Here is a 125,671-nt window from a genome sequence, read left to right as displayed (position 1 = left end):
TCACCCTCCAAGTTTTGTCATGGCACAGACCGTGGAGATATGTTGGCACATGAGAATTATTAGAATATGGCATATATGAGTCAATTCCTGCATTCTATCCATGCTGGCTTTTGCGGGCTACCTGAGACATGAAACAGATAGGTGGGAGGGCATACAGGCGGTCGCCAATTATTTAATGTGCAATTTGCCTAAATATTATAAACTTGTGGGAAAATGTGGGTTTTAAGGTGTGATGTCATTACGTCCAGCTGCTTTTATTGACACAAGATAGTTAAATGGAAACGCACCATAGCAGGCAATTGTCAAATATCTTTTCTCTGCAAACTTTCTAAATGTCAACAAAAACAATCACTGGACAAGTTAATGGAAACATAGCTACTGAAAATAAAAGGCTTTTTATTTTATTTATTGAGTTGGAATTTCAGATTACTTCCTGAATTGACTGACTTCTATTCAAATTGACCCCAACCCTGCTGTAGTGCATCAAACTAATGAAAGATATGCAGTTAACAGTGGGTATCATAAGTATTCCCCTCCCGTTGAGTAAAAAAGAAAAAAGCATTATAAAGTGGGATTTATTTAATTGTTCATTTTTTTGTCATGCCGTCGAGGGTACGCCAAATAAAAATTTGATTTATTTTTATTTTTCAAACAGTCCATTTATATTTTCCAATACATTTGAGTGAGGTTATTTCCTCACCTGTGTTGCCTCGTTTCACTGCCAAAAATAAAACTAAACCATCTAGTGTTCAGCGAAATAACAACAAGGCACTAAAGTAATACTGGAACAACAACAAAAAACACTGCAAAATAATACACTTTTTGGCCTAAATACAAAGCCTTATGTTTGGGGCAAATCCAACACATCACTGAGTAACCGCCTCCTTATTTTCGAGCATGGTGGTGGCTGCATCATGGTATGGGTATGCTTGACATCGGAAAAGACTGGACAGTTTTTCCGGATAAAAAGAAACGGGATCGCTCTCATCATATGCAAAATCCTAGAGGAAACCCTACTTCAGTCTGCTTTACACCAAACACGAGGAGAGGAATTTACCTTTCAGCAGGACAATAACCTAAAACACTGGAGTTGCTTACCAAGAAGACAGTGAATGTTCCTGAGTGGCCAAGTTACAGTTTAGACATAAATCTGCTTGAAAATCTATGACAAAACTTGAAAATTGCTATCTAGCCAAGATCCCCAACACCTTGACCGATCTTGAAGAATTTTGAAAACAATAATGGGCAAATATTGCACAATCCAGATGTGCAAAGCTCTTAGAGACGTAGTCAAGGTGACTCACAGCTATAATCACTGCCAAAGGGGTTTCTGACATGTATTGATTCAAGAGAGGGGGGGGGGGGGGTGAATGCTTATCTTAACAAGGTATATAGTATTGTTTTATGTACATAATTCTTTCAAAGTTTTTTTAAAATTGTTTTTCCACTTCGACATTAAAGTATTTTGTGTTGATCATTGGCAACAAATGAAAATGTAATCCATTTTAATCACACTTTAGAACACAATAAAATGTGAAGAAGTGCAAGGTGGTGGATACTCATGATACCCACTGTACATGTCACGTGATTACACAACACATATCTAGGAAAATACAACATTTAATGCAATTTAGACCCTCAATCCCACTACAATGTTCAGTCACACAAATAGAAACAGACACACATGGGTAAACATACGTAGTAGCAGCAACGCGCATGCCCACACACACACACACACACAACATTACATTACCAGAGAGAGAAGGCCTGGCCCCGACTCTGATACAGTCCAGAGCCATCTGGGTAATCTCACATTCCCTCAGTGTCTCTTGTAGCAACAGCACATTAGATGCATACTCATCGGAAGAGTCCAACCTGTGGTACATAACATTATTCACTCAATAACAAGAGGGGTGATCATTTTGTTTGACCTGTATCAAAAGGAGACTTTGTAAAATAGGGTCTCTATGGTCTCTTCAGTGCTTCCATACAAAAGGCAGCTGGTTCGAAACTCACCTCAACCCTTAGCCCAATCCTGAACCTAACCAATCCCATACATTTTCTACATTTAACTCCTTACCCTAACCCTTAGCTTCATGCCCATATCCTGGTTCAACTCTAACCCTAGCCTCAAACCTAACCCAAACCCCTAGCTTCATGTCCATATCCTGGTTCAACTCTAACCCTAGCCTCAAACCTAACCCTAACCCCTAACCCTACCTTCATGTCTATATATTTGGTTAAACCCTAATCCTTGCCTCAACCCATTCCCTAATCAATTAGGATTCGAGGCAGAGATGCCCTCAGACCAAGATTCAATAAGTAAAATTCCACCTAAAGCTGAAGGATGGGACCCTCCAGTTACAGTGGGGCAAAAAAGTATTTAGTCAGCCACCAATTGTGCAAGTTCTCCCACTTAAAAAGATGAGAGAGTCCTGTAATTTTCATCATATCTCCACTTCAACTATGACAGACAAAATGAGAAAAGAAAATCCAGAAAATCACATTGTAGGATTTTTTATTAATTTATTTGCAAATTATGGTGGAAAATAAGTATTTGGTCACCTACAAACAAGCAAGATTTCTGTCTCTCACAGACCTGCAACTTCTTTAAGAGGCTCCTCTGTCCTCCACTCGTTACCTGTATTAATGGCACCTGTTTGAACTTGTTATCAGTATAAAAGACACCTGTCCACAACCTCAAACAGTCAAACTACAAACTCCACAATGGCCAAGACCAAAGAGCTGTCAAAGGACACCAGAAACAAAATTGTAGACCTGCACCAGGCTGGGAAGACTGAATCTGCAATAGGTAAGCAGCTTGGTTTGAAGAACTCAACTGTGGGAGCAATTATTAGGAAATGGAAGACATACAAGCCCACTGATAATCTCCCTCGATCTGGGGCTCCACGCAAAATCTCACCCCGTGGGTTCAAAATTAACACAAGAATGGTGAGCAAAAATCCCAGGACCACACGGGGGGACCTAGTGAATGACCTGCAGAGAGCTGGGACCAAAGTAACAAAGCCTACCATCAGTAACACACTACGCCGCAGGGACTCAAATCCTGCAGTGCCAGACGTGTCCCCCTGCTTAAGACAGTACATGTCCAGGCCCGTCTGAAGTTTGCTAGAGAGCATTTGGATGATCCAGAAGAAGATTGGGAGAATGTCATATGGTCAGATGAAACCAAAATATAACTTTTTGGTAAAAACTCAACTCGTCGTGTTTGGAGGACAAAGAATGCTGAGTTGCATCCATAGAACACCATACCTACTGTGAAGCATGGGGGTGGAAACATCATGCTTTGGGGCTGTTTTTATGCAAAAGGACCAGGGCGACTGATCCATGTAAAGGAAAGAATGAATGGGGCCATGTATCGTGAGATTTTGAGTGAAAACCTCCTTCCATCAGCAAGGACATTGAAGATGAAACGTGGCTGGGTCTTTCAGCATGACAATGATCCCCAACACACCACCCGGGCAACGAAGGAGCATTTCAAGGTCCTGGAGTGGCCTAGCCAGTCTCCAGATCTCAACCCCATAGAAAATCTTTGGAGGGAGTTGAAAGTCCGTGTTGCCCAGCAACAGCCCCAAAACATCACTGCTCTAGAGGAGATATGCATGGAGGAATGGGCCAAAATACCAGCAACAGTGTGTGAAAAGTTTGTGAAGACTTACAGAAAACATTTGACCTCCGTCATTGCCAACAAAGGGTATATAACAAACTATTGAGAAACTTTTGTTCTTGACCGAATACTTATTTTCCACCATAATTTGCAAATAAATTCATTAAAAATCCTCTACAATGTGATTTTCTGGATTTTTTTTCCTCATTTTGTCTGTCATAGTTGAAGTGTACCTATGATGAAAATTACAGGCCTCTCATCTTTTTAAGTGGGAGAACTTGCACAATTGGTGGCTGACTAAATACTTTTTTGCCCCACTGTATATGGCAGAAAAGGAAGCTACAGTAAGGGAAAGAAATTGGCTTTGTAGTTTGTATACTGACCATTCTGGGGCAGAGTTGACCTCGTCTTTGCTGTTGTCATCATCTGCGGTCATCTGTGACATATGGTCAAGTTTTTCTCTTGCTTGGGCCAAGGCCACATGGTTCTCCTCGAACATGTGGTCAACAAGGAGCCTCGCCTCAATCACTTCGCTACAGATATCATGGGCCTAAGACAAATTATTTCAATAATGTGGCTCTTTTACTGTTTGAACGGTGTGATTCACTGATCATTAGAGTCATAGCTGTGAAATAATAGAACAATTTCAGTTAGGCAGGGCCGGCCCTGGGCATAAGCACATTTTTTACTCAGTCAAGAGTGAGAATAGTAGAATACACAAAGTGCAATTTCGAAATGTGGTTGTGCATCAGCAGTTTTCCTATGTCAGCCACTGACAGTTACTCAATTAGTCCAGATTGGTAAATTAGTCTAGCCAGCTACAGTGCCTTGCGAAAGTATTCGGCCCCCTTGAACTTTGCGACCTTTTGACACATTTCAGGCTTTAAACTTCTTCACAACAGTATCTCGGACCTGCCTGGTGTGTTCCTTGTTCTTCATGATGCTCTCTGCGCTTTTAACGGACCTCTGAGACTATCACAGTGCAGGTGCATTTATATGGAGACTTGATTACACACAGGTGGATTGTATTTATCATCATTAGTCATTTAAGTCAACATTGGATCATTCAGAGATCCTCACTGAACTTCTGGAGAGAGTTTGCTGCACTGAAAGTAAAGGGGCTGAATAATTTTGCTCGCCCAATTTTTCAGTTTTTGATTTGTTAAAAAAGTTTGAAATATCCAATAAATGTCGTTCCACTTCATGATTGTGTCCCACTTGTTGTTGATTCTTCACAAAAAAATACAGTTTTATATCTTTATGTTTGAAGCCTGAAATGTGGCAAAAGGTCGCAAAGTTCAAGGGGGCCGAATACTTTCGCAAGGCACTGTATCTAAACTTGTATTAATCATGTCCAAATTACCGACCTGGTACGAAAATATTCTCTCTGCCCCATGGCAAAATGTGTAGAATTGCAGGAAATGTACGTTAAAACTTAAAAATGTTCTCTCTGACTCTAAAATGTTTTGCCCGCGAGGTGGGGGGGGTCAAAAGGCAAGGGCCGGCCCTGCTGGGAGGCATCGTTTAGGTGTCTCAGCATTTAGTTCCAATGTGTTTCAATTAGACACTTAAACACCTCACCTTCTCAACGACAATGCGGAGCAAGACAGCACAGGGGGGCTGTGCCATCGGGATAGGTGGGATGGGTGTCTGCTCTGCCTCCAGGAGCTCAGTAATCTCTCTCTCCCTTTTATACAGACTCTCCTTCAACTCCTCCAGGCGAGCTTGGGCCCCCTCCAGTGGCAGTTCTGTGCCACTGCACCCCTATGGACAGCAAAGCCCTGCTCAGTGCTCACTGTCACAACCCCACAACACTGACCAATGTTCATGGCTGAAAATGCCATTAATTACAGAACGGGGATCAGATTACTCTAACCCCCAATCTTTACCTTAGCAATTAGGTCAATGAAAGCAGTCTGACCCAGTCTCAGTGATTTGGGGCAAAAACACACCTACACCCACCTCAGTTTGCTGGACAGGACCGTTATCATTCTCTAATATGTCACCAGCATCAGTAGGAGGGGCTTCCTGTTGCCCCTTCTCCTGTGGGGATGCCCTGAGAATCTCCTGGACTTTCCCCACCTCCTGCCTGGCCATCTGCAGCTCCTGTAGTGCTATTCACCATTGTACACCATTTATAACAGTCAGAAACACACACATGTACACAAACATAAGCACACCAACTTACTGGATGCCTGGTGGCTGTGGAGGAGGTCTAGTCTGGTGGAGAAAAGCTCCATCATTTTATTCTGTTGGGAAGAAGAACCATGTTGAGGTTATCTAAGCAGAGACAAATATCATCAGTCTGAGCTTCACTATCATTTCGAGAGAGGAAAAATCCCTGCCCTGTCATGTTGTTTCATGTCACAAAAGTCATGTGTCTTCGCCATGCAACTCAATGTCAGTTCAGAAACAGTGTATTACTGTACAATTAAGTAGCATAGCCAATGCTGCTGTAGCAGAGCCTCTGTTGCCGCTGTGGCCATAAGAGGGTGACCATGGCTCACACTATGAGACTCACAAACAAAGCAGAGAATCAGAACCTCTTTTAGCCTCTGTATGGTCAGACCTTCTCTCTCTGCCACTGCAGGGCCTCCTCTCTACTCCTCCTCCTCTCCGCGATCTGCTCTCCCTGCAGCCTCTCATTCTGCCGGCTCACACTCTGAATGGAAGAGGACAAACATATGAGACAGAAATTGCGACCCCGATGGACATTGTGATTTGAACTTATGTCAAATGAATACATGGGATGCTTAGTGAGACAACTGAGATGAGGAAAACCTCTGAATTGAAAGTAGGGTAGACTATGATGTGTAAGTTCATGGTACTGCTCTAGGATCGCCTTTCTGTACTGTACGAGGATCATGTCATAACGTTTACAGTTTCTCCATATTTGATAAGGAAATGTATCTGACCCACTGTATGTATGAATTTGAACTCTTGCCCTCTTCGGGGCATCGGTACAGAGTACTTCTTGGGCACAAGGGTCATGTAACCCCAAGGCCAAAACTGGAGTGAATGCTACGTTGGGTTAACCTTTTGCTGCTCTCTTGATATATATTTTACTTGTATTATGCATAACAACTCTGCCTAGTTGCACTACCTTATCGTATTTGCAACATGAACAGGCTGTGCATTTAATTTTGGCTCTTCCCACATTTTGTATTCTGTACAGGCTTCCTTCTTTTCACTCTGTCAATTAGGTTAGTATTGTGGAGTAACTACAATGTTGTTGATCCATCGTCAGACACAGGACAATAACCTTAAACATAAGGCCAAATCTACAGTACACTGGAGTTGCTTACCAAGAAGACTGTGAATGTTCCTGGGTGGCCGAGTTACAGCTTTGACTTATATCGACTTGAAAATCTATGCCAAGACTTGAAAATGGTTGTCAAGCAAGCATCCAGAACTGGATTTTGCGACTGTACTTGAAGAAACCTTCAAAGTTCTTGACATTTTCCTTATTGACTGACCTTCACGTCTTCAAGAAATGATGGACTTTTGTTTCTCTTTGCTTATTTGAGCTGTTCTTGCCATAATATGGACCTTGTCTTTTACCAAGTAAGGCTATCCTCTGTATACCTCCCTACCTTGTCACAACATAACTGATTGGCTCAAACACATTAAGAAGAAAATAAATTCCACAAATTAACTTTTAAGAAGGCACACCTGTTTATTGAGATGCATTCCAGGTGACTACTTCATGAAGCTGGTTGAGAGAATGCCAAGAGAGTGCAAAGCTGTCATCAAGGCAATGGGTGGCTACTTTGAAGAATCTCAAATATAAATTATATTTTGATTTGTCCAACACTTTTTTGGTTACTACATGATTCCATGTGTGTTACTTCATAGTTTTGATGTCTTCGCTATTATTCTACAATCTAGAAAATTGTAAAAATAAAGAAAAACCCTTGAATGAGTAGGCGTTCTAAAACTTTTGACCTGTAGTGTAGTAGCCTAAACCTATCGCTGTTACATTGAACTGGGTGAATGGAATGTGAATGACAGTCATCCAATATTGTCACGCCCTGACCATAGAGAGCCTGTTATTCTCTATGCTGGTTAGGTCGGGGTGTGACTAGGGTGGGTCATCTAGGAAATTATATATCTGTGTTGGCCTGGTATGATTCCCAATCAGAGGCAGCTGTTTATCGTTGTCTCTGATTGGGGATCATAATTAGGCAGCCATTTCCCCTTTTGTGCTTTGTGGGATCATGATCGGATAGTTGCCTGTTAGCACTATTATTTAGCATCACGTTTCATTTGGTATTTTGTTGTTTTTGTTCAGTGTTCATTTAATAAAGGAAAATGTGCGCCTACCACGCTGCGCTTTGGTCCTCTCCTTATAACAATCGTGACAAATATGCTGTGATAGAAATAAGGCCATGATCATGAAGAAAAAAAAAATCCTCCCTCACCGACCGCCACTGAGTGTTACCCAAGTGGTAATATCACATTCACAAGTATGGTGAAATACCTTTCGTTCAAGCTCTAAACCCAACAATGCGGTAATCAATGTCAATGTAGTACTAAAAATAACATAAGGTAGAACAAAAACACAAGAGAAATAAAAATAAGAAATTAGAAGAACAAGAGAAGATAAGCTATATACAGGGTCAGTTCCAATACCATGTTAACAATGCGCAGGGATACTGTGATAGAGGTAGATACTGTATGTATAGGGGCATCAGGATATATCATAACCAGTAGCCGCAGCGTATATGAGGATTTGTATGTGAGTTTGTGTGTTTGTATGTAGAGTCAGTATAAATGTGTGCACATGTTATGTGTGTGAGCAAATTAAGTGAGTGTGTGTGTGTGTGTGTGTGTGTGTGTGTGTGTGTGTGTGTTGGCGTGTCGGTGAGTGTGTAGAGTCCTGGGAGTGTGCATAGAGACTACAAATAAGAAATTAGTACAGGAGGGGCTAAGAACACACCCCTGTGAGGCCCCCGTGTTGAGTGGCAGAGTGGCAGAGGTGATGTTGCCTACTCTCACCACCTGGGGTCGTGGATCGAGTTGGAGAGGGAAGTGTTCAGTCCCAGGGTCCAAAGCTTGGTGAAAAGCTTGGAGGGAACAATGGTGTTGAACGCTAAGCTGTAGTCAATGAACAGCATTCTCACATATATATTCTTCTTATTTAGGTGGGTGAGGCAAGAGTGGAGTGCAATTGAGATTACGTTGTCTATGGATCTGTTGGGGAGGTATGCAAATTGGAGTGGGTCTAATGTAGGGTGTCTGGGAAGATGGAGTTAACATGTGCCATAACCGGCCTTTCAAAGCACTTCATGACTTCAGATGCGAGTGCTCCAGGGTGGCATGAAGCCTTAGAGTTCTTTGGAACAGGAATGATGGTGGTCAGCTTAAGACGTGGGGATTACAGACTGGGACAAGGAGAGGTTGAAAATGACCATGAATTTGCCTGCCAGCTGTTCTGCGCATGGTCTGAGAACGAGCACTGGAACAACGTCTGGCCCCGCGGCCTTGAGAGTGTTGATCTGATTAAAGACCTTACTCGCGTCGGCACGAGATCACCCAGTCCTCTGGGTCAGTGGGGGTCCTCGCGGTGTTCGAAGTTTGCACATAATGATTTCAGTTGGTCTGGTAGAGAGGCATTGTTGGGCAGACCACGGCCGGGTCTTTCTTTGTAACGCGTAATGGACAATAGCCCCTGACACATGTGGCAGGCGTCAGAGCCTGTGTAATATGATTCCACCTAATTCCTATATTGTCCTTTTGCGGGACTTCTTGTACTTGTTCCTGTCTTCAGCCATAGCCTAAGGGTTACCTGCGATAGCACTGTGTGCGCCGATTCATTTCATAAGGAAGCCGGCGGAGGTGGTTAGCTGGTTGATGTTATTGGCGGAGTCTCGGAACATATTACAATCATCTAGCAAGGCAACAAGGAAAGCAGCCTCCGGGTGCAAGTGTTCCTGTTTGTTTATAGCCTCGTACAGTTTGTTAAGTGCCAGCTTCTTATTTTTCTTTTCCTGAGTTGTAATGTATACAGCAGTCACGATAACAGCTGACAACTTTCTCGGGGGGTAGAAGTGTCAGCATTTGACCATCAGGTATTCCAAGAAGGGCGAGACTTCCACTACGCTAGAGTCAACACACCATTTCTTGTTGATGAAGAGGCAAACCCAATTTCGATCTTAATGTATCATACGGTATGGTTTCATGTTTTGTATGTTTTTTTAAAATGTTTTTACTTATTATGTTACACTCAACAAGGCCTCTGGGGACAATAAAGGTCTACTGAAGTAAATATAATATAGCATAATGATAAAGTTGTCCCCCGATGAGGGGTGGTGATGGTTGGTCGGTAAGAGGGAACTCACTGTGATTCTCTCCTCCCATTGTGTGTTCTTCTTTTCTACCTTCTCTTGGTAAAGGTCTAAGATTCTCTTCAGTGCATTCAGCTTGTTCTGGTAGTGAGATCGGATCTTCTGTATTGTCCTCTCCTACTAGCACAGATAAGTGTTGAATTCAACTTGTAGTGACACCTGATCAATACACACACGCACGCATACACAGATCACCTGGTTCTCTCGTGATGCGATCTGAAAGTTTTCCTCTAGCTCTTGCACCATCTCCAGATGTCTACTTTTCATAGTCTGCATGTCCTCAGCTATCTGTTGCCACAAGAAATGATGCAATGGCGTCTTAATATTGACACAATAAATTCACAGTGACTGCTTAAAAAGATCATCAGTCAGTCAGCTGATAACATGCCATGACAGAGGTTAATGACTCATATACTATACACACACAGAATGCACAGCAGCGTGATAGCCTAACAATTAAATAGAGATAAAGACTGAAAAATCAAAGGCCTCTGGTCTTCTGATCCTGCACAGACACACACGCACAGGCATGCGCACACACACACACACAGACACACACAAAAAAGCCTATTCCAGGCAGAAGGAGCGGCAGACATGTGAGTAAAGAGGAAAACACAACATGATCTCTAACAATGAGCTCAGTGTGTGCTTCTTTTCACAACGATCAACATCGGGTTTGTCCCTTAGTCACACGTCTGACTATCTTAACCCATTCCTTCTCTGTACATTTCATATTGAGTACTATGTGACTTCACAGAAATTTTAAACATACAGTCACTTCAGAAAGCATTCATACCCCTTGACTTATTCCACGTTTTGCTGTCTTACAGACTGAATTCAAAATGGCTTAAATATAGTTTTTTCTCTCACCCATCTGCACACAATACCCCATAATGAAAAACATGTTTTTATACATTTTTGCAAATGTATTGAAAATTAAATACAGAAATATCTAATTTCCATAAGTATTCACACTCCTGAGTCAATACATGTTAGAATCACCTTTGGCAGTGATTACAGCTGTGAGTCTTTCTGGGTAAGTCTCTAAGAATTTTGCTCACACCGATTGTAGAATATTTGCACATTATTCTTTAAAAAATTATTCAGGCTCTGTCAGGTTGGTCGTTGATCCTTGCTAGCCAACCATTTTCAAGTCTTGCCATAGATTTTCAAGTAGATTTAAGTGAAAACTGTAACTAGGCCACTCAGGAACATTCAATGTCGTCTTGGTAAGCAAATCCAGTGTATATTTGGCCTTGTGTTTTAGGTTATTGTCCTGCTGAGTGTCTGTTGGAAAGAAGACTGAACCAGGTTTTCCTCCAGGATTTTCCTTTCTTTTTATTAAAAAAAACGATTTAATCCTTACCAATGACAAGCATACCCATAACATGATGCAGCCTCCATGCTTGAAAATATGAAGGATGGTACTCAGTACTCCTTGTTGCAAATATATATTTATTTATTTTCCATATTCTTTTTTCTGTGCAAGCTTCCAGCTTTTCACTCTGTCATTTATGTTAGTATTGTGGAGTAACTGCAATCTTCAGTTTTCTCTTATCACAGCCATTAAACTATGTAACTGTTTTAAAGTCACCATTGGCCTCATGGTGAAATCCCTGAGCAGTTTCCTTCCCCTCCGGTACCTAAGTTTGTAGTGACTGAGTGTATTGTTACACCATTCAAAATGTCATTAATAACTTCACCGTGCTCAACGGGATATTCCAATTTTGCTTCTTTTTTTACCCATCTACCAGTAGGTGCCCTTCTTTGCGAGTCATTGGAAAACCTCCCTGGTCTTTGTGGTTGAATCTGTGTTTGAAATTCACTGCTCTACCGAGGGATCTTGCAGATAATTGATTGTATGTGTGAGGTACATTGTTATTACAGATGAAGTAGTCCTTCAAAAATCATGTTAAACACTATTATTGCACATTTTTACTCCTGAACTTATTTAGGCTTGCCATAACTAGAGGCAGGGGTTGAATTCTTATTGACTCAAGAAATGTCATCTTTTAAGTTTTCATTAATTTGTAAAAACATAATTCCCCTTCGACATTATGGGGTATTGTGTGTAGGCCAGTGACCCAAATTCTTAACTGAATCCATTTAAATTCAGGCTGGAACACAACACAATGTGTAAAATACTTTCTAAAGACATGGTATACTATGCTAAAATACTCTTTGAAATTTGAATTTTTCCCAGATCTTGCATGACTTATGGATGTGTACCTGCGTAATGTAGAGTTCAGCTGACTCGTAGGGGATGTAGAGCTTGACGTCCATGGCCCCCTCTACTTTCAACTCCTGGTGCTTCCCTCTCTCATTTGAGGGCAGAGATTCAGAGATGCCTACGGGAGGTAAGGGATAACACACACAATCTAACAAAAATTCAAATTATTGGTAAATAATGTATTGTGACATTTTGGAGTCACTTTTATTGTAACTAAGAATAGAAGACGTTTCTAAACATTTCCACATGAATGTAGATGCTGCCATGATTACGGATAAACCTGAATGAATCGCGAATAATGATTCGTGAAAAAGTTACATACAAATATCATACCCCCAAGACATGCTAACCTCTCACCATTACATTGCTATTACAATAACAATATATATTTTTCTCACTCATCATTATTCACGATCCATTCAGGATTATCTGTAACCGTGGTAGCATCTACATTTATCTGGAAGTGTTTAGAAACATATTCTATTCTTATTTACAACAAAAGTGACTCCAAGTGACACAATCCATTATTTACCATTCATTTCTATGGGGCACAAAATAATTTGAAAAATAAACAAAAACAAACAGAAAATGCATCCAACAAATTCGTGGTGTCAGAAGCTTAATGTAATCATTGCGTGCTATGAATATGGGACCAAATACTTCACTTTCTACTCCTTTAATAAACATTCAAGTGAATTTGTCCCAATACTTTTGGTCCCTTAAAATGGAGGGACTATGTACAACAAGTGCTGACATTTTAAACTGTTCCCCTGATATGGATGAAAATACCCTCAAATTTAAGCTCGCAGTCTGCACTTAAACCTCATAGTCATTGTATCCTTTCAAACCCAAAGTGTTGGAGTACAGTGCCAAAACAACCATTTAATTAGATTTAGGTTCAAAGCTGGGTGGAAAAAAGTCAAATATTCACGGAATTCCTTTAAGTTGATGACTTTTTGCAAATCCAATCAGTTTCCCAAATTGATTCAACATCATCACATTGATTGTTTTGTTGAAATGATGTAGAAACAACGTTGATTTAACCAGTTTGTGCCCAGTGGGTACCCATTCTCTTCTGCTTCCTGACCCTAAGTTAAGCCTTTCCTAAGAATTCTATATAATGCCATAGTTTAATTTCCACCCACACGCTCCCTAATTATCGTTGCAGTGAATCGCCCAAACATACCAATCTCTCTCTTCTGTCCAATACCAACACGCTCCCTTTGCCACTCCCATATAGAGTGACTCCAATGGACATTTCCATTCAAGTCATATTCTGTGATGGGTGAACCTGCTGCCATATTGAGTGTACCCATGCAAGGAAGGAAAAGCAGGAAGATCAGCAGCAAATATTGTGCTTAACAATTAAACAACTTCTGTTTCAGTCATTTTATTTAGGCTGAGGCTTCGTGACCGAATCGGCGTCCGATGTTTTCGGCAATCTGATTTATTTACCAACCACCCTGCTTGAACTATCTGCCACCCAGACAAAAATCTGAATCTCCCATCCTTCTCTCCTGTCTGTATACAGCACCTTGCTCCACGGACCCGCCTCCAGGCTCTTTTCTGTGGTCAGCTCCGATCCAGCGTCGAAATGCAGCCCACCTCTTCAACCACAATGCTTTGTGTTCAACCACCACTTAAAAAGTCAAAAATGGTTGCGGTTCAGATTGAGGTCATGGCTGAAGGTTAGAGATATATGGCCAATATTTGTCTGTTGAGAACTGCAATTTTATCATGGTCGAACAAACATAGGGCCGAACTGATTTGTACTGTGCTGGCCTGGATATTTTTACGCACGCACACACACACACTACAGCATTGTTTTAAGTCAAGTTTATCTTTTATTAATTTAGTTTAAAACACGGTTTACACGTTTCTGATCAGACTGGTCTCATAGACTAGGTGTAACATATTAAATGTAAATCAGAGACACTCAAATTAGTATGATATGTTACGTTTGGTATTGTTGCATAAGATAGAAGGTTACTTAGGGCAAAAACTAAAGAAGGGTGGTTGGTCGGGGTGGATGTGTGGGCGTATAACACGGGGTGGATGGGTGGGCAGATAACGCAAACATCTAGCAGCCCAAAGGTTGTATGTTCTAATGTCATCGCAAACAACTTTAACATTTTAGCTAATTAGCAGCTTTGTAACTACTTACTACTTTTTAGCTACTATGCAACTACTTAACATGTTGGCTAACCCTTCCCCAAATACTAACCTTAACCCTTCTCCTAACCCTAACCCAAGCCTTAACCTTTTAACCTAACTCCTAACCTTAACCCTAACCTTAAAGTTAGCGTTAGCAACCTAGCCACCTAGCTAACATTAGCCACAACAAATTGGAATTTGTAATACAATTGCAAATTCGTAACATATTGTACAAATTGCAATTTGTAACATATTGTATGAAATGGATTATGGACATCCACAAATTAACACATAAGATACTTTAAAAATCATACTAAATGGAGTGTCTCGGATTTACGTACAGAATAATATGAAATGCTCTGAGACCACGTTGCTCTCATAATAATAGTTTAACACTTTGTATAGTTACACAGATGCACTTATGTTTTGTTATTATGATGATCTACAGAACACATATGTTTAAAGGTGTATTCTACAGAACATATATGTTTAACGGTGTATGTTTTCCACAATATATTTTCTATTTCTATGCAGTATTTATGTAAAGGTTAGTTCGTTATTATCATGATTTAGGAAACGATTTTAGCAACATGGCTAAAGAACCAGCAACACAGTTCATTGCTTGAGATGGTCGCCTTTGAATACTTTCTTCATTCTGTCTTTCATCCCCGCCCCTTCTCTCTTCCTGCCTCTTTTACTCCGAAGAAGAATGGTTATGACCTCATGTGGTAACTCTCTTCCCAGAAACACCTTTTTGTGGAGAGAAATTATGTTATGAATCAGGGTAAATAATTATTTATCTGAAAGGTTAAGAGTCAGTATACAAGCTTGCTGCATTCTATGATTAAACATAGTCCATTTGGCCTACACGTCTTAGGGCCTGTGTTTAGGTAGGATTCATGGTTATTGTTGGAGACTGTTGTTCAAGTTTAAAGTTATTTAGACTTTAGCGTTATAATGGATATTTACTCTCCTGACACAGTTATGGCTAAAGTTTTCCGGTTTATGGTGTCATGACAGGGTTTCTGCTTGTGCTGACCTGTGTCCAGCTCCTGGTCCAGGTGTGTGCTGTGTACTACCGGGCATGGCTGGTGGTGCTTGGCCTCCTCCCTCAGGTCAGGGACACTCCCAGGTAACTCCTCCAGAACTGACACTGCCGGGTTGTCCACCCGCGAGGACCTCACTGTCACCTCAGGATATGGCGACCGGGTGGTCGTCTCCCAAGCGCCTGAGCAAAATACAACACAGGATATACGTCACTCTGAGATTAGAGACTGGAAGAAGAAGATATGTGAGGACAGAGAGATGCCTAATGACTGGGATAAAGCAGACAGAGAAGGTAATTGATTTAAACAGGACATCTGGACAGAAGACGGTGGAGCTGGCAGCTAGAACACATCAGGCTGTCTGGCAGTGAGGACAGCCTACAGGTTTGCTAAACTAGAGAATAGGAATAGATGCACACGGGCTAACACACGCTTGCAAGCACACGCACATGCACGCACACACACTACACACAGGCTCTCAAGGGCTCTGGTCCAAACAGAGGAATGCCACTGACGGACAGATTCAATGTCAGTAAGACAAAGGAGTTGATTGTGGACTACAGGAAATGGATGAGGCTGTAGTGAAGCGGGTCGAGAGCTTCAAGTTCCTCTGTGTCCATATCACAAAGGATCATGGTCCAAACACACCAACACAGTCATGAAGAGGGCACGACAATGCCTCTTTCCCCTCAGGAGGCTGAAAAGATTTTGCATTGGCCCTCAGATCCTCACATTTTTTTATTGCAACAATAATAAAGAATATTACACATCAATACAAGGACATTCCTGTGAATACAATGAAACAAATGAAATAATAGAACCCCAGGCGATTCAGGACATGAATATGTGACAAGGCAATGAGACATTAACAGACATTCAGAGACATGACTTCTAAAAAAAAAAAATCTAACTTTTTAAGTTTCACAAGTTTGAGGGATTTATACAATTGTAACAGTTCAATGAAAAAAAACTACAAAATAAGGAATTTATCCACTCCATTTACATTTGTGAATATAATATTTGGCCAAGAGAATAATAATGTTAATGAAATAGTTATGATCGGAATTACAAGGATAAGCATAATGCCATTTAACATCATCAAAGGTAAACATAGGCAATTCTGGAGATTTTATACACAGCCATCCATGAATTTCAATCCATAGTTTACTAGAATGGCGGCATGAAAAAAAAATGCTCTATTGATTCTGAATCGGAGGAGAAAAAAATGCGAGGAATTTTGTCAAAATTGAATCTTTTGTGCAAGAAATCATTAACAGGGTAGATCAAATAACATATTTTAACATAAATAACACAAATTTACAAGACTTTGTCCTTCTACTAAAACTGTTATTTCTTATTCGTTTTTGAAGTTACAAGCCTGAAACCTTGAACATAGACTGCTGACACCCTGTGGAAGCCATAGGAATTGCATCCAGGGAGCTAATTTCCAAATGACTTTTCTCTACCCTAAGAAGTTTTAATAACTCTATTATTCCAAATCAATGTTTTGTTGGGGGAAAAATTGTGCTTGAATATTATTTTCCAGAAAAATAACATTAGCTGTTGAAACAATTTCACAGGTACCCAACACAGACCTAAACACACACACACACACATACACCTCATAAGCCCACATACAAATAACATGCACACAAAAAAATGTACTCTTAACTTTACCTTCAACTGCATTGTTGGAGGACCCGTAAGTAATTTTTTCAACGTCAATCTAGACCTTGTTGTCTACGAAGCATGTGACTAATACAATTTGATTTGATTGCTCTGCTGCCTGTAAATGGACCCAACCAAGCAGCTGAAATATTTAAACCTCTTCTGTCTTCACATGTCTACACCCAACACATTCCTCTGAGAAGAACCCGGGAGCTTCCCAGACACACACAAACCAGCACCTCACAGTCTGGGTCATACCTAGAATCCTTCCTCATGACCTCACTATCTCCAAAAAGAAACGGGAACAATAAAGTTATTCTATTCAATTAAGGTATTAACGTACCTCCTATGGGAGAAATGTTGTGAATATTCTATTACTTTGACATTGCACGCTGAAAGATTTATATAGGCATACATCTTTTTCTGTTGTTAATCTTAGCTGTGTGCTATGCCCTGAGAAAGCAGGAAACAACTGGTTTCTGTTGACTTCAAGTGGACCTTTCTGGGATACGGTTCTTGTTTTCTAAAGGTATGAGATGACTATGACACGCTTAGCGAAACTCCAACATAAGGGACCATATAAGGACATATGGCTCGTTGCCAGCTCTAGGTTATCTGGCAAAGACAGAGACTGAGGATGGCTATAAATGACAGTCTGAATGTGTTCGGGGGCTCTTAGCTGTGCAACCTTTTGGGTCTCCGCTAACCAGCTCAATTTTTGAAAATCTTACTCATAAAGAACTTTGTTGTTTGAGGAAACTTGCAGCCTCTCTTGCTTTCCCTTTAATGTGTAGAATTTACACGACACTCCTCACCAAGGATCCAATTAACTAGAAATCACAAGAAGGATCCTCACTATACTTATAACTAGTTAGAACCTCCTCTATATTTTTATTTTATTTTATTTCACATTTATTTGACCAGGTAGGCCAGTTGAGAACAAGTTCTCATTTACAACTGCGACCTGGCCAAGATAAAGCAAAGCAGCGCGACAAAAACAACAACACAGAGTTACAAATAAACAAACGTACAGTCAATAACACAATAGAAAAGAAAAATAGAAACATCTATGTACAGTGTGCAAAGGTAGAAGAGTAGGGAGGTACGGAATAAATAGGCCATAGAGGAGAAATAATTACAATTTAGCATTAATACTGGAGTGATGTATGTGCAGATGATGATGTGCAAGTAGAGTTACCAGGGTGACAGCATCTAGTTGTATGTGCGTGCTTGCATACGTTGTTCGTGCATGCGTGCGTGCACCAGTGTTTGGGAGTTGGTGCCGTACTCACGTTGTTTTGATGAAGGGGCAACAGAGCAGTGCCTCCCTACCGTCTTCCCCAGAAACGAAAGAGACAGGGACACATTCTCAGTTCCCGAGGAACTCACGTACATGATGTCTGAGATGAGTGTTTGTGTTTGTGCATGTATGACTGCTTGGACCCGGTCATAAAGCTGCAAAACAGGGATACATGTAGAGTGGTGACAAGAGTAGAGTAGTGACAAAACCACAGAACTCTTAAATAAAGACTTTCTCATTTGATGGCACATGAGACACTCATGCCTTCATAACCATTGCAGCTGTCCATGTGTGTGTGTGTGTGTGTGTGTGTGTGTGTGTGTATGTGTGTGTGTGTGTGTGTGTGTGTGTGTGTGTGTGTGTGTGTGTGTGTGTGTGTGTGTGTGTGTGTGCTTTGCAAAACAGGATTTCACACTAACTGTTTGTCTATGCAGAAAAAAACCCCGAAAATAGCATCTCATCTTTATCAAACAAAGAGCATTCTGGAAGATGCACGTCTGTCTCACCACCTATCCTAAGCTACTTTCCACAGAGGTTGGTCTAGACCTTGAACTGATTCACTTTGTAACACTATGAATTGAACATTTTCAAACATTATTATCAATAACCTACACACAGTAACCTTTTTGATCTGAACTTGCACTCTCACTCAACTACAGGATGAGATTCGTTCACACGTGTATCTTATCAATGACATGTGCCCCCCATCCCAAAAAAAGAACAATCAAATCAAATATTGGATTGATTATAAATGAGCACCTTTTTTCAGATCCGATCCCTGCTGTGGCAAAGCGATGTCGGAGACCTGCTGCTGTCCAGGTACGGATAGGGAATAGATGGATTGCTGCTTGCTTTTCAGGGTAACCAAACTCTCAACCCTCTTTAAATATTAAACTTCAGAGATGGGGTTTCGCCACTTGGGTATTAGTTTGCCCTGTTCGCTGTGGAGGAAGAGCTCCAAACACTCATCGGGTTTCCAGTGTGTGAGATAGAGATTGCAACTAGATGCTGTCTCTCTAGTCCATGAGACCCCATACATCACCACCATTGTCTAGATTGGATCAGGGCTTGTATTCACAAGTGCCTCAGAGTAGTGAGTTCTGATCTAGGATCAGGTCCCCCATGTCCATCTATTCTTATTCATTGTACTCTAAAAGGCTAAACTGATCCTAGAGCTTACTCAGTCTGAGATGCTTTATGAACACGGGCCAAGGTCTATGATCAGCATTGTCCAATATAACCCTTCTCTTCTCAGGTGGAAGTGAGGGTGTATTGTACAGTAGGTCACCCGTATTCAAGGGTGCATGAGAAAGGTAGTGGTGGGATAATTGGGGGACCTTACACAGAGTGATCGTAGTAACTGCTGTGCTGTATGTTCAGCTAGCCTGGATGCAATTTGGTTTCTGCTTTAGCCAGCTTTGTTGTTGTTGTTGTGGTGGTCGTCATGCCAAACAGAATATGTCCAGAGCAGAAACAAACAGAGTGAAACCAGACAAACAGGAAAGTTAGATGATCGGTAGTGAATCACTTTAAAGCCATCATCTGTAAGATTTCAGTAAATCAAGTGTACATGCTATACCTAGGGCCCAGAGTGTTTCTGGTCAGGTCACATGGTCAGGAAACATTTATGAAACCACCCATGCTCCAACTAATCTGAATTAGAAGGCACAAAGGGTAAGCTCGCACCAGCAAAGCATGTGTTATAACCCGTACATCCATCTTGAGGCCTTTTAATGAACATCCTGACTCAGCAGGAAACGACCAATAGCATGCTTCCGCTTCCACAACCCAGATTGCCCATAGGACATCCATAGCCTGGCATACAGACAGACCTGTCAGTAAGTCACTCACAGTTGACATTCCATGCATATGCCAGGGTCATGCAGGTAAGGGTGGCACAATACTCTCCAGGGGCCGGGCGAGTTACAGTTAAAGAGGTCACAACTGAGGGGCGTGGCGTTTGGCCATCATCAGCCTGGCTGCCTCTGCAATCTTAGTCTTATCCTCTTTGATATTTTAACTGCCAGTGAAAGTTATTTCACTTTATCTCTGATGCATTCTTGTTACTCAGTAGGCTGGAGTAGATCAGTGGGCGGTGTCTGAAGGTTGCCGGCTAGAGTCATGGATGATAGACAGCCAAACAGGGGATTTGATTAAGCTGCCCTGCGTTGCACTGGGCTATGGCCCGTCACGTGACCGGGTGAAGCCAGTGGGATGCGCACCCTGCTCAAATCGAACAGTAATCTGCACCAGGTGGTCATAGTGTGAACAATGATGCATCATACATGCATATGTTAGAATTTTTAAACTAGTTTTCATTGGGAAGACAGATAAAGCGTTTGTATCAAAATCAATCACTTTTGCATGTGAAAACAAAGAATCCTACTCTTTACTCCACGTGCTTAACCCACATCACCCACCAGAAAAATGACCGGGGTCACCTTAATAGCCGTTTGAATAGCAACATGTTCAATCTGCACATGCCGCACATGTACTGCTCTCCTTTTCTCCTGACTGCTTGTGCTGCCATAGAAATATAATTAATAGAACATGGATCCCCATTCAAGTCAAGTTGGGAGGACTGGCGGTGTAACGGTTTTCTTGATGCGAAGGAGAGTCGGACCAAAATGCGGCGTGTAGATTGCGATCCATGTTTATTAAACAAACGTAAAACACGAATCAAAATACAAACACTACAAAATAATAAACGTAATGAAAACCGAAACAGCCTAAACTGGTGCAAACTAACACTAAGGACAATCACCCACGACAAACTCAAAGAATATGGCTGCCTAAATATGGTTCCCAATCAGAGACAACGATAAACACCTGCCTCTGATTGAGAACCACTTCAGACAGCCATAGACTTAACTAGAACACCCCACTAGCTACAATCCCCATACATACACACCACATACAAAAACCCATGCCACACCCTGGCCTGACCAAATAAATAAAGATAAACACAAAATACTTTGACCAGGGTGTGACAGAACCCCCCCCCTAAGGTGCGGACTCCCGAACGCACCTCAAAACAATAGGGAGGGTCCGGGTGGGCGTCTGTCCATGGTGGCGGCTCCGGCGCGGGACGTGGACCCCACTCAATCAATGTCTTAGCCCCTTCTCCTCGCGTCCCTGGATAGTCCACCCTCGCCGCCGACCATGGCCTAGTAGTCCTCACCCAGAACCCCACTGGACTGAGGAGCAGATTGGGACTGAGGGGCAGCTCGGGACTGAGGCAGCTCGGGACTGAGGGGAAGCTCAGGAGTGAGAGGAAGCTCAGGAGTGAGAGGAAGCTCAGGAGTGAGAGGAAGCTCAGGCAGGTTGATGAATCTACCAGATCCTGGCTGGCTGGTGGTTTCGGCAGATCCTGGCTGACTGGCAGATCCTGGTCGACTGGCAGATCTGGAAGATCCTGGTCGACTGGCAGATCTGGAAGATCCTGGTCGACTGGCAGATCTGGAAGATCCTGGTCGACTGGCAGATCTGGAAGAGTCTGGTCGACTGGCAGATCTGGAAGAGTCTGGTCGACTGGCAGATCTGGAAGAGTCTGGTCGACTGGCAGATCTGGAAGAGTCTGGTCGACTGGCAGATCTGGAAGAGTCTGGTCGACTGGCAGATCTGGAAGAGTCTGGTCGACTGGCAGCTCTGGCTGCTCCATGCTGACTGGCTGCTCCATGCTGACTGACAGCTCTGGCTGCTCCATGCTGACTGGCAGCTCTGGCTGCTCCATGCTGACTGGATGCTCCATGCTGACTGGCAGCTCTGGCTGCTCCATGCTGACTGGCTGCTCCATGCTGACTGGCAGCTCTGGCTGCTCCATGCTGACTGGCTGCTCTGGCTGTTCCATGCTGACTGGCTGCTCCATGCTGACTGGCTGCTCCATGCTGACTGGCGGCCCTGGCTGCTCCATGCTGACTGGCGGCCCTGGCTGCTCCATGCTGACTGGCGGCCCTGGCTGCTCCATGCTAACTGGCGGCCCTGGCTGCTCCATGCAGACTGGCAGCTCTGGCGGCTCCTTGCAGACTGGCAGCTCTGGCGGCTCCTTGCAGACTGGCAGCTCTGGCGGCTCCTTGCAGACTGGCAGCTCTGGCGGCTCCTTGCAGACTGGCAGCTTTGGCGGCATCCTGCAGACAGGCAGCTCTGGCGGCTCCTTGCAGACTGGCAGCTCCTTGCAGACTGGCAGCTCCTTGCAGACTGGCAGCTCTATGCTAACTGGCAGCTCTATGCAGACTGGCAGCTCTATGCTAACTGGCAGCTCTATGCTAACTGGCAGCTCTATGCTAACTGGCAGCTCTATGCTAACTGGCAGCTCTATGCTAACTGGCAGTTCTGAACAGGCGGGAGACTCCGGCAGCGCTGTAGAGAAGGAAGGCTCTAACAGCGCTAAACAGGCGGGAGACTCCGACAGCGCTGGAGAGGAGGAGGGCTCCGACAGCGCTGGACAGGCGAGGCGCACTGTAGGCCTGATGCGTGGTGCTGGCACTGGTGGTACTGGGCCGAGGACACGCACAGGAAGCCTGGTGCGGGGAGCTGCTACCGGAGGGCTGGGGTGTGGAGGTGGCACAGGATGGGTTAGACCGTGAAGGCGTACTGGAGATCTTGAGAGCGGTGCTGGCACAGGACGTGCAAGGCTAGGGAGGTGCACAGGAGGCCTGGTACGTGAGACTGGCACCATCTTCACCAGCCGACTAACACGCACCTCAGGACGAGTATGGAGCGCTGACCCAGGTGCCATCAAATCCCCGACACGCTCCGTCGGGCGAATTCCATGTTTAAAACACCAACACAGCAACTCCCTCATTTCTCTCTCCTCCAATTTCCCCATTAACTCCTTCACAGTCTCTGTTTCGCTCACCTCCAATTTCCCCATTAACTCCTTCACAGTCTCTGTTTCGCTCACCTCCAACACCGGCTCTGGTCTCCTCCTTGGCTCCTCACGATAAACAGGGAGAGTTGGCTCAGGTCTGGCTCCTGACTCTGCCACACTCTCCCTGAGCCCCCCCCCAAGAAATTTTTGGGGCTGACTATGGGGCCTCCGTCCGCGCCGCCTTGCTTGCTTCGCAAACTCCATTCTCCTATATCCTTCCGCGCACTGCTCCATCGAATCCCAGGCGGGCTCCGGCACTCTCCCTGGGTCGACCGCCCACCTGTCTATCTCCTCCCAAGAAGTATAGTCCATACTGTACTCCACTTTGGGCTGTTCTTGCCTGTTGACACGCTGCTTGGTCCCTTTGTGGTGGGTGATTCTGTAACGGTTTTCTTGATGCGAAGGAGAGTCGGACCAAAATGCGGCGTGTAGATTGCGATCCATGTTTATTAAACAAACGTAAAACACGAATCAAAATACAAACACTACAAAATAATAAACGTAATGAAAACCGAAACAGCCTAAACTGGTGCAAACTAACACTAAGGACAATCACCCACGACAAACTCAAAGAATATGGCTGCCTAAATATGGTTCCCAATCAGAGACAACGATAAACACCTGCCTCTGATTGAGAACCACTTCAGACAGCCATAGACTTAACTAGAACACCCCACTAGCTACAATCCCCATACATACACACCACATACAAAAACCCATGCCACACCCTGGCCTGACCAAATAAATAAAGATAAACACAAAATACTTTGACCAGGGTGTGACAGGCGGCCATTGTGAGTGTACCCATAGGAGCAAAGCAGGAACTAAAATATGTGCTGTGATTTGTTGATTCAGCTCAAATGACATTACAAAAAATACATTCCATTGCATGAGCCCCGTAAGTTAACATCATTTGAATTCTCATTCTACATTACCATGGAAATGATTGCATCACAATACCAGTGGCGAGTTCAACAAGCTTCTTCTGTCTGCAGCGGACATGTTGCCAGAGTAACAATTTCAGCTGAACTATTTGAATGAACATTGGTGAATCATCAAACAGCTACTTTTGTAAGGATTACTGTGGCTTTTTAGCGACAATATTCAAACTGAAAATGACTTAGCAATTCCTACTAAATATAGTAGAAAGTCTACATGGCCACTTAATTATTTTTAGCAGCAGTTTAGACCCGAAACAGACACGTACGTTCACCCCACACTATCTTCTATCTGCGGCAAACATAAAACAAATGGAAAAATGTTAGCTAACATTAGCCAACGTTTGCTAACTATTGGCCATGTTGAACGTGTGGTGGAAATTCTACCATTAACTAATAATGAGGAGAGGCAAAATCAATAATAAATCAAAGTGTCATTTAAAAAAATATATATTATAAGAAGGAGGCGTGTCGCCCCACTCCCGCAGGTGAGATAGAGTGAGAGCCTCCTGTACAGAACGTACAAGAACATTTATATAGTCAAGCTACCCCATGCAAGCATCTGCAAAACACTTGACCCAATGTATGTGTCTGTGTGTGTGTGTGTGAGTCTGTCGCAACTGAGTGAGGACGACAGGGGCCTGAATGACAGGAACCAGACATACTTCCTCTAACCGTAGCTCCACAGTTCCCCCAAGTTGGGCAAGCAAACGCCTCTGACTGTCAGCCCATATGATGTATGGTCGTACTGGTCACATACACACATAAAAACATGAACCTTTCACCCAGAAAAGGCTCCAAAACAGAACAATAGCTCTATCTCTGGTGTGCAGAATATAACACTTTGCCCTGTCTAGGATCAAGAGGAACCAGTCAGTTTCTGTCATATTCTTGGCTGAGTGCCCAGACATCATGGGGTCATTCTACACACACAAAACAGGACAGGCCTCTTGTTAAGGCGCACAAACTTTTCTATATTATATGAGTTTGTTAAAGAAGATAACTCAAGCCCAATGCCCAGGTTTAAAGATGGCTATTTGGCCTCCCGGGCGGCGCAGTGGTCTAAGGCACTGCATCGTGCCACTCTGTGCCACCAGAGATTCTGGGTTTGATCCCAGGCTCTGTGGCAGCTGGCTGCACCCGGGAGGTCAATGGGGCAACGCACATTTGGCCCAGTGTCGTCCGGGTTAGGGAGGGTTTGGCCGGCAGGGATATCCTTGTCTCCTCACGCACTAGTGACTCCTGTGGCAGGCCAGGTGCAGTGCATGTTTCCTCTGACACATTGGTGCTGCTGGTTTCCGGGTTGGATGTGTGTTGTGTCAAGAAGCAGTGTGGTTGGGTTGTGTTTCTGGGGATGCATGGCTCTAGACCTTTGCGTCTCCTGAGTCCGTACGGGAGTTGCAGCGATGAGAGAAGACGGTAACTACTACCAATTGGATACCATAAAATTGGGGAGAAAAATATATCTATTTTAGTACAAAAGTAAGATTTAGCACAAGGTTTAGTACAAAAGTAATGTCCTCATAAAGACAACATGTTATTTTTACTTGTTATTTGTATTCGTTATTCACTATTTCATTTTTTTTTGTGTGTCTTAGCTTTAACTCTGCATTATTGGAAATAACCCGGAAGTAAGTTTTTCCCTGTTAATCTACACGTGCTGTCTACGAAGTTGTATTGGTCACTTACACATGTTTAGCAGATGTTAATGTGAGTGTAGGGAAATGCTTGTGCTTGTAGTTCCGACAATGCAGTAATATCTCACAAGTAATCTAACAAATTCACAACAACTACCTTATACACACAAATGTAAAGGGATGAATAAGAATATGTACATATAAATATATAGATGAGCGATGGCCATGCGGCATAGGTAAGATGCAGTAGATGGTACAGTATAACAGTATAAACATATGAGATGAGTAATGTAGGATATGTAAACATGATTAAAATGGGGATATTTAAAGTGACTAGTGATACCTTTATTCAGTCCATCTATTGAAGTGGCCAGAGATTTGAGTCTGTATGTTGGCAGCAGCATCTCTATGTTAGTGATGGCATTTAACAGTCTGATGGCCTTGAGAAATAATCTGTTTTTCAGTCTCTCAGTCCCAGCTTTGATGCACCTGTACTGACCTCACCTTCTGGATGATAGCGGGGTGAACAGGCAGTGGTTGTTTTTCTTGATGATAGGTAGCCTAGTGGTTAGAGCATTGGAATAGTAACTGAAAGGTTGCAAGATTGAATCCCTGAGCTGACAAGGCAACAATCTGTTGTTCAGCACCTGAACAAGGCGGTTAACCCACTAGTTCCTAGGCTTTTTTTGTTTTATTTCACCTTTATTTAACCAGGTAGGCTAGTTGAGAACAAGTTCTCATTCACAACTGCGACCTGGCCAAGATAAAGCAAAGCAGTGCGATACAAACAACAACACAGAATTACACATGGAATAAACAAGCGTACAGTCAATAACACAATAGGAAAAAAATAAAGTCGATATACAGTGTGTGCAAATGGCGTGAGGAGGTAAGGCAATAAATAGGCCATAGTAGCAAAGTAAAACTGGAGTGATAGATGAATAGATGGTGATGTGTAGGTAGAAATACTGGTGTGCAAAAGAGCAAAAAAGTAAATAAAAACAATATGGGGATGAGGTAGGTAGATTGGGTGTGCTATTTACAGATGTGCTATGTACAGCTGCAGCGATCGGTTAGCTGCTCAGATAGCTGATGTTTAAAGTTAGTGAGGGAAATATGAGTCTCCAGCTTCAGTGATTTTTGCAATTCGTTCCAGTCACTGGCAGCGGAGAACTGGAAGGAAAGGCGGCCAAAGGAGGTGTTGGCTTTGGGGATGACCAGTTAGATATTCCTGCTGGAGCGCATGCTTGGGGCATTAAGCAAATTGGAATGGGTCTAGGGTATCAGGTATCAGGTAGGGTGGAGGTGATTTGCTCCTTGACTAGTCTCTCAAAGCACTTCATGATGATAGAAGTGAATGCAATGGGGCGATAGTCATTTAGTTCAGTTACCTTAGGAACAGAAACAATGGTGGCCATCTTGAAGCATGTGGGGACAACAGACTTGCTAATAAACTCGCTCACCGAGTCAGCGTATACATCAATGTTGTTGTCTGAGGCTATCCGGAACATATCCCAGTCCATGTGATTGAAACAATCCTGAAGCGTGGAATCCGATTGGTCGACCAGTGTTGGACAAATCTTAGCATGGGCGTTTCCTGTTTTACTTTCTGTCTATAGGCTGGGAGCAACAAAATGGAGTCATGGTCAGATTTGCCGAAGGCAGGGCGGGGGAGGGCTTTGTATGCATCGCGGAAGTTAGAGTAGCAATGATCCAGAAGGCTAGCAGCCTTCGATATACTGATAGAATTTAGGAAGGCTCGTTCTCAGATTAGCTCTGTTAAAATCCCTGCCTACAATAAATGCAGCCTCAGGATGTATGGTTTCCAGTTTACATAGAGTCCAGTGAAACGCTTTCAGGGCTGACGAGGTATTGGGGGGATATACACGGCTGTGACTATAATCGAAGAGAATTCTCTTTCGGAAGATATTGCGGTCGGCATCTAGGTCAGGTGAACAAAACGACTTAAGTTCCTGTATGTTGTTGTGATTACACCATGAGTCGTTAATCATAAGGCATACACCCCCGCCCTTCTTCTTACAAGAGAGATGTTTGTTTCTGTTGGCGCGATGCATGAAGAAACCGGGTGGCTGTACCGACTTTGACAACGTATCCCAAGTGAGCCATGTTACCATGAAACAGAGAATGTTGCAATCTCTGATGTCTCTCTGGAAGGCAACTCAAGCTCTGATTTCGTCCACCTTGTTATCTAGAGATCGGACATTGGAGAGTAATATGCTATATGTGGATGGTGTGCTCGCCTTCTGAGTCTGACCAGTAGGCCGCTCTGTCTGTCTCTCCTGTGGCGACTGTGTTGTTTTGGGTCGGCCTCTGGGATAAGATCCCATGTCCAGGGTGGAGGTCCGAACAAAGGATCCGCTTAGGGAAAGACGTATTCCTGGTCGTAATGTTGGTAAGTTGTCATCGCTTTTATATCCAATAGTTCTTCCCGGCTGTATGTAATAACACTTGAGATATCCTGTGCTAACAATACATAAAATAATACATTAAAAAAACAAATAACTGCACATTTCCTAAGGACCTGAAGCGATCAGACCATCTCTGTCAGCGCCATCTTGTGAACATCAGTCAGGGTCCAACCTTGAATCCTCCCTCATGACCTCACTATCTCCAAAAAGAAATTCCCTTGCGTGGAAAAAGAAAGTTATTCTAGTCTATTACGATATTAACGTACCTCCTATGGGAGAAATGTTGTGCATACTCAATTACTTTGACATTGCATGCTTAAAGATTTATATGAGAATAAATCTGATTCTGTTGTTAATCTTAGCTGTGAGATAGCAGAGAACGACTGGTTTCTGCAGACTTGTCTGACCCGTTTCAAGTGTTCCTATCTGGGATACGGTTCCTGTTTTCTCAAGGTATGAGATGACTATGACATGCTTAGCGAAACTCTAACATAAGTGACCATATAAGGACATATTTATCTTTGCCAGCTGTAGGTTATCTGGCAAAGACAGACACTGAGGATGGCTATAAATGACAGAGTCTGAATGTGTTCGTTCGGGGGCTCTTAGCTGTGCAACATTTTGGGTCTCCGCTAACCAGCTCCATTTTCGCAAATCTTACTAATAAAGAACTTTGTTGTTTGAGGAAACTTGCAGTCTCTCTTGCTTTCCCTTTAATGTGTGGAATTTCCACAACACTCCTCACCAAGGATCCAAACAACTACAAATTACAAGAAGGACCATCACTATACTTATGACTAGTTACTGTAGAACCCCCTTTATATGTGGGTGCTTGCATGCGTTGTTCGGTTGGGCGTGGTGGCCCTGCACTAAGCTACTGCAGTTACAAAAGTGAGAATGCAGTAATAACAAAATGTTAATTGAGTTTTTGCTTATGGGCATGGGGAGGTGTGCCCCATATTCTGTCCAATTACATTTTTTGAAAATATCTCTTTCCTTTAAAGGGGCAGTCTAAAAAGATTTGAATCTGTGATTCAAACAACAATAAAACTGGCACCCTGCCACTTCTTTGGGAAACAGCTGAAGGATGGGGATTGAATAAATGTATCCACTTTCAAATTCATAGACAGAGCTATGAATGCAAGACCTGACCATCCATGAAATGAAAATGATAGTTTAACCACGTTCTAAAGCTTTACAGGGTTTGTTGAAAGGCAAGACAGTTGAACTAAGCTCATGAAGTATTTCTAGGTTATATTCTTCAAGTAACAATGGCTACATTTCTGAAAGAGAGTGACCTGGCTCTACCTATTTTACTGGTTTTATGACCAACTGACATCCCCCCCCCCCCCCCCCCCCCCCGGTTAGAGGGGAATAAAGCAGCCCAAGAGTTAACACACAGGAACTTTATTTAAACGTCTGAAGTAGACCTGGCACCACCTGAAAATAGCTATGCAGCGACACTCCCCATCCAACCTGACAGAGCTTGAGGGGATCTGCAGAGAAAAATGGGAGAAAATCCCCAAATACAGGTGTGCCAAGCTTGTAGTGTCATACCAAAGAAGACTCGAGGCTGTAATCGCTGCCAAAGGTGCTTCAACAAAGTACTGAATACTAATTCATGTAAATGTGATATTTCTTCTTTTTTTATACATTTACTAAAATGTCTAAAAACCTGTTTTTGCTTTGTCACTATAGTGTTTTGTTAGTAGAATTATTTGGGGGAAAAACAATTTAATCCATGTTAGAATAAGGCTGTAAGGTAACAAAATGTTGAAAAAGTGAAAGGGTCGGAATACTTTTCAAAACCTTTTTTCAGTGTTACTGCAGTGACAGTGCAGTATAACTGCAGCTCAACTGCAGTACGCTGCAGTTAACCTGCAATTCATGTTTCCAACATTTCACAGTCGATTGCAGTTACTGCACTTTACTGCAGTTTCAACACTGCTTTTTGTAAGGGATTGGCTTTTATAGCATTGCATTGCAGAGGCAGTTGCAGTGCGTTCTGTGTGCTGCATACGGGGTAGGCTGTGCCTGTAGGCTAGTCTACATGATGAGACTATTATTGATAAGAGCGAGAATATTTGTATTTGTCAAATGGCAGTCAAGCATCGATCATCATGTCACCAGAATAAGACCCTTGATATTTATTAGAAACGAGCATCAAGATCACCATACACTTTCACCACCCTGGGTGCCAATCAAATGGTAGCATAGAGCAAGTGTGGGATGCACGGTTTCTAGGTGGGATTTATTGTGTAGCTATATAATACATGAGCGCAACTTCACAATGCCCCTGCAAACTCAGTCTGAAGAAGTTTCCCAGTCCCTTCATTGAACCTACTCCTGGAAGTTGAGCACCGGCGAACCTAGGTAATTTCTCTATTTTTCGGGAGTTTGAACCTTGTTAAACTGGGAAACTAAACTTCCCACTGTATGAATAGCCTACATTCTAAATACAGCCCAGTTACCAAGGAACTTTAGCATATGTGTGTGTGACTGGGCGTAGTAGTGACATTTCATTATTATTTTGATGAATTATTTTATGTAGCTGATCCTGTCATGCCTTGAGAACCATTGTGAACTAATTGAGCAAAAGTGATGAAAAGGTTCAAGTTAAATAAATAAATAAATAATCTGTGCAGCATCATAAACAGGAATTATATCCCCTTGTTCTAGACATGTTTAATTTTACTCTATGTAATGATGATTATCCTGTGTAAGTGGCAGTCATAGGAAAATAACAAAATGTTTGAACCACATTGAATGAGGTTGTGTTGGGGGTGAGTCTACTAAAATGTAATTTGACCAAATATGGTGCCCTGGTCTTGTACTGTAGCATATTCTGGAAACAAAGAAAGAGCCTTTCATCCCTCCATTTAACACTCAGAAATGCAAAAGGCCTTGGTGTTCAATACAAAGGATGTTATTAATACTGTGGTTATTATTGAATCCCCCTTGTCCTTTCTCTTCAGACCCGTGCCACCATGTCCTTCATCGCAGACTTCTTCAAGCAGATCTTCTATCTGGGCCAGCCCGATGACTCGGTAGGGTTCTGTTCCACTTTCTAGAGGGAACGCCTCAAATCTGCTCTTTTTTCCCTTCTTGTGGTATTTCATGGGCTCCCGAGTAGTGCAGAGGTCTAAGGCACTGCATCTCAGTGCTAGAGGCGTCACTACAGACACCCTTGTTAGAATCCAGGCTGTATCAGAAATGGCCGTGATTGGGAGTCCCATAGGGCAGGGCACAATTGGCCCAGCGACGTCCGGGTTTGTCTGGTGTAGGCCGTCATCGTAAATAAGAATTTGTTCTTAACTGACTTGCCTAGTTAAATAAAGGTTAAATACAAAATGTAAAAAAAACATTTAAATGTATGTAAAAACTTACCAGGCGGTGTTTGTACATTCGTAGCCGGATAGACAGGACGGGGAGGGAGGACAGAGAAAAGTGATGGCTGTTGAGGATAAAGAAAGAGTCTGAGATACAAAATAATGGTAGTCTTGTGACTCATAAAAGGAATTCAGGAGTAGGTTATCATATTCTTTGTATGTGCTGTTCCTTCCTTTGCTTCTATACTGTTGTTCTGGATTTTGTGAAGGTATTCATTAATTAACTGCATGGCAGCTAAGTGTTCTCTCTCTCTCTCTGTCTCTTCCTCAGACCTTACCCAGTCAGGGGACTGTGACTCCTGACCCAGATTTCAATGTCGATAGGGATGTACTCATCTTGGATAAGGCCATCAAGGCCAAGGGTGAGATTGACATACACACACACACGCATGTACTCAACAAAGTGCATGTGTGTGATACATAGCTACGGGTGAAAGTAGACAGGAGGTCCCCGTACCAGGAAACTTTTTTTCTTAAATTGAAAGTATTTTAAAGTATTCATTCTATGGAGTCTCACTGGAGTATAATATAACATGTACAAAAATGTTTAATTCGATTCTTTAATTTTCATGTTAGAGAGGAGCAGTATGCCCTGTCGCAAACATCCACCCATAATTCATCACTGTTAGTCAGACAAAGGTCCTTTCCCAGATTATTTTCAAAGGATTAAAGGAGGAGCCCACATTCTCAGATAAGAGCCTATAGATATGGGAGATTTAGCCTTTGATGGACTGTGCTGTTGCAAGAAGGATCTCAACTTCATTGAGCTGAGCTATAAACCTCCCCTTGGAAGTGAATGAGGAAATGACGTGTCTAATTTCAATATGCAATTGATCTTGTCACATTGAATTCACTGCAGAGCCTCTTGAAAGGATTTCAGTATAGTTGTGTTCTGATGAAACAGGTTTGAAAAGGACCTGATTCCTACATGAAAGATGACATCACTCAGGGCTTTTGGCAAGTCTGGGTTGCGTACTACAGTGGCTTGCGAAAGTATTCCCCCCACTTGGCATTTTTGCTATTTTGTTGCCTTACAACCTGGAATTAAAATTGATTTTGGGGGGGTTTGTGTCATTTGATTTACACAACATGCCTACCACTTTGAGGATGCAAAATATTTTTTATTGTGAAACTAACAAGAAATAAGACAACAAAAAAAAACTATTCACCCCCCAAAGTCAATCATTTGTAGAGACACCTTTTGCAGCAATTACAGCTGCAAGTCTCTTGGGGTATGTCTCTATAAGCTTGGCACTTCTAGCCACTGGGATTTAGGCCCATTCTTCAAGGCAAAACTGCTCCACCTCCTTCATTTTGGATGGGTTCCGCTGGTGTACAGCAATCTTTAAGTCATACCACAGATTCTCAATTGGATTGAGGTCTGGGCTTTGACTAGGCCATTCCAAGACATTTAAATGTTTCCCCTTAAACCACTCAAGTGTTGCTTTAGCAGTATGCTTTGTGTCATTGTCATGCGGGAAGGTGAACCTCCGCCCCAGTCTCAAATCTCATGAAGACTGAAACAGGTTTCCCTCAAGAATTTCCTTGTATTTAGCACCATCCATCATTCCTTCAATTCTTCAATTGAGCATGTGTGTAGTGTTGGACATTATACCAACACTTCAGGACTTTTTCGATCCTAGTTTGGTACTAGAATGTTTGTTTCAGTACTGTCAAATGTGTCTCACGTTATATACGGATTGTCCATCTTGTAATTTGTCTGAAACTTCTCAAGGGGGCAGTAGCTAACCAGGCTACTTGCGCATGCAGCTGACACAGTGTGAGCCACTTTTGAGAAGAAAACAAGGGGGAAAGAGAAAATGCTGACAGCATGGCTACTTATAACAGAAACATCATACCTCCACGCCTGCAGTTTGTTGACAAAATTGTCTGCAGAAGCAAACTATTGTAAGACGTTGCTTATAAAGCAGATGAGGGCCAGCCTACTGAAACAACTAAGAAAAACTATATTAAACATGACTTTTACATTGTAACGTTAGTCTACTAGCAACTAAATTGGAATAATTTGAGTAACAATAACATGAACATATATTCAGCATGGCATTCATGTGAGCATTGTAATATATGATTACAACCCAAAAGTAATGTGAAATGCACTCATAACTTGACAGCAAGATATTTAGACTACTACAGCCAGCAGCCCTGGGTGGAGCATTGCACCATGGGAAGTGAAATGCACTCTGGGAATCGTAGTTTGCTGTGTAAAATTCATTATATTTCTGTGGTGTGTGATAGACTATTGCAATATAGAAGCTTTTCGAAATGAGCTTCAGTGTTTTTATGTCTATTTTTAAACTAAACTATTAGTTTAATACATTAATTGATTATGCTGTAATGAATCATACGCCTCACGAATGTCATTTGACCCAATATTATGGGCCTAGATGAGCAAATTAACACTGTGTATCAAAAAGAAAGACCATTGTAGATATTCTTCTGTTATTTACTTTAATAAGACATTGCCTACAGAATATATTCTATCTGTTATTTTAGTTTTACCATGTATTATTCAACGTTGCATACATTTTCAAACTTTATTCCCCCTTTCTGGTCTTCTGTGGGAATAGAACACACATCCCTGGCGTAGCGACTGCTATGCTCTTCCAACTGAGCCACGCGGTTATCTGTGGTATTGAGTATCGTTTTGGTATTGAGTATCATTTCGGTATCAAGGATCATGATACTAAACCTGGTATTGGTAAAAAAAAACACGTGTGAAGATGTCCGTTTTTTCATTGTTTGTTGCTGGTGAGTAGTCAGGGTTGCCTCACCGTAAGGCCGGGGTCACACGTATTAATAAAAAAACAGATGAGGGCTCATGGATTAGGCAACATACGCAACAGTGTTTCTTATTGAACAAGTCCCTCCATCTTGTGATGTAGGTGTGGATGAGAACACCATCAATGATGTGCTGGTGAGGAGGTGCAACGCCCAGAGACAGTAGATCAAAGCTACCTATGAGAGGGCTAAAGGCAAGGTAAGATGTGACACATGCACACTTAACAACACACTAGTTGTGTTTGGTTTAGCATGTGCGGCTGGCGGCGGGTGGGTGGAGTTTGCACTTTAGGGCCAATGGAATGATGCCAAACGTGCAAACACACACACACTTGTGTATGACTGTGGAAGAGTGTGTCACCCCTCTCTCTGCAGCCTCTGGAGACTGCCCTGAAGTCAGCCCTAAAGGGAGACCTGGAGGATGTGGTTCTGGCTCTGCTCAAGACGCCAGCCCAATATGACGCCCAACAGCTCAAACAGGCCATGAATGTAAACATGCACGCACCTAGTCACTCACTATAACTCAGAATAGAGGCAAAAGGTGGGACTTTTACAACTGGTGGGACTGTTTTAATATGTGAGGAGACGGTGCTGACGAGTATCTACTGTACTTTAGATTTCATGATGTGCAGTGTGTGTGAGGTGTCTGGTATAGCGGTAGACCTGAAAATGAGCTATTATTGAATAAGTGTAGGTAGTCCCTCCATGTTTTGTGTTTGGGGCATAATTAACACTGCCCTGCACTTCCTGTTTGTGTTATCCGATCCTGGACTTTTCTTAGCTTTACGACTGATGTGACCTGACCCTTTTGTCCTTGTTGACTGTTCACACCCCTCCCCTCTCGACTTCTCTCTCAGGGATTGGACACAGATGAGGATACTCTGGTTGAGATTCTGGCCTCCAGGACCAATAAGGAGATCAGAGAGATAAAGAAAGTCTATAAGGGAGGTGTGTCAGCAATATGTAAATGTGTCTATGTAAATGTCCTGTATGTGATATTTACAACGCACCAATAATCATGGCATTTTCTTTGCTAGAAAACAAAAAGGAGCTAGAGGATGACATCAAATCTGACACAAGCGCAGACTTCAGGAATGCTCTGCTCTCGCTCTGCAAGGTGTGTTTATTTACAGTTTGTTTAAACATGTTTAAAGATACATAGTTTGGCACAATTAACATCACTCCCCCTCTCTCTCACTCGCATACTGTAGGCTACTAGGAATGAGGATACCATGGTGAACCAGGAACTTGCTGACAGTGATGCCAGGGTATGGAGGAGAGGAAAAGAGTGAATGTGTGTCAGAATCAAGGTTGGGCACCGCAAAGAGTCGATGTGTAATGCGAACCCTGTGTGTGTGATGCCCGTGCCTACTGTATCTGTCTATAGGCCCTGTATGAGGCTGGAGAGAAGAGGAAGGGAACAGACTGCTCTGTCTTCATTGACATTCTGACCTCCAGAAGTGCTCCTCAGCTCCGCCAAAGTGAATATACACACAAACTGCACATGTATACACATTTGGTAAAGAAGACATTGCCCAATAAGCTTACACTATTTATTGTCTCACCACCTGTTCATTATGTCGTAACCCTATAGTGTGATTTGTTTTTGTCATCAGTTAGACCAGGGGTGTCAAACATGCGGCCCACAAGCACATTCAATCCGGCCTGCGGGTGCTTTGGTGGTGGGGGCGTTATTTTATATATTTAGTCAACATTTTAAATGACTAAAACCAAATCCAAACTGTGTACCAATGATAGTGGACCTACATTCATAGTCCCTTCACTCTGTCCAGCTTACTAACAGTCATTGAAACAAAAGCATAACAGTCAGGGAGCATCAAAAATTCTAAACGTGATAGATAGGAACATATTTTGGGGGACTGCGAGGACATATATTCAATTTGAAGACCGCACATTTTGATGAAGTCGGGCGAAGCAACATTTGTCCAGAATTTATTTTAGACACTTCATACATTTTTTCACTGCAAATACCTGAGTGTGGACCTTCATTTTTAATCATAGAATGTTACTTTTAGTCAACGCACCACAAATACTAATAGAATCTAGATGTGTGTGTGGAGGCTTTTTCCTTTTTCATACACTGCATGTGCAAACACACATGGTTGATACTGTATAATCATTTTGAGTACATAATCCTTTCCCCCTCTCTTTCTCTCAGTGTTTGAGAGGTACTCCAAGTACAGTAAGGTGGATGTGGCAAAGGCTATTGACCTGGAACTGAAGGGAGACATTGAGAACTGTCTGACTGCCGTAGGTGAGAGAGCACAGCCAGGTCCAAGCCTAGTAACGTTGCACAGATGTTCCAATGTCCTCAAATAATCTGTGCATCACCCTCAATCCATGTCTTCTGCTGCCTCACACCCTTCACTAGTCCTTAGTCCTGTAACATTACACCAGGGCTCCATTTTCTTCATTCAGATGAGGCCACACTGAGCAAAATAACACTAGTCTCTCGAGACTAAAACAATCAGCACTTTTTTTTATAAATAGATGTGATGGCACATTACCCAAGGCATATTCATATTATCCAATTATTGATTGCAAATGCCTGTTTATCATTTCATGGCTGTTTTGTTTTGTGTGAGGACAATGTCTGATTTAAGAAAATACCATAGTACCAGCTGGCAAGTGTCTTATCTGACATTTTCAACCTCTCCCTGACCCAGTCTGTAATTACCTGCATGTTTCAAGCAGACCAACATAGTCCCTCTGCCCAAGAACGCCAAGGTAACCTGTCTAAACGGCATCTGTAGCCATGAAATGCTTTGCAAGGCTGGTCATGGCTCACATCACCACCATCCCAGACACCCCAGACCCACTCCAATCCTCATACCACCCCAACAGATCCACAGATGACTCAATCTCTACTGCTCTCCACACTGCCCTCTCCCATCTGGACAAGAGGAATACCTATGTAAGAATGCTGTTCAGCAGCTATAGCTCAGCATTCAACACCAAGCTCATCACTAAGCTCAGTACCCTGGATCCTGAACTTCCGGACTGGCCACCTCCAGGTGGAGAGAGTAGGCAGCAACACACCCTCATCGTGGGGGCATGCATAGTTCCCTCATGTACTCCCTGTTCACCCACGACTACATGACCGCACACGACTCCAACACCATCATTAACTTTGCAGACTTTACGACGTTGGTAGGACCGATAACCTACATGAAGAAACAGCCTATAGGGAGGAGGTCAGGGACCTGGCAGTATGGTGCCAGAACAACAACCTCTCCCTTACCATCAGCAAGACAAAGGAACTGACCGTGGACTACAGGAAACAGGAGGACGGAGCACGCCCCCCATCTAAATCAACAGGGCTGTAGTGGGGCAGGTTGAGAGCTTAAATTCCTCAGTGTCCACATCACTAAGGAATTCAAATGGTCCACACAGATGAACACAATCGTGAAGAAGGCACGACAACACCTCTTCTCCCTCACGAGGCTGAAAAGATTTGGCATGGGCCCTCAGATCCTCAAGAAGTTCTAAAGCTGCACCATATCTTGACTGGCTGCATCACCACTTGGTGTGGCAACTGCTTGGCATCCAACCGCAAGGCGCTACAAAGAGTAGTGCGTACGTCCCAGTACATCACTGGGGCCCGAGGTCCCTGCCATCCAGGACCTCTTTACAAAGAGTTGTCAGAGGAAGGCCCCACAAATTGTCAAAGACTTCAGACACCCAAGTCATAGACTGTTCTCTCTGCTTTCACATGGAAAGCGATACTAATGCGCCAAGTCTGGAACCAACAGGTAAATAGTTAACCAAATAGCTACCCGGACTATCTGCATTGACTCTTTTTGCACTAACTCTTTTGACTCATCACCTACACTGCTACTGTTTATTACCTATCCTGTTGCCTATATGTACATATTTACCTCGACTACCTAGTACCCCTGCACATCGACTTGGTATTGGTACCCCGTGTATATACCCAAGTTATTGTTACTCATTATGTATTTATTCCTGTTTTTTTTAAATTAAATTTCTCTCTCTGCGTTATTGGGAAGGGCAGTTAGTAAGCATTTCACCATTAGTCTACACCTGTTGTTTACAAAGCATGTGACAAATAACATTTGTCTCGAGACAGCTTTGGAGAATGCCCCTTCTTGTCGATGCTGTCACCTGACTGTTTTTCTTTTCTGTCTTTCAGTGAAGTGTGCTGGAAGCAAGCCGGTTTTCTTTGCTGAGAAGCTAAACTTGGCAATGAAGGTGTGTTAACTGTTAAACATTGTTACATGTTATGTACCAGATGAGGTTGCCCTGGGTCCTGATCATTAGGGTACACAACAAAGATATTTAAAAAAAGAAAATGTGCATTTCTTATTGGACAAATCCTGGTAGTTCTTCCCTGTTTCAGTCCATTTTCTACTTAATAAATACGACCCTGTTATAAGATGTGACAATCTACACAAGAACACTGGTTATGCACATACTGTACAAGACAGCACAAACAGATCTGGATTCAGGCTAAGGAGCTTCCACTATCCGGTTATACATCTTCAGTTTGTGTCTGTGCCATACCCCAGGGTAAAGGAACCAGGACCAATATTCTGACCCGGGTCATGGTGAGCAGGTCTGAAGTTGACCTGGCCCGGATTAAACAGGAGTACAAGAAGACGTTTGGGAAAACCCTCTCCCAGGAAATTCTGGTGAGCAAACATCTCCACTTTCTTTAGTGGCAATAAAAGACAAGTTACTCTTTTCCCAGATTAAGCCTAGTCCTGGACTAAAAATCGAATTAAACAGATCCTCCATTGAGAATGTTTTATATCCAGGACTAGACTTAATCTGGTCTGGGGAACTGACACCACCCCCTCCGAGTTAAGTAATGCATCACATGGTATAAGGCATTCTGATTACTAGGTCCAATCGGCATCTGGACAAAAGACAAACCATTTGGGAAATATGGCATCTGAAAATAATTGAACTAAAATTTTATAATGGTGTGACATGTCTAAACATGATTGACCTTTACATTTTGCAGAGTAACTCTGTGCTCTGTCTATTACCTCCTTAGGATGACACCAAGGGAGACTATGAGAAGATCCTACTGGCCCTGTGTGGAAGTGACAACTAACTTTCTCTCAGATCTCACCTGGAACCAATTACCACAGTGCATGAGTGCCAATGGAGAATAATGTACATAAATGTTCCCCTCCCAAATGCAAAATATTATGGTTCATGATAACTGTGAAATAGCAGTCATGATGTATTTTCTCTACCTGCTAGCAGCAATGAGCACAGTAAACATGGTAAGCAGCATTGACAAATATTTAGCCAAGCTTCAGCAGACTTGAGGATCTATAGTGGAATATACCAGACACCATTTGAGTGGCAAGAATATGATGTAGCCTGGATAACTGGTCCTTTGTGCAAATAAAGCTTTTTATGTTGCTTCAAATTGCCTTTATTGATCTGTATGTATATTTTTTATTCTATCCTACATTGCACGTTTGCCTATAGCCCATGAGGTCTAATTTGAGAATGACCCGCCAACAATGAACCTCTTAAGAACTGTCATGAAATATATTCACAACAGATTCAGTTGTAATACACAGACAGACATGGCATGTGTAATTAATACAAATATAGGATCTCGCCCTCAATTTTAAATGGACTTCATTGTAGACGGGATTTGGAAGGATGGTCATGTGAGACTTCAGCTATGTTACATATAAGGCAGAGGAGGCTGGTGGGAGGAGCTATTGGAGGATGGGCTCATTGTTAAGGCTGTAATAGAATAAAGGAAATGGTATCAAACGCATCAAACATATGGAAACCACGTTTGACTTCGTTCCATTAATCCCATTCCATCCATCATAATGCGCCTGTCCAGGGTAGCCTAGTGGTTAGAGCATTAGACTAGTAACCGAAAGGTTGCAAGTTCAAATCCCCGAGCTAACAAGGTACAAATCTGTCCTTCTGCCCCTGAACAGGCAGTTAACCCACTGTTCCTAGGCTGTCATTGAAAATAAGAATTTGTTCTTAACTGACTTGCCTAGTAAAATAAAGGTAAAAAAAATAATAATAATTCCAAGCTACTCAATACTGCCCCCTAGTCACAAAGAAGTTAAGCATATCATTCCCTTATCAATAGGACACGTCACTGCACTCTACACTCCTCTGTAAACTGGTCATCTCTGTATAGCTGTCACAAGACCCACTGGTTGATGCTTATTTACAAAACCCTCTTAGGCCTCACTCCCCTCTATCTGAGATATATACTGCAGCCCTCATCCTCCACATACAACACCCGTTCTGACAGTCACATTCTGTTAAAGGTCCCCAAAGCACACACATACCTGGGTCGCTCGTCTCTGCAGCTAGTGACTGTAACGAGCTGCAACAAACACTCAAACTGGACAGTTGTATCTCCATCTCTTCATTCAAAGACTCAATCATGGACACTCTAACTGACAGTTTTGGCTGCTTCGCATGATGTATTGTTGTCTCTACCTTCTTGCCCTTTGTGCTGTTGTCTGTGCCCAATAATGTTTGTGCCATGTTTTGTGCTGCTACAATGTTGTGCTGCTACCATGTTGTGTTGCTATCTTGTTGTTGTCATGTTGTGTTGCTACCATGCTGTGTTGTCATGTGTGGCTGCCATGCTATGTTGTTGTCTTAGGGCTCTCTTTATGTAGTGTTGTGGTATATCTCTTGTCGTGATGTGTGTTTTTTCCTCCCCGCAGAAGGCCTTTTGCCTTTTGGTAGGTTGTCATTGTAAATAAAAATGTGTTCTTAGCTGACTTGCCTAGTTAAATAAAGGTTAATAATTATATAAAAAATGTAATATATTCATTCTATTTCTATGTGTGCTACTGCTGCATTTTGAGGGACGTTGCCTAGGGAACCATAGACTCTACAGTATGAAGATAGGTTCAGAAGATTGCTTCTCCAATAGAAATCCCTAATCACACTTATAGGCGATGTCATGGCGATGTTGGCTAGCTCAGGGGTTCCCTAACTTTTTCACTCACCCTTCCAGCGTGGCACATCTATTTCAATGGGCACAAGCACTGTAACACCAACTGTTCACACCCCTCTTGTTGGCGGAGAGAAAATGTTGTAGGTTTAAAGCTTATTTCATGCAATTCTCCACATTTTGTCATGGGATGCAGAGAACATTTTGCCGTTTTTGAGCTAATTTTATTGCAATTCTATACATTTTGCCATGTCTAATGTATATTCATGTGATATTTGAGCGACTCAAACATTGCAACAAAATATATGGGATAAAAATTCTTAGCTGGCATGGGCTAGTTAATCTGGACATTTCTGACAAGTTATAAATAGCTCTAAGGTTCGCAATGACTGACATGACAAGAGGAAAACTGATCATGCACTACCTCATTTCAAAATTGCACCCTGTGCATTCTACTGTTGACTGTTGCAGCTTTCAAGAGTAAGTTGAAAGCTGGACTGAGTTCCCCTTAGACCCCACAGTTTGGGAACCAATGGCTAGCTAAGCTCCTGTAGCAACACATTATCGGATCTAACGGTCATCTCGTGGCGAACTGTGCTTATGCAGGCCTTCAAATCAAAGGCAGTCCTTTGATATGAAGTTGTTTTTGACGAAAATGAAAACGTGACTGTTTATCACTTTCACAAGATGTGAGTAATAACATGTTCAGCCTCTTAAGACATTGACTAGATTTTGAGGAAATTAACAACTAAGGAAGAATCTTTCACTTCTCTCATTGACTTCTCAAACTGTTTAGTCTGTTTCGCAAGCGTTCCCGGAAGTCTTGCGATGTTGCGCCTTTGGGTTTAAAAACTGTGATTTGGGTTTAAAAACTGTGGTTTCATCACGTTGTTATTAAGAGTCCATGTTACAGCTGAAAAGGACTCAACCACATGATTGCCCTACCATCCCATAAAGTCAGCTGTTCATTCCACAAAATATTTTTGCTAAAAATATAAACAGTTATGGTTATTTTCATCCATAAGTCTGTTACACAGTTATACGTAATTGTGACAGCCCTAATAAACGAATGCAATCCCCTCATTCATCATGCGCGGGAATGTGAGGTGTTTTCAATTATGGTCCGCCAAGAGCAGTGTAAAGGGAGGTTCTATCTCACTGATCTATAAAGCAAACAAATGGGGGGGGGGGACACGGTGGCCCTGCACTAGGCTACTGCAGTTACAAAAGTGTTACAAAAAAAGTACAAAAGGCCAGCATCCCGGAGTCACCTCACTGTTGACATTGAGACTGGTGTTTTGCGTGTACTATTTAATGGAGTTGCCAGTTGAGGACTTGTGAGGCGTCTGTTTCTCAAACTAGACACGCTAATGTACTTGTCCTCTTGCTCAGTTGTGCACCAGGGCCTCCCTCTCACTGACAAGTTTCAGAAGAAAGTGCTTTGTTTCTGGCCATTTTGAGCCTGTAATCGAACCTACAAATGCTGATTCTCCAGATACTCAACTAGTCTAAAGGCAGCCAGTTTTATTGCTTATTAAACAAGTTTTCAGCTGTGCTAACATAATTGCAAAAGGGTTTTCTAATGATCAATTAGCCTTTTAAAATGATAAACTTAGATTAGCCATTGGAACACTGGAGGGATGGTTGCTGATAATGGGCCTCTAGATATTCCATAAATAAAATCTGCCGTTTCCAGCTACGATAGTAATTCACAACATTAACAATGTCTACACTGTATTTCTGATCAAATTGATGTTATTTTAATGGCCAAAAAAAAGCTTTTTTTTCTCCAAAAAAAACAAGGACATTTAAGTGACCCCAAACATTTGAACAGTAGTGTATAGACACACCCCTCAAGTATGGAAACACTTCTGAAAGAAGTAAAATGCTCTACGCATTTGACTGGTTTGTGCCCAATTGTTACCGCCCCCAGTTAGAGGGGAATAAAGCAGCCTTAGTGTTGCAAAGGAACTTTATTTAAACATTCAAGGAAGATGAGTATGGGAATGTACACTGAACAAAAATATAAAACGCAACATAAGGTGTAACGTAGACGCAGGAAGCAGGTGCAGTTAGTGAGTTTAGTATCAATTAACCTGGAATGATGCAAAACAAGAGAAGCATCACACAGAAACAAACACTACCTGAAAACTAGTAACAAAAGAGTGCTATTAGAAGGGTAAATAAGCAGGGAGCAATGAGGTCCAGTTATGACTGATGAGATGCAGGTGTGCGTGAAGATGGGTTGCCACCCGTTAGCATGCACAATTTTTGCAGGGCTTCCTCGATGTCGAGGAGAGGTGGAGTGTTGTGCGGGACATAGTCAGCCAGGAGACCAGGAACCACTGGCCTTAAGAGGGAAACGTGAAAAGAGGGTGAACTCTGGTAGTTGGAGGGGAGTTGTAATCTGTATGTTCAGTTGTTAATTCTGGGCATACTCCGCCCAAGGAAGGAATCGGGCCTGTCATGACAAATAGTGTCCTCTGCGTCACAATGGGATTCTATAAACTATTAGCGTCCGTTGCTGTATCAACGGTGTGATGACCTAATGATTAGAGTTTGAGATTACCGCCTAAATGACATTCTTTTCATCGTCGCTATGCAAACAAGGCAGAGTTCCGACCACAATTTCGCCGTTTGAACAAGTTGCTTAACTAATCAAATGAAAACATTAATTCAAACTACTTTTGGGTACCTTGTTAACATTACAACATGAAATCCATGTCTTAAACATCGTTACTGGCAGACAAAGTGTAATCTGCTTGACACATTAAAGTTACTTACTTTACGAAGTAAGTAAGTCTCCACTCCATTCATATGCAAATTCGTTTTTTTATCTGGGTCTCACAATATGATAAAGCAAGAAAACTTGACAGATAATGACAACAGGATCTGATGTCCTCCATTACCAACTACATAACATCAGGTGTATCCAGGTCTGGGTGTTAGGCAGAACCCCTAGCTCCTGGAGAACAGGAGCAGAATTTAGAGGGAACAGGTAGGAGACCGAGACAAACACACAGGTTACACTTTACTGTGAGAAAATATGATTAGTGCAGTGTTAGAAATGGGAGATATGTACTTTAACACTTTTGGAAGGTATAGCTTACCTCAAGCTGGTCCCCCTCCGACTCAGAGCACAAAGAATCAGAGTGATCTGAACTCACTGGTTCCGGTGGATGGGACACCTCCCCTCTGTCTGTCTAGCGAAGACACCTAGTTAAGGTCATTTGGAGTTACCATAATTGCTTACACCTATCCATTTGATTAATCAGGTTTACCTTATAGCTAGACACCTCAATATGACAGACATATAACTACATCAGTAGAGGCTGCTGAGGGGGAGGACGGCTTATAATAATGATTCGAATGGAGTCAATTGAATGATATCAACCACATGGAAACCACGTGTTGGATACCATTCCTTTCAAGCCATTCCAGACATTATTATGAGCCATCCTCCCCTCAGCAGCTTCCACTGAACAATAGGTATAGCTAGCAAGATGGAAAATGGTTGTACATAGCTACATACGTCCAGTTATCTAATAAAAACTTAACGTTATCCTGAATGGTTGTCGAGATCAGTGGTTTCTTCATAGTACTTCGCCTGTTTGGAAAGATAAAAGAAAAATCTGAGGGATGCCATTGAAGTGCAAGCTACAATAACAGTAGTTAGCTAGAGTTAGATAAATAAAACAGCCACTGTAAATGGCTAGGCAGGCTGAGGTAAATAAGTACAGTAGCTAGTAACGTCAATCTAAAAACAGATTAAATTATTATATAAAGACATGGTGTAAAGACATGTATATAAAGACACAAAGTGTGTTCTCTTTCCAGTCCTCTGAAGCAGCAGGTAGTCAGGTTGTCACCATCAAAAACACAATCCATGGAGAGCAATTCTGAGGAAATAATTTTGCGTGGACTGCGCGAGTGTTTATGCAGTGAAATAGAACTGCCTGCAATCTCCTTCCTTCACAAGCGCTATGAAGTAAAATAGAGCCAAGCAACCAGCATAGCAATGGACGCTTTGGTTCATTTTGTAATCCGGTCAGAATGTTCTCGCAACAGCCCTAGCAACAGAAGCTAGAACTCGTCGAATCCCATTGTGGCGCAGAGGGGACACTATTTGGCATGACAGGCCCACTCCACCTGCCGGTCCTCAGGAACCTCCCAAGCTCCAGGTTCTCTCTCCACCTGCCTGTTCGACTGAGGCCAGTACCTGGAGGTGAGGCTGACTGTGACCCCCAGCTTCTCCATGAAGGCTTTCCATACCCGTGATGTGAATTGTGGGCCTCCAGAAGGCCATAGTGCCAGAAGACCTGCTGGAACAGTGCCTCAGTGACCTGGAGAGCGGTAGGGAGCCCAGACAGGGATGAAACGGCATGATTTAGAGAATCTGTCCACTATTAGCAAAATTATGGTAAAACCATCAAAAGAGGGGAGATCAGTACCAAAGTCAATGGACTGACGAGACCACGGACGCTGAGGCACAGGAAGGAGTTGTACTGTTGGAGCGTTGCGGGGGGATTTGGATTGTCAATTCAGGTTCAGATTGTGCTCAGTGGGGTACGTCCTGCGCCAAAGTGGGCCACTAATATTTATCAGAAAGGGATTGATAGTGTGGGTGATAGAGTGTCCAGTGGCGAGGGATGTGTGTGCCCAGGCCAACAGCCGAACGCTCAGCCCTGTGGGAACATAGCTGCGCTCTGGAGGGCAGGAGTGGGTTTCACTCCAGAGCCTGGCAGATGTCCACATCTACATCCCAACACACAGGGCCAAAAATATGGCAGGACCAATTGATTGGCTGGTGGACACTCACAGGGCTCTCAACCGGCATGGAACCACAGGATACGGAAAAGCAGGTCCTCCGACATCCTGATCACCAAGCGGTAATTTTCCTACTTGACCATGTGATGTTGGAGCCACAGGAGATCAAGGATTACCTTGTGTACAGGTGCGGAGGGAAGGCTTTCCTGGTGCATAGGTCCCACCGTGAGGGTGCTGTGATGTGTATCACTGAGCTGAATCCCAAAGGTTCTGTGTCCAGAGCTTGGATAGGAAAAGGAGAGGAGAACGGGTATGAGGTTAAGTTCAGGGAGGAGGCGAGGACCTGGTCGATGAAGTTCCACTAGAGCTAGATACAACACTTGAACAACAGCCAGCGAAATAGGAACCGTAAAGGGTTTGGCAGAAAACAATGAAAATGGAATACTCATGCCAACCCTGGGATATGGAAGGTCACGTGGCCGCCCCTCTGCACTAGTGGAACATACCGGTGGATGCCCTAACCATGGAGGTTAGGGCGTACCGGACACCACTGACACCGGTAACCCTCCTGGCCGCAATAGGGACAGAGCCCCAGCTGTCTCTGGCGATGCCACGGAGAGGTGTTGCCCCTACCTCCATGGGGTTCAGGTTCAGAATGGTCAACAAGGAGGGAGAGAGGCAATGGGGGTACAGACGCTCCCAAAGGTTATCCAGACGGATGACCATTGGATTGAGTGAGTCGAAGGTTAAAGTGTCATCTCAGCATGCCAACTGCAGCTTGACCTCTTCGCGCAACCCTCTTCTGAATAGGGTGCAGAGCGCCCGGTTCATTCCATCCGCTGGATGCTGCTACTGTCTGAAAGGTGAGTGCTTATGCCACCGTGGTCTGGCCTTCCTGCCGTAGTTGGAGTAGGCGCTCACCCCCCTCTGGTCGATGGTCGAAGACCCCGCTGAACCCCTCATAGGAACCAAGATCCGCCAGACAACCGTAGCCCACTCCAACGCTCACCTGGTCTGCAGGGAAATAACCGTGGCAACCTTAGACCTCTCAGTGGTCTGGGCTCTCATCTGATGAGTGAAAGAGGGAGCACTGGAGTAGGAAGCCACATGATTTGGATGGAGACCCGTCATTTGTCTGGGAGGGACAAATGGGCATCGTTGACATGGGCGGACTATTGGACAGGCTGGGGTGCTGGCTCGACCCGTGGTGGAGAATCCTCCAGTGGTTGGAGGTGACACCCCTCTGGAAATGTCGAAGAACCCAGAGGACCTCTTCCATAGCCATCCCCAGTTGTGCCAGCTGGTCGTGGTGTTGGAGAAGTAAGTGTCTCTATTTGCTGACCATCTGGGAGATGTCCTGCGTAACTTGACTGCTGATTCCATTTGGTGAGGTAGTATTTTGTAACGTAGACACAGGTAATCAGGATGCAGTTAGTGAGTTCAATAACATGGACCAAAACAAGAGCAGCACCTGGCATGAAAACACAAGCAATACTACCTGAAAACTAATGATAAAGAGTGATATAAGAAGGGTAAGTAATCAGGGAGTAATGAGGTCCAGGTGTGAGTGATGATGAGACGCAGGTATGCGTAATGGTGGTTGCCAGGTGTGTGTAAATATGGGTTGCCAGGACCAGTGGTTAGTTGACCGGCGACGTCGAATGTCGGAGGGGAGGAGTGGGACTAGACATGACAGTTGGTCCCATGTTTCATGAGCTGAAGTAAAAGATCCCAGAAATGTTCTATATGCACAAAAAGCTTATTTCTCTCAAATGTTGGGCACAAATTTGTTTACATCTTTGTTAGTGAGCATTTCTCCTTTGTCAAGAAATCCATCCACTTGACAGGTGTGTCACATCAATTAGCTGATTAAACAGCATTATCATTACACAGGTACACCTTGTGCTGAGGACAATAAAAGGCAACTCTAAAATGTGCAGTTTTGTCACACAACACAATGCCACAGATGTCTCAAGATTTGAGGGAGCGTGCAATTGACATGCTGACTGAAGGAATGTCCACCAGAGCTGTTACCATAGAATTGAATGTTCAATTCTCTACCATAAGCCACCTCCAATGTCATTCTAGAGAATTTGGCAGTATGTCCAACTGGCCTCACAACCGCAGACCACGTGTAACCATGTAGCCCAGGACCCCCACTTCTTCTACCTGCACATATTGCAATACAGCTATACACCAAGGCAGCATAAAACATTAGTAACAAATAACTGTTAAGAACAATCTACACTTCACACAACTCACTTTGGGCATGCACACCATCCTAGAAGTCCAGCGATATGAGTGGGTTCAGTTGTTGATGGGCAGAGACAAAGATGTTGCTCTCTACCACTGCTTGAGGGAGACTGCAAGTATTGTGTGACCTGTATGGTCAAGATGATGAGCAGATGTCCGGCCCCCTAACAACCTTCCTAGCAACCTATCCGGAAACAGCTCCCACAGGTCAGGGGGAGTTTGTGCTAACCTGCTGTTTTTGACTCTCTCTCTCTCTCTCTCTCTCTCTCTCTCTCTCTCTCTCTCTCTCTCTCTCTCTCTCTCTCTCTCTACGGCAGCTGCTGTTTCGACCTCTGAAAGCTGCAATATGTAACTTTTTGGGCGATCTGACCAAATTCACATAGAAATGTGTGTTATAGATATGTCATTTTCATTGAAAGCAAGTCTAAGAAGCAGTAGATATGTTCAACTGTATGTGCGTAATTTCTATGCTTCCCATTCTTATGTTTCGTTTTTTGCGTCTTTTACTTTCAGTTTTGTACACCAGCTTTAAATAGCTGAAAATACAATATTTTTGGTTATTGAAAATATATTTCACAGTAGTTTGGATGGGACAATGATTACTAACACTATATATTGCTTGTTTTGTCAAATAAACGGAAAGTAGACAAACTATGTTAGCAACCAGGAAATGGTGTAGTGATTTCTGCATATTGCACCTTTAAGGGAACCCCTTTGGGCTAAATTACACTCCCAGAGGCAAAACTTTCATAGCCTAACGCCTCGATCACACCAACATTGGTTTCGCAGATAGAACAATGAGACAGTTATTTCACCGGATGTATAAATTTGAAGCATCCATTTTGCGTTTCCACTCACTACCAAATATACCAAATATGGTAGTGAGAGGAAGCCTACTGGCCAGCTGTGGGAGTGGATTTGGGCAGACATTCGGCAGATTTTCTCACTGATGACACATTTGATCTCAATACAGTTATCAACAAACTGGACTACGTTTTGTAGACTTTACCCTTTGCAAAATATTTTAAAAAGCACGTTGTTTAGAAGGAGTACAAAGGCGAATGGAGTTATTGCACACGTGCACTTCACAGAGGTGGCGTTCCCTGACGGAAATATGCGGATGCATGCTAGAACGCGTCAATTGGATCTTGCTAGTTCGTGCTTGGCTATGCCCACTTCCTTGCTTGTTCTGCCCACTATGACTCATTTATTCCCATTGGAAACGACAGGTTGTGGTCTATCTTGGTTTAGTTATAAAACATCTTTGTAGTTATTTCATTTTGGTACACCTGGGACCAGATTCACAACACCTTCTTAAGAAGAAATGTCTTCTTAACTGCCATTTTTCCTAAAGAAGAAAGTTAAGCAAATGTCTTATGTTTCTTCTTAAGCAAAACATTAAGAAGAAATTAGATTCTTGAAAATAAAGTTATTGGAAATGTTCTTAATTCCAAGACAGCTAAACCGTTGTCTTAAACTCAGGTCAGTGAGAGAAAAAGCAATTGAAAGCAATTGCTAGATAGCTAGCAAAAACGGTTGCCTGGCAACACACATCTTAATAATATTTGTAATAAGATTTTTGAGAAGAAAATCATTCAATCTTGAGATATTGTTGAGTAATTTGACTTACGAAGCATTTTATGAACTTCTTTATTTGTTTCTTAAGAAGCTTCTTACATTTTTGCGTAAGAAGTGTTTTGTGAATCTGGACCCCGAAGTACATACATTTCCAATAGAACGCTGGGTTTGCCTTGCTGCATTGCGTTGCAGAGGCAGTTGCAGTGCGTCCTGTGTAGTGCATATGGGGTAGGCTGTGTCGGTAGACTAGTCTAGATGATGAGATTATTATTGTTAAGAGCGATAATACTTGTATTTCTCAAACAGCAGTCAAGCATCATGTCACCAGAATAAGACCCTTGATGTTTATTAGAAAGGCGCATCAAGATCACTCTGCACTTTCACCAGGAGGTTGGTGGCACCTTAATTGGGGAGTACGGGCTCATGGTAACGGCTTGAGCGGAATAAGTGGAATGGTATCACATACATCAAACACATTATTTCCACGTGTTGGATGCCATTCAATTTGCTGCATTCAAGCCATTATTATCCTCCCACCAGCAGTCTCCAATGTTCATCATAACTTGTTTCATTTGTAGCCTAATAAACTTAATGGTTTCTCGAGTCCTCGTGGAAGGACCACACACCATATCATCTCGTGACTCCAAGTTTATTTTGATATTATTTATAGTTGCGCATCAAGTCCTTTCCACCGACATTTCTCGCATAATTCATTTTACTGATACAAACAGATCCCACCATGTTGAACAAACAAATGATTTGTCGGCATTTAACATTTTACCTTAACTCCCTGTTTCCATCAGAGCTGTTTTGATTTACTCACATACAAAACTGGAATGGAAACGTGGTTTAAGAAATCTATTTTTACCTCTCAATTTGTAGTGTATATATTAAATATGTAATTTGTTAACATCAACTCAAGAGGGCAATTGAACATTCCACATCTGTTTTCATTTAACCAAATTGTGTCAGGATTTTCAATTTTCCTTACTGGACTTCATGGAAACTTTTCCGTAGTACCAGTCATGGTAGTGAAGCGCGATTGTGGGATGCACATTGCTAGGTGGGGTTTATCGTGTGGCTGTATAAATACATGAGCGCAACTTCACAACGCCTCTGCAAGCTCAGTCTGAGAAAGTTTTCCAGTCCCTATCTTTATCCTATTTTTGATTCGATAAACCTACTCCAGGAAATTGAACACCGCGACATCGAGCCCAGGTAACAGTAATTTGTTTGAACCGTGTTAAACTGGGAAACTAACTTCCCCGCTAGCCTACATTCTAAATACGGCTACGTTGTCAAGGAACTTTACTGTACTTAGCCTACATCCTTGTTTGTTTGTCGTTTAGGTAGGCGTGTGTGCGTGGCTGGCGTAGTAGTGACTTTTTCATAATTATTCTTAAAGAATACTTTTATATAGGGGATCCTGTTGTGTCTTGAAAACCATTGAACTAATTGAGTAAAATTGACGAAACGGTTAACGTTTTGGGCGAGTTCTACATGATTCTAATTCTAGGCGTGGTCATCACACCACTTTTGCCATACCATTGTGAAATAGATGGGGGCAATTTGTTCTGCGGTGACAAATGCATAATTTGTGCATAAACACGAATTATATCCACATGTTATAGGCATGTTTAATTTTACTCTATGTAATGATGATTATCCTATGTAAGTGGCAGTCATAGCCAAATATTTATTTTTGTACCAGATTCAATGAGGCATAAAGTGTACAAGGTTGTTGGATGAGTCCACTGAAATGTACTTTGACCACTTTGGTCTTGTACTGTAGCATATTCTGGAAACAAAGAAAGAGCCTTTCATCCCTCCATTTAACACTCATAAATTCAAAAGGCCTTGGTGTTCAATACAAAGGATGTTATTAATACTGTGGTTATTATTGAATCCCCCTTGTCCTTTCTCTTCAGACCCGTACCACCATGTCCTTCATCGCAGCCTTCTTGCAGCAGACTGTCTATCTGGGCCTGCCCGATGACTCGGTAAGGTTCTGCTCCGCTTTCTAGAGGGAACTCCCAAATTTGCTTCCCCCCCTCTTGTGGTATGCATGTGTGGAAAGTTACCAGGCAGTGTTTGTACGTTTGTAGCTGGATAGAAAGGAGGGGGACCGGGGAGGTAGGACAGAGAAGTGAGACCAAAAGGGATGGCTGTTAAAGATAAAGAAAGGGGGTCAGAGTCTGAGATACAAAATAATGGGAGGAGCATACTTGTGACTCATAAAAGGAATTTAGGAGCCCTTCCCTTCAGAAACTGTTGAAACCGGGGGAAAACTGCACAATTCCTGCGCTTTCCCCTGTTAGTAACATATTCTTTGTATGATTGTTAACATACTCTGTGGTATGGGCTGTTCATTTCTTTGCTTCTATATCATTGTTCTGTATTTTGTGACGATATACATTAATTCACTGCATGGAAACTAAGTGTTCTCTCTCGAATCTCTCTCAGACCTTACCCAATCAGGGCACTGTGACTCCTGACCCGCATTTCAGTGTGGATGGGGATGTAGGCATCTTGGATAAGGCCATCAAGGCCAAAGGTGAGATTGACATACTCTATATGTCTGTGTGTTACATATCTACTTTCACCCCTAGCTAGGTCCCCGTACCACAAAATGTCTCTCCATGCACTTTTTGTTTTCAGTTTAAAGTTTTATTACCTTTTGTTTCTCAGTCAACAAACAAAACAATTCGCATGTGGCAGACATAAATAATATAATTAAACAACACATTTCCAGCAGCACTATCATTAATTGTTAGATATTTCCAGCTTTGGCTGAGACGAGCACAGAATTTGTTTAACAGCACCTTACACATTGATATATATCAATCACACACATTTCCTTAATCACCCCATTTACTCTGTCAAGTTGGAAATACTTGACTCGTGTTAGGACACTAAGTGTATGTCTCGTGTACCTACTTCACAGGAGAGCCATTTGAATGTTAATTTTTTTTTTTTTTAATAAAGTTGTTTTTTGGTAGAAATGCCTTCTGGAACGTGAACTTTCGTGTGCCTTAACAAATGTGTATACCCTCTGTAAATAAGAACTTACAGTAGTGACATACATTTTCAAACCCACAACCCTGGCGTTGCAAGCGCCATGCTCTACCAACTGAGCCATACGAGTATCGTTTCTGTATTGAATATCGTGATACTAACCCTGGTAGCAAAGTACAAAATTGAGTATCATGACAACACTAGTGTGAGCATGTCCGGGTCAGTGTTCATTGTTTCTTGCTGGTGAGTAGTCAGGGTTGCTTCACCATTTGGCCAGGGCCATTCAGAGATTTTGTATTAGTAAAAAAAAAGGGCTCATGGATTAGGCAACAGCCTTTCTTATTGAACAAGGTCCTCCATCTTGTGATGTAGGTGTGGATGAGAACACCATCATTGATGTGCTGGTGAGGAGGAGCAACGCCCAGAGACAGCAGATCAAAGCTACCTATGAGAAGGCTAGCGGCAAGGTAAGCTGTGACACACTTACCAGCACAGTATGGTTTAGGATATGCAGCGGGTGGGTGGAGTTTGCACTTTAGAACCGATGGAATGATACAAATTGTGCAAACTCCAGCCTAACACACACACTTGTGTATGACTGTGGAAGAGTGTCACCCCTCTCTCTGCAGCCTCTGGAGACTGCCCTGAAGTCGGCCCTAAAGGGAGACCTGGAGGATGTGGTTCTGGCTCTGCTCAAGACCCCAGCCCAATATGACGCCCAACAGCTCAAACTGGCCATGAAGGTAAACGTGCACGCAGCTAGTCACTCACTAACTCTGAATATACTACTACTTAGATTACAAACAACTGTGCAGATTCCCTCTTGTTTGGGTAAGCCTAGAGACGGTAACAGAATACAAATATTTAAAGGGTGATCAGTGGTGGGGAAAAGTACCCAATTTTCAACTTGAGTAACCGTAAAGATACCTCAATAGAAAAGGACTCAAGTAAGACACCCAGTGAAATTCTACTTGAGTGAAAGTATTTGGTTTAAAATATATTTGAGTATCGAAAGTATAAATAATTTTATTAATCAAACCAGATGGCACTTTTTATTATTTTTTATTACAGATAGCCAGGGGCACACCAACATTCAGACATAATTTACAAACGAAGCCTGTGTTTAGTGAGTCCGCCAGATCAAAGGCAGTAGGGATGACCAGGGTCAAGTGTTCTGTTGATAAGTGCGTGAATTGGACCATTTTCCTGCCCTGCTAAGCATTCAAAATGTAACGAGTACTTTTGGGTTTTCAGGGAAAATGTATGGATTAAAAAATACATATTTTTCTTTAGGAATTTAGGGAAGTAATAGTACAAGTTGTCAAATATAAATACCCCAAAAAACGACTTCAGTAAAAGTACTTCAAAGTAATACTTAACTACTTTACACCACTGAGTAATGAATCAGTTCTGAAGGAGATGCGATGTCGTCATTCAGTATTCTTGGTCTGCTGCTTAGTCACACCCACCCACTTCCTCACATTCAGCCCAGAGTGACTCATTCTGATGTATTATTACACTGTTGTGAGAGGCAAAAAGATGGGACTTTTACAACTGGTGGGACTGTTTTAATATGTGAGGAGACGGTGCTGACGAGTATCTACTGTACTTTAGATTTCATGATGTGCAGTGTGTGTGACGTGTCTGGTATAGCGGTAGACCTGAAAATGAGCTATTATTGAGCAAGTGCAGGTAGTCCCTCCATGTTTTGTTGTGTTTGGGGCATAATTGACACTGCCCTGCACTTTCTGTTTGTGTTATCCGATCCTGGACTTTTCTTAGCTTTACGACTGATGTGACCTGACCCTTTTGTCCTTGTTGACTGTTTACACCCCTCGACTTCTCTCTCAGGGATTGGGCACAGATGAGGATACTCTGGTTGAGATTCTGGCCTCCAGGACCAATAAGGAGATCCGAGAGATAAAGAAAGTCTATAAGGGAGGTGTGTCCGCAATATGTAAATATGTCTATGTAAATGTCCTGTATGTGATATTTACAATTAACCAATCATGGCATTTTCATTGCTAGAATACAAAAAGGAGCTAGAGGATGACATCAAATCTGACACAGGCGCAGACTTCAGGAATGCTCTGCTCTCGCTCTGCAAGGTGTGTTTTATTCTTTGTGTTTATAGTTTGTTTAAAGCTAAATAGTTTGGCACAATTAACATCACTCACCCTCTCTCACTCGCTTACTGTAGGCTACTAGGAATGAGGACACCATGGTGAACCAGGAACTTGCTGACAGTGATGCCAGGGTATGGAAGAGAGTGAATGTGTGTCAGAATCAAGGTTGGGCACCGCAAAGAGTCAATGTGTAATGCGAACCCTGTGTGTGTGTGTGTGTGATGCCCGTGCCTACTGTATCTGTCTATAGGCCCTGTATGAGGCTGGAGAGAAGAGGAAGGGAACAGACTGCTCTGTCTTCATTGACATTCTGACCACCAGAAGTGCTCCTCAGCTCCGCCAAGGTGAATATACACACAAACTGCACATGTATACACATTTGGTAAAGGAGACATTGCCCAATAAGCTTACACTATTTATTGTCTCACCACCTGTTCATTATGTCGTAGCCCTATAGTGTGATTTTGTTTCTGTCATCAGTTAGACCAGGGGTGTCAAACGTGTGGCCCACGAGCACATTCAATCCGGCCTGCGGGTGCTTTGGTGGGGGGTTATTTTATATATTCAGTCAACATTTTAAATGACAAACGAAATCAAAACTGTACCAATGATAATGGACCTACATTCATAGTAAGCTGGCCAGATTGACGGGACTAACAGTCATTGAAACGAAAGCTTAACAGTCCCGTCAATCTGGCCAGCTTACTATGAATGTAGGTCCATTATCATTGGTACAGTTTTGATTTCGTTTGTCATTTAAAATGTTGACTGAATATATAAAATAACCCCCCACCAAAGCACCCGCAGGCCGGATTGAATGTGCTCGTGGGCCACTTAAAATGTACTATACATCTTCGCAGTAAAAATAAGGTCCTATGTCACTTCCAATGCATTGGAAGTGACATAGGACCTTATTTTTACTGCGAAGATGTATAGTACATTTTAAGTGTGGCCTTCCGATCCTCAGTGAAGACCGAATGCAGCCCGCGAAATTAGTCTGACACCCTTCCGTTGAAGTCAGTCGACACATTTGTCCAGAATTTTTTTATTTCACTGCAAATACCTGAGTGTGGACTTAAATGTATCATTGAATGTTCATTTTGGTCAACACACCACAAATACTAATAGAATCTAGATGTGTTTTTTTTTCCTTTTTCATACACTACATGTACAAACACACATGGTTGATACTGTATAATAATTTTAAGTACATAATCCTTTCCCACTCTCTCTTTCTCTCAGCGTTTGAGAGGTACTCCAAGTACAGTAAGGTGGATGTGGCAAAGGCTATTGACCTGGAACTGAAGGGAGACATTGAGAACTGTCTGACTGCCGTAGGTGAGCGAACACAGCCAGGTCCAAGCCTAGTAATATTCCAATGCACAGATTATTTGAGGACATCACCCTCAATCCATGTCTTCTTCTGCATCACACCCTTCACTAGTCCTGTAACATTACATCATGGGCTCCATTTTCTTCATTCAAATAAGGCCACACTGAGCAAAATAAGTATTGGTGGTGGCATATTCATATTATCCAATTACTGTTTGCAAATGCCTGTCATTTCATGCGTCTTCTGTTTTGTGAGGACAGTGGAGCTCTATGTCTGACTTAAGAAAAGACCATAGGAACAGCTGGAAAGTATCTTAGCTGACATTTTCAACCTCTCCCTGACCCAGTCTATAATGCCTACATGTTTCAAGCAGACCAACATAGTCACTGTGCCCAAGAATGCCAAGGTAACCTGTCTAAATGGCATCTGTAGCCATGAAATGCTTTGCAAGGCTGGTCATGGCTCACATCACCACCATCCCAGACACCCCGGACCCACTCCAATTTGCATACCACCCCAAAGGATCCACAGATGATGCAGTCTTTTTTGCACTTAACACTGCCCTTTCCCACCTGGACAAAAGGAACACCTATGAGAATGCTATTCATTGACTACAGCTCAGTGTTCAACACCATAGTGCCCTCAACGGTCATCACTAATCTCAGGACCTTGGGACTAAACACCTCCCTCTGCAACTGGGTCCTGGACTTCCCGGAAGCGCAGCCTCCAGGTGGTGAGGGTAGACGATACATCCGCCACACTGACCCTCAACACGGGGGCCCCTCAGGGATGCGTGCTTAGTTCCCTCCTGTACTCCCTGTTCACCCACGACTAGGTGGCCGCTCACGACTCCAACACCATCGTTGACTTTGCTGACAACCCAACTGTGGTAGGCCTGATCACCTACGATGATGAGACAGCCTATAGGGAGGATAGAGGCTTGGCAGTGTGATGCCAGGACAACCTCTCCTCAACGTCAGCAAGGCAAAGGAACGGATTGTGGACTACAGGAAACAGAGGGCGGAGCACGCCTCCAGCTATATCAACGCGGCTGTAGTTGAGCGGATTGAGAGCTTCAAGTTGCTATGTCCACGTCGCTAAGGAATTGTCATTGTCCACACACACCAACAGTTGTTAAAAGGCACAACAACGCTTCTTCCCCCTTAGGAGGCTGAAAATATTTGGCATGGGCCCTCAGATCCTCAAAGTTCTACAGCTGTACCATCGAATGTCTTGACTGGCTGCATCACGACTTGGTATGGCAACTGCTTGGCATCTGACCGCAAGGCGCCACAGAGTAGTGTGTGCGGCCCAGTACATCACTGAGGCAGAGGTCCCTGCCATCCAGGACCTCTATGCCAGGCTGTGTCAGAGGAAGGCTCTACAAATTGTTAAAGACATCAGACACCCAAGTCATAGACTGTTCTCTCTGCTACCACACGGAAAGCGTTACTGATGCACAAAGTCTGGAACCAACAGGATCCTCTGCAGCTTCTACCCCTAAGCCATAAGACTGCTAAATAGTTAGTCCGGGGTAGCTATTTGGTTAACTGCATTGACCCTTTTTGCACAAACTCTTCTGACTCCTCACATAGACATTAGAGGCATATCTATCCTGTTGCCGAGTCACTTTACCCATACTTGTATGTACATATCTACCTCAATTACCTCATACCACTGCACATCGCCGCAGTCCTTGTACCCTGTGTATATAGCCAAGTTATTGTTACTCATTGTTTATTTATTCCTTGTCTATTTTTCGCTGCATCGTTGGGAAGGGCCTGTAAGTAAGCATTTCACTATGTCTACACCTGTTTACAAAGCATGTGTAATTAACATTTGATTGAATCCCCTCTACCTATCCCTCTTGTCCAGTCAGGGCCTTAGCCTTTTGGGGGCCTTAAGCAAGTCCCTACCTTGAGACAGTTTTGGAGAATGCCCCTTGTCGATGCTGTCACTTAACTGTTTTTCCTTTGTCTTTCAGTGAAGTGTGCTGGAAGCAAGCCTGCTTTCTTTGCTGAGAAGCTCAACTTGGCAATGAAGGTGTGTTAACTGTTAAACATTGTTAGGTTTTATGTACCAAATGAGAGGTTGCTCTGGGTCCTGATCATTATGGTGCGTAACAGAAATGCATATTAAAAACAAATTAGCATTTATTGTTGGAAAAATCCTGGTAGTTTCTCCCTGTAGTACATTTTTCTACTTAAGGAATACAACCTTGTTTTAAGATGTGACATTCTACACAAGAACACTGGTTATGCACATACTGTACAAGACAGCACAAACAGATCTGGATTCAGGCTAAGGAGTTTCCACTATCCGGTTATACATCTTCAGTTTGTGTGTCTGTGCCATACCCCAGGGTAAAGGAACCAGGACCAATATTCTGACCCGGGTCATGGTGAGCAGGTCTGAAGTCGACCTGGCCCGGATTAAACAGGAGTACAAGAAGACGTTTGGGAAAACCCTCTCCCAGGAAATTCTGGTGAGCAAACCTCTCCACTGCCTTTAGTGGCAATAAAAGACAAGGGACTGTTTTCCCAGATTAAGCCTAGTACTGGACTAAAAATCGAATTAAACAGATCCTCCATTGAGAATGTTTTATATCCAGGACTAGACTTAATCGGGGTCTGGGGAACTGACACCACCCCCTCCGAGTTAAGTAATGCATCACATTGTATAAGGCATTCTGATTACTAGGTCCAATCGGCATCTGGACAAAAGACAAACCATTTGGGAAATATGGCATCTGAAAATAATTTAACTAAAATGTTATAATGGTGTGACATGTCTAAACATGATTGACCTTTACATTTTGCAGAGTAACTGTGCTCTGTCTATTACCTCCTTAGGATGACACCAAGGGAGACTATGAGAAGATCCTACTGGCCCTGTGTGGAAGTGACAACTAACTTTCTCTCAGATCTCACCTGGAGCCAATTACCACAGTGCATGAGTGCCAATGGAGAATAATGTACATGAATAAATGGTCCCCCCCCCCCCCCCCCATGCAAAATATTATGGTTCATGACAACTGTCTGAAATAGAAGTCATGATGCATTTTTCTCTACCTGCTAACAGCAATGAGCACAGTAAACATGGTAAGCAGCATTGACAAATATTTAGCCAAGCTTCAGCAGACTTGAGGATCTATAGTGCAATATACCAGACACCATTTGTGTGGCAAGAATATGCAGTGGCGTTGTGCCCTGGATAACTGGTCCTTTGTGCAAATAAAGTGTTTTGTTGCTCCAAATTGTCTGACTTGGTCTGTGTGTATTTAAGTCTCTGCAACATTGCATGTTTATTATTTTCAAAAATGCAACATATAGCTTAAGGTTTTAATTTGAGAATCAACAACTTAAGACCATGCCGTGAGCTCAATTCACAACATTGTAAAACACAGGCAGACATGGTATGTGTGATTAATACAAATGACGGATCTTGCTCTCGATTTGTAAATGGCTTTAATTGTATTAAATCTACAGTAGCTAAACTGGCTTTAGAAGGATGGTCACATGATGTTAGTGCATATAAAGCAGAAGAGGCTGGTGTGTGTGTGTGTGTGTGGGGGGGGGGGGGGGGGAGTTTTTGGAGGATGGGCTCATTGTAATAGAATAAAGGAAACGTTATCAAGCATACGGACACCACATGTTTGACACCGTTCCACTTATTTAGTCCATTAAAATAAGACCATCCTATAACAGCTTCCTCTATAGTAAGGCCATTTTTTTTGAAGAAGACCGGAAGAGGAACAAACAGACTTCTAAATCTTATGTAAGGCGGGCCTAATTTCAATAAAACTTGACTGTCGTGCTCACCTCGATCATAATGAAGTTCTTTGAAGGCTGGTCATGGCCCACATTAAGGCCAGCAGGCCAGGCACACTGGACCCACTCCAACTGATTCATGGAAGATACCATTTACATTGATTTTCACACAGCCGTAACACATCTGGACAAGAGGAACAGCTACGTGTGTATGCTGTTCAGTAACTACAGTTCAGCATTCAGCATTGTTCCTTTCAAGCTTGACACCTAGCTCTGGATCTGAACACCACCCTTTGCAACTGGATCCTGGAGTTCCTGACGGTAACAACACATCCTCCACATCAACCGGACTGCAGTAGAGCAAGTTAGTTTTTCACTGCTGCTACTCACCGTTTATCTATACATAGTCACTTTACCCCTACCTACATGTACAAATTACCTTGACTAATCTGTATCCCGTACATTGACTCGGTACTGGTACTCCCTGTAAATAGCCTCGTTATTTTATTGAGTTACTTCAAATATTTATGTTATATACTTTTTAAAAAAAACGTTTTAAAATATTTTCCTGGAATGACTTCGACAGCAACAATGAATATATTTAGTTATCAAGAGATTTCTCACAATAGCACATTGGTAGTAGTCAGTGACATATCAAAGCTAAGTAGGACTGGGCTTGATTAAAACCCTGGATGGGAGACCATGATTTTTTGAAATCCAATTTATTTTCCACATAGATTTCACATCACAATACGTTGACAAATGAAATTGAAAAAACATTGATTCAAACAGTTTGTGTCCAATGGGAAGAACCATTTGCACAGCTTTCTACTACAGAGTTTGAAGGACAGGAAAGAGCGTGGAGATGTGGAAATGGACAGCTAGGAAGAAGGAAAGGAGCTGAGTGTAGAGGGAAGCTGTGTGGTGAGGAAGATAGGCGTTAAGTACAAAAATAAAAAGAATAACGTACTCCAGTAGCTCAGAAATGTACCCTGATGAGACTGAGGATGAATTACAGTACCTGTGGTGGCAGGTGCAGTGAAGACTGTCGAGTTTGAGCCTCGTCCAGTGGGAGTGAGATTTTTGGAGAGAATGGACCCTTACCTTCTGGCTAATCCAAATGTGGTGTCAGGTTGAGTGGAGAAGAGGTTGGGGACTGTTGAATCGGTAAAAGTCACTCGAAGTGGACTTGTGCTGATTTTTTTGGTGTGTCTTCTGTCCAGAGGGACAGGGCGCTCTGTACCACACGCCTTGGGACAAGACATGTGACTTGCTTTGCTCTCCGGAGCAGGGCGCCATTGAAAGGAGTGATAACTGGGGTGGAACTAAGTGTTAAGAAGGATTATCTGAAATTGAAGATTCCCAGTGTCTGTGACACCCATGGTTTGGTGCCACACAGACCTGATGGAGAGCCTGCTGAAATAGAGAAGACACTGGGCTCGTTTGAGTGGTAAGGCGAATGCAACCGACTGTAGACAAAAGTTGAGGATCGAAGTCGGGGGAGGTGCATCTGCGAAAACCTATGTGGTTCTCCAACAGCAAGGCTCAGTGCAACATGCCAGTGTTGCCATTGTTTATAAAAGTTGTTCTTTATAATGTTGAAATAAAAATGTCTCCAACCTCGATATCAAAAACGGAAAATCTATCAATCAAATTGATTTATAAAGCCCTTTTTACATCAGCAGATGTCACAAAGTGCTTACACAGAAACAAAGCCTGAAACACCAAACAGCAAGCAATGCAGATGTAGAAGTGCGTAGGCTAGGAAAAACTCCCTAGAAAGGCAGGAACCTAGGAAGAAACATAGAGGGGAACCAGGCTCTGAGGGGTGGCCAAAATAAGTGTGTACATTTTACAATCATTTGGTGAGAGAGCCTCAAATATCACTTCATTTTTACATATCCACTGTATAGGCCTACGTGAATTACGGCAAAGTTGGTTCCTGTTTGGCACAAAAACACCCTAATGATTGGTTGACAATAAAGCCTCCCACAATGCAGGCAGGCGATGGCTGCAGGATGAAATTGTTGAAGAGGAACTGCTGAAACTTGCAATCGACTGCAGTCAAACTTCATTAACTTTGATCACATGATTTTTATAAAGTAATTTAGGAGCAAGTCTGACAATTTTTATCACCATGATGCAACACACTTTGAAAGGTGGTGACCAATGATGGTCACTGACTTGACAAAAGTGATCAGCTCGAACACGCCCACTATGTCCTGCTGAGTTTTGATGCAGAGTCTGAGAGCTTTTGTCCCGAACTCATTACAGTGTTTTAGGTGCCAAGCTTATGGTCATGTTGCAGCAGTGTGTAGGAAGGAGATTCCTAAATGTGAGAAGTGTGCAGGAGGGCATGAGACAAAGGAATGTGCAGTATCCCTGGAAAAAGCTGTGTTTGTTAACAGTAAGGGTACCCATAGTGTTGGAGATCAGAAGTGTCTGGTGAGAGAATGGCAGGTTGAGGTTGACAGGATCAGAGTAGTACAGAAGGTGTCCTATGCTGAGGCAGTGAAGAGGCTGCCGGCCTGGTGTAGGATAAAATACGGCCAAGTAGTGGTTTTAATGGATGTAGGGCTAGTTGGTAGGGCAATTTTTCTCCTCTTTTCTTTTCCCTCTGTGTCACAAAATGTAATGAATTCACACTACAGAACAGTAGGTAGACACAGCCCACACAATAAGTGGCGGCATGCACCTCTAACGAATGTTTGCGGACCACCGTAATAATATATAAGAAGAAGCGTTGTGGCCGAATCGCAACTGTGGTGGTGCTTGGGAAAGATGGCGGAAGTGGATGATGAGTTCAAATCCAGCAGCGCTTCGAAAAAAGTTGGTGAAGACGAATGTTCAGAATGGGCAACAGCAGTATTGAAAACTGGAACAAAAAGGAATTAGTCTAAAATTGGAGTGGAGGAGACGTGTATGAATGATAATGAATCACTTCTTATTGGGATGCATATGTGGGAGACCTGTTTATGTGTCGAAAATGGTGAAGTATGCGATGGGAAAAGTAGAGTCTGTCAGAGTGACCAGGTGACCAGTTATTTTGATTAATTGTATTTCTGAAGAACAGAGGAAGATTTCAGTGAACCTAAAAAGAATCTGGACAACATAAGTCTTGTGTTTTGAACTTTGGAGTAGAGCACCCGTCAAAGGAGTTCTCTCAGGGGTGACGATGGAACCCCTGAATATAATTCCTGGTGTGGTTGGTACCCCGCTGGGTGAATGGGGAAAAATAAGAAAGTCTGTCGGGCCCTGTTGTTTTTTGGTAAAAAGCAAATACCAACGCATGTGAAGCTTGGTTATGTAATATATGCTGTAAGAGCTTCTGTCGAAACCATTGCAGTGTAAGAATTTAAAAGAATTTGGCCATGTTTCAAGTGTGTACAGATGGACAGAGTATATTGAAGAACGGTGTGTAGAAGGACGACAGTGTTGCATTTGTGGTGCCGATCATAGATCCCGAGTTCCTTGAGTGCCCTGTAAGGGTGAAGGAGATTCAGGTGGCAAAAGTTAGAGCGGTCAATCGAATCTCCTATGCGGAGGCGATTCAAATAATTGAGAAAACTAGTGAAGTTGTGGTAGTGGACGTGTAACAGTATAACTTTAGACCGTCCCCTCGCCCATACCCGGGCGCGAACCAGGGACCCTCTGCACATATCAACAACAGTCACCCACGAAGCATCGTTACCCATCGCTAAATAAGGTCTCAGAGCAAGTGACGTCACCGATTGAAACGCTATTTAGCGCGCACCGCTAACTAAGCTAGCCGTTTCACATCCGTTACAGACTGTAGTAAATGTTTGCTCCCAGTCAAAAGATATCCTGTGGATTTGTGGCGTTCATTGGCACAGGTCTCAAATAAATCTAAGACTATTGACATTATTGTGGCTGCGGCAGAAAAGTGTTTGTGACTTAAGGATTTTACATGTGAATACTTACAAGGGGTACTGCCGCCGGAAAACCCGCCCTCCCAGGTTCCCCTTGAGCATGTGTAGGGATCAGATCTGTTTTATTATAGTTTGTTTTTAACAGAAAAGTTGTTTGATTTAGTTTATTTATTTCGTTTTTGGTAGCTTGGTCGTTTTTTCTATATATATTTTGTTAAATTTTGGGGAATCCTGTTTCCATCCCACACAGTAGGTGGCGGGAATGCACACTAAATTGTGCAATCGTCAATATTCCAAAGAAGAAGAAGAATCTGTGAAAAAAACATTAATTTCGCTCCCAGATTTGTATACTGCAGCTACTGCTTTTTGAGCTCAATACAATGATTATCTGGAGATAAGTAAAGTTATTAAAAAAACATTCTCTGAAGATGGTTATTCCTCACTGCAGGGGCAATAGATAGTGAGAAGAGAGTATTAATGTAAAAGATCTAGTGGACATAGTGGTAGGCAACTTTTAGGTTTTACGGTAGAAATGTTATATTTTGCATAGTTTTTAAGCACTTACTAGCCGTTTGGGAGTCAAATGAACGGCTATTTTAGGTCAACAGAGCCAAACGCCCCGGAAGTAGTTTTTCAAGGGCAGGGCGGAAGCTGATCGGCTTCGTCTAACAGATTCACCTATTCCAGTATGTAACAACACAACGTTGAAAACAGATTGCAGTGAGACAAACGTTTTATAATATTTGAAAAATTACCACCGAAATTGCTAGCTATTGGCACGCGCTGATACTTGTTCTGAATTGGATTTGGTATCACAGCGTTAGCTTGATTATTGGCCATGCATGCGTATTGTTTGTAAGTGGTATGTCTAGCCTATTTACCGAGACATTGTTAGATTAGCTTGCTACTACCTTTAGCTCGCTACTATCTAAAGGTCAAGTTTGGGGCGTAATATTGTATCTAGACATTATCCCATTATGTCATACATTTAATTCAAAAGGAAAATGAACTAGTTAAAGTTCATTCCTGCTGGTGAAAAAGCAAACGTTCGACAGCTGTCTGATGCATCAGTCTGCAATAATCAATAATGTGTTTATTTCACTTGCATAATAAAACCCCAAACGATGTTTCTTGCTAGTTCAATTCCGTTTTCTCATGTATTCTTTTAAGGATAGTGACCGGTAGAGAAGGAGATACAGAGAGTAGGGAACGAGGTGGGATTTGTAACCCCATTTCCAGGTGGCATGTGTGATCTGGAGTCAGCAGTTCTACCACTACACCAGACTTCGGCACCCATTGGCTTATGTTTGAACTTTTTGTCAGTGAAATGATCCCCTCTCTCTCTTCCCCATCTCTCCTAGCCTGATCGACCCATTCGATCAGCTCCTGCCGGACCATCATCATGACTTGAAGAACTGTCCCGTTCCCATTGAATCATGAATGACAAGCTGGTTTTCCTGGGCCTCCTGTACTTTGTCCAGGGAATCCCCTATGGGCTCCAGTCCTCGCTGCTCCCCGTCTACCTCCGCGGGGCGGGCCATTCCCTCACACGCATCGGCCTGACCAAAATCCTCTACTTCCCCTGGGTGCTCAAAGTCCTCTGGGCGCCTCTGGTGGACCGTGTGGGCACCAAGCGGCTCTGGCTTGTGGCTACTGTCTCTGGCCTGGCGTTCACCTGCCTCTCCAGCGCCACCCTGTCCCCAGAGGCCCACATCTGGGGCGTGGCGGGGACACTACTGGCCATGAATGCCCTGGCGTCGGTTCAGGACATTGCGGTGGACGGGGCCGCTGTGGGACTGCTGAAGAGCCGTAGCGAGCTGGGCCTGGGCAACACGGCCCAGGTGGTGGGCTACAAGGCCGGCTCTGTGTTTGCCGGGGGCGGGCTCCTGGCTGTGATCGACGTGGTCGGGTGGGGCCCTATGTTCATGCTGTTGGCCTTTGTGTACTTCGGTGTGGCGCTGTTTGTGTGGGGGGCCCCCGTGCTGGATGATGAGCTGTTGAGGGGCCAGGCAGAGGGGAGGAGGGGTGTCCAGTCGGACGCTGTGCATCCCTGGAGGGTGTGGCGGAAGTTGCTGTCAGTACCTGGGACGCCCTGGACCATAATCTATGTTCTCACATACAAACTGGGTAAGTCTGCTAGTCTGTCTGACAATCATGCACACTTGCCTATTGTACCAACTGGAGAAGTAGCTAAAAGTCCTAACACTAAACCTCAACTCTCAGCCTACAGACTAAACCTAATCCACTGTGAGGCTACTACATACATAAGAAACCCACTATGTCATAAATGACTAGACCGTATGCCAAAACATGTTTTCTCGTAGTAGTCCAAGAGATCTAGGCTACCATCTCATTTATGTGCGGTGCCCGAGTTGAAAAGCACAGAGATAAATCTACATTGAACAAAAATATAAACGCATCATGCAAAAATGTTTGATTTTACTGAGTTACAGTTCATATAAGGAAATCAGTCAATTTAAATAAATTCATTAGGCCCTGATCTTTGGATTTCACATGACTGGGAATAAAGATGCCTAAAAAGGCAGGGGCGTGGATGAGAGAACCAGTCAGTATCTGGTGTGGCCACCATTTGCCTCATGCAGCGCAACACATCTCCTTCGCATGGAGTTGATCAGGCTGTTGATTGTGGCCTGTAGAATGTTGTCCCGCTCCTCTTCAATGGCTGTGTGAATTTGCTGGATGTTGGCAGGGACTGGAACACTCTCTTTTACATGTCGATCCAGAGCATCCCGAACATGATCAATTGGTGACACGTCTGGTGAGTATGCAGGCCATGAAAGAACTGGGACATGTTCAGTTCCCAGGAATTGTGTACAGATCTGTGGAACATGGGACCATGCATTATCATGTTGAAACATGAGGTGATGACGGTGGATGAATGGCACGACAATGAGCCTCAGGATCAGGTCACGGTATCTCTGTGCATTAAAATTGCCATCGATAAAATGCAAATGTATTCGTTGTCCGTAACTTAAGCCTGCCCATACCATCACCCCACCACTACCATGGGGCACTCTGTTCACCACGTTGATATCTGCACACCGCTCGCCCACACGCCATCTGCCCGGTACAGTTGAAACCGGGATTCATCCGTGAAGAGCACTCTTCTCCAGGGTGCCAGTGGCCATCGAAAGTGAGCATTTGCCCACTGAAGTCTGGTACGACGCTGAACTTCAGTCAGGTCAAGACCCTGGTGAGGACGATGAGCATGCATATGAGCTGCCCTGAGACGGTTTCTGACAGTTTGTGCAGAAATTCTTCAGTTGTGCAAACCCCCAGTTTCATCAGCTGTCCGGGTGGCTGGTCTCAGACGATCCCGCAGATGAAGAAGCCGGATGTGGAGGTCCTAGGCTGGTATGGTTACACGTGGTCTGCAGTTGTGAGGCCGGTTGGGCGTCCTGCCAAATTCTCTAAAACAATGTTGGAGGCGGCTTATGGTAGAGAAGTGAACATTCAATTCTCTGGCAACAGCTCTAGTGAACATTCCCGCAGTCAGCATGCCAATTGCACAATCCCTCAACTTGAGTCATCTGTGACATTGTGTTGTGTGACAACATTTCAGTGGCTTTTTATTTTCCCCAGCGCAAGGTGCACCTGTGTAATGATCATGCTGCTTAATCAGGGATGCTCACTTCTTGATATGCTCACTAACAAGGATGTAAACAAATTTGTGCACAGCATTTGAGAGAAACTTTTTGTGCATATGGAACATTTCTGTAATCTTTTATTTCAGCTCATGAAACATGGGACCAACACTTTATATGTTGTATTTATTGTTTTACTATATCTATGTTGAATAGTCCTGTCACGTCATAATCTATCTCCACTTTAAAAAGCTTTACCGACAATAGTATAGCCAAAGTTTCATACCATTTAAGGATGACATTTTTCATTTAAATGACTTAACACATTCTCAACTCATTCTCTAGGTAAGTGGGGATTGGAGTGTATTGATCGGGCAGTATCTGTTTGAGTTCTATGAGAGAACATGACAACTTTCCGGGTTGTATTCATTAGTGCACTATGTCGCAAAGCCTTTTGCAACTGAAAACAGAACAAGCATTTCTTATTGGACAAGCTCTGATAAGCCCTTCCTGTGGAGTATTTACTAAGGCAGGCAATATAACACATTTTTAGACGGTTTGCAATGGTGAACACAATTATGCGTTTTACATTGGTCCAATCCAAGTAATCCCCTCGCTGTTTCAGTCAGTTTTCTACAGTTTGGTGCCTAAATGAACACTACGCAAGTCCCATAGCCGCTTTTGTGAGGTAAGGAAGACTTGAGAGAGGCCTTTTCTCCATTCAGTTGTGGTCTCATTTCTTACCACCAGATGTCTCTGTTTCCATATCATAGACTAGAGAGCCCTGCTCATCTTGTTGATGAATGAAGGGAATGGGGTTATAACCAGGGATTTGGTAGTGAGTCCAGAACCTACTAAAAAGTCCCGTTCTTAGAAAATATGACACTTTGAGCTGTGTGAATAGCATTTATGTACAAATCAACATTAGACCTAGTGAGACGTTAGGAATGTTGTCCTTTTTAAACCAGTTGTTTTGTAGTTCATATTTGCAAGATACAAATATTTATGGTAAACAGAGTTTGGTGTTTGGTAACAGAAGGAGATTATGTAAGGATTAGGCCTGGAGTGTCTTTGTGTCTGTGGCTCATTTTTTTTTTTTCACGGAAAATGAAATGGAAGACGCAGCATCACACTGGTGTTTGTGTGGGTGGTGGGAAAACATGCTATTTTACATTTGCTTGTGTGTGTGTGTGTGTGTGTGTGTGTGTGTGTGTGTGTGTGTGTGTGTGTGTGTTTGAGCGAGCGAGCGAGAGAGAGAGTGTGGTAGGGTTGGCATGGTAATCAGATGTGCCCAGGCAGACCCTAGACAGGACCCCTCCATGACACTAATCCATATGAGGGTTCACCAGCATCAGTTCCATATCATCGTTATCACCACTGTCAACTTCTCCATCGCAATCATCGCCATTATCGTTAACGTCATCATTAGGCCCAGGATGATACCATCATCACAATACTCATTAGTATCGTGTCAAGGAAAGAAAACACGAAGCGTATTTAACTTCTTTAGGAGAACAGCTCTAATGTTGGAAACAAACATGTTGTCATCCAGAGTCACATGTATTTATTTTACAAGCTGTAGCACATATTTTAAATCCCGCAGGTTCAAAGAATTTGGTCTGCTTCGTATTTTACATTTTACATTTACATTTTTTGCCATGGAAAAAATATTGTGATATTGGTATTGTCACAGCCCTAGTAATCATCATATTAGTTTAGTTGTTCGCTCTTCTATTCAGACTGAAAGGTCAGACTGTTTTGTGTTTGTGTGCGACTTTCGAGTGAGACTCGACAATGCGTGTGAACGTGAGATGGTATTATGTATGTGCAAGGGTGTGTTCGTGTGTCTAACTACATGCCCCCCCCCCCAACACACACACACCTCTCAGACCCCTCTCTCCCACACACTCTTAATGAACACAGTGAGTTTTCTGTGGATGGATGTTGTAGTGTGGAGGCAGGACTGGTGCTGGGATGGCATGAGGAGATGTGAGTGATGGTGAGAGACAGTGTGTTTTTTCATTTTCTTTATTTAACCAGGAATGGCTCATTGGGATTTAAAATCTCTTTTTCAAGAGCGTCCTGGGCAAGATAGGCAGCACCAAGTCATTACAAAAATTACAGACAAACAACATGAAAAGCTTCAAGTAATCTAGTAAAAACCATAGAATTCACAAGAGTATAACAAAATCAAAAACAGCAAATTAAAAACATTGATAGGTCAGGGAATCAGTCTTTTGCGTGTGTCTGTGAGAAGACAGCATGGGCGATTCCTCTGGGAAGTGACCGGGTGGATGGGATGGGGGGGTGGGATTAGATGAGACTGCCCCCATCCCGTCCTCTCCCCGCCATACACAGCCGTAGGTTGGATTAGGAGGATCGCCTGTGTGACACAGGAGAGATGATGGCAGAGCGTGATGAGGGGGCGAGAGGAGGGTTTTAGGTTGGTAAGTGGGGGGGAGAGAGTAGTGCAGGGTGTGGGGTTTAATTTCCAGAGAGAAAGAGGACTGCAGGGAGGCTGGAGGGGGCGATGAATTAATGAAGAACCACCACATGGTGCCCAGAGAGATACATAGAAAGGGGTGGATAAAGGCAAAGAGGCCTAAAGAGAGAGGACAGTATTAGGATGGTATAACATTACTTTTCCAATACTGTGGGTGGGGTTCCCCAAGAGGTTTTATTTGTAAAGCAATCCCACCAGTGGCCATGTTTGGTTGTCCATAACACTGCTCCCCTGGATTGCCTTCTCAGTGTTCGCTTGCTTTGTCAACCCATCTTGTTGACAATACCAGTCAAAAGTTTGGACACACTTACTCATTCAAGGGTTTTTCTTTATTGTTACTATTTTCAACATTGTAGAATAATAGTGAATACATAAAAACTATGAAATAACACATATGGAATCATGTAGTAACCAATTGTGGAGGCCAGGTCATCTGATGCAGCACTCCATCAATCTCCTTCTTGGTCAAATAGCCCTTACACAGCCTGAAGGTGTGTTGGGTCATTGTCCTGTTGAAAAACAAATGATAGTCCCACTACGAGCAAACCAGATGGGATGGCTTATCGCTGCAGAATGCTGTGGTAGCCATGCTGGTTAAATATTGCTTGAATTCTAAATAAATCACAGACAGTGTCACGAGCAAAGCACCCCCACACCACCTCCTCCATGCTTCACTGTGTGAACCACACGTGGAGATAATCTGTTCACCTACTTTGCGTCTCACAAAGACACGGCGGTTGGAACCAAAAATCACAAATTTGGTCTCATCAGATCAAGGACAGATTTCCACCGATCTAATGTCCATTGCTCGTGTTTCTTTGCCCAAGCAAGTCTCTTCTTATTGGTGTCCTTTAGTAGTGGTTTCTTTGCAGGAATTAGACCGTGAAGGCCTGATTCACACATTCTCCTCTGAACAGTTGATGTTGAGATGTGTTTGTTACTTGAACTCTGTGAAGCATTTATTTGGGCTGCAATTTCTTAGGTGCATTTAACTCTAATGAACTTATCCTCTGCAGCAGAGGTAACTCTGGGTCTTCCTTTCCTGTGGCGGTCCTCATGAGAGCCAGTTTCATAATAGCGCTTGATGGTTTTTGCGACTGCACCTGAAGAAAGTTCTTGAGATTTTCCACATTGACTGACCTTCATGTTTTAAAGTAATGATGGACTGTCATTTCCCTTTGCTTATTTTAGCTGTTCTTGCCATAATATGGACTTTTACCAAAGAAGGCTAACTTCTGTATACCACTCCTACCTTGTCACAACACAACTGATTGGCTCAAACGCATTAAGAAGGACAGAAATTCCACAAATTAACTTTTAACAAGGCACACCTGTTAATTGAAATGCATTCTAGGTGACGACCTCATGAAGCTGGTTGAGAGAATGCCAAGAGTGTGCAAAGCTCTCATCAAGGCAAAGGGTGGCTACTTTGAAGAATCTCAAATATAAAAAATATTTTGATTTGTTTAACACTTTTTTTTGGTTACTACATCAAATCAAATTTATTTATATAGCCCTTCTTACATCAGCTGCTATCTCAAAGTGCTGTACAGAAACCCAGCCTAAAACCCCATATAGCAAGCAATGCAGGTGTAGAAGCACTGTGTATAGGAAAAACTCCCTAGAAAGGCCAAAATCTAGGAAGGAACCGAGAGAGGAACCAGGCTATGAGGGGTGGCCAGTCCTCTTCTGGCTGTGCCGGGTGGAGATTGTAAGAGGGGGGGCGCCAACCCAGACAGGAAGATCACGTCAGTGACTCAACCCACTCAAGTGATGCACCCCTCCTAGGGACGGCATGGAAGAGCACCAGTAAGCCAGTGACTCAGCCCCTGTAATCGTGTTAGAGGCAGAGAATCCCAGTGGAAAGAGGGGAACTGGCCAGGCAGAGACAGCAAGGGCAGTTTGTTGCTTCAGAGCCTTCACACTCCTGGGCCAGACTACACTCAATCATATGACCCACTGAAGAGATGAGTCTTCAGTAAAGACTTAAAGGTTGAGACCGAGTCTGCGTCTCTCACATGGGTAGGCAGACCATTCCATAAAAATGGAGCTCTAGGAGAAAGCCCTGCCTCCAGCTGTTTGCTTAGAAATTCTAGGTACATAGATTCCATGTGTGTTTATTTCATAGTTTTGATGTGTTCATTATTATTCTACAATGTAGAAAATAGTCAAATTAAAATAAAAAAAACTTGACTGGTACTGTACATCATTGGTCAGTACATTAGTAGGGCTGCCAAACAAAAACCATTGATTTCAAAGTTTAACAAACCATACAACTCTATGCACAAAGATTATGTTGAACAATTTACACACATTTCACAAAAACACATTTACTGTAAGAACTTTCCAGATGCAATGTTTGATTACAGAATTACGGTAATGTCTCCCTACGTTTATGCGACCACGTTTCCAGAAAACTGTTATCCATCTGCTCTGAATTAAGATTTTAAAAAATGCCTGTAGGAAGAATGGGGTGTAAGCTATGACACTTCGAATTTGATCGTTTTTTGTTTTGGTTATTGAACTACAGTAGGTGAAGTGGATTTACATCCGGTAACAGAATTACATCATGGGTCTCTGATCTGTACTTTATAGAAATGCATAATTATGAATATCATTCTCTTCATGGTGATGTATCCTGAATAGGTACACAAAGGTAGAAATCGGCAATATCCTTATTTTGCATATTTGACTGTTATTATACTCACTGGCTTTTGGTTGGTCCGGACCAGATCAAATCTGAAACAATCATAGACGTACGTCTGTGTTTCACAAGTTTGGACATCACAGTGGAGTTCAGTACAGTAGAATCAAGTAGATGTGTACTTTACAGTACAATACAGTACATTATACTACGGGATGGGTACGGTTAGTCGAATATCAAACAGGCGTTTGTGTTCCAATACTTACGAGTTTAAATTAAAACATCCATGTGACATTGTTACACACAAAGATATACCATGACATTTCAAATGATTTGATTTAATAAAAAAACTTTTCAGTGTAGTTTTTATGACGTGCACAGTGCGCCCCATTAAAAAAAATTATATACATATTTTTTTATTTAAAAAAATCAGTAGCCGACGAGTAGATGTGTGTAGCTTGTTGCTTATGTTGGCCAATCAAAGGGACAAATGGGCTCAATGTGTAGGAAGTGGAGTGAGAGTTCACTAATGCAATGCAAGATGGAATAAAATGACTATTTTATATGAAGGGGGTTTGAGAGAAAGCGCAGCATGTGGCCTCAATTAGCTTCTCTAGGCTACTCCAGTCAAGACGGGCACTGGGATGATAAACAACATTGTGGCTGCTAAAAGTTAGCTCGTCTCGGCTGTAGCCAAGTTACCTTGGCGTCTCTCCCCGTCTGCTCACTCCCATCTCTCACACACTGCAGCTGCAGCAATAGAGCTCCAGCCTCTAGCCCTCGCGCAGCAGTGCTTAGGGTAGGTAATAGGTTAAAAACATACGTTTCAAACTACATGCGTTTCGGATATCCAACAAAAATTCATGATACTATTCGAATAGTGAAATTATTTCAAACTCCCTTCCCTACATTATGTTGTATACTCAATGCCTTACTGTACAGTGATCTCTACTGTACAGTACTGTACTTTTATTTACTGTGCTCTACTGCAGGGGTCCCTCCCCCGCAGTACTGTACTGTTCTCGACTGTGCTCTGCTTAAGTGATAATGCCCGAGAAGCTGGTGTTTGGAGGATATATTGGCAATGGTGTTGTCTCGGGTCGGCAAACCTTGCCAATATCTCCTCCAAACAATGGATTGGAGGCTATTATCACTTTTATACAACGGGTTACCAACATGTTCAAATAATGATTTGACATTTTAATTAACGTTTATTTGATAGTATGAATACATATATTTCATCCTTCCACAAGGTATAGTCCCGACACATCTAGGGTTGCTTCCTAAGCCTACTGGTCGTTTGTCCGTTTGCCACAGACGCGACCCTGTCGTTTTCTTTTTGTTCTGTATCTATGGACAGTCGTTTGTTCTAAATGTTCCATTGCCACACTGGCTGGCAATGTTCTTATCCCTTGGTTGCTATCTAGTCAACTACGGCTAACTTACAGTCACGTCAAACAGTGCAGACAGAATGACAACAGTAGCTGCATGTTTAAGCTGTTCTAGTGACATTTATTTGGATACATCCATTATAATGAGCTAGTTAGGCACGATTTCTTCTGGCATAGAAAATGTGCTCACTCGTCAGGACACTTTTGTTAAGAGGAGCTTGCTAACAACACAACGAACACAATCACATCAAACGGAAGCTAGAAAGACCGCAAACTAGCTGCGCTGATTCATGATTTCGACTGGCTGAGAAAAGCTGCCTGCCTGCCTGTCTCGTCCCGACTCCCGAAACGTTCATTACTATGGGACACCTGGAGATCCATCTAGAATTTTGAAACCATGTTGCAAACGTCGGACAGACCGACAGCAACGTTTATACAAATCTCCACTGTTGAAAACCAAATGTTAGTCTAAAAGAAATGAGATCATGTCTAGATGCTTTTTATAGTGGAGACCAATTTTATAAAGTGCCTGGCTGGCCTGATGAGACAATGGATTGCGCAGTCAGATGAAACCGAGTAAATAGGCTTTTTAATGTCATCGATTTAGCTGGTATTAACTTGTGGAATATACACCGGCTGGAATGCGGTTTTTACCCATCGGCATTCAGGATTAGAACCACCCGTTGTATAATACTGTACATTACTGTGCTGTCCAAACTTGTGAAACCATAGACGTCTATGATTGGTTCAGATTTGGTCCCCCAGGGTGGACTGACCAAATGTCAACTACTTTTCAACGTCCATGGCCGTCCGTGTCAGTCGCTACTCAGTGGGTGAGGATGCTTGTTACAAGAAATGGAAAGAGGATGGGTGGTAGGTGTCATGGTATCAGTAAGAGCCGGGAGAGGTGACATGCTTTGACCACCAGATGACAAAAAGCGAAAAGAAACCGGTAATGAGCTGAACATAGCAGTATGCCAGTGGAAGGGAGGACTGTAGCAGGTGACCCAACTGTGGTTTGTGACTACTCTGTCCCATTGTAGCCAATTCAATTGCAGTAATTCCGTTACTGGTTTGTTTTTTATTAAGAATTATTACTTTTGAATCACTTCATAAACAAACTTGTTATCAGTAAAAACACAACTCATTGGTAGGTTTACCTTTTTACTTCTGTGAACTTTCATTATGCTTCCTCCTCATGAGGGAGAGAAATAGGAAAAACGTCTTTTAAACAGAATTACAAGGCACATGGCAATGTTAACTAAACTTACCAAAAGCAAATAATTTCTACAAAACTAAATCTAAGTGTTGATATTAGTTGGCAGGGGTTCTAAACATTATTATGTATTTATAATACCCTTTATGACTTTTTCTGGTAGATGTTGTCCAAGACCCCTTTTCCATCTGTTTGACCATAAATCAAAGCCGTTGCTTATTCCTAATTTTGGGGAATGAAAATGGTTGAAAAATGTATATACTATATGCCTTCGTTTCTCAAAAATATAGTCTCTTAGCTTTCATTTGATACCCAATTTGACATTGGAGTAGGGTTCTATTGCATCGACAGGCATGACTCAGACCCGTACTCTACACAGACCTGTGCGCCATAACCAATCAGAGCTCAAGTAAGCCTATATGCAAATAGCCATTGCCATATATACAGTGCATTTGGAAAGTATTCAGACCCCTTCCCTTTTTCCACATTTTGTTGCGTGCAGCCTTATTCTAAAATTGATGTTTTTTATATTTGACAAAGCGAAAACAGGTTTTTAGACATTTTTGCAAATGTATTAAAAACCAATACCTTATTTGCATAAGTATTCAGACCCTTTGCTGTGAGACTCGAAATTTAGTGCATCCTGTTTCCTTTGATCATCCTTGAGATGTTTCTACAACTTGATTGGAGTTCACCTGTGGTAAATTCAATTGATTGGACATGATTTGGAAGGGCACACACCTGTCTATATAAAGTCCCACAGTTGACAATGCATGTCAGAGTAAAAACCAAGCCATGGGGATCGACGGAATTGTTCATGGAGCTCCGAGACAGGATTGGGTCGAGGCAAAGATCTGGGGAATTATACCAAAATATTTCTGCAGTATTGAAGGTCCCCAAGAACACAGTGCCCTCCTCATTCTTAAAGGGAAGAAGTTTGGAACCACCAAGACTATTCCTAGAGCTGGCCACCCGGCCAAACTGAGGAATCAGGGGAGAAGGGCCTGGTCAGGGAGGTGACAACCTGTTGGTCACTTTGACAGAGCTCCAGAGTTCCTCTGTGGAGATGGGAGAACCTTCCAGAAGGACAACCATTTCTGCAGCACTCCACCAATCAGGCCTTTAATTGTAGAGTGGCCCGACGGAAGCCACTCCTCAGTAAAATACACATGACAGCCCACTTGGAGTTTGCCAAACTCCACCTAAAGTACTCCGACCATGAGAAAAATATTTTCTGGTCAGGATTGAACTCTTTGGCCTGAATGCCAAGCGTCACATCTGGAGGAAACCTGACACCATGTCTACGGTGAAGCATGGTGGTGGCAGCATCATGCTGTGGGGATGTTTTTCAGTGGCAGGGACTGGGAGACTAGTCAGGATTGAGGGAAAGATGAATGGAGCAAAGTACAGAGAGATCTTTGATGAAAACCTGCTCCAGAGCGCTCAGGACCTCACACTGGGGCGAAGGTTCAACTTTCAACAGGACAACGACCATAAGCACACAGCCAAAACAACGCAGGAGTGACTTCGGGACAAGTTTCTGAATGTCCTTGAGTGGCCCAGCCAGAGCCCGGACTTGAATCCAATCTGAAAATAGCTGTGCAGCAACAATCCCCATCCAACCTGACAGCGCTTGAGAGGATCTGCAGAGAAGAATGGGAGAAACTCCCCAAATACAGGTGTGCCAGGCTTGTAGCGTCATACCCAAGAAGACCTGAAGCTTTAATCACTGCCAAATGTGCTTCAATAAAGTACTGAGTCAAGGGTCTGAATACTTATGTAAATGTGATAATTAAAAAATTGTATTTAATACATTTTCAAAAATGCTAAAAACCTGTTTTTTCTTTGTCATTATGGGGTATTGTGTGTAGATTGATGAGGGGGGGCGGGAAACAATGTAATCAATTTTAGAATAAGGCTGTAACATAACAAAATATGGGAAAAGTGAAAAGTCTGAATACATTCCGAATGCACTATAAACAGTGGGGCAAAAAAGTATTTAGTCAGCCACCGATTGTGCAAGTTTTCCCACTTAAAAAGATGAGAGGCCTGTAATTCTCATCATAGGTACACTTCAACTATGACAGACAAAATGAGAAAAAAAATCCAGAAAATCACATTGTAGGATTTTTAATGAATTTATTTGCAAATTATGGTGGAAAATAAGTATTTGGTCACCTACAAGCAAGATTTCTGGCTCTCACAGACCTGTAACTTCTTCTTTAAGAGGCTCCTCTGTCCTCCACTCGTTACCTGTATTAATGGCACCTGTTTGAACTTGTTATCAGTACAAAAGACACCTGTCCACAACCTGTCACACTACAAACTCCACTATGGCCAAGACCAAAGAGCTGTCAAAGGACACCAGAAACAAAATTGTAGACCTGCACCAGGCTGGGAAGACTGAATCTGCAGTCTGAAGTTTGCTAGAGAGCATTTGGATGATCCAGAAGAAGATTGGGAGAATGTCATATGGTCAGATGAAACCAAAATATAACTTTTTGGTAAAAACTCAACTCGTCGTGTTTGGAGGACAAAGAATGCTGAGTTGCATCCAAAGAACACCATACCTACTGTGAAGCATGGGGGTGGAAACATCATGCTTTGGGGCTGTTTTTCTGCAAAGGGACCAGGACGACTGATCCGTGTAAAGGAAAAAATGAATGGGGCTATGTATCGTGAGATTTTGAGTGAAAACCTCCTTCCATCAGCAAGGACATTTAACATGAAACGTGGCTGGGTCATTCAGCATGACAATGATCCCAAACACACCACACGGGCAACGAAGGAGTGGCTTCCTAAGAAGCATTTCAAGGTCCTGGAGTGGCCTAGTCAGTCTCCAGATCTCAACCCCATAGAAAATCTTTGGAGAAAGTTGAAAGTCCGTGTTGCCCAGCAACAGCCCCAAAACATCACTGCTCTAGAGGAGATCTGCATGGAGGAATGGGCCAAAATACCAGCAACCTTGTGAAGACTTACAGAAAACGTTTGACCTCTGTCATTGCCAACAAAGGGTATATAACAAAGTATTGAGAAACTTTTGTTATTGACCAAATACTTATTTTCCACCATAATTTGCAAATAAATTCATAAAAAATCCTACAATGTGATTTTCTGGATTTTTTTTCCTCATTTTGTCTGTCATAGTTGAAGTGTACATATGATGAAAATTACAGGCCTCTCTCATCTTTTTAAGTGGAGAACTTGCACAATTGGTGGCTGACTAAATACTTTTTTGCCCCACTGTATCTGTGCCATTCACTTTGAACTGGACTGTGTTTAGGCTACAGTATGAGGGGTTGAGAGTAGATGTGCTTGTTTTTTTTGTTTTTTTACCTTATATTTAACTAGGCAAGTCAGTTAAGAACAAATTCTTATTTTCAATGAAGGCCTAGGAACAGTGCCTTGTTCAGGGACAGAATTACAGATTTGTACCTTGTCAGCTCATGGATTCAATCTTGCAATCTTTCGGTTACAAGTCCAACGCTCTAACCACTAGGCTAACTGAGATCAAAGTGAGAGATGCATGTAGGCACGTGCACATTTATTCATATTCTTTGCTAGTTCGTGAGTTATTAGCTCACTTATAGCCAATTTCTAGTCAATAACGAGGGAGTGGTTGCTTCTAACAAGAGCACAAAATTTGTGCATTTCTAGTCGTTGTTGAAAAGCAAGTCGGAAATAGATTTTTTTGGTTTCTTAAAGGGGCAATGTTGTATTTTGAGACATCTTGAAAAAGCTAAGTAGCCAATAGGCAGAGCGTTGCGTCATTTGTCTGATTCTCTGTAATAATGGTATGGGAATAATAATGCATTTTACTTTGTAAAGTGGTGTCTTGCACCAAACACATTTCCAGTCACCTTGTCTGAAACACAAGTGGATAAACAGGTTATTTAAAAATATATATATATATTTTACCTTTATTTAACCAGGCTAGTTATAGGCTAGTTGAGAACAAGTTCTCATTTACAACTGCGACCTGGCAATTGTCAAGCCCTAAGTAGATTGTAGGCCTACATTGAACAACACATTGGCTGCTACTGTAGGCTGAATGATAGAACAGCTATTTCCAGGTTAAAATGTTATAGGATGCATTTTCTCCATTGTTTTTGATGGTTGACCTCTCTGGTCGGCCTACATTATGATAAAATAGCCTACTTGGCCACTGTTAAAATGTATAACTTAAAGTGGGTACAGCCTCTGTGTTCACAGTAAATGCCCACCGGAAGTGGCACAACATTTTCATGAAGTTCAAGTTTGCTTTCAGCAGACCTGAAATTTGCCCCCGTGCTGAAGAAAATGAGAGGGAACATTTGGTTATAGTTCATGTGGTTATGGGAGTAAAATGTAGTTGGTAACATAACAGCAATGTTGCAAAGTGACCCATCTGGGGTTTGGGGTTCAATTTGCCTTGCTTTTACCCTTGGTCAATAGCCACACACACAGTATTTTTCCCATGCTTCACCCTAGTCCTTTAGGGGGTCAACAAACTCTGTGACACCCTGCACACCTGTAGGGATAGCTGTTAGTGTGTCCGTAGGGCTGGTCATGTGAGTGTGTGGGGTCTCTATTCCCTATGGATGGTTTATGTACTGTAGATTTAGTGTTTTACTGGTTCTCTCTGTATCGTGTCCCCAGGGTGGGTTGTGGCTTGTTGTTTTCTCCCAAGTGTCTGTGATCCCCTCTGATCCTGGCCTCTTCTGTCTGAGCTTCATGTGACCACTCTGTGATCCTTCTGTGTCCTCATTGACCCTTCAACCCCCCCTCCCCTCTCATGCTGATCCCCCTCCTCTTCTCTCAATTCAATTCAAGGGGCTTTATTGGCATGGGAAACGTGTTAACATTGGCAAAGCAAGTGAGGAAGATAATATACAAAAGTGAAATAAACAATAAAAATGAACAGTAAACATTACACATACAGAAGTTTCAAAACAATAAATACATTACAAATGTCATATATATATATATATATATATAATGTGTGTTGTAACAATGTACAAATGGTTCAAGTAAACAAGGGAAAATAAATAAACATAAATATGGGTTGTATTTACAATGGTGTTTGTTCTTTACTGGTTGCTCTTTTCTTGTGACAACAGGTCACAAATCTTGCTGCTGTGATGGCACACTGGAATTTCACCCAGTAGATATGGGAGTTTATCAAAATTGGATTTGTTTTCGAATTCTTTGTGGATCTGTGTAATCTGAGGGAAATATGTTTCTCTAATATGGTTATACATTGGGCAGGAGGTTAGGTGCAGCTCAGTTTCCTCTCCTCTCTCTCTCTCTCGCTCGCTCGTACACACACAAACACCTCTCATTTTCCATCAGCAACCTGTCAGCCCTCCTCTGCCCGCCCCCCTGCACCAAATTCCTCACCCTCTCTCGCTTGAATCTCTCGCTCTTTGTCTCCCTTTCCTTTCTCAAACCATGTCTGTTTCTCTCCCTTACCCCTTCTCTCTGTTTGTCCATGTTTCTCCCTTACCCCCTTTCTCCCTTACCCCCTTTCTCCCTTTCTCCCTTACCCCCTTTCTCCCTTACCCCCTTTCTCTCTCTCTCCCTTACCCCCTTTCTCTCTCTCTCCCTCTCTCCCTTACCCCCTTTCTCCCTTACCCCCTCTCTCTCTCTCTCTCTCTCTCTCTCTCTCTCTCTCTCTCTCTCTCTCTCTCTCTCTCTCTCTCTCTCTCTCTCTCTCTCTCTCTCTCTTCCCCCCCCCCCCCTTACCCCTTCTCTCTGTTTGTCCATCTTTCTCCCTTACCCCCTTACCCCTTCTCTCTGTTTTTCCATGTTTCTTCCTTACCCCCTTTCTCACTCTATCTCTCTTCCCCCCCCCCCCCCCTTACCCCTTCTCTCTGTTTGTCCATCTTTCTCCCTTACCCCCTTACCCCTTCTCTCTGTTTTTCCATGTTTCTTCCTTACCCCCTTTCTCTCTCTCTCTCTCTCTCTCTGTCTATCTGTTTCTCCCCCTCTCAACTAGTTTCTTCTTTGTGGATGCCTAACGAAATATCCTCTGAAAATGACAATTGTTGCTTTGAGAGTATTTATATAAATGAATAATCAGCCTTGTTGTGTTTGTCTGCATGGATTTTCAGCACTGAACACTGTGAAGACCGAACCACCGGTAAAGAATCAAGACATGGGTGTAGGAAGTATGAACTGCAACAGTAGTCTGTGGTTTATTAGACATTATAAAGGCTTATAATGTGTTTTAAACCATTATACCTGCAGGCTCTTTAAGGGCAATCTGCAGTTCCATTAACAGTAAAGCGTTCACCCTGTTTTGTTAAATAGCTGAGCGATGGGGTTCGGAGAAATGTAGTCACTCTCAAATGTATAGAATTACAAGGACTGACCATCCATGAGCTCCACATTTATAATTATAACCATATTTTTGAGGCTAAACAGTGTTGAAGACCTACATTGCCTACAAACAAAGAAGTCAATCAAGCTTATATTTTGGGATCTGATGGGGTACGACAATTGAACTAAGCCCATGAGTTATCAGTTATATTCTTCAGGAGTCAATGGGTGTATATCAATCATTTACAAGTCAAAAAATGGATGAGGAAATCAGACTGCCCATTTATGTAAAGCCGTAATAACAAATGGTCAAACTACCTACACCGTTGGATGTTAAAATGTTTCCCAGGTTTAAACTAATGATGGTGAGTAGTAGAGTAGATGAATAGCTGTTGATGTTAGACCTGCCTCGTAGAGACAGACACAGGAGATGTAGATGAATAGCTGTTGATGTTAGACCTGCCTCGTAGAGACAGACACAGGAGATGTAGATGAATAGCTGTTGTTGTTAGACCTGCCTCGTAGAGACAGACACAGGAGATGTAGATGAATAGCTGTTGTTGTTAGACCTGCCTCGTAGAGACAGACACAGGAGATGTAGATGAATAGCTGTTGATGTTAGATCTGCCTCGTAGAGACAGACACAGGAGATGTAGATGAATAGCTGTTGATGTTAGACCTGCCTCGTAGAGACAGACACAGGAGATGTAGATGAATAGCTGTTGTTGTTAGACCTGCCTCGTAGAGACAGACACAGGAGATGTAGATGAATAGCTGTTGATGTTAGATCTGCCTCGTAGAGACAGACACAGGAGATGTAGATGAATAGCTGTTGTTGTTAGACCTGCCTCGTAGAGACAGACACAGGAGATGTAGATGAATAGCTGTTGATGTTAGATCTGCCTCGTAGAGACAGACATGGGAGATGTAGATGAATAGCTGTTGATGTTAGAGCTGCCTCGTAGAGACAGACATAGGAGATGTAGATTTTTTAAAATTGTATTTATTTATTTCACCTTTATTTAACCAGGTAGGCTAGTTGAGAACAAGTTCTCATTTACTGCGACCTGGCCAAGATAAAACATAGCAGTGTGAACAGACAACAACACAGTTACACATGGACTAAACAATAAACAAGTCAATAACACAGTAGAAAAAGAAAAAAGAGTCTATATACATTGTGTGCAAAAGGCATGAGGAGGTAGGCGAATAATTACAATTTAGCAAATTAACACTGGAGTGATAAATGATCAGATGGTCATGTGCAGGTAGAGATATTGGTGTGCAAAAGAGCAGAAAAGCAAATAAATAAAAACAGTATGGGGATGAGGTAGGTAAATTGGGTGGGCTATTTACCGATGGACTATGTACAGCTGCAGCGATCGGTTAGCTGCTCAGATAGCAGATGTTTAAAGTTGGCGAGGGAGATAAAAGTCTCCAACTTCAGCGATTTTTGCAATTCGTTCCAGTCACAGGCAGCAGAGAACTGGCAGGAAAGGCGGCCAAATGAGGTGTTGACTTTAGGGATGGTCAGTGAGATACACTTGCTGGAGCGTGTGCTACGGGTGGGTGTTGCCATCGTGACCAGTGAACTGAGATAAGGCGGAGCTTTACCTAGCATGGACTTGTAGATGACCTGTAGCCAGTGGGTCTGGCGACGAATATGTAGCGAGGACCAGCCGACTAGAGCATACAGGTCATCAGTGGTGGGTGGCATAAGGTGCTTTAGTAACAAAACGGATGGCACTGTGATAAACTGCATCCAGTTTGCTGAGTAGAGTATTGGAAGCTATTTTGTAGATGACATCGCCGAAGTCGAGGATCGGTAGGATAGTCAGTTTTACTAGGGTAAGTTTGGCGGCATTAGTGAAGGAGGCTTTGTTGCGTAATAGAAAGCCGACTCTAGATTTGATTTTAGATTGGAGATGTTTGATATGAGTCTGGAAGAAGAGTTTACAGTCTAGCCAGACACCTAGGTACTTATAGATGTCCACATATTCTAGGTCGGCACCATCCAGGGTGGTGATGCTAGTCGGGCGTGCGGGTGCAGGCAGCGAACGGTTGAAAAGCATGCATTTGGTTTTACTTGCGTTTAAGAGCAGTTGGAGGCCAAGGAAGGAGTGTTGTATGGCATTGAAGCTTGTTTGGTGGTTAGATAGCACAGTGTCCAAGGAAGGGCCAGAAGTATACAGAATGGTGTCGTCTGCGTAAAGTTGGAGGTGAATAGCTGTTGTTGTTAGAGCTGCATCGTAGAGACACACACAGGAGATGTAGATGAATAGCTGTTGATGTTAGACCTGCATCGTAGAGACACACACAGGAGATGTAGATGAATAGCTGTTGATGTTAGATCTGCCTCGTAGAGACACACAGGAGATGTAGATGAATAGCTGTTGTTGTTAGACCTGCCTCGTAGAGACAGACACAGGAGATGTAGATGAATAGCTGTTGATGTTAGATCTGCCTCGTAGAGACACACAGGAGATGTAGATGAATAGCTGTTGTTGTTAGACCTGCCTCGTAGAGACAGACACAGGAGATGTAGATGAATAGCTGTTGATGTTAGACCTGCCTCGTAGAGACAGACACAGGAGATGTAGATGAATAGCTGTTGTTGTTAGACCTGCCTCGTAGAGACAGACACAGGAGATGTAGATGAATAGCTGTTGATGTTAGATCTGCCTCGTAGAGACAGACACAGGAGATGTAGATGAATAGCTGTTGATGTTAGACCTGCCTCGTAGAGACAGACACAGGAGATGTAGATGAATAGCTGTTGATGTTAGATCTGCCTCGTAGAGACAGACACAGGAGATGTAGATGAATAGCTGTTGTTGTTAGACCTGCCTCGTAGAGACAGACACAGGAGATGTAGATGAATAGCTGTTGATGTTAGATCTGCCTCGTAGAGACAGACATAGGAGATGTAGATGAATAGCTGTTGATGTTAGATCTGCCTCGTAGAGACAGACACAGGAGATGTAGATGAATAGCTGTTGATGTTAGACCTGCCTCGTAGAGACAGACACAGGAGATGTAGATGAATAGCTGTTGTTGTTAGATCTGCCTCGTAGAGACAGACACAGGAGATGTAGATGAATAGCTGTTGATGTTAGACCTGCCTCGTAGAGACAGACACAGGAGATGTAGATGAACAGCTGTTGATGTTAGATCTGCCTCGTAGAGACAGACACAGGAGATGTAGATGAATAGCTGTTGATGTTAGACCTGCCTCGTAGAGACAGACACAGGAGATGTAGATGAATAGCTGTTGATGTTAGATCTGCCTCGTAGAGACAGACATAGGAGATGTAGATGAATAGCTGTTGATGTTAGATCTGCCTCGTAGAGACACACAGGAGATGTACAGTGCCTTGCGAAAGTATTCGGCCCCCTTGAACTTTGCGACCTTTTGCCACATTTCAGGCTTCAAACATAAAGATATTAAACTGTATTTTTTTGTGAAGAACCAACAACAAGTGGGACACAATCATGAAGTGGAACGACATTTATTGGATATTTCAAACTTTTTTAACAAATCAAAAACTGAAAAATTTTGCGTGCAAAATTATTCAGCCCCCTTAAGTTAATACTTTGTAGCGCCACCTTTTGCTGCGATTACAGCTGTAAGTCGCTTGGGGTATGTCTCTATCAGTTTTGCACATCGAGAGACTGAAATTTTTTCCCATTCCTCCTTGCAAAACAGCTCGAGCTCAGTGAGGTTGGATGGAGAGCATTTGTGAACAGCAGTTTTCAGTTCTTTCCACAGATTCTCGATTGGATTCAGGTCAGAACTTTGACTTGGCCATTCTAACACCTGGATATGTTTATTTTTGAACCATTCCATTGTAGATTTTGCTTTATGTTTTGGATCATTGTCTTGTTGGAAGACAAATCTCCGTCCCAGTCTCAGGTCTTTTGCAGACTCCATCAGGTTTTCTTCCAGAATGGTCCTGTATTTGGCTCCATCCATCTTCCCATCAATTTTAACCATCTTCCCTGTCCCTGCTGAAGAAAAGCAGGCCCAAACCATGATGCTGCCACCACCATGTTTGACAGTGGGGATGGTGTGTTCAGCTGTGTTGCTTATACGCCAAACATAACGTTTTGCATTGTTGTCAAAAAGTTCAATTTTGGTTTCATCTGACCAGAGCACCTTCTTCCTCATGTTTGGTGTGTCTCCCAGGTGGCTTGTGGCAAACTACTACACTTTTTATGGATATCTTTAAGAAATGGCTTTCTTCTTGCCACTCTTCCATAAAGGCCAGATTTGTGCAATATACGACTGATTGTTGTCCTATGGACAGAGTCTCCCACCTCAGCTGTAGATCTCTGCAGTTCATCCAGAGTGATCATGGGCCTCTTGGCTGCATCTCTGATCAGTCTTCTCCTTGTATGAGCTGAAAGTTTAGAGGGACGGCCAGGTCTTGGTAGATTTGCAGTGGTCTGATACTCCTTCCATTTCAATATTATCGCTTGCACAGTGCTCCTTGGGATGTTTAAAGCTTGGGAAATCTTTTTGTATCCAAATCCGGCTTTAAACTTCTTCACAACAATATCTCGGACCTGCCTGGTGTGTTCCTTGTTCTTTATGATGCTCTCTGCGCTTTTAACGGACCTCTGAGACTATCACAGTGCAGGTGCATTTATACGGAGACTTGATTACACACAGGTGGATTGTATTTATCATCATTAGTCATTTAGGTCAACATTGGATCATTCAGAGATCCTCACTGAACTTCTGGAGAGAGTTTGCTGCACTGAAAGTAAAGGGGCTGAATAATTTTGCACGCCCAATTTTTCAGTTTTTGATTTGTTAAAAAAGTTTGAAATATCCAATAAATGTCGTTCCACTTCATGATTGTGTCCCACTTGTTGTTGATTCTTCACAAAAAAATACAGTTTAATATCTTTATGTTTAAAGCCTGAAATGTGGCAAAAGGTTGCAAAGTTCAAGGGGGCCGAATACTTTCGCAAGGCACTGTAGATGAATAGCTGTTGATCTTAGATCTGCCTCGTAGAGACACACAGGAGATGTAGATGAATAGCTGTTGATGTTAGACCTGCCTCGTAGAGACACACAGGAGATGTAGATGAATAGCTGTTGATGTTAGACCTGCCTCGTAGAGACAGACACAGGAGATGTAGATGAATAGCTGTTGATGTTAGATCTGCCTCGTAGAGACACAAAGGAGATGTAGATGAATAGCTGTTGATCTTAGATCTGCCTCGTAGAGACACACAGGAGATGTAGATGAATAGCTGTTGAACTTAGATCTGCCTCGTAGAGACAGACACAGGAGATGTAGATGCTGAATGTGATGAATATGTCATCATCGCAACCTCTGTTTATCCCACTCATTCTCCTGACACACATTTAGCTGGGCTGTCACACAGCATTGTCAGAACGTTTACGCGTGCGTCGTCGCAGCGTTCCCGCGCGCCGGGAGGTTTTCAGCAGCTTCTCTGAGCTCTTTGATTTCCTTCTCCATGTCATGTGAAGGGCTTTCTCTCTCTCTCTCTCCGTCTATTTTTGTTTTTCTCCTGGCCAAGTTGTGGCTGTGTGTGTCGTCTCTTTGACAGTAGTCTCTGAGCTGTCACTCAGCGCTCAGTCTTCCTGTCTCTGTGAAGTCACTCTCCATTAATAATGGCGGTGTTGCTGAATATTTTACGCTGTCGCTCGGCAGTACATTATCCCGTCTTTGACGCCACACAGCGACAGAAAGACAATTGTCTGCCTGGCAAAACTTTTATTTCAACCGAGAGCCCTTGTGACTGAGACTTGTGTTGTGTGAGGAAGTTTTGCGTTTTTCTGTCCCCCCCCCCCCCTTTAGAAAAATGGCAGAGGATATTATTTTTCCTGTTAAACATCTATTATTGACACTATCTAGGAATAGTGTGTGCTGTTTCATTTAGAAAAGACATTAGCACTACTATAACTATATGACTATGTCCAGTCAGTCTATTATGCAGGTTAACTACTTTGTGCACTGTCACCGTGTTCAAGAACATTGGAGTTGTCTTACGTTCACATGGAAGGAATACACCATTGTCTTCCTCTTATCGTTTGAATAGCTCTGTCACAGGATGGTGGATTGTAGATGTTTGTGTGTGTTTTTTTCCCCCTACAATGGCTAATCCATTGTAGTTGACACAGGACTGTGTTGTAGATAGAATTACAGATGAACTGATTTGCGACAAGCCTCTCGCTTGTCTAACCTTAACTCTAACGGGTGTCCCCTCTCTCTCTTTCTCTCCACCCATAGGTGAGCAGGGAGCGGTGACCATGTTCCCTCTTTTCCTGTTAGACAATCACATGACAGCACGCGAGCTGGGGTTCTGGAACGGCGTGATCGCCATGGGCTTCTCCATCTGTGGCTCCTCCCTCGGCGGCCTGCTGCTCTCCCAGTTCAGGTAGTGTTCAGGGGCAACACGCCCCTGGTAGCATTTCCAGTTCAGGTAGCGTTCAGAGGCAACACTCTGATTTCAGCTTTACCTAACTCACATGCTTCCATGACTTGTTTTGTAACTGATTTGAAATACTCACCAGCTGCTTTCAAATCATCTGTCTGTTATCTACAGTGCCTATTTCAGCTTCACATGTCTCAGAAGCATCCCTTTCTGTGGCACAGATATCACATCACCTCCACTTCACACACTGGGGTGTATATGTGTGTATGCGTGCGTGCATTTGCGTATGTGTGTTTTAATGGAAGTGAACACAGCCCTCAGAGCTGTGTAGCCCCTCTCTCTCGCTCTCTTTCTCTCTCTGTCTCTGTGTGTGGCCCCCCCAGTGTGAGATGTGTGGTATGATAGTAGCATGGGGAGATGCTGTGTAGCCTCCAATATTTCTTAGAGAGGTAAGGAGACCCCAACAGAAACACTTGGCCCTGTAACTTCTACATCTGATAATGCAAAACCATCCACCAATAATCAACAACTTCTGTTTAGGTCAATAGAAATTGTATTTTTTTTATTTTTTATTTAAAGAGATCATAGATCAAAAACTCATAGATTTTTTTTTTTATATACTCTGCAAAATGTCACTCAGTGTAAGTTGAACTCTCTTTGACCTCATCTTTTTTTCTCCCAATAGCCTGAAGTTCAGTCACAAGTTTGGACACACCTACTCATTCAAGGATTTATTATTTATTTATTTATTTTATTTTATCTACATTGTAGAATAATAGTGAAGACATCAAAACTATGAAATAAATCAAGATATATTTGAGATTCTTCAAAGTAGCAACCATTTGCCTTGAGTTAACTGCACCTCAGAAATTGCAGCCCAAATAAATGCTTCACAGAGTTCAAGCAACAGACACATCTCAACATGAACTATTCAGAGAAGACTGCACATACCGCAGGACCTAAGGTTCTGATTCCACACAAGCAGATCTGACTAGACTACAAAGCTTTCCAGGATTCTGATCAAATTCCTGCAAAGAAACTACTAAAGGACACCAATAATAAGAAGAGACTTGCTTAGGCCAAGAAACACAAGCAAATGGACATTAGACCGGTGGAAATCTGTCCTTTGTTCTGATGAGTCCAAATTTAAGATTTTTGGTTACAGATGTGTGGTTCCCACTGTGAAGTGATTTATTTAGTGATTTATTTAAATCAGTGATTTATTTAGTATTCAAGGCACACTTAACCAGCATGGCTACCACATTATTCTGCAGCGATACACCACCCCATCTGGTTTGCTCTTAGTGGGACTATCATTTGTTTTTCAAGAGGACGATGACTCAACACACCTCCAGGCTGTGTAAGGGCTATTTGACCAAGAAAGAGAGTGATGGAGTGCTGCATCAGATGACCTTGCCTCCACAATCACCCGACCTCAACCCAATTGAGATGGTTTGGGATGAGTTGGATCGCGGAGTGAAGGAAAAGCAGCCAACAAGTGCTCAGCATATGTGGGAACTCAAGACTATTGGAGAAGCATTCCAGGTGAAGCTGGTTGAGAGAATGCCAAGAGTTTGCAAAGCTGTCATCAAGGCAAAAAATCTCAAAAATAAGATATATTTTAAAGATACATATTTTTTGGTTACTACATTATTCCATATGTGTTATTTCATCGTTGTGATGTCTTCACTATCATTCTACATATGGGAAGGCTTTCTACTAGATGTTGGAACATTGCTGCTGGGACTTGTTTCCATTCAGCCGCAACAGCATTAGTGAGGTCGGGCACTGATGTTGCGAGCTTAGGCTTGGGTTGCAGTCGGTGTTCCAATTCATCTCAAAGGTGTCCGATGGGGTTGAGGTCAGGGCTCTGTGCAGGCCAGAGTTCTTCCACACTGATCTCAACAAACTATTTCTATACAGACCTCACTTTGTGCACGGGGGCATTGTCATGCTGAAACAAGAAAGGGATTTCCCAAAACTGTTGCCACAAAGTTGGAAGCACAGAATTGTCAAGAATGTCATTGTATGCTGTAGTTTTTAAGATTTTCCTTCATTGGAACTAAAGGGCCTCCCCTGAACTATGAAAAACAGACCCAGACCAATATTCCTCCTCCACCAAACTTTACAGTTGGCACTATGCATTGGGGCAGGTAGTGTTCTCCTGGCTTCTGCCAAACCTAGATTCGTCCGTGGACTGCCAGATGGTGAAGCGTGATTCATCACTCCAGTGAACATGTTTCCACTGCTCCAAAGTCCAATGGCGGTAAGCTTTACACCACTCCAGCCGAAAATTGGCATTGTTGCATGGTGATCTTAGGCTTTTGTGCGGCTGCTTTGCCATGGAAACCAATTTCATGAAGCTCAGTTTGGAACTCGGGAGTGAGTGTTTGCAACCCAGGACTGACCATTTTTTACGCTCTTCAGTACTCTGTGGTCTTGTTCTGTAAGCTTGTGTGGCCTATCACTTCGCAACTGAGCTGTTAATGCTCCTAGACATTTCCACTTCACAATAACAGCACTTACAGTTGACCGGGGCATCTCTAGCAGGGCAGAAATAGCCAAATCCACTCATTTGAAGGGTTGTCCACATACTTTTGGCCATGTGGTGTGCGTTTTGAAATAAAGCACCTGCACATCAAAGCCGGGCTGAAGTCATTAAGCAGTTATCACTGTACACACAATATCACTACCGTGCCTCAGCTGTAGCGCTTTGAGTACTCCTTTCAATTGCTACTTAACCTTACAGTTTCAGCAATTACCATTACAGCGCATACAGTACCCTAACTCATCCTGCATTGCATAAGACCATACATCTGCCCATAGCTTCACTTTATAGCTTCCGCGCTCGGCACATGAGATGTAATGCAATCTATAAATAACATTGCGTATGTATTTTCCCACACAAGGCTTTAGCGTGGATCACACAGCACCATGTCCATCTATAGCACTCACAAAGCTAGATGGGTTAATGATAATTATCAACTGGGTGGTTTAAGCCCTGAATTTTGATTGGCTGAAGGCCATGGTGTTTCAGATCGTATACCACGGGTATGACAAAACATTTCCTTTAATTACGTTATTAGTGTCCGCGTCGTGCCTAAGAACAGCCCTTGGCCGTGGTATATTGGCCCTATACCACACCTCCTCTGGCCTTATTGCTTAATACTACCATTAGCGTCGATCTGAAATATGCCCTATATGAAGAGAATACCAATACATTGTCTTTGTATTAAGACGTCTGCACAGCTTGCTCTGAGGTTTTTTACCTTTACTACCTGTAAAATAAGTCCAAATACTTTTTGTTTGAAATCTCTTTCACCAAAGTTCTCTCATATTTTTTAGGGTACTTCTTTCTTTTCTGTCTGTCTTTCTCCCTCTGTCTTTCTTTCTTGTAAAGGACTCCGGTAGAATTGTCACATTTTCACACACGGAGGTGCGTTCACCTGACACTGTACACTCAGTCCAGATTCCCACAGAGTGATTCCCATCCCTCTCCCCCAATGTCCCAACACGCATACACACACACACACACACACACACACACACACACACACATTACACACACACACCCATTACACAAAGCCTATCCACCAGGCCGTTTCAATGCTCTAAAAGCTCATTTGGACGCTTATCCTGGGCCCCATCAGAAACGCTTGAGTGGCCAGAGACTGACCCCCTTACACAGATCGCCATCGGCAACCTGAGAGCCTATATGGTATCGGGGCCTAGCCAGTGTGAGGTGTCAGTGGCGAGGCAGGTTCTCCTCTCTCGCCCCATCACTACGGCAACTCCCCAGAGAGCCAGATTTCAAAGAGTGTCATTGAGAAGGGAGGGAATAATGAACGAAGGGAAAGAATGTCTTTAGCATGTGAATGATAGCAGATTGTTTTTCAGGTTGGAAGGACCCTGTAGGTCCTGTAGGCTTACAGACTGAGAATGGACAGAAGGAGACAGATTCTATTTGATATACCATTTTGGGATAGTTTGTAGGTCTGTCCCCTTTTTGCTTTCTTTTTTAACATTTTGTTGCATTACGAAGTGGTATAGAAATGTATTTAATTATGCCTTTTTTCCCCCGTTGATCTACACAAAATACTCCATGATGTCAAAGTGAAAAGAAAATTCTACAAACGTTTACAAATTTAATAAAAATGAAATAACTGTAATATAGTATAATTATTCACACCCTTTGTTTAGGCAAGCCTAAACTAGTTTCAGGAGTAACATTTTGCCTAACTAATCACATAATATACATGGACTCACTTTGTGTGAAATAACAGGGATTGGCATGATTTTTAATGACTACCCCTTCCTCTGTCCCCCATACATACAGCACAGATTCAACAAAAAAAAAACAGGGAGCATATCGGAAGCCTCATGAAGAAGGATAGTGATTGGTAGATGCTAGACAAAAATAAACCAAGATGGCGCTAAGCACAGGCAAGATCCTCAAGGAAAACCTACTTTTAATCAGATATTGGTAGAGGAATACACCTTTCAGCAGGACAATAACCTATAACACAACGAATGTTCCTGAGTGGCCAAGTTACAGTTTTGACGTAAATCTGCTTGACGATCCATGGCTTGACGTGAAAGGGACTTTCTAGCCGTGACACCAACACCTTGACAGAGCTTGAAGAGTTTTGTAAATAATAATAGTCTAATATTGCACAGTCCAGGTGTGGACAGCTCTTAGAGGCTTACTCAAGAAGACTCACAGCTGCCAAAGGTGATTCTAACTTGTATTGACGCAGGAGTGTGAATACTTATCTAATCAAACTATATTAGTGTTTCATTTTACAAATTTTTACGACATGTTAGTTACAAAGTATTTTTGTAGAAAAATACCATTTAAATCCATTTTAATCCCACTTTGTAACACAATCAAATGTGAAGAAATCCAAGGGGGGTGAATTCTTATGAAACCGACTGTATGCTCACATTAGCCTGAGTTCAAACTAAGCTGTGGTAAGGTCAATGTCAGATGGGTTGTATAGATTTCAGATATCAGACAGTGACACGGGCCAGGTTCGTCTGATTGACAGGGACCTTTTTGGAGAATGATTGCCACTGTGGTAATCCCTAGGTGACACACACACACAACGCACACTGCTCTAAGAGGGCGAGTGTCCTGATGGTCATTAATTCACTTCCACGCTGGGGAGGTCCTTAGGTTATTGATTACCACATGAGCCATGCCCACCGGGAGACAAAGCTCTTAGACTATCAGGGAATCGATTAGCGTCTGGCGACACGTCGTGTGTGTGCATGCGCTCACTCGTGTGAGCTACTGTAGAGGGGAAATATTGTGTTTGTTAGCATGCACATACTTCACAGTATTCTTTATCAGTGTGTGTGTGTGTGTGTGTGTGTGTGTGTGTGTGTGTGTGTGTGTGTGTGTGTGTCAAATTTGCATTTGTCTCCTCTTAGCACAATTTTTTCTATCTAGAACCTAAAAGGGTTCTCCAGCTGTCCCCATAGGAGAGCCCTTGTTGGTTCCAAGTAGAACCGTTTTGGGTTCCATGTACAACCCTTTCCACACACAGAGCCAAAATTTTTTGTTTTTTTACCAGGAAACAAAAAGGTTTCCTCTTTGGGGACATCCAAATAACCCTTTTGGAACCTTTTTATTTCTAAGAGTGTGACTCGTTGTTTGTCTTGTGTGTCTCCACAGTATTGGCTCTCTGATGAGGCGGGTGTTTGTAATGCGGACGGTCAGCATGGTGTTCCAGAGCTCCCTCCTGACTGTGCTGGAACCCTCCCCACTCATGAAAGGTGAGAGAAGACCCGGCCGCACTCTTGACTAGGCAGCATTGGCATCAGTTCACCCACTTAACCATGGACATACAAGTACATCATTGACTCTAACCAGCCTGTCCTTAGCCACTGATCTTGACTTACGCGCGTCCCTAGTCCCCCTCTAGCCACATCTATTTGTCCATCTGTAGCTCGATATCTTTTTTTCCTTTTACGATGTGGGAGCAGGTGACTGTGGGACTGATGAATGAAGGCAGGCACCTCTGTAACCTCACTGACTCATACAGGTAGCTATGAATATTAGACCCACAGAATATACATATTAGATATTAGACCCACAGGCTCCCAGATCGATCCGCTTTTGTTCATGAAAGCTGCATGGGATGGACTTTACCGGATACCCATACATGCGTCCACAACTGCGGCACTCTAACCCACTGGGGTATACAGAACTGGGGACTGCGTCCAAGATGTCCGACCGTTGTTTTCAAGGTAATCTACTCACGTTCGCATATGTCGATTCATGGATGTTCAGGTTGCATCCTCTAACCCCACATGCTATAACCCCCTGTCCCCATGGCAAAACAAATAACACGTTGTGTCATGTGTGACCATCCACATTTAGGTCTATACATAAAATTTGATACTCCATTTTTTTTATATATTATTTTTTATTTAACCTTTATTTAAGTAGGCAAGTCAGTTAAGAACAAAGTCTTATTTACAATGCCGGACTATCTCTGTTGTTCAGGGGCAGAACAACAGAGTTTTACCTTGTCCGCTCGGGGATTCAATCCAGCAACCTTTCGGTTACTGGCCCAACGCTCTAACCACTAGGCTACCTGCCGTCCCAAATTCCATTCAGTTTGTTGCGTAAGCCATGCGTGCTCCCCAGCCAAGCAGAAATGGGTTCAAATAATTATTGTTGTCAAAAAAGAATGAAATGGATTCACTGCTAGGATACACTAGAATATCTTTGTAGATCTACAAATCTCAGACCCCCCCCCCCTCTCTGCTCTCTCCGTTTTAATCTCATGCAAATGAAGGAAAGCTGAACGAAGAACAGAAGCTGTCTGTGTGACCTGTTTGAACCTTTGTTGAGCTGTTCACTCTGGAAACCTCGAAGTGGAGGCCTCCCTCTTGTGATGTCAAAGATCCAAAAATGTGACAATGTTTTGCCGCAAAATTCTTAATATTACATGAGTGCCCCCTTCTCTCACTCTGATGAGCTGAGTTAGTGTCTCGCTCTCTGAATCTTATGAAATGGAGAAGTCTTATTCAGCAAAACTCGACATCTCTGGTGAATAATTCACCGTCAGTGGGAGCTGAGAGATGCTCTGTGTTGCCTGTGTTCTGCTCTCTTCTCCTGAGAGGGAACGACTTGATTGGGGGAACGCGAGGAGACGCCCCCCCCCCCCCCCCCACACTTCTACCTTTGTTCAGCAACAAATCAGTCTCCTCTGATGCACGTTGTGCCACAGAGCTCTCCTCACACCATCCATCCAGTAGGAATTTCTGAGCGAAAAGGGAGATTTAAATGGCGCTAACGTAGAACCGGATGTGCCGTAATGTCTCGCAGCATTGTGCTGTGTTCACATTGAGACGTGTCAAGTTTCTCAGGCTGTGTTTGTGCCCCTCAGTTATGGCTGTGTTGAGTTTGAGCGTTCAGCACTTCCTGGGCGGCCTCATCACCACGCTCACCTTCACGACCATGATGCACTGCACACAGAGAGCGGAGGAGAGTGTACAGGTAAGAGCCACTCTCTACACACCTGTCAATACAGTACCTACAGTGCCTTCAGACAGTATTCATCATACCCCTTGACTTATTCCACAGTTTGTTGTTAGATTGAATTCAAAATGGATAGGTAAACAAATATATATAATCTATTCTATCTACACACAATACTCCATGACAAAGTGTAAACAAGTTTTTATTCGTTTTTTTGCAAATTTATTGCAAATTTCTCTTAAGAGATTTTCTAACCTGGATTGTACAATACAGTAATTTCACATCAAGTTGGTTGTTGATCACTGCTAGACAGCCATTTTCAAATCTTGCCATAGATTTTCAAGACAATTTTTAGTCAAAACTGTAACTAGGCCACTCCGGAACATTCAATGTCATCTTGGTAAGCAACTCCAGTGTTGGCCTTGTGTTTTAGGTTATTGTCCTGTTGAAAGGTAATTTTGTCTTCCAGTGTCTGTTGGAAAGCCAACTGAGGATAGGATTTTTGCCTGTGCTTGGCTGTTTCCTTTTATCCTAAACTCCTGTCCTTGCCGATGACAAGCATACCCATTACATGATGCAGCCCCCACCATGCTTGGAAATATGAAGAGTGGTACTCAGTGATTAGTTATGTTGGATTTGCCCCAAACATAAGACTTTGTATTCAGGACATAAAATTCATTTTTTGCCACATTTTCTGCAGTTTTACTTTAGTGCCTTATTGCAAACGGGATGCATGTTTTGGAATATATTTATTCTGTACAGGCTTCCTTCTTTTCACACTGTTATTTAGGTTAGTATTGTGGAGTAACAACAACTGTTGTTGATCCAGCCTCAGTTTTCTCCTATCACATACATTAAACTCTGCAATTGTATTAAAGTTACCATTGGCCTCATGATGAAATCCCGGAGCGGTTTCCTTCCTCTCTGGCAACTGAGTTAGGAAGGACGCCTGCATCTTTGTAGAGACTGGGTGTATTGAGACACCATCCAAAGTGTAATAACTTCACCATGCTCAAAGGGATATTCAATGTCTGCTTTTTATTTTTACCCATCTACCAATAGGTGCCTTTCTTTGTGAGGCATTGGAAATCTTCCTGGTCTTTGTGGTTGAATCGGTGTTTGAAATTCAATGCTCGACTGAGGGACATTGCAGACGCAGTGCATTCGGAATGTATTCAGACCCCTTGACTTCCACATTTTGTTACGTTAGACTTTTTCTAAAATGGAATACAGAAAAAAAAATCCTCATCAATCTACACACAATACCCCATAATAACAAAGCGAAAACAGGTTTTTAGAGATGTTAGCAAATGTATTAAAAACAGATACCTTATTTTAAAAAGTATTCAGACCCTTTGCTTTGAGACATTGAACATCGTTGATGTTTCTACAACTGGATTGGAGTCTACCTGTGGTCAATTCAATTGATTGGACATGATTTCGAAAGACATCTACCTGTCTATGTAAGGCCCCACAGTGGGCAGTGCATGTCAGAGCGAAAACCAAGCCGTGAGGTCGAAGGATTTCTCTGAGACAGGATTGTATCTTGGCACAGATCTAGGGCAGGGTACAAAAAATGTCTGCAGCATTGAAGGTCCCCAAGAGCACCGTGGCTTCCATAATCCTTAAATGGAAGAAGTTTGGAACCACCAAGACATTTCCTAGAGCTGGCTGCCCAGCCAAACTGAGCAATCGTGGCAGAAGGGCCTTGGTCAGGGAGGTGACCAGGAACCTTCCAGAAGGACAACCATCTCTGCAGCAGGTCACCAATCAGGCCTTTATGGTATGGTGGCCAGACGGAAGCCACTCCTCAATAAAAGGCACATGACAACCCGCTTGGAGTTTGCCAAAGAGCACCTAAAGGATTCTCAGACCATGAGAAACAACCAATACCGTCCTTACAGTGAAGCATGGACTGGGAGACTGGTCAGGATCAAGGGAAAGATGAACAGAGCAAAGTACAGAGATCCTTGATGAAAACCTGCTCCAGAGCGCTCAGGATCTCATACTGGGGCGAAGGTTAACCTTCCAACAGGACAACGACCCTAAGCACCGAACCAAGACAATGCAGGAGTGGCTTTGGGACATGTCTCTGAATATCCTTGAGTGGCCCAGCCAAAGCCTGGACTTGAACGCGATCAAACATCTCTGGAGAGACTTAAAATAGCTGTGCAGCGACGCTCCCCATCCAACCTGACAGAGCTTGAAAGGATCTGCAGAGAAGAATGGGAGAAACTCCCCAAATACACATGTGCCACGTTTGTAGCGTCATACCCAAGAAGACTCAAGGCACTAATCACTGCCAAAGATGCTTCAACAAAGTACTGAGTAAAGGGTCTGAATATTTATGTAAATGTAATATTTGTTGTACATTTACAAATATTTCTTAACCAGTTTTTGCTTTGTCATTATGGAGTATTGTGTGTAGATTCATAAGGGTGAATTTAAAAATAATCCATTTTAGAATAAGGCTGTAACGTAACAAAATGTGGAAAAAGTCAACAGGTCTGAATGCTTTCCCGAATGCACTGTAATTTTCTCCTGAATGTATTTAGGATTGCCATAACAAAGGGTTTGAATACTTCTTGACTCAAGACATTTCAGCTTTTTTTTTTTTATATATATATTTGTAAGAAATGCCTAAACACTTTGACATTGTCCGGTTTTGTGTGTAGACCAGTGGCACAAAATCTCAATTGAATCCGAACCAAAACATTGTCTAGATTGAAAGTTGCTTAAAATGTAGTAGGGACGTCAAAGGTTCTGGCTGCTGCACAGATCCTATGGATGCTCTAGTCTAGAGCGCCTGGTTTAGTTGTGAGTATTTTTTTTTCTCTCAATTGTTAAACTAGTGAGAAATATTTGATCAGTGAACAAATGTGAATTTGCTTCATTTACGATCTTAAATTAAGACATTGAAATATTTTGCCATGTCTAATTAATGTAAATGACGCTGCTTTCCATGTGGACAGTATGTGTTACTACATTACACAAGCTGACGTCTTAACCACATCCTTTTTACCTCAGATTGGTAATGCTATTATAAAAGTTTATAGTCAGCACGATGACACAAGTTCAGTAGCTTTAAACAAAACCAATATCTTTGGTTTTGTAATGCTGATTTCTGTCATATTAGCTGGGGGTCGCAGGACTTTCACAAATGGTACGTGTAATTTGGGACAATCTCTCTATAAAAGTCGCTGACCACACACCAATAAGCGGACTTGACAGTTAAACTCTCACTTAAATAGGAGCCAACCGTTGACACTGGTGATATCCTATGGCGGGTCCTGATTTGTTGAAGTTAACTAAGAAAAAGAGATTTGTTTCCCTTTCCTTGATGGCAGCTTCACGGAATCATCGTTTATCGCTTATTAATTTGGACACATTAAAACTGTTTTTACATTATCAATATGTCTTATCAACAGGAAGCAGCAACGTCATCATTTTCAACTGAAGTTTTAGGAATATAAATTGAACTTTCAACAGCAATTTCCAATGGTATTGTAGTTAAAGGTCAAAACTGCTGAATGAGTCCAACATTTTATTTTTTTAATGATATACACTATACATATTTTATACACTATACATACACTATAAGGTATTTTTTAAATATATTTTTGTACTTTTATTTAACTAGGCAAGTCAGTTAAATAACAAATTCTTATTTTCAATGACGGCCTAGGAACAGTGGGTTAACTGCCTGTTCAGGGGCAGAACGACCTTGTCAGCTCAGGGGTTTGAACTTGCAACCTTCCGGTTACTAGTCCAACGCTCTAACCACTAGGCTACCCTGCCGCCCCATGTGGACATCCCTTCAAATTAGTGGATTCAGCTATTTCAGCCACACCCGTTGCTGACAGGTATATAAAATTGAACACACAGCCATGCAAATCTCCATAGACAAACATTGGCATTAGAATGGCCTTACTGAAGAGCTCAGTGACTTTCAATGTGGCACCGTAATAGGATGCTACCTTTCCAACAGGTCAGTTTGTCAAATTTCTGCCCTGCTAGAGCTGCCCCGGTCAAATGTAAGTGCTGTTATTGTGAAGTGGAAACATCTAGGAGCAACAACCGTACAGCTGCGAAGTGATATGCCACACAAGCTCACAGAACGGGACCACCGAGTACTGAAGCACGTGTAACAATCGTCTGTCCTCGGTTGCAACACTCACTACAGAGTTCCAAACTGTCTCGAGAAGCAACGTCAGCACAAGAACTGTTCGGCGGGAGCTTCATGAAATGGGTTTCCATGGCCGAGCAGCCGCACACAAGCCTAAGATCACCATGCGCAATGCAGAGCGACGCTGGAGTGGTGTAAAGCTCGCCGCCATTGGACTCTGTAGCAGTGGAAATGTGTTCTCTTGAGTGATGAATCACGCTTCACCATCTGGCAGTCTGACGGACTAATCTGGGTTCTGGTGGATGCCACAGAACAAGATCTGCCCCAATGCGTAGTGCCAACTGTAAAGTTTGGTGGAGGAGGAATAATGCTCTGAGACTGCTTTTCATGGTTCTGGCTAGGCCCCTTAGTTCCAGTGAAGGAAAATCTTAACGCTACAGCATACAATGACATTCTCGAAGATTCTGTGCTTCCAACTTTGTGGCAACCGTTTGGGGAAGGACCTTTCTTGTTTCAGCATGACAATACTCCCATGTGCAAGGTTCATACAGAAATGGTTGGTCGAGATCGGTGTGAAAGAACTTGACTGGCCTGCACAGAGCCCTGACCTCCACCCCATCAAACACCTTTCGGATGAATTGGAACGCAGACTGCGAACCAAGCATAATGTTCTTGTGGCTATATAGAAGCAAGTCCCCGCAGCAGTTTTCCAACATCTAGTGGAAAGCCTTCCCAGACGAGTGGAGGCTGTTATAGCAACAAAGGGGGGACCAACTCCATATTAATGCCAATGATTTTGGAATGAGATGTTCGACAAGCAAGTGTCTACAAGTTTTTGGTCATATAGTGTACCAGAAATAACCAAAACAGGTTTGCTCTGCCTATTTTTAGTTGCCTTGCTTGGTAGATTGACATTTTTAAACTCAAGTTTTTTTGGAGGGGGGGTGAAAAGATGGAGCAGGTACAGTGCCTTGCGAAAGTATTCGGCCCCCTTGAACTTTGCGACCTTTTGCCACATTTCAGGCTTCAAACATAAAGATATAAAACTGTATTTTTTTTGTGAAGAATCAACAACAAGTGGGACACAATCATGAAGTGGAACGACATTTATTGGATATTTCAAACTTTTTTAACAAATCAAAAACTGAAAAATTGGGCGTGCAAAATTATTCAGCCCCCTTAAGTTAATACTTTGTAGCGCCACCTTTTGCTGCGATTACAGCTGTAAGTCGCTTGGGGTATGTCTCTATCAGTTTTGCACATCGAGAGACTGACATTTTTTCCCATTCCTCCTTGCAAAACAGCTCGAGCTCAGTGAGGTTGGATGGAGAGCATTTGTGAACAGCAGTTTTCAGTTCTTTCCACAGATTCTCGATTGGATTCAGGTCTGGACTTTGACTTGGCCATTTCTAACACCTGGATATGTTTATTTTTGAACCATTCCATTGTAGATTTTGCTTTATGTTTGGATCATTGTCTTGTTGGAAGACAAATCTCCATCCCAGTCTCAGGTCTTTTGCAGACTCCATCGGGTTTTCTTCCAGAATGGTCCTGTATTTGGCTCCATCCATCTTCCCATCAATTTTACCATCTTCCCTGTCCCTGCTGAAGAAAAGCAGGCCCAAACCATGATGCTGCCACCACCATGTTTGACAGTGGGGATGGTGTGTTCAGCTGTGTTGCTTTTACGCCAAACATAACGTTTTGCATTGTTGCCAAAAAGTTCAATTTTGGTTTCATCTGACCAGAGCACCTTCTTCCACATGTTTGGTGTGTCTCCCAGGTGGCTTGTGGCAAACTTTAAACGACACTTTTTATGGATATCTTTAAGGAATGTCCTTCTTCTTGCCACTCTTCCATAAAGGCCAGATTTGTGCAATATACGACTGATTGTTGTCCTATGGACAGAGTCTCCCACCTCAGCTGTAGATCTCTGCAGTTCATCCAGAGTGATCATGGGCCTCTTGGCTGCATCTCTGATCAGTCTTCTCCTTGTATGAGCTGAAAGTTTAGAGGGACGGCCAGGTCTTGGTAGATTTGCAGTGGTCTGATACTCCTTCCATTTCAATATTATCGCTTGCACAGTGCTCCTTGTGATGTTTAAAGCTTGGGAAATCTTTTTGTATCCAAATCCGGCTTTAAACTTCTTCACAACAATATCTCGGACCTGCCTGGTGTGTTCCTTGTTCTTCATGATGCTCTCTGCGCTTTTAACGGACCTCTGAGACTATCACAGTGCAGGTGCATTTATACGGAGACTTAATCACACAGGTGGATTGTATTTATCATCATTAGTCATTTAGGTCAACATTGGATCATTCAGAGATCCTCACTGAACTTCTGGAGAGAGTTTGCTGCACTGAAAGTAAAGGGGCTGAATAATTTTGCACGCCCAATTTTTCAGTTTTTGATTTGTTAACAAAGTTTGAAATATCCAATAAATGTCGTTCCACTTCATGATTGTGTCCCACTTGTTGTTGATTCTTCACAAAAAAATACAGTTTTATATCTTTATGTTTGAAGCCTGAAATGTGGCAAAAGGTCGCAAAGTTCAAGGGGGCCGAATACTTTCGCAAGGCACTGTAGCTATGCTATTTGGACCAGGCTGCTGCGATGTCATGCAGACTTAGTCTGTCGTTTTTGTGTTTATACTTTTTCATAACGACAAGGACAAGTTTGGTGTTGGACAACAATAGAATATTCATGCTTTAGTCCTTGCCAAAGCTGGTTTAGATGAAAGGCGACATTTTCACAGAGGCGTAGGTGCATACAAAGACAATTTTCTCAGATACATCTGCATTCACCACATTTAGTGTGGTTAGCCTTAGATATATTCTCCGTAATTGTTGATATTTTGTCAATTTTTTATTCTAGATAACATTTTCTTTGAAAAAATGCACTTCAACATTAAACAGATAGAAAGATGAAAAAAGTATTTATGGACAGGTCAGGTCCTGGAGTGTCTTAACAGAATGAAACAAAAATATTTAGGCATACTTCATCCAGTGTCCAGATTTTGTTTTTTGCGCGATATGCAAATATGTGCATATTTAATGAGACATTGCCTCATTTGCATATCTTAATAAAATATTTCAGAAAAAATGCAAATACAAAAAAAGTATTGGTGTTTGTACATTCTGGTAAAAGTTGATTGTGATATCATTAAGGGTAAACAAGTACCCTATGAGTGTGGTGCCTGGCCTTAAACCACCTCCACAAACGAAACTATGCAAACTACTAACCACTTAACAAAATGGATTTATTTCAGCACAAAACACTAAAGCATCTGCTGTGGCATGCAGTGCTGGCTACGCCTAAATCCACATGATCAAAGTGAAAGGAACTTAACTCAATAAGAGGAGTAGGTTGCCGTGGAAAACATTGTTGAGTGATTACGGTGAGCAGATGACTTAGATTATTCAAACTTTGTGTGGTGAAAAGGCCTTCGTTCGTTGTGCCTTTGACGCTGTGTAATATAGCTCCTGTGTGGCTATGAGAAACTTAGCCAGTTACCCGACTCGGACAAATGCCACTGGTGGCAAAATGGGTGAGCTGTAAAGGAGACATTTCCCAGGCATCTTTGCTGGGTCTCAGTAGAGTCCAGTGCTGGGTTGAACCGGGTTCACACAGCCGGAGCGGAGCGCCTGTAGACCCGAGTTAAGTGAAGTGCTTTTATTCGAGCGAACTTGTTTAAGGGATTCCGTTTCTCTCTCCTGGGCACTCGACAAGCACTCATGGTATCAGCTTTCCGTCACTGGATATGACCTTAAAATAACAGGCAGCTATATGTGTCATGAGAACATTTCAAATTAACCCCGGAGGTTATCGCCTGTCTTTATCATCAAGGATTTGTGATGAGCTTTGTTTCATTAGCTTTTTCTTCCTTAATTGCTCAGACACAGCCCTGTATCCTCCTTGGTGTAGCTTTCCTAGTCGCCAACTCCTTGGTAGAACCGAGGCAACTCATCACCTTCAGAATTGATTGAGTGATGTTTGAGAGGCTGCAAACGGATCACCTCCAGGCAGCGATGGCCCAGTTTGAGTGGGACAAAAAAAAAGTTATGTCAAAGAAGAAGGGGAGAGAGAGAGATGAAAAAGGAGAGAATGAGAAAAAGGGAGAGAGGGAGTGAAAAAGAAAAGGGCTTGTCAGTCCCAGATGACAGGTGGGTGTTGTTGCTTTGATGAGGGCTACCTGTCCTGCCTGTTGACACCACAGGATATGACATAACTCCATAGAAGGAGCACTTTAAAAAGAGAACAGTGGGGAAGTGGGGAAAGCAGAGAGGGAAGAGAACAGAGCAGGTTAGCCTGGTCTCTTTGTTGCGTTTGTTCACAGCCAGGAGTTTCTGTTTCGATGGCTTACATAACAGAGCACCCCTGTGGCCGCGACGGGGTTCGGACAAACCCTCGTCTTCTTAGGTAGAAGCCTCTCCTCCAAGCTGAGGTAAATGGCTGAGAGCTCCACTCTGTAAATGTGTGCATGACCTTCAAAATGTGGGGCACCAACAAAAATGTAAACAATGGAGCAAATGCATCCCTATGACATTTTAACATTCCATGAGAATATCTTTATGTATTAAAACATGATGTCAAGCTGAATATAATTTGTTTCTCACACCTAGGACCTGACTTGGCCATGGGAAATCATGTTCTAGGTGTTACTTTTCTTTACATCTGAACGGTGTAGCTGGGAACAAACGCGTTACATTCATTTCTGGAACTAGGTATCTTTTATGTGTTTTCTTTAACGATTCCACCTACGCCTCTGTGAAAATGTCGCCTTTCATCTAAACCAGCTTTGGCAAGGACTAAAACATGAATATTCTATTGTTGTCCAACACCAAACTTGTCCTTGTCGTTATGAAAAAGTATAAACACAAAAACGACAGACTAAGTCTGCATGACATCGCAGCAGCCTGGTCCAAATAGCATAGCTACCTGCTCCATCTTTTCACCCCCCCTCCAAAAAAACTTGAGTTTAAAAATGTCAATCTACCAAGCAAGGCAACTAAAAATAGGCAGAGCAAACCTGTTTTGGTTATTTCTGGTACACTATATGACCAAAAACATGTAGACACTTGCTTGTCGAACATCTCATTCCAAAATCATTGGCATTAATTTGGAGTTGGTCCCCCCTTTGTTGCTATAACAGCCTCCACTCGTCTGGGAAGGCTTTCCACTAGATGTTGGAAAACTGCTGCGGGGACTTGCTTCTATATAGCCACAAGAACATTATGCTTGGTTCGCAGTCTGCGTTCCAATTCATCCGAAAGGTGTTTGATGGGGTGGAGGTCAGGGCTCTGTGCAGGCCAGTCAAGTTCTTTCACACCGATCTCGACCAACCATTTCTGTATGAACCTTGCACATGGGAGTATTGTCATGCTGAAACAAGAAAGGTCCTTCCCCAAACGGTTGCCACAAAGTTGGAACCACAGAATCTTCGAGAATGTCATTGTATGCTGTAGCGTTAAGATTTTCCTTCACTGGAACTAAGGGGCCTAGCCAGAACCATGAAAAGCAGTCTCAGAGCATTATTCCTCCTCCACCAAACTTTACAGTTGGCACTACGCATTGGGGCAGATCTTGTTCTGTGGCATCCACCAGAACCCAGATTAGTCCGTCAGACTGCCAGATGGTGAAGCGTGATTCATCACTCAAAAGAACACATTTCCACTGCTACAGAGTCCAATGGCGGCGAGCTTTACACCACTCCAGCATCGCTCTGCATTGCGCATTTTAAATTATTTTTTATTTTATTTTATTTTCTCCCCAATTTCGTGGTATCCAATTGTTGTAGTAGCTACTATCTTGTCTCCTCGCTACAACTCCCGTACGGGCTCGGGAGAGACGAGGGTTGAAAGTCATGCATCCTCCGATACACCACCCAACCAGCCGCACTGCTTCTTAACACAGCGCGCATCCAACCCGGAAGCCAGCCGCACCAATGTGTCGGAGGCTACACTGTGCACCTGGCAACCTTGGTTAGCGCGCACTGCGCCCGGCCCGCCACAGGAGTCGCTGGTGCGCGATGAGACAAGGACATCCCTACCGACCAAGCCCTCCCTAACCCGGACGACGCTAGGCCAATTGTGCGTCGCCCCACAGACCTCCCGGTCGCGGCCGGTTACGACAGAAATACCAACATTGGCACACTTGAAGTCTGTATGTCTGTTGGCGTAAACACATGAGTGTATGGAATAGGGTTGCACCGTGTGTATGTGTCAGTAGAGGGTGGAGACCCACGAATCTGCGTTAGTTATGTTGTGTTGCTGTGGGCCTGAGAGGTAGAGTCTGGGATGTTAGGTAATCTGTGTTGGTCTTGTCTCTCTCTTGCTCTTTCTCTCACTATTTCTCTCTCTTTCTCCTCTCTCCCTCTAAGAGCCTGCAGGCCTGGACCCAGATACCCCTCACCAGCTGGCCTCCATCCACACATTGGAGACACAAATCTCAAGCTTTATCATTCTGGCTCCCTCTTCAATTCTTCTTTTGGTTCCTTTCTTCTTCTGTAGTATTTCCTTCATTTTCTCTGTCTCCTGTCCCTCCTCCTTTTTTGTGGGAGTTTGTCTCCCCACTGATTTTTCTTGCGAACACCAGTTAAAAGACAAGCAGATGACCACATACCCGAGACGTCACCCGAGTCCAGTTTTTTTTTTTCTCTCTCTGCCCTCGCCCCTACTTAACCCTCTCCTCTCTCCCCTCTCCTCTTCTCCCGACAGGCCACCCACTACAGTTTCTTGTCCACCCTGGAGGTACTGGGGAAGCTGATGTTCAGTGCCCTGGCGGGGGGTCTGGTGGACTGGGTGGGTTACCCCACCGCCTTCCTCCTCTTCCTGGTTCTCTCGGCCGGTACAGCCCTCCACGTCTGGAGGGCCACGGATACCGGGGCCCTCAGGGAACAGCTGAAAGAACAGCCCAAGCTCTTCCCCAACAGCTCAACCACCCCTTATGTAACTGCTTTAGCACCCCCCCATCCAAACCAGCAATGATCCATGCCAACACAATCCCTCTCACTCAGTGGTCCCCAACCCCCTGGTCTTTGAGAGTAATACTGTGTGCATGCAGTTTTTAATTGCCCAGTGCTAACATGTCTGATCAAGCTATTCGAGGTGTCGATGATCAGTTGAGTCGTTTAACAAGGTGGGTGTGGGGTTGGAGATTTTTCCAGGACACCGATGAGTAGTTGTATGGAGTTGAAGGATTGGATCAGTAGCATAAGGGATAGGGAGAGCAATATAGGGGAAAGCTGTTCAGGGGTTATTGGAGGACATACCATCTGAGGCATTTAATCATATATGCCAAGCCACCAATAAAACTTAAGCCAGCAGTAATACTTATCCAGGGATGAACCAGCGATGAAGGTTCTATATGTCTTATCAGTTTGCCATTGCACTAGTTCTGTGGCGACGTTTACCAATCCCTACTACCTCTGTTTAACACTGTAAGACATGCAGAAGCCGAGTGAGCTGTATAGTACAACATTTGCTAGCTCGAGTACGATTTTGATTAGAGATAGCTAGATTAAACCATTACACAGCGTCGTCTAGGTTTGTTAGCGCAATTAGGGAACTAAAGCCTTACATTATGCATGGTGGCAAGTTATCAAGGATTGGATGGATTTTTTCTTTTTTTTATGGATTCAGGTATTGTTTTTATGGATTCTGTAGGGGGACAAACACATATTTTTTTTATGTTACATAAACTACTGCTGCTTGTTTTTCAACTACCTGCTGATATTACTTGTTTCTGTTATGTGTAAAGTTATTAAAAATTACACACACCTTATCAAATCACTTTTTAGTGGGCTTGAAACATACACCTGCTGAAGCAACTTACATTGTGGTGCCTGCTTTTTGTTTACGAACGGTTCATTGGACAGGCGAGAGGCATCTACTGGGAAAGCAACGCAAATACTCAGCCAATGCCTCACACCGATCGAATACCGTCTGTCTTCTGATGACCATATCTCTCGTTGTGATGGCTGAATGATAATATAACAGATAGTCACAGGGATGACAGGTCAGGGAGGTGACACAGGACCTAGGCAGTTTCAGATAGGGACAGCCATGGGGACATAGAACCAGAGCAGCCATGTTATGAATTGGCATGAATAGCGATGGTCACTGTGACCAATGCAGCCAAGCCCACTCTAATGTAAAGCATTTGTTGCAAAGCACACCCCCGTCTCTGACTTGCACAAAAATAAAGCTGCTACCCAAATGTCTACGTGCCGCTGTGTATGTCTGCTTGTCACTGTAGTAATGTCATATCCTGTAAAAAAAATATATATTCTACCTGAACCTACCCATTTTTAATACCAGTACTTTGGCATCAGTCTAAAAATAAATCACAGTCAATACCTGTAAACTGTAAAGATGGAAGCATAGCATTAAAGGTAGACTATGCTGTTTAGATGAGCGCGATGTGCATGGGTGTGCTTCACGCTGCTACAACGTAGCTGTGGGGCCAAAACAGCTGCGGCGCTTAGCTCTGCTTCAACATTCTTAGTTGTTGCGGAAATTGACACTGTTACTTAGCGAGGCGACGCCGCACGCGCGGAGTCTAGCTTTAATATCAACGTAACACCGGCATATCATACCCATTTATATCCAGTGACTGAATGGGATTTAGGCTAACCATTTCACCATGCCAAATCTTGGGACACAATTATGAGTTCCTCACACACGCCTCCCATATATCCACCCTATATCACTTTGGATCACGATCTCATTACATCTGGGCCCTCCTGATAACCATAGCGCTGGTGTGTGTGTGTGTGTGTGTTCGAGAAAGAGAGAGAGACCCCATCGTCTCCCATTAGCACATCTGCCCTAAGGGTGAATCCTCAGCCAAGTCAACCTGCATCTCTCTCCTCCTATACCGCTCCCCTTGTTTCATGAAACACACTCATCACATTCTAGCTACAGCATTGATATTTCTCAGAAAACACAGGTGGTATAGACATTCTCAACCCACATTGATTATGTTGGGCTCTCGCTGTCGAAGAATGAAAACACAGGTGTTGAGAACAAGAACTAAGCGAGTGACCATCTAAACAAAAGACCCTTTTAAATTCAAACTCAACTTTGAGCGATGGTATCACTACATGTGCCGTGTTCAGGTTTCCTGCAGGATTACAACACTGTTGGAGCATTACAATGCCTAATTTGGCTGTTTCAAACCAGTTGTAATCCTTGTATTTACTACAGGTGTTATTTGCCAGATATGGGGGAAACCCAACACTTGTCTGCCTCTGCATTGTAGGTAAGCAGGCAGAAAGTCCAGACAAAACAGTCCTACCAGCCAAGAAATGTTGTTTCCTTGCCAGCTAAAAGGGCATGGCATAACACGATCAAATATTAGATTCTCTGGGAAGTATTGAAACTGAAACGGATACATCAAAGTTGCACAACACAAAGACACGACTCACAGACGCTTATTCATTCGACTCCCTTGAGCTTTATCAATGTGAGGCTGAGTTTCCTGGTGAATCACTTCAGTTCAATCACTCATGCAAATGCAGCTAACCCCTTCAAATTCCTGGTGTGTTTTCGTAGAGCCGTGGAGCTGCTGCCGCGCTGGCTGATGGACAGACATGTAATCATGACATTGTCAGCGAGGGCTTTTCACAACACACCCTTAAACACCGTGGCGTGGTGCAGTTAACCCTCAGCCAACGTGTCATGGCAGGTTGTCTATAAGACGCAGAGAGGGTGAAGGGATGGAGTAGCAGAGGGAAGAGGAGGGTGGGGGTTTGGGCGAGTGGAGCGGTGGGTTGAAACATGGGGCGTCTTCTGCCATGGCCCTAATGGCTCAAACGAGGCTGTGAGCGAAGTGGGGTGAGGCCAGGGATGGGGGCGAGAGGGACCCGCGACCCACAGTGAAGTGACTCAACCACAACAGCATATGAGCTGGCAGCTTGTCACATCTCCACCCATCAGAAAGGACTCTATAGGCCCCTCTTTATTGGATTTGTCCCTACAGACCAGCTTCCATCACTTTTTACAGTAGTACTTCACTATACGTACTAGCTCCCAGTACTGAACACATCGCCATAGACCAAGCATGTCTCCCTTTTGTATTGTTTCGTAAGTGCATTCGTGGAATAACGAGTCGCACACAAGCGCACACTTGAATGTATGGTGCTATCGCCGACACACTGCAATATGTTGTCTCTCAATGGGATATTCATGCAGATTAGAGTCAGCCTCTAAAAACAGTTACTGATTATGTTGTCAGGGAGTACAGATTATTTATGAAAATTACTACTGTTCAAGTGGAATGACTATGGAATTTAGGATTCTACTTGAATGCATATGTTCAGCTGTTCTTACTACACACTGGACAGATTCCGGGGTCTGTACAATCTGACTTCAACTCATTGAAACTAATATGGGTAAATTCCAAGTTGTGAATTGAAGATTAAACTGAAACTCAGCGTGATGATGTTGCTACAATCATCAGGAGGAACCGAAGATATTGCAGGTGAGCGCGATGCACGACGATGCACTCACACTAGTGAAGGCTGGTGGGAGGAGCTATAGGAGGACGGGCTCATAGTAGTGGCTGGAATGGAAATCATGGAACGATATCAAACCACGTTTCACTCCGTTCCATTTATTGCATTGCAGCCACTACAATGAGCCCGTCCTGCTATAGCTCCTCCCACCAGCCTCCACTGACTCACACAGAGTATTTGCACGTGTGCACAGGTTCACCTCTGCTGCAACGTGATAACTGCAAGTCAACAAAAGCCAAGGAGTTTAGTTTTGTGCTCTTAGGGCTAGATTCAGTCCGTGTCTCTGAAATGCATTCAAATGTAAAGGTCATTTCCCATTGAGCCGACATGCAGTGAATCCAGTCTCCATGGAACGCAGGGACATTGCCTTTATTTTTCAATCGAGGTATAACCCGGATCTTCCGCAATACTTCTGCGATACCGATTGAATCCATCCCTTAGTTGTTGCGGAAGTCGGACCGATACTGCTGTTTACTTTGTGCATCAATCTCTTTAAATTCCTCCAGTAAAGTAGCAGAGTTTAAATGGAACATGGTCAGATATAATAAGAAGAAAGCGCTAGCTAGGCCTGCACTACCAACATTAGGGTGAGCAGTGAACAGTAGGACTAGACCATCCTGTGATGCTCCCAATTCTGAAATGTCTGTCTTCGATGACCTCCATGGACCACTTGTCTCTCACCAGAAGAGATATCACCCTAGCTGGAGAGGCTAGTAACGGAATGTACATCATGTTGAGATCGGCGCTACAGTCATGTGATCTGTGCTGCACACTGTATGCACTGTCATCCACATGGTAAGAGAGCCAACTCAGAGGGAAGGGAAGACACCACTGCTGCTACAGTATTTATCCATCCCCACGGCTAGGGTTACTCCTCAGGCCTTAGCTAATGAGAATCTGAGCCCTGCTGTGGCTCCTGCCTCTGTTCTGCAAGGCAGGCTCCAACCCTATTACATCCCGATCAGCCATTGTGATTCTGGTTCTCAGTCACAGTATCTGCTGTCTCAGCTCTATACACAGTCAATGTTTCCTGAGTGCATGGGTTCCACTGATTAGCGCATAGGAGTGCAGTGATTGTTCGTCAAGATAAGGTAACAGCCACGGTGGCATTCTGCATTCTTAAAATGGTAGCGCTTTACGTTACAGCACGATACCAACTTGGTAATAGTGTGGTAACAAGTTGTTGTTACTCACTATGAAGACATTGTTTTTTTTCAGGTCCCTCTTCATTTCAGTATAACTATTGTTTTTCAAATGAATACACCTTAAAAGGTAAATGTGAAACTTTTCTCGCTTTCGAAAGTCAACAGCAGGGTCCATAAAATGTCTTATATGAAGCAGGGGTATTTAAGTCTGATAATGATTTGGTGGGTGCTTATATTTGGACTATTTCACAAGTGTGTTTTATACACGTGTGAATTTGAATTGTGGGGTGGCAGGTAGCCCAGTGGTTAGAGCGTTGGACTAGTAACCGAAAGGTTGCTAGATCGAATCCCTGAGCTGACAAGGTAAAAATCTGTTGTTCTGTCCCTGAACATGACTGTTCCTAGGCTGTCCTTGAAAATAAGAATTTGTTCTTAACTGACTTAAATAGTTAAATAAAGGTAAAAAATGTTGTTTATTGCATATCCCAACTCCCTCTGAGAGTGGGGTCGCTGCCAGCCATTATCAACAGCAACCCTGGAGCAATTAGGGTTAAGTGCTTTCCTCAAGGGCACATCAACAGATTTTTCACCTAGTCAGCTACAGGGATTTGAACTAGAGACCTTTCTGTTATTGGCCCAACTCTCTAACCGCTATGCTACCTGCCTCCCATTTTACAATATGAGGTCCGGAGTACTGGTTTTCTATTTTACCTGATAATTAATTGCACCCACCTGGTGTCCCAGGTCTGCCGAGGTCCAGATTTGAATTTGAGGGATATAAAAGGTTTATCCAGGCACCTCAAGCCCCCACTCATTGTAATGATGTGTACAGTAGCCGTGATCTTGTTCATGATGAATGGGAAACAAATATAACCAGTGGTTGCAGTGTTCAAGCCTAATTGGCCATCATCTGCCCTGGTGTGCTCACATTCTCTGTATGCTGTACCTCAAGTTTGTGGCGGACCTGTCACGAGGTGGAAAAGTGATCTGGATTGAGAAGGCTTAGTGAAGTAGACAAAGACAACACTTTCAACAAACAACATATTTTAATAGGGCATGAATTTATGGTGGGTACATTTGTAACTTTAAAAACCATCATAGTTAAAATGAAAGAAACGTGGCACAGGAAGTGGTGCAGCCCAGGAGGCAGGCTTCCAATTTTTCAAGATCTCCATTTAGCACAAACGCCATTTGCTCTCACCAAACGAAGCCGCTGCATGCTCAGAAAAAGGATGCCTTCCTGTGCCCAGGCGTTGCTGACACATGCCAGATCTTACAACGCCTGGATAGGTATTTATGCACATCACATGTTATCCATCCGGCGGCACTGTCGATGACATGGCACGCAACCATTAGTTGATGCACGCAACGTCCGAGCAGAGGACCGCCACCACAACCTGGGTTCCACCATGCCTCCGGACTGCATTCACTTCCTGTGGGCGGCTGCCTAGAAGACAAAAATGAACCAATAGGACTGTTAGTTAGGTTAAACATGAAAATAAGTCACACCTGTGACAGTCCTGTCTCTGGATTTTTAGGGGCTCTACTCAATCAGATCCTCTTTAGCCGCAGTGTCTAGTGGGAACTGGGTTAGAGCTGTCAAATCCACAAGCGGCTCCTGGAATTATACCTAAAGAGTACCATGCCATTGGCGACACGGAGTTGCATTAAGGCTCCTATTCAATCCGCATCGCGGAAGTTCATCTTTACAGTGTGATTGAAATTTAAAGGCAATGTTCCCGCTTTGGCGTAGACTGCATTTCCGGTAATATGTCGGCTCAATCAGAAATGACCTTTAAACGTTCTATAACGGAATCTGGAACTCTTCAGCGTTACAGACTGAATAGCGCCCTAAGAGAAATCCCATGCAGCCTTGTTTACAAGTTCAAAGACTGGAATGTGAGACTTAATCTACACCTCGATTAGGCTGACAGAAATGCTCATTCATTTATTCCATCATTTTGAATTTGAGCATCATTATTTCTATATAGCCTACACTTTCTTTTTATGGACTTCTAACGCAAGTGTTACGGGTGTGGCTCTGCGACAATGGTCAAGAATACTTGCTCACCAATTTGACAGCTCCAACTCCGTAATACATCCAACATCGCCAAAACATCAGCTATGTGGGAGTCGGCTATCGAAGGTTAACGCTTGATCTGATTGAATCTAGGCCTGAATCTGTACATCTAGATTCTGTAGGAGACAGCAGTCAGGGCCAGTGGACCCAGAAGAAACTGATGTGAAATAGAGATGGGCTGATTTAAGGACAATTCTGCCACTTTATAACCAGTTGTTATGCTTTTAGTATATACAGTGCATTCAGAAAGTATTCAGACACCTTCAGTTTTTCCACATTTTGTTATGTTACAGCCTTATTCTAAAATTGCTTAAATTGTTTTTTTCCCTCATCAATATACACACAATATCCCAGAATGACAAAGCAAAAACATATTTAGAACCGAAATATCACATTTACATAAGTATTTTCACCCTTTACTCAGTACTTTGTTGAAGCACCTTTAGCAGCGATTACAGCCTCAAGTCTTCTTGGTATGACGCTACAAGTTTGGCACACCTGTATTTGGGGAGTTTTTTAAATTCTTCTCTGCAGATCCTCTCAAGCTCTGTCAGGTTGGATGGGGAGTGTTGCAGCACAAATATTTTCAGGTCTCTATCGAGATATTAGATCGGGTTCAAGTCCGGGCTCTGGCTGGGCCACTCAAGGACATTCTGAGACTTGTCCCGAAGCCAATCCTGTGTTGTTTTGGCTGTGTGCTTAGGATCATTGTCCTGTTGGAAGGTGAACCTTCACACCAGTCTGAGGTCTTGAGCTCTCTGGAGCAGGTTTTCATCAAGGATCTCTCTGTACTTTGCTGCGTTCATCTTTCCCTCAAACCTGACTAGTCCCCCAGTCCCTTCAGCTGAAAATCATCCCCACAGCATGATATCGTCCACATAAGGTTTCCCAGTGTAGGTTCACAAGGAAGGGACACCCGTGATTCTTTTATCACTTGAAGCTATTTCTTTTCACACAGTAACAATCGAGATGGGACACAGAGGTGGTCATAACACCAACCTTATACCTGTATTACATAGACATGCAGGGAAAGGACAGGCTACCCCATTCAGCCTGAGCCAAGCTACTAAGGCACTAAGCCGCTAAGCGTACCGTCGCGAGACACACGGACACAATAACACCCCAAAACAAAAGTAAACGGGACAAATAAAAAAAAATCACATTCATAAAAATAAAAAAGCATGAACAGAAAGAGAGAGAGCGAGTTCACTGACTGTTTTTCATCGCCAGATCCAGTTACCATCGGGGAAAGAACAGGGAGGTAGAGACTGCGACATGTTTTAATCTCCGCAAACAATAGTGTTGTTTCTTCTTTTTTGGCGCCTCGGAACACCCAGAGGGGGAAGAGGTGTCGTCTTTTTGCGCGGCTATTGTCTCGCGGACAGCAGAATGGCCTGCTGGGTAACCTAAGCTGGGAGGTAAGGGACGAGCCGGAGCATCAGGTGTTGGAGTGTTTCCTCTCCCGGTGATGACTTTATGTTTGTTTGTAGAATAATAAGAGACATGGATACCTCTCTCGATCTGATACGTCTTCCACACGCTATAGCTACTGCACTACTGTATCCTGTACTCTGTCTCCTGCTTTGTTTTACTCCTCTTCCCCCTCATCCTCACCATCATGTTCTTCCTCCTTCCCAAGCTGAGATGTATTCTTCTGATTAATAAAGGAAAAACCTTCCCAATGGGAACATTCTATCTTTAGATTTCCCTTTAGAGGTGGTGAGAGGTGTTAGGACATACACGTCGGTGCCCATCCATGTCCTTTATATTAAAAGGAGTTACTCCACTTTGGATTGCATTGCCGGTTCATTTCTCTATTATTTATGTGACAGGCTTGGTTAAGGTTATGTCAAGGAGGCTCAGCTGGGATGGCGGGGGACTATTTAATAACTCTTAGCAGGAGATGGTAATGACTTGAGGAAGTCAATGACGTGGAGGCCATGTGACTGTATGATACATTTTCTTTGTGTTTGTGTGTGTGCAAGTACTGTATGTGCGTGCGGGCTCAGGGTGACCTGGAGGCCATGATGCCGTTCTCTATCTGAAGTACTGTATGTGTGTGCGGGCTCAGGGTGACCTGGAGGCCATGATGCCGTTCTCTATCTGAAGTACTGTATGTGCGTGCGGGCTCAGGGTGACCTGGAGGCCATGATGCCGTTCTCTATCTGAAGTACTGTATGTGCGTGCGGGCTCAGGGTGACCTGGAGGCCATGATGCCGTTCTCTATCTGAAGTACTGCATGTGTGTGCGGGCTCAGGGTGACCTGGAGGCCATGATGCCGTTCTCTATCTGAAGTACTGTATGTGTGTGCGGGCTCAGGGTGACCTGGAGGCCATGATGGCGTTCTCTATCTGAAGTACTGTATGTGTGTGCGGGCTCAGGGTGACCTGGAGGCCATGATGCCGTTCTCTATCTGAAGTACTGTATGTGTGTGGAGGCTCAGGGTGACCTGGAGACCATGATGTCATGCTTCTCATGGTCTGAGAGTCCTTTAGGTGCCTTTTGGCAAACTCCAAGCGGGCTGTCATGTGCCTTTTACTGAGGAGTGGTTTCCGTCTGGCCACCACCATAAAGGCTTGATTGGTGGAGTGCTGCAGAGATAGTTGTCCTTCTGCAAGGTTCCCCCATCTCCACAGAGGAACTCTGGAGTGTCTTTATGGGGTGTTGTGTGTAGATTGATGAGTTGTTGTTTTTTAATCCATTTTAGAATAAGGCTGTAATGTAACAAAATGTGGAGAAGGGGTATGAATACTTTCCGAATGCACTGTATTTAAGTGTGACTAAGTGTGTCAGGACAAGGAGATATAGATCCATACATTAGTCACAACAATGGTAACCGTGGCAGGAGTGTCTCTCCGTAGAGGCACTCCTCTCTGCAGGGAATATCCTGCCAATCTGGCGCCCGCAGTGGGAGGTCTCTCTCTCAACAGCACTGGAGGGTGCAGACCACTCGTCCATACCTTTTTTTCTCTCCTTCCCTCCTCTGCTTCTCTCACCACATTCCCTCCCTCTCACTTCAGGCTGAAAATCAAAACATTCTTTCTGAGAAAGCCTGGGAGGCTTGTGTGTGTGTGTGTGCCGTGTTCTACCTAATGAAAAGTAAGTTGTGTCATCTTGGATACGCCTACTAGTCATGTGAGGTAAATAACAACACAGTAAGAGAGAAAACAAACTACCAAAATACATTTCCAGCAGAGAAATGCATATGCTGCCTTACATAGGGCTGTGTTTTGTTCATGTCGTCGTCTTTTCAATGGGCTCAACCTACACAGACCTGTCGCTCTGCACTCTGTCACTCTCTTCCTCTCTGAGGAGGGAGCGTGGGGCCTATAAGCTTCCCTCCTCCCCCATCTCTTCACCTGCTATACATACAGGCAGATAACGACGGGGGGGGGGTGCAAAGTGGAGGTCTATTGAGCGCCCATGTACTATAAGCACCTCTAATCCCCCTTCAGAGCGCTTGTTGTGCCATTAGAACTCTATGGAGGAGGGGTACTGTGACAAAGGTTTAAGCAAGGGGGATTCGCTCCATTTACTAGAATAGCCCTCAGCCATCACACACTTCCCTGACAGGGGGGGGATCTGTTTCATTCACCAGCGCAGACGGCAGCCTTTTTGGCTTTTGACAGGAGGCTCATTCCCATTCAGCAGTCCCTGAGGATAGTAACCTGTAAAATCTTCTTTAATTCTGGCTCCAAAGGGGAAGTGGTCTTATGTAAACAGAAACAAGCAGAGATAATTAGATATTTATGGTACATTTACAGTTTGTGGGTTGGGGAAAACGTTTTATTATAGGCAAGCATGAGGCATACACCAACACACACATACTGACACAAACATGCTCAGGTACATGCATAAGCACACACACACACACACACACACAGATGCACAAACGTTGTCATTTACCATAACAGGGAAATAGGTTTAGATCATCAATCTCTCTCTCTCTTTACATGAAAAACGGTATGTGTTCTTCAATGCTTTTTGAAAGAGGGAAAAAAGGCTTACACAGTCGTGCACAGAAAAACCTACTGATCTCTGGGAGTCCCTTAACTTCATCTAATTCAGCTGCAAAATCCTCTCTGACAGCAGTCGACAAACATCCAACACCAAATTACATTCTTATGGTAAAGCCAACACAAATAAAGACAGGATGTGATGACAGAGAGCGAAAGAGAGGGAGACAGAGAGAAAGGGAGAGAAAGGGTCGTATCGGGTTAAAAGATCACAGAGGCAGTGTTTTGCTGATGTAGACAGCTGGACGTGGGTTCTCTAATCTGGCTAAACTTGATCTGCCCAGAGAGGGCTTGTCTGACTGAGCAGCAGGCCCAGCCATGGGGTTGTGACAGCCAGACAACAGGACGGACTAGATGAGCACGCTGTATGTGTGTGTGTGTATGTGTGTGTCCTCACGGTTACTGTATAGGCTATGTGTGTGACGATGTCCTTCAGACAAAACGACAGGCCTGGTGCATTAAATCAATACCTCTAATGAGTTGGGTTGCTTCATGGGAGGAGTAACAGGGTTGGGCGTGTTTGTGTGAGCTTTAGGGAGGCGGCGGGGGTGAGGGGGCGAGTGTATGTTCTGTATCTATTGGAGGGTGGGGGTTGCAATGGAACTAGGGTGTGTGTCTGTGGGGGAATGTGTATGTACATGTGTGAAGGTGCGGGGTTGGGGCGTGAGTTTGTTTGGGAGTGAGAGTGTGTATCTATGTTGGGGGGGGGGGTGATGTGATGTGCAGTGGGCGTGTCAGTGTGGGCCTAGTAAACTGAATCAGACACGGCTTAATTAGGGTAATCGGCGGGCCTTCAGGGACCTGCTCGTTAGGGGCACCCAGTCTCGCCCTTCTCGCCTTCCTCGCAAGGGACAGACAAACAGCTGAAGCGACAGCCTCGTCTCTCCCAGCGCCTCTCCGTGTCCAACAAGACTCCCTCCCGGAGTCTCACGCGTCAGGCCTGAGTTTGGCAGGGATGTCCTATAGTAACATTAACGATGTTTCACAAAGCTTAATGTCTCCCACTCCAAATGATATTCATCCGGTGACTTTGAGTGCTAACAATCTCTCTGTGATGGAAAGAATTGGCTTCTTTATCGTGCTGAAGTTTGGATAAGTGATAGTGCGGAGACATGGGTTGGGTTTTAAATCCCTGGCTCTAGCCTTCGTTGGCTGCTTTTCCTTCACTCTGCGGTCCAACTCATCCTAAACCATCTCAATTGGGTTGAGGTTGGGTGATTGTGGAGGCCGGGTCATCGGAAGCAGCACTCCATCACTCTCCTTATTGGTCAAATAGCCCTTACACAGCCTGGAGGTGTAGCCCGTACACAGTACACTTGTTTTATAACAGCCCGTACACCGTACACTTGTTTTAAAACAAATGATAGTGGGACTAAGTGCAAACCAGATGTGATGGAGAATCGCTGAAGAATGCTGTGGTAGCCATGCTGGTTAAATGTGCCTTGAATTCTAAATAAATCACTGACATTGTCACCAGCAAAGCAACCGCACACCATCACACCACCTCCTCCATGTTTCACGGTGGGAACCACACATGCAGAGATAACCCGTTCACCTACTCTGCGTCTCACAAAGACACCGTGGTTGGAACCAAGAATCTCACATTTGGATTTATCAGACCAAAGGACAGATTTCCACCGGTCTAATGTCCATTGCTCGTGTTCCTTGGCCCAAGCAAGTCTCTTCTTATTATTTGTGTCCTTTAGTAGTGGTTTCTTTGCAGCAATTCGACCATGATTCAAGCAGTCTCCTCTGAACAGTTTATGTTGAGATGTCTGTTACTTGAACTATGTGAAGCATTTATTTGGGCTGCAATCTGAGGTGCAGTAACTCTAATGAACTTATCCTCTGCAACAGAAGTAACTCTGGGTCTTCCTTTCCTGTTACGGTCCTCATGAGAGCCAGTTTCATCATAGCACTTGAAGAAACGTTCAAAATTCTTGAAATGTTCCACATTGACTGACCTTCATGTCTTATAGTAATGATGAACTGTTGCTTCTCTTTGCTTATTTGAGCTGTTCTTGCCATTAATATGGACTTGGTCTTTTACCAAATAGGGCTATCTTCTCTATACCACCCCTACATTGTCACAACACAACTGATTGGCTCAAATGCATTAAGAAGGAAAGAAATTCCACAAATGAACTTTTAACAAGGCACACCTGTTAATTGAAATGCATTGCAGGTGACTACCCCATGAAGCTGGTTGAGAGAATGCCAAGAGTGTGCAAAGTTGTCAAGGCAAAGGGTGGCTACTTTGAAGAATCTTTTTGTTTAGCAGTTTTTTGGTTACTACATGATTTCATAGATGTTATTACATAGTTTTGATATATTCACTATTATTCTACAATGTAGAAAAATGGTAAAAATAAAGAAAAACCCTTGAATGAGTACGTGTGTCCAAACTTTTGACAGGTACTGTATTTTTAAGCGTTCTTTCAAAAGCCATGATTGAAGTCAATGTTACACATGTTACCAAAACGTCTAATTAAGCACGAGCGGAGCTGTGCAAGAGTTTCTCTCAATCACATCACCACATTGGGAAACCAGGAAAATGGGTGTGCTGTTCCTCCCTGTTGTTGTCTGGGATTGCTGCAGTGTTGTCATTTTACAGAGAGATGGAGAGAGCCCCCCCCCCCCCCCCCCCCCCCCCGAAACAACCCTCCGCTGCCCACATTCATTAAACCATAATTGGGCGGTATTGTTTTTAAAACGCAGACTTCAGAGTGTGCTAGACATAGCTTGGGCAAGCATGAAAATGCCCTTCATTATTATGCTGCAGATAATGTAACACCCTCTGTTACGCCCTGTTTTTGTTTGTTTGTCATTCAGCTAAGCTGCTGAACTCTTTGGGGGGGATAGTAATATTAATGGTAACCGTTTGACAGATAATAAAACAGTACGAGGATATCTCTAAGAAATATGACATCACCTTAACATGACTTCACTGGATAGAGCCCCTGTCTGTCGCACCACCACTACACTATGTTACTGCCCACAATTAGGGTTGCAAAGCTACCAGTAATTTACTAAAGAGGCCTGAATCTTCAGTAAATTTGTTAACAGAAAATCTATGACAAACTATCGTAACTTTGATCATTTATACTTGAATAACTTTTTTAAAACGTATTCATATACAGTATAGTATAATTTAGTTTATATCTGTGCCCATATTGTTCATGAGTTTCTAGTAGATAGACCATTTGGTTCAAAAGAAAATAGCCTAATTAATGAAAAAAAAAATGCTTCTAATTAACAATGGCACAATTTTCAATTATCTCTGCAACTCGTCCAACACATTGACAACAAATATATATTGACATAGTAAAATTATTTACTTAAATATTATTTAAATTGTGTAATAAAATAAAATGAAGAATATTTCAAGCTGAAACCCTCATATTAAATACCAATGGTATTCACTAAATTGACGGTTTTGTATTTAGGATAATGTTTAACAGCTTTGTCATTCATTTTTATATTTAAAAATGATCTTATTTAATTATTTCAGATATTTTACATGTGATAAGGCCAGAGAGAGGGCCAGAGATAATTACAGACACCTGTGATAATCTGAAGTACCCCAAAGGGCCACTAGATGTCTTGTGATAATTGACATAAAATCCTTGAAAGATGCTGGAAATAGGAGACAAAGGGCTGTGAGACATGGGTTTAACTCTAGACACATGAAAAGTAGGATGTATACCGAGGGCAACAGAAGACGAACAGCAGAGGGGCTAATTAGCTTGGAGCAGGGGAGAATGGTCTCGGCTTCCGAGGGTGTAGTTGTGGGGTTATAGCGGCGTGCCAGCACATCTGACTTGACATCCTTGGATACCGGTCGGTCCTGCGGAAGCGAAGTGGCCCGGGCCTTACCGAACCCCTTCCGGAGGTCCTGGTACTCGCGGAAATGGCGGAGACGTCCGGGGCAATCTCCAAGCAATCTCCATTGTGTCACTGGAGCCAAGATAATCCCAATACCTCTGGAACCTGCGGAGACTTAACTAGCAGGAATTGGAGCGTCTCGCTGTGGTTCCCTGACACTCGTAGGTTGATGGGGGTGGTATGGTGGGCGACCCGGCCTATAGAGCGCCCATCTAGCTCTCTACATGGATGGGAATGGAGAGGGGTTGAGTGGGGATGCCCAGCTCGGACGCCATAAAGCTCTCATTGGCCAACGAATCGATGAGTACCTGGTGAGACTTGGACTGTAAGGGGAGAAGAAAAAGTATCTGTAAGACCCACCAGAGTACTCACTCCTACAAATGAGCTAGGTCTCTTGAAGGGACAGGTAGACACATAATGACCGGCAGTACTGCAATACAGACAACTCTGGGTGTTAAGTCTGTGTACGCGTTCGACTGGAGACAGCCTAGCTCTGCCGTGCTGCGTCGGCTCGGGAAGAGGTGAATCGTCAGTCTTCGGAGGCTCTTGGGTAAGCTCGGATCCTCTCCGGGACATAGACGCCGGGGCCTTCCCGGAGTTCATCAGATGCAAGGTGGGATCTTTGAGTGAGCGATTGGGACTGAAATCAGACCTCTTCTCCCTCCTACGCTCCCGTCGGATCGTAGTCCATCGATCCGGATGGTTAAAGTGATGAGTGAGTCGAGATCCGTAGGTAGTTCCTGGGCTGCAAGCTCGTCCTTTACTTCCTCCGATAATCCGTGCAGGAAAGTGTCGAACAGCGCTTCCGGGTTCCAGGCACCCTCCGCTGCTAGCATGCGGAAATCCACCGCATAGTCTACCATACTGAGTTATCTTCAACAAAAAGAGTGATCAAATTAAGATCCTTTCTCTGTATTCTCTTTTTTAGACTTTCATTTTCAAAATATTTAACCTCTGAAGGTAGTATATGTGCCAGGTCAGGAGAGACAGTTTCCCACAGTTTCAAATCCACTGCGAGCCAAAAACAATGTTGACTTTCTCCATGGGCACTATGGCCTATCCTTGACATTGAATCAGCATCCCTCTGTTTACTACATTGCTCCTGTAATCTATCCACATTATCACATTATCCATGTATTCATAATTCTGTTCAAATCCATGTCTTACCCTCGTCTACGGAATGGGAGAGAAGGGGGAGATGGGAAATTAGTCTCTGATTCCTGCCCCCCCCCCCCCACACACACACACACACCCTTCTCTTAAGACAAAAGTATTTTTATTTGTGGTGCTGTTATCTGCCGGTCTTAAAGCGTAAGTAGAGATGCCACCCCTGCTGACGCAAGGTCAATGCATATTGTTTATGGAAAACAAAAGGATAAATGTGATGTCATGTCTAGACAGAATGCTAATGAATATGCATGTATTTATAAACCTCTGCGAGCGGGTATACAGTATTTCTGCGGCCACGCGACTTAACGCACACACACGTGCAGACAAAGTGTAATGATTATGGTAATGTTAGCAATCATCCTCAGCATCTCCTCTGCAATGTCAAAAAATAATCTGAATTAACTGTAATCCACAACTATTCATCAGATTACTCGAGGCTGGTGGTTCAGGGGGTGGTCGAAGGGGTATCCATCCATAGATCATTAAAGTCCCCCCCACCCTTTGTCTTCATCATCATTTTCTGTCTCCCATCTCTCTCTTTTCTAGTTTTGATTGTATATGCTCCTTCTCTCTGTCTGTCTGTCTCCATATCCCTTATTTGTCTTCACTCTCTATCTCCATTGTAACACCACCTTATTTCTCTTACTGTCTGTCTGTCTGTCTGTCTGTCTGTCTGTCTGTCTGTCTGTCTGTCTGTCTGTCTGTCTGTCTGTCTGTCTGTCTGTCTGTCTGTCTGTCTGTCTGTCTGTCTGTCTGTCTCTCTCTCTCTCTGTCTGTCTGTCTGTCTGTCTGTCTGTCTGTCTGTCTGTCTCTCTCTCGCTCTCTCTCTCTCTCTCTCTCTCTCTCTCTCCATCCCTCGACCTATCGCTCCATCTTTCTGTGTCTGTGTTGTTTTCCCTCCAAAGTTCTCCTTACCACACAGGGATGTGGGCACCCTACAGGCTTAGCTCACAATCCCCACTCTAACACGCCCTGAGACCCCTACCCTCACCCCCGCTCTCACCACCCGCAAACATACACACACAACCTATACCACACCTCGTCCCCCGCCATGGGATTAGAAAGGACTAGAGGACAGAGAGATGGGGGGAATGGCGTGGAGGGGTGGAATTAAGGACCACCTGTCAATCCAGACTGAGACTGGTACAACTTTAATACAACCACCCCAGGATCAGCGCACATGACATGCTCTCTCTCAGACACACACACACACACACACACACACACACACACACACACACACACACACACACACACCCCGGGCCTTTCTAATGAAACATCTGGGCCTATATTTCAGCTGAGTCTGAACTGTACTTCATAGCGGACCGTTTTATATCAGAATCCCTGTCTGCAGCCTACCCAACAACCCTGTGCACTGTAATACATATGTGTGGCTTTCTCCTAAATTGTACCCTTTTCTCTGTTTAATGCACTTATTTTGGCCAAATGTAGTGAACTATACTGCCCTACCAAGCAAAAAGGCAGTAACTGCTCATAGCGTGGAGCTGAGAACAATTGAATCCTACAGACGAAGAACCATATATGTGACAATTTTTCCATTTTAAGATAATCAGTTATTTTTATATTATTAATTGTGTGTACCACATTAGGTGTTTTATGGTTGACAAATAATTCACCATACCCATATCTTCCAACAACAATTTATATTTTTTTGTTATTTCAAAAAATACTTTTTTTATTGCCGTTTTCATTTTAAGAATGTGGAAGAACAGTATATCTCCAGTGATGATTTCAGTTTGTGGAAGAACAGTATATGTGACATTTTGCATGACTCTTGTAAGATGTCCTTTTTTAACACCTGATATGATGTTTTAAGTACTTTCAAGTACAGATGCCCTTCATGTAAATAACTTAAATGCAATATGTAGTTAATTCATTTGTATGGAGGTTCATTTAAAGGTGGTCTATCAACTTCAGCACTGATTACTTTTCTTAAAAGTTGAGTCATGAAATCTTAGTCTCATTTAAAATGAAGCCCTCAATGTGAACATACCATAGAACTACAAAACACTCCCAATCTATACACAGAATGAGTTTGTATTGCACCATTGTGTAACACAGCACTTTTAGAGTTAACGTCAATGTACGTATCATTACTGTCAAAGTTAAACTATGCAAGTGTTCAATATAGCTATTATAATAATAGGCGTTTTGTCTTATTTCTAACCTGTTCTAAGCCGGAGAGAATCAACGCTTGTTGTTTCTCGTATGGGACAGTGTAGAAACTGTTGAACAGATGCAGCTTGCGCTCATCAGTCACTTTCCACACTCCTTTCTGCACGTCGTGGAACACGCTCTTCCCTGCAGGATACAGTATAACTAGCTAGCTACTGTAGCCATGTCGAATCATCCGGTGGATCGAGAAAAAGTAGCTACCTATGTTTCTTCTATAATCTAGCAATAACATTTGTAACGATAATGTATGAGTTATTAGCCAACGAACTTTAACTAATATGTTTTCTCTATAGTTACAAATTAGACAACCCACAACATACATGTTAGTTACTGTGCTCTATAGCTAGCTATCTTGATTGTTTGATATACGGTTCTTCCACATACCTCTTTTGGACAGCTTTTCCCAGTTTTTTCTTGACCCTTACGATTTGTATAGGGTTTTCCCGCATCCCGTAAGATCTTCCTTTGCCTGTCTTTCCATTCTTTTAGTTTTGTTTTACGTTTCTTTCCCACATTTCTGCGATTTTCATCAGCAACAGAAAGGTTGTGCGCTTGTCCGTCCATTCTGAGTGGTGCACATAAACGGTTATTCCACGAGAGCCTATCTTTAAATTTAAAATTATTGTTAATTAGCGCGTGGAAAGCTTGTGAAACCGGTTCACTATAGAAAAAGGGTGTCCAATAATGATTGTTCATGTAAATCTCTTTTTTTTTGTAAATGTCACATATATGGTTCTTCGTCTGTAGGATTCAATTGCTTTTATTTACCTTGGTTTCACAGTAACTTTATACAGTTACTGCTAACATGACCCCCGTTATCTCCAAAACACAATACAATAGAGGCAGGATACTTGTCCACATG

At 43.1% G+C, this 125,671-nt stretch overlaps 2 protein-coding genes, 1 long non-coding RNA gene and 1 pseudogene across 5 annotated transcripts; 3 read left to right on the top strand and 1 right to left on the bottom strand.

Annotated features, from left to right (window-relative positions):
* Positions 1 to 1,862: 1,862 nt before the first annotated feature.
* On the bottom strand, positions 1,863 to 5,236 carry LOC139389778 (uncharacterized). The gene is made up of 3 exons (XR_011629426.1): positions 5,210 to 5,236; positions 4,012 to 4,178; positions 1,863 to 1,875 (listed from the first exon to the last, which is right to left on the bottom strand). It is a non-coding gene; the product is annotated as an uncharacterized lncRNA (long non-coding RNA).
* A 25,314-nt stretch (positions 5,237 to 30,550) lies between these two features.
* On the top strand, positions 30,551 to 39,824 carry LOC139389991 (annexin A1-like; annotated as a pseudogene).
* An 11,148-nt stretch (positions 39,825 to 50,972) lies between these two features.
* Positions 50,973 to 59,709, top strand: LOC139390169 (annexin A1-like). Its single transcript, XM_071137395.1, has 13 exons — positions 50,973 to 51,197; positions 51,908 to 51,979; positions 52,443 to 52,533; positions 53,367 to 53,461; positions 53,624 to 53,737; positions 54,846 to 54,936; positions 55,023 to 55,102; positions 55,195 to 55,251; positions 55,371 to 55,464; positions 56,363 to 56,458; positions 58,438 to 58,496; positions 58,816 to 58,938; positions 59,306 to 59,709. The coding sequence occupies exons 2-13, from the start codon at positions 51,920 to 51,922 to the stop codon at positions 59,363 to 59,365; spliced, it is 1,020 nt and encodes a 339-aa protein (XP_070993496.1). The 5' UTR covers positions 50,973 to 51,197; positions 51,908 to 51,919; the 3' UTR covers positions 59,366 to 59,709.
* Positions 59,710 to 64,740: 5,031 nt separating this feature from the next.
* On the top strand, positions 64,741 to 108,022 carry LOC139389745 (major facilitator superfamily domain-containing protein 3-like). 3 transcript variants are annotated; one of them, XM_071136672.1, is made up of 6 exons: positions 64,741 to 64,833; positions 65,475 to 66,240; positions 88,039 to 88,186; positions 93,861 to 93,961; positions 95,584 to 95,693; positions 106,518 to 108,022. In XM_071136672.1, exons 2-6 carry the CDS (start codon positions 65,550 to 65,552, stop codon positions 106,785 to 106,787), a joined length of 1,320 nt encoding a protein of 439 aa, XP_070992773.1. In that variant the 5' UTR covers positions 64,741 to 64,833; positions 65,475 to 65,549; the 3' UTR covers positions 106,788 to 108,022. The 3 variants fall into 3 exon arrangements, with proteins under 3 accessions (XP_070992773.1, XP_070992774.1, XP_070992775.1); XM_071136673.1 differs by having other exon boundaries at positions 64,749 to 64,799; XM_071136674.1 differs by having other exon boundaries at positions 64,823 to 64,968.
* The last annotated feature ends 17,649 nt before the right edge of the window (positions 108,023 to 125,671 follow it).

The sequence above is a fragment of the Oncorhynchus clarkii genome, chromosome 30 (assembly GCF_045791955.1).
Source record: "Oncorhynchus clarkii lewisi isolate Uvic-CL-2024 chromosome 30, UVic_Ocla_1.0, whole genome shotgun sequence".
NCBI classification, from domain to species: Eukaryota; Metazoa; Chordata; class Actinopteri; order Salmoniformes; family Salmonidae; genus Oncorhynchus; species Oncorhynchus clarkii.
The sequence above is the reverse complement of the archived record's forward strand: the minus strand, read 5'-3'. Positions and strand labels throughout refer to the sequence as shown.

Bases quoted from the DNA above. Each gene is read 5' to 3' on its own strand.
- LOC139389745 (XM_071136672.1), top strand. From the start codon at position 65,550: ATGAATGACAAGCTGGTTTTCCTGGGCCTCCTGTACTTTGTCCAGGGA. The intron at 93,962-95,583 runs GTGAGAGAAGAC...TGTGCCCCTCAG, and splicing joins ACCCTCCCCACTCATGAAAG to TTATGGCTGTGTTGAGTTTG. The intron at 95,694-106,517 runs GTAAGAGCCACT...TTCTCCCGACAG, and splicing joins GAGCGGAGGAGAGTGTACAG to GCCACCCACTACAGTTTCTT.
- LOC139390169 (XM_071137395.1), top strand. From the start codon at position 51,920: ATGTCCTTCATCGCAGCCTTCTTGCAGCAGACTGTCTATCTGGGCCTG. The intron at 53,462-53,623 runs GTAAGCTGTGAC...CTCTCTCTGCAG, and splicing joins ATGAGAAGGCTAGCGGCAAG to CCTCTGGAGACTGCCCTGAA. The intron at 54,937-55,022 runs GTGTGTCCGCAA...TTTCATTGCTAG, and splicing joins AAAGAAAGTCTATAAGGGAG to AATACAAAAAGGAGCTAGAG.